Below are 144,179 nucleotides of genomic sequence, written 5' to 3'. Positions count from 1 at the left end.
GCGAATGAATTTCTGCATTGCGCTCGTTTCCTGGGAACACGTAACATAAAAGACTTTGTTCATCATTCAAATAGAGTTGGAGAAACCATAAAAAGTCAACTTAAAAGTGCCGAACTCCCATAAAGGCAATAAAGAGAAGAGGTGATTCCAAAAAGTATTGTATATCAATCAATTTTCAATCAAAGTAGCAATAGTAGGCAGAGATTTAAAGCTGATTATAAAAGTAAATAACAAATGCATTGACAGTTTAATCGTTTCTGAATCAATGACATATTAAATATATACTCATGGCTTTGTAATGTGTATTAAAATCATATATTTTATCTTATGAAATATTTCATTCCTTCTAATGCACCCTTCAGGTGCCAGGGGGGTTGATAATACTGGGCAAAAAAAAACACGCTTTCCTTCCAGGATATCAGTGCATTGTAAAATTGGTTGCAATGGAAACCAGGAGCATCATTGCTTGATGATAATAGTAAAAATATATATTTCTCTTTAATGGTTAAACCCTGTGGCTGCCAAAGAGGTAAACTGTAATTATCTCTGTTCACCCTCCAGACACACAATGGCTGCAATAATTGGACCTCTTCCCCTCCTATCCTTAGTGGGGTGGGGGAAAGAAGAATTTATTTCAATTTTATTTTATTTTTAATAATTGCCAGGGCTTCATTTCCATCCCATAAAATAGAAGATGGGGGGCACGGTAGGCACATGCCTCCCCAAATAGTTATTCATATAGTAACCCTTTGCCTTTGGTCCCACTAGGTACTGGATTGGGTTGGGGAGTATAGGTAGACTATATGTCCCCTGGGGGTATTTTGTAATTCTCTAGGCAAGGGATGAGGGCACAAGGGGGGGGCATGAGTTGGCTATACGTCTCATAGATTTATTTTATTATATTTTAACCCACAATCCTATGGCAAATGGTGGGGTAGAATTAGCCTCTACTACTATAATTAAATCCTACTAAACATGGGGTAGGGGAAAGGGGGGTTCATCAGTTACTTTTTTGTGAAATAAGTATATATAAAATGTTATTTTTAATTTATTTTAATTTGAAGAGAGGGAACTAGGGAGGAAAGCCTCAAATGTCACATCTCCTCCTCTTGAGAAGCAATCGCATGCTATATTTTTATACTCGAGCAGCTTGTATGCCCTCGCAGTTTAATGAATAGATTTCAATTAATAGTCTCGCCTAACGGGGTATCGCGATTCTCAGCTAGGCTTTGGCCAATCAGAAGACTCGTTATGAATCAAATATTACTAGTTGAACAACTTCCATTGACTACCTATTCTTCCCGTTAAACAAACCCGTGAAAAAGGAAAAGCTCTTTTGTTTAATTTCAGTCGTTTTCCGACAGTAAACATAAATTTGCAATAGATTTAAAAAAACAAAAAAAAACCCTGTAAAAACGAGTAGCATAATTTAGATAAGCACTTAGGGCCCAATTATACTTTACAATGAAAAGGGCAAAAAATAACTCAGACGCAGTTAATCTCAAGATAATTTGTATTACCGACTATTTGTATTAACAGCTAGCAAGGGGTGTAGTCAAGTCACAAACCTTTTTATGCCATGCATTAAACATTTTTTTTTCCAGCAGGGGAACTGAAAAGGAACATATGGCTTAATAAGCAAAAAAGCGGAAACATTTAGAGTCTTAAAACTTTTATTTTAAATGCGGGAAAAAAACGCAGAGAGAGAGTTATGTTAAGCTGGGTCGGCTTAGGCCACAATACAACACTGATCAGAATATCTCTTTATTTATGTCTCCGATGTAGCTTTAATTCCTGGTTGCAACTTTCTATATGTAAGTAAATTTGATTAGTTATGTGTTCTGGCCAAGGCCTACTAGGTCTGGGCCTAGGGCGGCAGGTCCAGTGAGGAGGCAGTACCCCTGCCATAAAACCAATGGACAATGGATTGCTCTCTTGGGTGATCGGGCCCCCTAGTGTGCTGCTCAGTGGGCCAGTTACAGTAGAGATCTCTGATCTCCCAATCTGACACACACTGCCGGGATATGATGTCATGACGAAGATGACGAATGTGGAGAGGTTGGCTGAAGATGCTGCCGTGGATGAGGAAGCCGTTTATTTTTTAAGGCGAAACGCGTTGAGACTGTGTACTTTGAACCGAGACCTTGGATTTTGATTTATTCACGGACGTTCTATCATCATCCGGTAATCGGGATTTTTATGTATACTGCCATAATACTGGTATGCCACCATCTTTGTAAGTTTTTTACCCTTCATTATTAAATATTGATACAAAAGATACTGCGCCATTTGGGGTTATTTGCCTATATTCTGGATTGCTAGAAGAATCCAAGTCTTTATGGTCTATTTTGATGAGCCTCCTTTACTGCTACTTTTGTGAGTGCATTTCACACTATTATATATTAATAGTGTGCTTATTTACTACACGATTATTGTTGTTTTTATTTTTCCACATGTCCTTGCGCCCCATTCTTGATGTATATAGTGCTGGAGGTAAGTACAACTACGCACATGATAGCTGGAGTATCACTTTAATTATTTATTGTAAAATGTCCTGGGTTTTATTAGGTCATCCCTGGAAACTCTTTCGGTTAAGGCCGAAATCTCCGGGTTGTGGGAGCTACACATAGACAAGCCCCACTCCATGCTCATGGCCATTTCCCGTCCTCCATACATATACAAAGCGGTCAGGGCTAACTCGCTGACCCCGCCCATTGAGCTCACCCACCAATTGAATGGGCTGACCCCGCCCATTAATCTCATCCACCAATGCCATCAACCCCACCCAATGATTATGTTGACCCCGCCCACCGACATCATCAAGCTACCCAAAGACAGAGGGCTCGGGGAGCTTGGAAGTTCCCAGGTATGGTCATACTTCTGGAGTCATTTTGATTCTATAAAATGGGTCATTGTGTCGCTTTTCACAGATGAATGGTTCTAATTACTGATGGTTCTAATTTTTTATGGCGCATTAAAATCAGTAGCCACTATTAGCAACAACTAGAGAGCCATCCGTTTTAAGTTCAAATGTGCTTAATTGCTTTATTACTTTAATATTTCAGCATTTTTTTTTTAAATTTCATGATTACGTTGACTATAAGACTCTCTCCTTATCAGGGCTAATAATTTGTATTTTGTTAAATAAATTAATCTGGACTCATATTACATTAGATTCATTGCATCCCATTAAAGTATAAAGAAAGAACTGAATGAAACATCACGAAGAAAAGATTAGCCGCACAAAACATGTTCTGCCTACAGCCTGCGAAGCCTTGGAAGAAAAATGATAAAAGAATTTAGGGTTCTCTGTAGAATCAAAAAAAAAAAGGATTATTTATACTACAAAGAGAGCAAAGAGAAGGGTTAAGATAAAGCCCTTTTTTCTTTCAAAAAAGTTAATTTAGAAACGTTTAGTGCGGAATTCACTGTGTTTAGCTAGAAGATACATAATTTTCTAAGGTGACATTTATTGTAAGTAAAGTAAAAACTATTTACATTTTTTTGTAGGAAGAGCCAAAGTGGTATTTAAGAAGCAGCAAGGTCCTGAATATTTGGGAAAGAAAGATTTTTTCAAAACAAAGGAGTCAATTTGGGGGAGAAAAGTGTTTTGAATATAAAGTAACCCCCCGGGCGATCTAGTCTGCCCGTGTCTCCTGCTGTAAAGACTCAAACCTTAATCAGTCGTTGGTCTCGTCTTAGATTCAGGAGCCGTATGTGTATCCCATGCATGTTTAATACCCTCACTGTGTTACCATCTACCACCTCTGCTGGGAGGCTGTATCATGCATGTACAGTCATAGCCGAGTATGAGCATGTGATAATTTTCTTCCTGTCTTTTTCTTGATAATATGTATGAAACGGCAACAGATTGATCTTCATTCCTCGACAATCGAAATTTTATATTCTAGTGGTACAGTGAAAATATTTGATAACGAGAGAGATGTAAAATGCACATTTTCCAAATTCCATTTTGTGTTTCATTCGCGTTTTGCGTTGAGTGGATTCAGACTGATTTTGATTTAGATAAGATCATAGAATAGAATAAAACCGAAACTCTCTTATTTCGTTCGCTGATGGCCGGTATTATTTCTAAATGTAAGCAGAAAGCTCGATCGCCGAGGACAAGGAGCGACTGATTGGAGAAGTACGGTCATAAAGGAACTGATTAAGACCGATCATATGGGTAAGGGTTAAATTATAATTTTAATGCACCAACCCTAATATATGACGGGGCGAGAATTTAAATTCAGCGGATAGCATTGGTTCCAAAAACACAACCAACTAATAAAAATTCTACGCTCAATTCATTATTTCCGAATGAAGCTTCAAATCTATCCTGTAAAGCTTCTAGAGCAGAATATGTATAAATCCCTCGATTTTTCTGTTGATAACTCAAAGAGAAAAAGAAAAGGCTAAATTATATAGAATTTTAAAAAAGTGGCATTAATTCAGTCCCGAAATAACAATCAATAAAAAGAAACGTTCCCAATTTCCCAACAATCTACTCAATTACCGTTTCCCTTATACTTGAGCTCCTAAAAGCGCTATCGGGAAAATAATATTGCTAACATCAGCAAAGTCATTTACAGAAATATCACATTTTTTTGCTAAAATAGACAATATACTAAATAATTAGCGATGAATAATTAGAAGTATAATGTCACAAGCCCTTGTATTGTCTTGCGGGGCTCTGGGGTCTATCATACCCTCGGCGTTCTGCATATTTAGTTTATTAGGGGTTTGCCTCTCTCTAACAGTATGGCTGCAAAGACGGCTACAACGATTCTCGAAGGGAACGCGTTTTATACGCCATATCCATCTTTCTGACAGGCTTTTAAAGGTTGTATTAAAGATGAAAATCAAGGGATATCAAGCCGGGTGTCATCTTATCCCTAGAAGAATAACAGAGAAGAAAAAAAAAAAAGATGTGACTTTATACATCACACGTATAAGAAGAAAATAAATCTCACGGGACAATGTAACCTGTATAGACTGTATAGGACTTCATCAACAGCATCTAGGACATAATCATTGATGTTGGCTTTCTGAATTAAATGGAAAAACCAATTAATATATATTTTTTGACATCACTAATCACTAATGTAATGTTTTAACCCTTTCAAGACCGGGACGTGCCAGGTACGTCATCGATGATGCGCGATCCAGCGTCGCTATGAACGCTGGGATCGCGAGGGGCGGCTGCTACTGACCGCCGGGTGTCCCCAGTGATCCGTAGCAGCCACTCCCCCCTCAATTCCGTGCACGTGATCGCTTTGAACCGAATCACGAGCATGGAATCTAAATATTTTTTAAAAAAACTGCGGTCTTCAAGGGAAGACACAGTTTGCAAAAGTCGGTCCTCAAGGGGTTAAATATTTGCAGATACTTTTTTTTCATTCAAATTCTGCTAGATCGACGATATCGTCATTAAAAAAACTAAATAAAATAGTCCTCGAAGCTGCATAAATAATTAAAAGTTTGGTTTATACTCTGTTTTCATTTTGGATCATTATGCAGATTAACTTCAAGAGCAAAATTCTCCTTTGAAAATCAGAGATTATAATTACCCCGTGGTATACAGCAGGTAATAACAGTTTGCACGTTGCACATTATGGCCACCTAAGTGGTTTGAATATGTTGAACTCAATTAATGGTTCTTTCAGATTTTTTTTCAAGTTGGTGGATGTAATGGAAGCTGGATTTGAATTTTCTGAAAATTATTAATACTGCAATTTTATGTTGGTTTAAAAGGGTTAAATTGTAATATTTCATACATTCACCCTCTTGTTTACCATTCTATGTGTATTAGGATTCACTCACCGCCTATGTTTTACTTTCTTAATCCGTTCACCTTTGTTGTGTATTCGCCATTGTTGTGAGGAGATTAATCTGCATAGTCCCTGCCATTGTGTTCATTTTGTTAATCCTTTCCTGTTTCCTGTGTTTGTCAAAATTTTCCATCCTCTGGTATAGGGCTAAATAAACTATGCCCAGTCCCAATAAAGATTGTTCTCTCACATTCTAACTGGTGTGTCGTGTCATGACTGGTGGTAGTTGGTTCTTTGGGAGACCCTTTTCTCCACAGAGGAGCCACTTTACTCTGAGAACCCATCTTGTTGCCGGCTTTCGCTACAGGGCCAACCCGGTAGACCCTCTGGTTCCTGTTACAGTGAAGATCAAGCTCGTTGTGTATTTTTTTGCAATTTGGGTCTCATTCCACCCAAATGCACAAATAAATACTGACTTCTTTTGCTGAAGTCCTGAAAAACATCCATAATTGTAATTAAGATAGACAGTTCAGATGCTATTGGATCCAAAGCTAGTTTCCAGCATGGAAAAACTGGTCCATTGTGGATACAAGGAAAAGAAAAAATGTCGGTGCGCTAAGCTAGTCTCAGGCTCAAATAATACAAATGTGTAATACGAGGCCTACCAAACAGGTGTAAGCATGCTGCAAGAAACAGTGTATTGGCTGTACAATGTATACAAAAAACAAAAACTGTCTGCGCTTCTCACCCTAATAAAGTTGGCAACAAATATATAAACATAATATAAATGAGAGGTTTTGGTTATATGAATTGGCCAACTTTATTAAGGTAAGAAGCGCAGACAGTTTTTGTTTTTTGTAATCATTGTGGATACAACCCAGTTTCTTTTAGGGCCCTCTCGACTTAATGTCTTTCTTCTTTTAATACATATAACAACATACATGCATTATTCACCAGAATCTCCACATCAGAATCCATACCTGTCAATCTTTCCGATAAATACAGTATATTCCCATTTATGGCACGCTATTGATAAATTTACATGGGGATACTCGCGTGCAGCTCTGTTACAAAATGAAGCATTTTATGCTATGCCAACATGGCATGTTTTCATATAATTGGATAGAAGCTTTTTGACGTTCCATAAACAAAGTAGTTCAATGTATCTGTAACAAATGTTGACACTTAATTGTGTGTCCATCTGCGTCCCATAGAACAATTTCTTCTTCTCTTGAAATAACGCCCTGTCCCCATGTGTGATAATTGGAATTTCTACTATAATTTAGAACAAAATGGGTCAGATGAGTAATCCATACAAATAAATCATAGCTGACCCCATCTAATTCCTAACCACCACATAGCATATGTAGATATATATGTTAGATAATTCAGCCATCTACAAGCTCATCTCTATAGCACAATAATAGAACTAGATAATAGTGCTTCATTCTATTTAATATCAACATTAAAAGGCAAAGATACAACAAAATGACTCAACATGAATTATGCATTGCCAATGTGAAAGTTAATTGAGTATCATGTTAGACATCCAATTCCAATGGATTTCCAGAACTTGTTTACTTCCGTAGTTCAGTGAGTTTGGATTTCTCATTTACCATGATAAATGAGGCAATATTTCCTTTAAGGAGCTTTCACCATATACAAAGACACATAGATTATATTGCCTATGAAGGATTGTTAGCTATGAGAAACAAACGGAAGACAATTCATAATTTATAATGTGTTTAAATAAATCATCTAGAAATGGTACTTGGTCTATATTTGAGTTTCTAAAGTCAACCACACAGTGCAGGGATTTGTTCTTCCCTTTCACTAGTGATGCACTTGGTTTGTGAGCTGCCCCCTGCCTTATAAAAGCCCAAACCATCCTCATTTGCCTGTCCTTTCTTCCCAAGCCCTAGACAATGTGGAGGACCTCTTCATACTCCTTAACAAAGAAAGGTTTCTGAATCCTGGCAGTCAAGAGAGCTTTATAGTACAGTTTCCTTCAGGTGGTAAATTGCTTACTGTTTGTTCGCGGTTTAGGATTCTGCAGGCTACACTCTCATGTGTGATTTGCCAGAGGCCCAGTCCACCACTATGCCAAGCTCCGCCATTTTGAATTTTTAAGAGGGATAAGAAATATTCCAAAAGGTCTGCCATCTAGTGGCTCCTGGGTGCAGTGCAGCCTGTGCACCCCCCTCAATACCCCTTTGAGCTTGCATTCTATCTCTCCCCATTGATCTGCCTCCTCTCAGTCTAGATAAATAGGGTACTGCTTTACATGAACACAGGTGGCTCTTTAATGAGCTCTGACCTCAAAGACAGATTTCGAATGTTCCACCTGCGGAGACTGAAGGACATCCTTGAACCATCTACCAATGTTCAGAAGACTTGTGTTATGCAACCAAAATCATCAAGTCTTGGGCTAGCTTTAGTTTCTAATTAAAATAAAAGGCTTGAGTAGATGTAAGCTCAAAACTCCTCTCCATTTTATTGGCAATACAACTAAAAATCAACTTGCCGGCAACTGACTGGCAAATATATCTAGATCATATTGTTCAGCTTATAATAAGCCTGTATTTGGGAAAACATACTTTACCGTACAATGTATAAATGTGAATATTCATACAGAAGTAATAACATTTATAGATATTTATCTATAAATACATACGGGGTTTATTATGACCTCTAAAATCGCAAGGTTCCCTGTCATCTCCGTAATGTCAGGTATAATGTACGCTGTAGGCAGAAAGCTTTTAGACATCTATTATCTATTCTGTTTCCAAGACGTTTCACGGAGGCACCACCTGATAATCCTAATGCCTCCTAAAATGCTGACACGTCGGTTGTTTTGAATTTCCACTCCGTTCAACACAATAGAAGCTGTTATTGACACAAAGACATACATGCTTTGCATTTCACAGACTGGCAAGTCAGCTTTTTTTTTTTTTTTTCCTTCCCAAAAGACGTTAATGGGATTACATCAGAAAATTAAGACGAGGTAAAACTCTAGACTAAAAAAAAAAAAAGAGGGTTTACTTAGAAGCATTTTCCAAATTCTTATTTAACAGCAAGGTTTTATCCACATCTCATCTGTGACCGCATGGTCTTTCCAGACACATAATTGGCACGTTTTATAGGAGAAAATATTTAAAGTCTGGAAGATCTGTCCTTGCTGTTGAAAAATCGACATTTTAGATGAAATATCAAATATTTGAATTTTTCTACCATGGCATTGGAGAAAATAGATTTTTTTTTACATAATTCTGGCTCCTTACCATTGTGGTATCTACATGGAGGATTAGTTATAGATTTTTAGATTTAGTTATTGCATATTTTTGGCAGTTTCAATTATTAGAACGGTATGTGGGAACTTCCACCATTTTTTTATTACCGGATTAATATTTTTTTGGTAGTTTTGTTTAAATATTTTTGATGGTTTTAGGCAGCTGCATATTAGCCTTTTATGAGTTCTTGCTCTGTTATCTGAGCCCCAATCTGCATGTAGTAAAAACTGGAATGGCTCAGTCTTAATCACCAAGCAGCACGCTCTGACAAATAAAAGTCTATGAAGAGCAGACTTTGTTAGCGCTGCCATAAAGCATCAGCTCAGTGTGGTGTTTGAGAAAAGTCACCCAAAATTTTTTTAGGAAAAAAAAATAGGTTAAATAGTTTTTTCAATGCTGACCTTACTTGACTGTTTAAAGATTTTATGGTCAAGGAAAAAATATTTTTTTCTATGGAGCTTCCCCATAGAAATTTGTACATTTATATGGATTTGTCTTGATTTTAGTAATATCATTAAAATATCTACATTAACCCCTTAATGACAAAGCCCGTACATATACGGGCTCAAAATGCATTGTTTTCAATGGGTTTAGGGACCGCCCATTGTCCTTAAGGGGTTAAAAACAATAGAGGATATGAAAGAATATACATTCTAAGTATTATCTCTTAATAACAAACAATAGCTCTAAAAATGTTTAAGTTCACCATTACTTCTGCCAATGTGCTATTTTATAAAGAGACATTGGGAAGGGGGATATACAGTAGAAAAGTTCCATTTTCTGTAATATACAACCCTATGAAAAAGGTTAAAATCATTAAACTATTACATGGGATATGTTATTTTTTTCCCCCCAATAATTTTATATATTGATGGTTGGATATAAGAATTTTAATATGGTTCAGCCACTTGAAAATTCAAGTTTCCTTACTCAGTCTTCTGAATGTAATGTTTGAAATTGCTTTTTGATGCTATTAGTATTCATAATGAATGATGCTCTGAATCATGGATCTGCATGAGGACTCCGTACGGTCCCTTCACAGTAATATCGCGGAATGGCTGTACCTGCCATGGTGAATACTGATGGGATCTCTTAGCAGCTTTTACTGCTTTGATTTTATATCAGTTTTTTAAGAATTTAAATACCTTTATCCTGGAACCATACGGAGAAACTTTTAAAAAAAATGCAAAATCAACACAAAACTCACCTTAATGAGAAATAATTACTATACTAAGATACATTCAGAAATGTCTTCTTTTATCTGGTCTGATCCTCATACTGATATAGGGCAAACTAATTATCATAGCTCTCCACAGCATTTCAGGTGTCCAAATCAAGTGTTAGGAGGTGTGGCAAGAGGATTGAAGGGGTGGGGTCAATGCCATAAGTAGGCGGGGTTTTGGCGTGATCACCTGTCCACCCTACAGGAAGAGCTACTTCATGGTGTTTGGCTAAAGAGGGCCACAGGTTGGCCATGAGGGAGCTGCAATGGGGTCTGTGCGGTTGGTTTTAAAACCCCTCTTGGCCAATCATGCTGAATCAAAAAGATCCTCCCACCTGGCCCATGATCCCCCACTGCCCACAAAACTGGGACAGTGGGGCAGTTACCCAGGATACCAGGATGATGCCTGAAAATCTGAAACCAGTACTGTTTTGAGGTATGATTGCTGGTACTAAGTCAAGCTCAGTTGGCAAGGTGCTCAACAAAGATGATCTATACTTGGGCCAAAGACAGTGGATATTGAAGGTCATAGTTTTTATGGTTTAAATTCTTCTTTTTCTTCCTCTCCACTTAAGATAATTCTTGGCTTAGTAAGTATATTCTTTTGGGTCTCATGTTTATATTCCATTACCATTAATGTCCAGCTCAATCCTTCAGGAAGGAAGAAGAAGGCCTCGCCCTTGATAATGCATAGTGATATCAAGGAGTGCAAACTTCTTCTTCTATACCCAAATGATTAAGCAATGGCTTCAAGGGTCAACATCAGACTTGCTACTTTTTGGTCCATCCTTTTTAGGTCAAAGACTAAAAAAACATTGACTTGAAACACCATTTACCTGGCATTAATTTCACAGATTTAGAACATTTTGTATGTTTGGGTGGTTTTATTTAAAAAAAAAATATAATTTAATTAGCAGTCTCTTTAGCGTAAGTTCCCCTCAAAACATTAAGATGGTGTTCTTGACACATGCAGAAATTACAGGTAATTATTTTCTATTTATAATTATTAGTTGAAGAAGAAGCTCTTCCTTCATCAAAAACTTAATGGAGCCAGAAATGTCAATGAAAGAAAAAATAGCATTCCAAATCAACAAATATAACCTGCTCAACTCTATGAGCATGAAAAAAATACACTCATATATTATACATTAGTGAGATAATTATGGACCTGTGTTACATTTTAGCAATGTAGCTCAGGTGACATTTTAATCAGATATAGAGCAAAGACATTTACAAACCCAAAACATTAGTAATTCACCCCAATTTCTTACATTTGGGACACCATCCATTCCACCTGGTTACATTTTAGCTTTTAGCTTAATTAAATGGGCAGACTAGATGGGCCGAATGGTTCTTATCGGGGCGTCAAATTCTATGTTCATTCTGGGGCATTTTCACAAAAGTGTCTAGTTTGTAGACCACCGCTTCAGAAAGGCATTTAATCAAATTATCTTGTTTCTATGAGAAAACTGTTCAGTTCATTCACGAATCTCAGTTGGATTCTCATCACTAAACAGGTACGAAGCGTTGGTTCTCTTTGGTGAGCTTAAAGATTTCATATTATGACTTAGCTCTGTATTTTGAGCAGCCAAACCCAAGAAGTGTTTCGGCAGAGAGGTCTTGGTTAACTAAGAACAATGCATAGATAAATTAAGGGGGAGGCAGTCAAGAGATCTCCCGCCATGCTTTCTTTAAAAGTGGAGTGCCTGTATATGACATCATATCCTGACGCCCAGAAATAAGGACAGCCATGTGGATGTCGAGGCAGATGGCGCTGCCCTAGGTTAAGCCAGAGTTAACCAAAGGTAAGTAGATTGCTGTGCATGGGATAGGCATAGGGCTACTAAATCTATGAGGAGACCAACGACTGATTAAGACTTGAGTGTTTATAGAAGAAAAGGTCTATGAAAATGGCCTCCACTGGCCAACTTGAAATCCACAGAGTTTCAAATGAATTTATATGGATATCTGTGTACATTCTGCGTTAAAGAGGCTTGAAGCAAAGAAACTGTAGAATTAGTAATAGTTTTCAATGGAAATTAGTGTTTTCTTAGTACAACACTACGTTTATAGAGACTTGTTACTCAATAAGCAAGAAGGTTTTTACCTCGTAGAAGACCATATATTCTGAGAGAAGCCAAAGCATCGAAGAACTTACATCAATCACATTTATAGAGATAAAATAAAATTCATTTTCTCCTGGATATAAAGATATTTCCAGACAGATATATGAAATTTCTGCTTTGTAATTGTCACTGCTAAGACGAAAATGCTTAAACATGCAGTCTGCATTTCGGTGGATCCATTATTTAGCTGGCTGATTTTCAGCAAAGTTGTTTTCTTTCACAATGAACACCTACAGTTTCTCTTTTTTTTATTGTTCGGGAACATGAAAACGATTCCTTCTACATTACGAAGAATACAATTATAAAGGCTGGTTCTGATTTTTCTTTGAAAATAATTTTTTTTAATAGTTTTTATTTCAAAATTTCTAAAATGAATTAACGGTAGTTTTGTTTAATTTTGAGTTAATGCCACAAAGCGACCTAATGAATTTCTGTTGTATAGAGGGGTCAAAATTAGTTTATTTTATGGTTCCAGATTGACCGTACAAAAATTTAAATAGGTAATATATCTAATATGTCTGGCACGTCTGTATTTATTAAATCAAAATGATACAGTACAAGATACAAACCTACTGTATTTTTTTATAAAAGTAAAAAAAAATCATGAAAAAAATGAAAAATTTGAAAAATTTAATTAAAAAGTTTAATTATGTATTATACAAACACAGCTAAGCATATCATGGGGACTGGGTTGATGTTATAACATTACAAGAGCCTCCTGAACCAATGAACAACAGTCAGCAACATACCCACCAGGGAGAGATATCTTCAAGATCCTCTTCTCCTACCAGTTAGTCTTCACGTATGTTAATGTTATTGATAATGCTTTTTAATCTATAAAATATTACTATGTCATAATCCAAATTAGTCTACCCAACTATAACATGTAGGATCTGGAGAACAAGTCAGACACTTAATCTTTTTCCTCAACTACAAGTCACTCAACTCCAAATTTAGTGGATTATAACTTTGAAAACGATTTGCCAGGAATAGTAAGATTTGCTATAAAACATGTTTGTAGCTACATGGAAAAGTATATAATATCATGAAACAAATGAATAGTACAAAAATAAATAATAATAATAATAATAACAATAATAATAACAATGATAATAATAATTATAATAACAACAACAACAACAATAATAATAATAATAATAATAATTATATTAATGTATAACAAAAATTATTAATATATAATAATAATTATATTAATAATTATTATTATTATTATTATTATACTAATCATTATATAATAATAATAATAATAATAATAATATTAATGTATAATAAAAATGATTAATATATAATAATTATATTAATAATTATTATTATTATTATACTGATCATTATATAATAATAATAATAATTATATTAACGTATAATAAAAATTATTAATATATTATAATTATTTTAATAATAATTATTATTATTATACTAATCATTATATAATAATAATAATAATAATAATAATTTATTATTATTATTATTATTATTATGATAATACATCATAACACATTTTTGCATATAGTGGAAATGTAATTCTTACTTTAAAATGTACCAATTTTCTATTTGTAGCCCAAAAGAAAACATTCCTGTAGGTTTCGCTCAATTCAGTGTCAATTTGATTTGAAATAGAAAGTTTCATCCCAGCTATACTTTTAAAGTCAAAATTAAACCATCCTTTAGGGACTTCAGTCTATTCTCATTTCACTTCTGCACGTCAATCAATTTCTTTCCAACCCTTGAAATCTTCATCGAAGCGCCTCTAAACTGGAAGACGTCGCCTCGTTCCCTGACCAAACTCCTCAATCATGATAATTACAACCATGTTACGGATTTTACTTTTAATAGTTTCTCAACTCTTCTGTTTGCAACATGTGTGATTATCAACTAAAACACCATCTGGAAACCATTGAGATTAGTGACGGGAATGTCAGACAGGTGAAATAGAGTAATTTAGATGACTCCAGCTGTTTGCGCTGATAGACCTGGAGCTTTTTCTATCTTTTTACAAAAATATATCTAAAAAATGATAAACCCGGTAGACGCGTGGAACTTAAAGACAGGTTATAACCACTTAGTATGTCTAAGTTGCCCAGTGTGAAACCTTACTTTTATATATGCGTAAATAAGTATTTTATTTAGTATTTAGTATTTTTATTTAGTGCTTTATAGTTTATAGTAAAATAAAGGGGAAGAGTAAGTGCGGTTGTACAGTAAGTACAGACATTGTGATCAGGGTACAATAGATATGACCTTGTTTGGAAAGACGATACAAGCCCCATGGAGATCATAATCTTGTGTTGTCATTGTCCTTGTTTTTGATCGATAGCCCTATGCCTATCCCAAGGTGTTAGTTCTAGGGGGTAACTTTATACCTATACATTGGTTTAGCCAATGGCCAAGGAAATGTATGGGTGGAAAGTTATATATCAGGGGTCCTCAAACTGCGGCCCTCCAGCTGCTGCAGGACTACATCTCCCATACTCCTCAGCCAGCCCCTTAGCTGAAGGAGCATTATGGGAGATGTAGTCCTGCAGCAGCTGGAGGGCCGCAGTTTGAGGACCCCTGTTATATATCATCGAATATTTCCCACCTTTATGTCTTTATGACTAGTATTAGAGATAACAATTTCAAACATGGCGGCTAGTTGGGCTGTCCTCACCCACAATCTTCTCTGTAATATAACAGAACGCTGGGCGTACAACCGTATGCAAAGAATTTGAGAAGAATGGGTGCCAATCATACTGGAATGACCCTTAAAATGGCACCGTACAAGTAAGTATAACATCATATAAATATATTTGCTAGCGATCTCAATGGCCAAATATGTATATGTATTCAGGCCCAGTGGGCCACTGGCTGCCATCGCCACAGACTCACAGTATGTATCCCACTTAGCTCTCTATTTTAATAAGTGGTCTTTAGTATCAAATTCTATACACTGGATTTCATTTTTTTTCCCATTTTTGCGAAATCTATTGACAGTTTAGTTTCTCCGTTAGAGATTTTGTTGCCGTGAGATGATGGAATGTAACAAGGCACACAATCACCAAGAATAGATCTCGCAGCTATTTATCTGGCGATAAAACTTCACAGTATTGTACATCTATCAAGTACTGTTGTGCACATTAGGTTTTGTTTGATTGAATGACTCTGTGGAAGCAAAACATTGAAAATGGACTTCCAAGAGAACGATTTTTTAAAGCATGTGAAAAGCAGCAGTCGCCAAATATCACCCGTATGTTTGCTAGAAGGAACTTTGGGCTTGTTCTTTTAGTATGCAGGCGAGATATTCTAAGTTTTATTGGGGGGGGGACAGTTAACCCCTTAATGACAAAGCCCGTACATGTACGGGCTCAAAATGCATTGTTTTCAATGGGTTTAAGGACCGCCCATTGTCCTTAAGGGGTTAATAATTTCAAGTTTTATGCAAATGCAACAATTTATGAGACCTCTGATGGTAACACGATGGCTGCCACATTTTAAGAACAGTTCAGTAGGTAATAGGAGACCTTAAAAGTAGTTCCACTCACTTTAACCCAATGTTTATTATTATTATTATTATGAACAGTCCAGTAGGTAAATGGAGACCCTAACCCATATTAACCTAATGTCTATTATTATTATTACTATTATTTGTGTTTTATTATTATAATTATTATTATCATTTTTAATTGTGTTTATTATTATTATTATTATTATTATTATTATTTCTGAGGGGAGGGAGTCTGGGTGCATCGCATTAAATCCCTTACAAAAATAATTCTAGAAACATACAATGTGACAGCAGATCGGCCCCCTTCGGCCCCCGTCTAGTCGCCCGTTTTTTCCTGCTGTAAAAGACTCAAACCTTAATCAGTCGTTGGTCTCGTCTTAGATTCAGGAGCCGTATGTCTATCCCATGCATGTTTAATACCCTCACTGTATTACCCTCTACCACTTCTACTTATCTACCACCGTCTCAGTAAAACACAATTAACTTAGAATTAATCTCATTTCCTTTCTATAATTTTAAAGAAATAGACAACTCCTTGGTTCGTTGTATATCTGTTAAAGAAGCTGACAGCCTATATTTATGTTTCATATGATTACTATATTTCTGTGTGAATTGCTTAATATTCTACTGCCTAATGGACCCAAGACCAAAATAATTAAAATGATGTAATAGAAGTATTCAATCATCAAACCTCTTTAAATATTGCTGCTTAAACAGCAGTTCTATTTCAAATGATAACATACATTAATTATTGCATTCAACAACCGCTGACCCATTTGGACAGGATAACATTATTCTGATTATTAAAAATAAATAAAAAAAGTGATACATAAGTAGAATATACGGCAAACGTATGTTTCCTAACCATGTATGAAAGACCCTATTATGCTTTTAAAACGGTTCTGAGCCTGCCCTGTAAGCTGGGCATTGCCATTCAACGTGCATCAATGTACATCTTCTGATCGAGAAGGTATACTGAGACAATCGTGTGTCCCAGGGAGCCCCCTGAACAATATTCTACAAAAATAAAGAAAAATAATACTTACCTTAAGGAGAAGCTGCAGCTCCACTATTGCAGCAGAACGCTTTCTCTGTAGTCTGAGGATTCATGCCACCCAAGGCCAGACCAGCCATACGGCACATCGGATGAACGTGGTAGGATATGCCCGGCCTAAAAATTCAAGGTCCTCAGTCCAGCATTGATGCCACTGATTGACTGCCTGCAGCAGCCAATCAATGGCAGGAAAGCACTCCCATTAAAATGCACTTTTACCAAACCCGCTTTGGAGTCATGTGTCGGGAGATGCGTTTGGCCGAACACATCTCCTGCATGGAGGAAAGCTGGAGATGAGGAAAGGGACAAAAGCATATGGTGGGATTGTGCAGAGTTCTTGGTCTTGCAAGAGAGAGGCAACAACAAAATTATAGGGGCCTGTCATCCATTAAGTGTATACGATCCCTAGAGTGATCACAATTGCAAATTGAATAGATATATATCGTGGATCATGAAGGAGGTTGAGATTGTCTTCACACGTTCCTCATAGAGCGCTGACCCTACAAGACTTCCCATATGTTTACCCCACCATGCTTTGTTTCTCCTTCTCTTCACTTATTCCATTGGTGTTCTGATCATATGATTTAACGTGGTTGTTGACTGCATATCTATGTTTTTTTAACAGAGCTGTGAACTTTCCTGTATTTGACCAGGTCAACCATCTGTGAAATACTTAAAGAGAAAAGTGAATGTTGCTGTGGTGAAGTTCTGCTGAAATGGAAAATGCCGGTGATTAAATTCTCTCTCTCTTTCATAGTGAGAACTGTTTATTTCTCTCTGTTACAGAAGTGTGTAAGAGTTAGGAACTGGGAATTTCAAGACATACTTGAAAACGAGAGAAATCTCATTGTATCCGTCCTGGTAAAATAATAAATAATAACTAATTATAACTAATAAATAAGAAAGATGGGGTCATGTAAACACCATATACTACACGCAACCAGGTAAGCTAACCACAAGAATGGTTCCTGAGCCCGGGAAAGCAGCCACTTATATAATCTTCCCCCAACTCCACCCCCGAAATTCCCGCCAAAAAAGCCTACCCCTCCTCCGCACAACAGTCAGGGCCCACTATAGCCCATTCTGCCCCCCCCCGTGGGCATTATTATTTTAACAAAACCGTTAAGTAACAACTTAGAAAAAACTTACATCACTATAGCAACCACTGTAATGAGTCAATCAGCAGCATCATTCCTTTTGGTTGGTAAGGTGATAAGACCTTTTTTTCATACTTTGCACCTTTTTATACATAAACTAGTTGGCTCCAGCTGCCCGCCAACGCCATCCATGAATAAATACTTTGGGAATCCCCAAAGGTCAAAATTGTCCACATTCTCAATGTGCGCGATCGCTCATCACCGAGAACGTCTTGGTTAATCGGAGCTGGGATCTACAGCATGCAAATACTATAAACTATTCAGGTAGAGCTGACGGGTTCCTCTTAAGACCAAGCAAATACACTCAAAAATTCAGCCGCCAGTGGAAATCGACTAGCAAAACGCAGAAGAGAAAGTACCCCTTATGCTGATCCCAAAGCGCATATCTTCAAAGGCAATCGTCGGTGAATAACATGACACCAATTCCGTTCCTAACACTACATTAAAAAATAATCTTAAATAGTCTGTACTTATCCTTTTTTATCAAACCTACCCGTTTTTGAAAGCTTATATTTCCGTAAGACACTCCCATATCAGTCTTCCAATGTACATTACACCTTAACCCCTTAATGACAAAGCCCGTATATGTACGGGCTCAAAATGCATTGTTTTCAATGGGTTTAGGGACCGCCCATTGTCCTTAAGGGGTTAAAGGTTACACAGTCCTATGTTGGGTAATATTATTGTTTTTAGAGTTTTATTTCCTCTTAAGTACTTTTTTAAGCCTTTTTTATTGAATGCTAAGCCTTCCAATACACATGCGAATAAGGGCTTTCTCGTGACGGTGACCTAAAGCCCTTTAATGCCAAAGATTAAGCACGGAGGGACTATGTCTACTTGCATTTTTGTTGTGAACAACATCTCATTACTTTTATTTCAGGTGAAAAGGAACGTTGTATGTGATGAATTTTAATTGACCCACCCAACCCTGCTTATTGCGGAGGGAGAATTGAATTGCCGAGATAGTTGCCAAGGGTGATGGACCAGCAAACTGACACGGCACCATGGCGAGCCGGTTATGTGGTCTTCTAAACCCAGGTCCCGATGGAAATCATTTGCTACAGTCATTTTCTGTGTCATTGGCACTTTTTCTTGATTTGATTTTTGGAAAGAATGGCAATCCCATTGGACCTGCTCTATTTTAGTTGACTGCACTGCGTTGGCTTGGTACAGAAACGATCCAGCATTGTTCTGGCCGACAGACAAGAAAAATGCATGACAGATGTAGCTTCGACTCACGGGCCAGGCTTGGCTCATTTGCTCAATTAAATAAAACACCAACACACAAGATGGGTTTGAAAAGGCCACAGCCGTTTTATTTAACAGTCATTGTCCTGTAAAACCTGAAATAATAAACATAGATGCGTTAACAGAGACAATGACGTAACCAAAACCAACCTAGCTTGCCAAGTTATCCAGGTACCATACCACACACCAATTTTGGGAGGGGACATACCAGGATGCCCCAACCCGGACCTGAGGTTCCGAGCACCACTCCTTGCAAGGAACCTCCCACCGGTTATGACCACCAATGATCATACCACCACATTAACCCCTTGGATACCTGGCAAGCTACCGCCCACGACTGTGACTAATGCAGCAACACCATACCAGACACCAATTTGGGAGGGGACATACCAGGATGCCCCAACCCGGCCCCGAGGTTCCAAGCACCACTCCTTGCAAGGAACCTCCCACCGGTTATGACCACCAAGGATCATACCACCACATTAACCCCTTGGATACCTGGCAAGCTACCGCCCACAACTGTGACTAATGCAGCAACATCATACCACACACCAATTTGGGAGAGGACATACCAGGATGCCCCAACCAGGACACGAGGTTCCGAGCACCACTCCTTGCAAGGAACCTCCCACCGGTTATGACCACCAAGGATCATACCACCACATTAACCCCTTAGATACCTGGCAAGCTACCGCCCACAACTGTGACTAATGCAGCAACACGACTCCACAAACTCCACCACATAAGGGGAGGGAGGGTGGGACAAACACCACCAGGTAAGGTTAAACAAAATGGATCCTTACCCCTGTGATCACCAAACTTAAATATCCTCCTACCAAAACTCCTCCCCTAAAATCCACAATTCCTGCCTTAGCCTAGCCCTGCTCAGCACTCTGTCAGGGCCCACTCTAGTCCATTCTGGCCCCCGTGGGCTTCAATCCGATAACATTTGGAACCGTACAGGAAAAAAAATATGTCTCTCGGAAATCCCAATCTGAAGTTTACATGCCATGCATGCACATGGAAGGGATAACAAATACAATAAATAATCATTAAATATGTCAAATGATTCCATGTGAAATTAGTAATTTATTGTAAAAAAAATAAATAATAATAATAATATTAATATATATATAATTACAACCCATCTTTATACTGAATAAAGATAACAGGGTAAGAATTAAGGCTGACTTAACTTAATTTACATAAGTATGTATTTAATAAATTTATAAAGAAAAACAGAAAAACAAGGATAACAGGACCCTCTATTTAGGAAAACTGCCTCTCTCTTTTATCACCCCATGTGGTGGGGGTATATAATTTGTCCTGAGGGTTACCAGCCCACCTTTTTCCCCCTTAGGCCTTATAATTATATTATTTTGCATGTTTTTTTTTCTTGAAACACATGCCAATTCCCAGTGAACAATGGCCGATAATTCATTATACACAATAGATATTTACTTTTTTCTTCCTTGTACCTGCTTGGTCCCACTTATCTCTCTCACTGTTCAATTAATTTCCTACTCATTCATTGCTTCTTTTTTAACCCCTACCTGATTGCTTCCACAAAGTTTCAAATGGCCATTCCGAAGATCTCTGATAGTTGAGTAAAATGTAACCCTCCGTGAAGTAACAGTAATTGTTGATGGACACGTGGATAGCAGGAGAAGATAGATCTAGCAGAAGAATGAGGCAGGGTCAGGCTGCGGATGACTAGGCTGTTCCAGCACTTATAGGCCAGAGGAACCAAGTGGCCCATGTGTAGCTGCACATTATGTTTTGGCTGATGAACAGGACCCAATCTGATACTGGAGCTACTGTATCAGTAAGTATGTGGCCAGGCCCGGGCTGGGCATCTGGCACAGGGGACGAATGACAGCATTAAAGCATGGCGTGTGACCGTGCGTATTCAGCCATCGGCCGCACCCATGTCATCATGGGTCTGCTGGTCTTAAAGCTCCATGATTGCCAGTCCGGCCCTGTATGCAGCCCTAACGGCCCTCCGGGCATTTCCTAGATCACGGGTAGGCAATCTTCGCCTCTCCTGATGTTGTGGACTACACCTCCCATAATGCTCTTACAGTCATAATGCTGGCAAAGCATCAAGGGAAATGTAGTTCACAACATCTTGAGAGCCGAAGGTTGCCTACCCCTGTCCTAGATCATCAGAGATGTGACTGTGAAGCCATTGAACTGAAACCATAACTCTCCTGTAAACACCCAAATTTGTGAATAAATCCTGAATTTTGCGCCCCATGAGATATTTTCACTCCTGACAATGAGAATTATCATATTGCATAACAAATAATAAAATACAAGCCATTGGTATTCAACTACTTAATTCTCCAGTAGAGTTTGATATACAGTCTGGAAAAGATCGCATATTCCTTTGGCAAAATACGCGCTTATAATAATGTCTCTGAATCTGCAGTAGTGAAAACCCATCTGTTATGTCTATAAGTTTTCAGACAAATTTCTGCTGGCTTGACACAGTATTTAGTGATTTAGAGGACTTTACAGTTTTAGCTTTTGGCTAAAATACCACGAATGAGGATAAATTATATATCGCGCTTAAAGTTAACCATAGTAAGTAAATAAGTTATGACTTCCAATAATTTCCAAGTGCTAATTTCTACTCGGATCAGAGAAAAAGATCTGGTTGCTATTCTGCATTAATTAATTTTGATCTGATTTAAAAAATAATAATGCTGATAAAGGGGTTCTGGGGTCTGTTTGTAAAGCACCGAAAGCCATGGATCCACGGCACCCAGGCCTCCCCCCATAACTGTTTCGCCCGGTAAAGTCACATAGAGAGTAGACACTTCAGTAAAGATTGGGCTCCATGCGACGTAAGGAAGAAGAGGAGGTAAGGAGAGCTGTGAGAGTTACAGGTTGGATAGAGCGAGCGTATATGTTCATGTATATGGTGTTGGTGTGAGTATGTGTGTGTGTGTGCGTATGTTGCTAGAGTGTGAAGGGTGAGTCTAGGGATTGTGTTGTAAGAAGGAGGTGAGGTAGTGTGTGTATGGTCCTAGATGAGTGAGTGTTTTTACACACTAACCTTTCTAAAGATCTTTGGTACGTGTGTGTGTGTAGTCTCTCTCTCTCTCTCTCTCTCTCTCTCTCTCTCTCTCTTTCTCCCTCTCTTATTCGCATGTCAAAATCTCACGATGACAGCAGTCAAGGTTTACCGTTAATCAAACCATCAGTTTAGATCAAATCATTCTGGAAAAACATTCTGGCCTAATTTTTCTTTTGAAAAATGAAAATCCAATCCTACTTATTTTAGAAATTCTAATCCTAGTATTTTTTCCCCAGACCCCTATATGATTAGGGATGATGTATTTATTGTTCCCGGAATTTTACGTTTCGTATTTAGAAACGTCACAGCAACATAACATGTGGAAACTACAAAATGCATTGTGGTCCACGTTCAGTTTGAGACGAGTACAGGGAATAGGCACCGACAGCATATTTCAGAGAGATGGTTTGAGGCACTGTACATTTTTTTTTCTCTACCAACTGTTCCTTGCATCTGGTGTAGATCGAATCCAACATCATGGATCAAACTAAGCTGGGTTTGCAAACCCATCCACAAATCTGCTTAACAATTGGGTGGAAAAAGTGACAATAAATGTATTAATATTAATAAGGCATCAAGACCTGATGGCCTTCACCCAAGGGTTCTTCAGGAGCTCAATGAGGGGATGGCTCGATCTCTGTATACTTGTGAGACTTGTGTCACGGGCGACAGACCAGTAAGTTTAATATCGATTGTTGGAAAATAGAATGTTGGAAAATAGAACTATGGGCAGGTTAGTAAGAACCTAGATTAGGACAATCCTTAGCCCTTTGAAAGTGTTAGGAGAGCATTGGGTGGGAAACGGACGTGGCGAAAGTCCTGCCACAGAGAAAGAGGAGAACGACCCAGAGACCCAGGGGAAACAGACCATCATCTGGAGACTCCAGGTCAATCCTGGAGAATTTCCAGTTATTGACGTCAGTAATTCCTCTGAACTAATGAGAAAAAAAATAATGTCTTTTACTAAGACAAGATAACGAGTATTGACACTTATTTCGTGCGTCTTTATAAGAAAGCCTCTAACACATTAATGGTGCTTAGTATGTAATTACATGACAAGCAGCTTTTATAGATGTAAAGTGATGTCACTCACATTCACTGTGATGTCATTCATGGTGAAAATTCATGTTACCCAAACAGCGCAATACCTTTCTCCTTCTCTCCAGCAAAGGTTATATGTTACGTGGCCACAAATGTTTATACTTTGGCCGATTTGGGATTTTTTCAATCAAAATAATTTACTTTCTATCTTAACGGCGCAAATTTTTAAGTTAACATCCTTAAACCGTCCAGAAACACATTCTGTGCTTAAAAAAAAGCGTAGGCAGTGTAATGATTCATAAACAATTTCCACAACGTAATTTCGCTTCCTAGTAGAACCGACGGTCTTTAAATGCTGCATATTGTGTCATTTCCATATAATTAGTCAATTTACAGATACGCTTTGAAGCTGTATTTTACAATATAATTAATTCTAACAATGGCATATTTACATTGCTTCAGGTAGAAAAAGCCATAGGCAGACATCTGCTAACGTTCTGTTGCCAAATTCATTTCCTTCTTTTCAACTATACTTCATTGAGCAGTGATTTCCAGATAGCCAAAAGAAACAGTTTAGACGGTAACTCTTGTTAGCCAAATGTCATGCGTGGGGCGAAAAAAAACGAGGATTGGCTTTAGAACATTGAAATCACTCTCTACGGTACCTTAAAATCAATAAAACTAAATAAGATCCAACATATAAAAAAGCCATTTGTTCGATCGTATTTCGTTTTTTTGGGGTTTTTTTGTAATATTTTGGTCTACATTATGATGTCTAACCCAGGAGAAGATATGTTGCGTTCCAAGACCTCTGTAGGAGAAAAAAAAAAATATTTTATTATAAAATAAAAAATTGTTTTTAATGTTCTACAATTTTTTTGTGGTCCTTTCCAGAAAAAAACTATAGAATATGGCTGACTTGTAGTTTTTTAAAAGGCAACTAAGGATTACTTTACTGTCTTAGAATTGTAATTAAATAAAACTTGATTGGCCGAGGTTACAGATTTTTGCTATACAAGAGAAGTCTTTTGCCGTCCACATCTCTTTCCAGTTGACGAACTTATCTCCAGTCAGCACCAGCGCTGGCTTGGTAAGCGTTCCAGGAGGTCTAATGAGACCCCGGGACTTTTCTGCCGGAGGACCTCTCTCCCACCTCGTCCTTTTAACGAGGATGTTATGCTGGATGCTAAAGGAATTATTTCCTAAAGGTTTTGAGTGTTTTTAAAATTTTTCATTTTTTGGCAAAATCTTAAGGTTCGCGGTCTAAGTTTTTTCATATTTTCAGCCATATTTGGTGTCCCATGTAGCTTCCACAGCAGGCCTCCAATACCATTCCTTTTAACTAGGATGTTATGCTGGATGCTAAAGGAATTATTTCCTAAAGGTTTTGAGTGGCTGCTTCAAACACCCAATCAGGGGCACAAAACATTGGACCACGGAGGAGACGTTCAGCTGCATCTCTGGAACTGCAGCTTCTCCTAAATATAAGTAGTTAATTTTCATTGTTTCAAAGTAGTTTAATATTAAGTTCATTGTCATATAAAATATACATTTTTTTGGTGGCATATTAGCCATAGTGTTTTGTATCCTTTTAAAATCTATTTATATAACAACATAACCAACATCAGACCCATTTAGCCTGTTTTTTTCCACTGTAAAGACTCAAACCTTAATCAGTCGTTGGTCTCGCCTTAGATTTAGGAGCCGTATGTCTATCCCATGCTTGTTTACATTCCCTCGCTGTACTAGTGAAGGAATTAAAGCAAACACATAAATAAAAAAGCGAGATAAAATACACAGGATTATGAGGATCTCCAATGATTACATTTATAGGGACAAGCCAGCTTTCACATGCTAATAAAACCCAAATATATTCTATAAATTGTGCAAAGGTCAGCGCTGCCAGGATTTTATGTGGACGTTACAAGAAAATGCAAATAAAAAGATAAAATGTGAAGAGTTTTTATCAATTAGATTTGAAAGTCATTACAACATAACACAAGCGATTAGTTCTTCAAATGTGATTAATAAATTGTATTATTTTTATGGCACATCTCGGTCTATTAACCCCTTAATGACAAAGCCCGTACATGTACGGGCTCAAACTGCATTGTTTTCAATGGGTTTATTGTTTAATGTCCTTAAGGGGTTAATATTTTTCAGAGTACTTTCAAGGATATATATGCTAGATATCAGCACTTATGATATAGCATGAACACATACATCTATCCATACGTGTGACACCATCTGTGCCATGTTCTGATCTCCAAGAGGCTTCTAGGTTGGAAAAACTAGCTTCTCACTTAGCGAAGGATCATGAGTAGGCGAGTACTCCCGAGCAACAGAGAAAGAAACGATACAGTTACTGTTTCTGAGGTTTCTTGCCACAAATGTTACATATATATTCCAAAAGGGCTGGTGGAAGTCCCCCTTTAAGCATCAAGATAGTGAAGGAACGTCACTACAATGCTCAGAGTAGGAGACTCCCAACCCAACCTTTGGCTAAGTGAGTGTATATCAACAGAGTAACCTTTAATCCCGAGAATAGAAATTGATTTGTAGGAGCGAGACAAAGAAACAAAAAAAACCCAAAATATAAGCCTTCCACTGTATAAAACAGAACTACAACATTCTATGATAACAGTCATCAAAAAATATCCTAAGCAATATCCCCCGAGGAAGGTTTGTCATCACAATAATGGCCATCCAGTTTGTTTTTAAATCATTTATGAATCAAGCCATCAAGCCATACACGGCTAACAAAAGTCTTGAATATGACACGTAAACTTTGGTTGACCCAGAAACTACTTGAACGCAAGAAAAACCTACAGATCAGGATCGTCGTGAAGAACACAAAATGACATTGACGACCGTAAGCAACCAAGTTGACCATAAGATTTGCATAATATTAAGTCTCGAAACCAATTGCAATTAAAGGCAGGTCGTTGTGTGGTTTCTGGAAACACGTAGTGGTTTCTGTACATGATTTGGCTTTGTGCACTCAACGCTAGGGCTCGAGGAGAAGGTAACAGCCGTAAAATGATTGTTGATCATGAGTATCCTCTCCATTACATTCAGTGTTATAACGAAGCATGACATGGATTTATCCTGGTTTTTTTTTTTTTTACGGCACAGATTGAGAAAGAAAGAATGGCTTTTCCCATTAGACACAATTTACATTGTAATGTTTCCGATCACATCGGGTGTTGCAGGATATAATTCTTCAAAATGTGTCACATTTATGACGGAGGGAGGGTTCGACTGCTCAGAGCCTTCCCGGTACACGGCGATATTTATGTCGGAATTTCTGCTTACTGCTCAATAAAACATCTTTACATATTCTGCTTGTTTTCATCCTCTCGTCTGGCTGATAAAAACAAGCTAGAATGTAAAAAAATAATAATAATCTGCATTTTTTTAAAACATGGAACGGAAAGAGAAAGCTTTGAGGTTGGTGGGAAATATGTTCTAAGAACTCAAGATATGGGTAAGGAATGAGCTTGAGTGACATTAAAATACTGTTCAAGGAACACAAAGGTATTCGTAGGGTTTGAGGTGGTAGGGGCTCTTTAATTATAATATAATATGTTTATAATATTATAATACAGGCCTGCATTGGTCAAATTGGACACCAGCCAAACGCCCGGTGGGCCACTGCCCATTGATGCCCCATGCTCACCATGCATGGCCACACATATTCATCTATCGGCCGCACCTATGTCATCAGGCGGTCACTGGCCATGGCCGTCTCTTGAGCACCAGTCCGGCCCTGTTCTTGTATGTTTTTGAATGACGTGACAGCATTTACGAACCGATCTACTCATAACCGGCTATTGTCTGTAAAATTCATCTATAGAATCATGTCGAGTATATCTGTATTTAGAAAACGAATGTCCAAAGAGGAGAAAATCTGTATGGAGCAAGATCTTGCCTACAACCTATTTGGTTCCAAGATACACTCAATGAGGTGATCCTTAGAGTTTCCCAATTGAGTATTTTCTTTATCTGAAAAACTTCATTAAATACATTATGGATCTTTGACTATCGTAACCCTGTCTTAGCTGGCCTTCCTCTTACCCATCTCACCCCTCTACAATCCACCATGAACACTGCTGCCAGATTTATCTTCCTCTCCTATCGCTTATCTCCTATCTCCCCTCTGTCAGTCCTTACTGCTGCCTGTCAAAATCCTGACTTTTACCTTCAAAGCCCTTCACAGAGCTTCCATTACTCCCAAAATCTGCCGCTGGAGCCCATTGTGCCAGATGGCCAGTCCGGACCTGAAGGCTCGTTGCCTCTAAGATAATTTCCTGTGCCCCAAATTATAATGAAAACTGAACAATACCGATTTGCTCATTATTGCTTCTGAGATGACTTGTCCATTTGAAGACCAACCCGGTTGTAGGCAACAAAAATGACTAACTTTTTAATGAACAATGATATGGGATTAAAGTATAGTTTTCTATACGTGCTAACGGCTGTACACCATGATACTGGTAAACCTTTGCGTGACCGAGTTGCGTGCACATGGCACTCGTGATGGATGCCAAGAGCTTTGAAGTCATCAACATCGCAGACTTAAAGTGCTGATTCTGCGTTTTTTTAGTGGAAGGTAGAAGGAGACTTTAAGGAATGATTGATTAGTCTATTACACTCAAGCTTAACCTCCTTTGGTCCCAACGGGATAAAGTGGTCCTCACTGGAAATGCTTTGTCAAGTCGAAAAATGAGTTTCTCTCTAGATTGCGCAACCTTCTTTTTTCTTTGTTTCATTCATCTTTTTTTCTTTGTTTCATTCACATGGATACACAGTGAGACCATGTACACGAGTGCATCCAAATACAGTTCTTCTTCAATGTATGTTGTGATGAAGAAGTATATGTCAATCATTCTTCGAACAGTTATATTACGTCTAATTTGATTGTTTCGTTTGAAACACGTTTCAATTTAGAAGTTTGATCTAGAATGATCTTTTTTACAAATATGTATCGTGTCTTTAGAAGGACACATTTAGCATTTAAATAATTCTTCAAAAACCATGCAGAGCCAGCAAATAAAACTAGACAATTTATATATGTCTCAACGCAATTATTATGCATTATTATGAAATATTATTAGTCAAAGATGTAACGACGGGTAGTGGGGTGATCAGATAGGGAAACAAGCATTATGCTTGGAAGAAGGGCATGGATTATGGTTATTGTTATGACAATAGCTATAAAATAAGGAAGTTTTGCTTTACTGAGAGGGTGGTAGATAAGTGGAGCAACCTCCAAGCAGACGTGGTAGTAAGGGAATGCAAACATGCAGGTAGGTATATGGCTCCTAAAGACGAGACCAAAGACTGATGGGCGAATAGGTCTGATCTCTGTTTCAATAAAAATAATAATAAAATATAACAATAATAATAGACATACCACTATACATTCATTTTCTTTTTTTGAAGGGAAAAAAAGATAGGCTAGACACCAATATGCAAAATAATTGTATGTTTTGATAGTAAATCACACTCTTAGTTGAGGTTGCATTTTTTTTTTTTAAAGGGCCTTATATTTTATTTATCCAGAAATACTAGAATAATGGAGCTGTTTCATAATATAATTCCCGTTTCTGAAAAAAAAATGTCATGGTTTGTTACACATCTCAATAGCTTATTTATTGTGCACGTCCGGCTTCATCTACTTGGGTAAAGTTAATAGAGATGGTGAAGAATTTCACTTTATCTACAGATATGCATAATACCGTATTTGCTCGATTATAAGACGACCCTGATTATAAGACGACCCCCCAAAATCTAAATATTAAATTCTAAATTCTAAAAATTAGGAAAAAAACAAAAAGCCTGCATATAAGACTACCCTATAGGAAAAAAAGGTTTACTAGTAAATATTAATTCATGTAAACATTTTTTTCCTATTTAATAAAAGCTATGATTGAGAAAAATATATATTTTTTTTATTTCCTTTTATTTGCCAACCTGCCCCCAGGGTTGCCACTCTGCCCCCAGAAATGCCTTATACCCCCTATTTGCCACTATGCCCCATGATGTGCCTTTTAACCCTCTATATGCCAGAGTGGCATATAGGGGGTTAAAAGGCATATCAGGGGGCAGAGTGGCATATAGGGGGTTAAAAGGCATTTCTGGAGGTATATTTATAACTGCTAACAGCAATCACACTCCTATCAAGCCAAGGCAGCCAGTACATGCTGGAACCTGTGGATGATAGGAGTGTGAGTACAGCCTCCCTATGCCATGCTACCCCCCCCTTACACATCCATGCTATCACACACACACTCATTCACAAACATTTAAATACTCATTCATTCCATTAAGCACACACACTTCACACATTAATCACACAAACCCTCCCCCACCCCTTACCTGAACTGCAGATCTCTCACTCGCAGACTTCTGCAGGGGCCCGGCTGTGCGAGCAACTTCTCTGGCCCCGCCCCCAGAGGAAGGAGGGGGGAGGCAGAATTACCGTATGTGACTCTCTGCTAGCTTCCTGTTCTCCTGCTTCTAGCAGAAGAGACGCTGCTCGCGACCAAAGTACCGGTAAGCAGCCTGGCAACCTAATCGAGGTCTGATTAGAAGATGACCTCGATTATAAGACGAGGGGTATTTTTCAGGGCGCTCAGCATTACAAGCCGGCACCAAGACCGAACAGGGAGACTCGCCGCAGGACTGCTGAAAGGTAAGTACAAGGAGGGGGGGTAGATAATGGGGGGGGGGACGGAGGGAGAGGAAGGGTAGATAAGGGGGGGGGGCGGCATTTTAAAATTCGCCCCAGGCGGCATTTTGCCTTGGGCCGGCCCTGGTTGTATCTTTATGTGCATCTTTGTTTCGGAATATATTAGTGCTTAATAAATAAACATTATTAAATAATAATAATATATTATTATTATCATTATTATTATTATTATTTTTATTTTTTTTATTTTTTTTTTACAAATAAATAATACTAAATAATATATTTATACAGAACAAGCAGATGCCGTAGCACTATTAAGATTAAGGACCTCTCTTATAAGCTTACAATCTATTTTGAACACGCAAGAGAGGAAAGGGTGAGATATTTTATGAGCATATTGTCCATAATTTGATGCAAAATGGTGAGGTTCTTTTTCAGAATTTAGTTCAAACATCTTATAATAAATCATGATCCTAATGCACTGAATTTGCAATTTTTTTCTTCAAATAGGAAAAGGTCTTGTTATCCGTTCTTTGAACTACACACTTCAATGCGCTCTCTGCCCAATTGTGAATGTTTTCATCAAATCCTTCCAACCTATTTCTTGTACAACGAGATTATAAACGGGAGCCAACATGATTTTACGAGACATAGGTCAAATCAAACAAGCCGACCGGAAAACCCATTTAGGCTGCCATTTTGGAGCAGCTAAACAATTCAAGCTAAGCTCCTAGATGTCCGTGTTCCCTGTTGCTACAATGTTACCCAGTAATGTATATTTACATAAAGAAAATCATTTAGAGTCTCTGTGAATACAAACCCCAAGCTGTTTTATTTTCGTTATCAAGTCAGGTAAAATATATTTTCTTTAGCTACGCAGAGTTTCGAGGTTTCAAATTAACGGGGTCGGTGTTGTTGCTACTTTTGTTGTACTGTGATTTGTTGCTAAGGCAACCATTATCATACTCAAAAATAATGCAGCGAGGCATTTTTCATCATATATTTTACAAACCTTTAACGGCAGGGGGGAACAAGCTACATTGACTTAAATATGGAATATTTCTATAGCGAACGATCCAATACATGCAGATATTGAGTTGGAATGTGCTACCAAGACATAAATAGAAAAGTATCTTAACATATATACTCCATACCATGAAACTGACTCTACATTTCATGTAGCCAGTGTTCCCCTATAATGCCAATGGATCAACAGTAAGAAAGTTGGTACGAAAGACATAAACTAGAAAATAGATATAGGAAAACTGAATGATATACTTTGGCCAAAGCATCTTAGAGTCTACCAACCTACAACAAGAGGTATATCAGTTGATATTAGAGGCTCAGATATCCATGGATAGCTTCCATACCGTGCTCACAGGGGATGTGTATGGCCATTGGGTTGGGAAGGAACGGTTCCAGCCTAAAGAGTCTGCAGGCTTCCAGCTACAGGAGACCAGAGGAGATCAGGAGATCTAGGGAATCGGGCACCACCAAAGGCCGCAACATCCGACAACTAAGGTTAATTATGACCTGTCATAATTATACCTTTACATGGATTTCCTGGTAGAATGGAGTCGCAACCAATATATACAATTAAAGTTTATGCCAAGCGGAAGGGACTCCACCAGGATCTAGGAAGTCACATAAGTTACCTGGAGTGCCAAGTATTTTTTTTATTATTTATTGGGAAAAAGCATTGATACAAAACTCAGAAAAAAATAGGGTAATGATGACTGTGGCTAGGAAAAATGTCTGTCTCAAAATGGGACATTGGGTTGGTATTGTTGTGGCCATTGAATACGCAACATCATCATGGGTCTTCGCTACTGGGATATCGTTGAGACAAGCCATTGGCCATTCTTGATATTACATCATGAACCTCATATAGATTCCTTAATCAGAGCATGAGATGATTGTCCGGTGGTGGAGATAATATCATTATGATATCATATATACCTTGACCTATATAATTACCATTTGACCCATACAGTCTCCCCATACAGTCTCCCCACAATAGGAGCAGTATTCACAGATAAAATTGAGTTTCATTAAAAACATCTCTTGTAACCATAAAAAAGTGTTTTTTTTTTATTTGATTCATTATAATAGATTAGATTTGTTCTTTGGTTTGAAACTCTTTAAGATTCACCAGCAGCGAGAGGCACCTTCAAGCCAAGCATGGCAGCCATTTGTTTAATATCTAAAGGAACAAATCATTTTTGGCTCTCCGCTGGCATCAACATATTCCTGCTCGGTTCCAAACATGATAATTTACCTGAGTATCAGAGCAGTGCGGTAAAGAGAGTGTAACATTAATCAATGTAGAGAGGATCAGAGACGGGGGAAAGTAGGGTTGGCATTATACAATGCAGCGATAGCCAAAATCAGAAGCAAAGCAAATACCGCTTTTTAACTGTAATAAGTTTTGTTATTTGGTAAAAAAAAATCTGTAGAAGACCTTATACCTACATAATTACGCTTTCTTTCAGTGAAAGCATAGGTGTCAATAGGTTTGAGGTAGTACTTGAGAATGTCATATCAATAGGAAAGGAGATATTGATAAGAGGACGTAGGAACTTGAAGGATAGGCCAAAATTGAAAAAAAAAACTGAATTTACATAAAAGAGACCAATTTAATGTAAGATAAGTTAATATGGTATGGAAACAGATGGTTTACAAACGTTCTCCATGTTTGGGTTGTTAAGGTCCAGCCATCATAAAAATATTGAATATTTCCTCTTGTGCACACTTGGAAAGCCTCTTGATGTGACCTGGAGGTTTTTAGCCATGCCTATTCCTTACTCACTTTCTTGCCCACACACAACTTCCTATGCTAGCCTTACACCTATGAGGAGCTAGCCCAACCCAACGCCAGACCAGCCCTGGCTACATCAAGACCTATTGGAATGGTTCTAGCGGACAGAGATATTAAAACAAAGCCTGTTATGCTGCCAATAAATAAACATGGATACATTCCAAGATCATAATGTGGTGCCAGAGATTTCTTTTCACTAATTGAATGTGTGTGTGAATGAAGAAAGAATACTAGACAGAGATTGGTGGATTCTACAAACATTCCATGTTTTGGCTTTGTAAATTCCTTGAAAGTTCTTTCTATTTATAAAAGCTTTTTTGTTTGTTTGTTTGATAGGGATAAAAAAGCAAATCGTTATGGCGGAAAAAAAAAAGAAAGCGTTCCAAGATCTGAGCGAAGAAGGGTCATTAATGGTATCCCTAGAGGTCTGTGCTTTTCGATACTGTACATTAATGATGTTAAATCCACTGTAACTGAAAAAGCTTATTGCATCTGCTGATGACACAAAATTAACCGTAAAATGTCGACACAGCACCAGGAAGAAAATAGCTACAGGGGAGCAGCGAGACTGAAATTATGATTGCGGCCTGAACAGATGTCAGAAGTCAAATAAGCATAAGTAAGAGGATTGAAAGGATGCTTAGAACCTCAAACACATCCTCTTTGTTACATATGCTTGGTGCATATTAAAGGTCATGAAAGGAGTATACATCTTACCGATAAACCCATCAACCTTGGGTATATCAATTAAAGCTTCCAAACTGGCTGTTTCATTAGACTGTTACATGGACACACATTAAGTGTCATGGTGTCTCTAGAGGTCACAAAGGCAAAGATTCAAATTGATGATTGTATTAATTAAACAACATGATCATATTGTTGATATTTCAGACAATAGATCATTAGTACATGCTCTGGAATTGAAAACACATCCATCCACAGGTTAACAGGTTACATACTCTCTGCACATGATAGTTGGCCTAGGAAAAGTGGCCCATTTGGGTCTTTGTCCTCTATGCCCTGTGGCAAGGTCTGTTGGTAATATACAAGCGGCTTCTTAGGACTTCTGTCGAGCCTCCATCTGTAGTTCGATGGGGAAAGACCTATGAAGTTGACCTTAGTTTACAGAAGAGATGTTCTGGTATAGTAAAAATATGCATATGTCTAGTAGAAGCAGCCATTTTGAATTTTCCATGACACTAAACACAAACATAATGTTGAATAAGCTTAAGTTATTGGCTATGGGTTTCTTAATAATAATAATACTGCACTCAATTGCCCTTCTCATTCTAAGAGGGTAAACCCAGGCATTTGTTGCTTCTTGCATATGAATGACTTCTTCACTGAACTTCTCTGCATGCTAGCCTTGGAGTGGACCAAAAAGTCTCAACACAAACCTAAAAAGCAGGATAACTTAATGGGGGAAGATGGCCGCTCCCTTGGTACATATAGACAAGGTGGGTTTTTAACATATGTAAATGTAGGATTCAGGAAAGGTGACAGATCCAATTTAAGTTGCTTATAGGATGACCTTTGAATTTTCATTGAAGAACCTCATTGTAAACCCTTCAGCATGAATTGCATAATGACAATCATTAGTTAACAGGCAAGGGTTCTGTATGGGATTAAGATGGGATTTGTGATAGCGTAAAATATATATAGTCTCGGAAGATAAATATTTACCGCCTTGATGAACGGCAATAGATTTCACTGAGGGATTAATGTTTTCCTCTTTCATCAACAATATAATTATCTCTAAATTATACAGTAGTTATTCTGTGTACTGCATATTTTAGGGTTTCAAACAAACATGAACCAAACAGTAATTTGAGAATGACATTTTTAAAGTGTATACGTGCATGTGTATTTATTTAATGTATTTCTTATTCACTAGTATGTAGTAGCCTGAAAGATATGTAGAGGTTTTGTTAACAGGTTAAGAAGTTTACGTAAACATCTGTATGTAGAATAATTGACTGGTGCCTTAAAAAAAGAGTATTGCGGAAAATGGCGTATGCCCTTGGGTGCTGCTCAAGACTTGACCCAGAGCAGTGGTCCTAGCCGACCCCTCTACAGCCGGCATCCTGATTGGATAAAAAGGCACTGTGCACCTTTAAGACGTGGTGTGCCGGCATATGATGTCATAGTTCGACTCATTGTGTCTTAAAAGCATGCTGCGCCTTTAAATGCAGTCTATGGAGGTGATGTTGAGCTGCACAGCCTCCATAGTGTAAGTTATCTGGTTTGGGGAGATTGAACAACTTCTCTGTAACTAACCCATTGTGGACATTATGTGGTTTTCCCAGTTAATTTATAAAACCTAGCAATGCCCGAGGATATGCTTGGGCATTGCTATGGCAGTTGGAACAAACAGGCTTATAATACAATTTGTGTCGTGCTTTGACCATATTATGATGTATCATTAGCATTAATTGATGTTTGTGCACCACTAAGTATGCAGGTCCATCCTGACATTAACTGAATCCAACCATGACCCCCAATACAGGATTTGAGCCACATACCTTAGAAAGTTTTACACTAGATCCACATTATGTATTTCAATTAACATCAAGAGTGGACTGGCAAAGGGGGCCAAGAGAGGGACCATAATGGGTTATTGTGTGTTTTACTTGCAACTCCACATACAGCCACCAGGGGGGTCTAGAGTAAAAATGACTGACGGAATCCTTTTTGTGTTATCTTGATATATTATTTCTCTGTTAAACTCCAATGAATGGAATAAGATAAGTATACATTGGAGACCTTGCTTCCTTGTGTGCATCAGAGTCCTTTATTCTTGGGCCACCTGTCTTTGACCAAATATTGTTAGAACAGCATATCATTGAGTATTACTTTTAATCTACGTTCATTATCACTTCCCCCAAATTGTGCTTGAATTTAAGCAAATCCCACCTCCATATATACATATAAGGAACCCGAAACTAGATGAGTTGTACCCTATGATCTCTTTAAGTTAGATTCACTATGCTTCTGGCTTGAAGGCCAAGAGTGAGCCCATAGGCATTTCTAAAAACAAATGCTAATGATTTACTTTTCTTCTCCTATTAAACACGTGTAAATAATGTAGAATGACAGGCAACGTTCCTTTAAGGTTTCCCCTGGGATGAAACTTTCAATCTTTATCATTATTTTTTGCACAATAACCAAGTAATTGAGTAAACGATTCACCCTCAGGGGTGATGTGTGGAGGTGATTTTATTTTTTCAAGTGTATATTGATATGAAATAGTTTTGTTATAGACCTGACATATATATATATATATATATATATATGTCATGATAATGTACTTATTACTACTATCAGATAAAAAATAATTTTTTTTCTCTTTTTTTTCTTTTTTGCATACATGTATTTTAAGGCAACTGTATATCAGCCGTTTGTATTAGTTCTTGCTCTGTTATCTGAGCCCCGATCTACTAAGCACCCCTACTCCTTATCATACTGCCTGTGGGAAACAATAGAATGGCTCAGTCTTAATCACACAGCCTGACACTCTGACTAATGAAAGTCTATGGAAGAACGGACTTCATTAGCATTGCCATAAAGCATCAGCTCAGTGTGGTGTCTGAGCCGGGAAAGTCACCCAAAATATCACATGACTGACAACAATGGCCGCCTCCAGGTCTGCAGATAAAGGGAGTTTATTGAAGCAAAATTAGATAAAATCAGTCGATTCTGACTGACATTACTGCATACAGTGCGGGGGGGGTATTACTGTATACAGGGATTTTTACCATTAAAATTTTAATTGACTGATTAATTACTCTTTAGGTGCTTTCGATCAGTAAACCATTCTAGTTGAAATTAGGTTGCGTGGCTTTGGCCAGGCTAGAACAAAAGGGGGCATCTGGGACATAAAGGATATCGTTTTGTTCTTTTACATTAAATTGTGTTTTTTCAGTGTCCATCTGAAGTACGTATAAGATTTTTTTTGTGCCTTTAAAGGAATGCTATCATAAATAAATTCCACCGTTAAAAGACAAAGCAAACCTATGAAATGTAATAAGCTTTCCACATGACTTACGGACACAGCGTTTCGATATGTGCTTTGCTTTTGAAATGTTCCATTTTACAGTTCCCTCTTCGATTAGTTTTTATTTATTTTTTCTCCTTTTGAATGTTACGCCAGAACTTCAGCGGCTGTCAGGTAACAGTATACGCGGGGAAAGCAGCTGATTATTATTCTTAGGTCAGTCTCTGGTGCTCGGGTGCAGCTGAACCACAATTGTTCTGTCGCGGTTCACCCATAACAAATCAAAGTGCACGAGAACCGCAACGGGGACTGACCACGGGAAAAAGCCACTGCTTGACAAACGTTGCAAGTCTTATGCGGGAATTGCACGGCTTTCGCAAAAAAAAAAAAGCCACAGAGCGGAGTCGCTGAATAGAAAAACAGAAAGAGTTGCAACGCTGCAGGGAAACAGAGCTGAATTTTCCGTCGGAAACATGATTTTTATTAAACATTTGACTTGCGTTTATAAACCTTTTCATATTAATTGCCATAACATTGCTCAAGAATTAGAATTTAACCCCTTAATGACAAAGCCCGTACATGTGCGGGCTCAAAATGCATTGTTTTCAATGGGTTTAGGGACCGCCCATTGTCCTTAAGGGGTTAATAGTCTTGCTATTGATGTACTAGGCAGGTTAAGATGTTGTTAGATGTTTAATTGTAGGTGATTCAGTGTTTGATGAGTTTAACCCCTTAATGACAAAGCCCCGTACATGTACGGGCTCAAAATGCATTGTTTTCAATGAGTTTAGGGACCGCCCATTGTTCTTAAGGGGTTAATTTTAACGATAGGGTGGTAGATAAGTGGAACAGCCTCAATGCAGAAGTCTGATGCTCTGACTCCATCAAATCATGCTCTCCCAAGCAGTCCCTCTCCATCCATCTCATTCTACATCAACCTCCTAATAGATTGTAAGCTCACAAGAGCAGAGCCGTCTCCTCCTTCTGGACCAGTGTGTCTTAACGCGTCATAATGTTATTGTCAGTTCCGGATGTTGCCGATGGTAATGTCATTGTTAAAGTACCCAATTTATTGGATAAATACGTAAATATATAAAAATAAATTTGATATTATGAATATTATTTTTATCAGAACAACATCTATTAAACAGCTGTTAAAAATGTATCATTTCATATGGTCTTGGAAAAGTGAAAGCTCTTAAAGGCTAATATATGTCGATTCCCAAGATGGTTTGAGATTTTAGGAGCAAAAAATGGTTCCAGCGCTAACACAAGTGACAAATTTCATTACATACAGACTAAGTATCTTAATAGAACTTGGAGTCTACCATGGTTCCAACATGCAGTAGATGCCATGCATAGAATAGGCCCTCTTTTCCAGTTTGATTAATGCTACCAAGGATAAGAAAGGTTTTCCGCAAAGTGGAGATGGATTTTAATAAAATAAAGCACGATTTATTACCGTCGAATTCAAGTGGATTGGAAAAGCTCATCAATAGCTCGAAACACATTGAAAGGCTAAGGAGGTGTTCAAGTTCAGGGACATGTGTTGCTTTAATGGCACAATTTATTAACTTCTAAATTAATACAAATAGCCAAATGTGGAAAGATCAAAGCCGATTTTTTAGATTATCTTTAAAAGCTTTTTTTTTTTTGAGTCATCACATAAATAAGAGATAATAACCCTAAGGTTACAGTTATTAAGTATTTATATAGAGTGTTTTGTGCCATACTGGTTCCTAACTCGTGTTCTCAAGGACGCCAGGAACGTTTTTAGTTCCTCCATTTTCCCTGACACTTCTACATGTGATAATTAAAAAGAACAATATGTTTATGTATAATGTGTCAATGGAGTTATGTACTCAGGTTGAAAAAAATTATCTTTTCACCATGGCAACCAATAGAATTTTTCCATGAGCAGGAAGTCGTTATGGGGATTTGACCAGTTTCCCGCTATTGATGTGTCATATTCATTTTGTTCTATGACCCCACAGAGCCCCAACCTCCCAGATATAGCTCAATTGTCCATTAAAGTACCAGGAGACACAATAAATCAGGGGTCCCTAGGCATGTGCGTAATCCAGCACCACATATATGCAATAAAAAGTACATTTGACCAAAAAGATGTGATTATTTATTTAATCTTAACCTAATAATGTTTTACTTTTTTCTAATTGTTGATCAGGACTCATGTTCTTGACAGCTGCAGGGCCATATTTACCTTCAGCGGTACCCTAGGCTCAACCCAGGGCACCGCACCAGCCACCCCTTCCGCATTGTCCTCCATACTAATGAGCCTCAGGATGATGTCATGTTTTAAGGACACACAGCAGTGTAAGGAAATTATCTTTTGAGGCTATGTAGAAGGGTTGGTCGGTGAACTCAATGTTCTCCGTTGTAACCTTCCCATTCAGCAGTGGTGCTAAAGGGGGCCTGATCATCCAAAAGTGAAGTTGGCTCCCTGTGAGGCGGGAGATGGGCTGCCGTGCCCCTTGGACTTGTCGCCCCAGTCTTGCCAACTACGGCAACTGAATAGAACTATATAGATATGAAATGTAAATGCCATGATGGCACCTCTTTGTGGACACTACCTACTTTCATAAAGAACTGGATAATCATACCCAATATTTGTATTGTGTTTGGCCAAGACAGTTTGTTTGTCAGGTTGTTCTGTGATTCACTCATTGTTTTCATAGTAACATGATGCTCATCATCTGTTGTTCTTGAAGCTACAGATACATGTCAGCAAACAAACAAATCAATGGGAGGAAAAAAAAAACAGTGGTTATAACTAAATTAAAGATAATTGTCTTCGGTAAGGAAACAATGTGAGTCATTTTTTTTTTCGTTTGAAAACATCTACAAAAATAAATTAACTGTAAGATAACATGTAAACACTCCTGCAATACTCATGTATCTTGTGAACGCATATCTTTACACGTTTCGATTTTTAAGGCATTCGAGCAAAACGTACGTTTTTTTTTTGTTAAATCAACACATATATTTACTGTGAAATCCGGAAAAGCACAGAAATAACAACTAAATAATAAACTCGCTAAATGTACTAGGGAGAGTCATGAAGTGGTGGAGGGGTGTCTCCTGCATTAAAAGCAGATCAGGCACTAAATTCAAAAATTCAAGTGGTCAGTCAAGTTAAGGTTTAACTCAACTGACTAGACCCTACCCAAAGACATGCCCATGCATATTAGCATTCCCTAAAATGTGAGTTGTTTGTGAGGGCATACGAGTGCCTGTGAGTTGAAATTTTGCAAGTTTCAGGTTAGGGTAGGAGAGTTCAATGATAATTCACATGTCCTCCCCTGAAACTTACAAAATGACATGCCCTCCATGTAACATACAAGAGAAAAAGAAAAACTTAAAATGAATCCTAATAAATAAATAAATGAAATGAGAGTTCCTAGTAACCAAAGGGGGATAATGATCACACCTCCTCTTTCCTTACTCCATGGATTACGGAGCAGAGTTCAACCTAAGGTGGATGGCTCATATATACCTCCAAATCGCCCATATAATTTCGACTCATAAAAAACCTCATTGCATTGTTTGTCTGTGGGCCCTTGCGGAAAGACTTAAAGGATTATACTCATGCTAGCAATATAATATATAATATAATAGTATCACAGTATTGTCTGGGGTTTTAGTTCTATAAAGTATACTTGGGATTATTCCAAAGTCATACCTGGAACATAATTTAAAGGAATGTTATATTGTCAGGCCAGAGACATAATAAAATGCCAGACCATCATATAAATTAATGTTTTTCTGCTGGACATAGCAATGCATTTCCAAAGCTATCCAGCACATGTCCAGCTTGACTTGTTCCCCAGTTCCAGGACCCAAAATGAATGGAGGGCAGACATTTTTAACCAGTTGGAGTCCAGGTTCTCACTCCAGATTAGCCAGACTAGGACACTAGGTCACACCAACGTCTCCGACTCACTACTATTGAAGACTCATTCACAAATCTGTAAAGGTCAACTAACCTCATCATGACAAAAAAGAAAGAGGAGCCATGTTGTTTAAAAGTATTAAAAATGGAAAACATTTGAGACACGCTATTTAGTGAAGTGTACTTTTTAAAATAATCTTTGACTTTCCTCCTTTCCGATATGAATGATTTCAAATTGAAGTTGGCTATCTGAATTTATAATATGACATTTTCCCCAAAAAGACCAAATATATTGAATTTAATGTCCAGATAAGCAAAGGATCCACCACCAGAACCCTAGTTCCCAACATCTCTAGGTAGCAAGATGAGAAATTCTATTACAAAAATAAAATAGCATTGCTTGCTGAAAATGAATGGCTCAATTCATAAATGAATGGCTAATAGCTTTTTATAATAAATAATATAATAATAAATAATCTAAATTTTCCAAATATTCTACATTAAAACATCAGCCTTCCATTTTCGCACAGGGAATTTATACCAAGTAATTTTTTTTAACAAAGTTTTTTGCCAGTGTTTTACAACTATAGTAGCATAAACGATTAAGTCCCCTTTAATCAAATAAGCATCAAACGTATTATTGTATCTCCGATAATTAATTCTATATTTTCTCTGTCCCCCGCCCACTAAATATCCAAAAAAAATTGTTGAAAATCCTTTGAAATGATATCGCTGGGATATTTGTAGAAACGTTGTTCATATCAAGATTCGATTGATTTATTTAATTCATTAATTTTATTGCAAGATTACGATATGACTATAACCAATGTGATTGAGTTTTGAAATGTGGATTTTGTGATTTGTAGAACAAAATTCAACTTATGCAGAATAAATTGTAGCATATGCATAAATTGATGGTTTCGATCTCCAGACGGAATTTAAAATATACCTATTTGTGTCTACATCAAATTGATTGATTTTTTTTTTTTTTTTTTTAACATCTACAAGCAGGAATAATCATATTTTTCTTTCTGACATTAACAACCTTTTGCAGAGATTCTTCCGCACATATTATTTCTCCCCCTTTGCTTTTAAGCCAAAATATTGAAGCCTGCATCACACTTGTAGAATATAATTACACAATAAAATACACCTTTTGAATATAAATCATTTCATTTTCATAGAAAAAAAATATAGAAATACAAAATTAGTCATTTTTTATGATTTTTAGAACACTTTATAATTCCATAAAGGGACCTTACCAATGACAACAAGAACGGCAAATGATTTTGGTATCCGCAAATGTCGATAGAATTATCAAATCCAATTATTAGCATTTTTTAACTCAAATTTTGGAATATTATATGTAAAACATTGCATTGTATGTTTAGTAGCTTTGTGAATGAATGAATGAATGAATGCCTACTTGATATACAATAATGGTGAATGTTGCAAGTACCCAGACAAAGACTTCAATTCTCAATTGCAATACTCGACAGCGGGTAATTATTTCAGCAATGTCTCGGTATAGATCTTGAATATTTTATTTTACACAACATAACAACACATAAGTTGTTGTTCTGTACAGCATATGCCTAAAAATAAAGGCAACACCATTGTCACTCAAAAATAAATACAGTCTGGTTATTTAAAAAATACTTTTAGTAATTCTTCCATAATTGGTCTTTTTTTTTTTGTTTGTTTTGTTTTGTTTTGTTCTTAGCTTGAAGGAAATTTCCCATACGAAAGGCTTTTTTTGTGAATGAAGTCTCTTATTTCTGCTGATGCAGAACCAGGAAGCCAGTCCTACAGGGAAGGAAGGCACTGGTGCTGTTTCATATTTTGTTCAACCTTTGTTCTGATTTATTTATTATTTTTTTTTTCTTTTGCTCATTAAAACACCGTTAAAAAGCAAACAAAAAGGTGCGGTAGTCGGCTCGTCCGCAACCCTGTTTGTAAAAGCCGCGGATGGTAACAACAACATTGGAATTCCAACTTTCGATTATCTAAGTGTGCTCTGAGTTATTTTTTTATGTTGATCTTTGTTAAAAGTAAGCAGTTTGTTAAACAGTGCTTTCCAATATCCACTCAGAGCTCGAAAACGTTGCTTTGCCACTGTCCATGTCCGAATTGTCCGACTGAATAAGGATGCCGTTCATTGACATGCTCCTTTTGGACCATAACCCACCAGTGTTCTGGGAGTTAACGTAACAGTGATATTCTAATACTTCTCCATTCAAAGAGTACCTTCGCTTCGCTCTTGATGTTTCTGCCGGTAGCGTTAGAAATTTACTTGGTTTTGACTGCGCTCTTTTATACGTCGGACCTTCCTTGACCAAGCCAGGGGTCTGACTGGATAACCGCAAGGCAGTTGAATTGTTCCTATTCGTATTTTGGGATTCCATATTTAAAACTGTCTCTGTCTGACAATCCATAGGTTTTAGTACCGATTTCCTCTTCTGCTTAAGTGACCCAGAAGTACTTGAAGTCCAACCATGAGGCAATGCAGAGGTAGCAGCTGGGGCATCTTGGCTGGAGCAAGTGTCTGAGAACTGTGCCCCACTCTCACCCATAGATTTGCAACACTGTGGGCTTTCCTCGTGTTCTACAACCTGCTTGGAGGCCGATGGTGGCATTGATGCACTGCAGCCTTGATTTTGAGATCCGTTTGTCTGAGAATACACATTACTTACTTTTGTCGCCTTATGGTTCCCATTGCCATTACACACCTTATACCTGATCATAAGAATAATTATAAAAACCAATACAGATGCAACGATAATGCCACCTATTATAATGATCATGGTACCACCTAAAAACTGGGACTGCATAAAATGACAACGGACATAATCTTGTTCCGTCGTAAATTGGATGCATCCTACAACTCTGGTTGCGGTAAGGGAGGTGATGCCGTCATCGTAAATTGCCAGGACACACAAATCATAGACAGTTCCAGATGCCAGATTATTAACACGGAATGTCTTGCTCGTTGGCGGAATCATTCTGAGAAAAGACAAAAACATTTGTTAACTCAAAAAGTAAAGAGAGAAATTTGGCTATACCTGAAGTATGGCCATTTGCCCCCAAAACACGGACCTAAATGAATCGGTGCCATCACTGATAACTTTAATTAAGTTGTGAAGAACCCCTGATAAGAAATCAGTTATGACAGATTGGTTTTGCAAGGTGCGACTAATGCTTCAGTTACCTTCTAAATCAATCCACTTAACACGTACAACACCTCTGCTGCCGTTTTAAACCTTGGGATAAAAACAGACCCGATATAACGTTTCCTTTTGAAAAACACTTATCACACATAATCCTAACAAGCATTTCTTGCATAAGATGCAGTATCAGGCATTAAGATCCCAGCAGATAATGTTTACAAAAGAAAGCATGCCATTACCTTGAACATGTAAGAAGCATGATGTTGTTGACCTGAATGGTTCATGGGTAATACACAATATATATATATATACTGGCTGTTGAGATTAGAATGTTGGAGATGTCAGAGCTAATGGTTTAGTTCTAGAGCACAGAGGATTAACTACGGTAAACAGGTACCTGAGACCCCATGACTTATACATTCAAAAATGTGAAAAATGTGTATCACAAACATAAAGGAATTGCATAATTCCTAATGATTACTTTTGAAACCAGGGACACCTTCACGGGCCACAATATAGATGTAATTAAAGTAGAGTGCCAGATATTTCAGTTTCTAATGCATCCTAAAAAGAAAACTGCTAGAAGGAAATAGTTTTTTTTTTCTTCCTTAAAGGGTCTTTCGTACCATCATATCCACTTTACTGCATTTAATAAATGAGTAGTCCCTAAAATGTTTGTATGTTGCTATTTATGTTATATTGGGATATTATATGATTTTCCTTGAATTTGCATGCCCTCGTCTGAAACTCATAAAACCTGAAGTTGCTGGCAGCTGCAGTCAACTCACAGATTAGCAAAGCTGCAAGTTGTTTTGCGAATGTCAACATGCGTGGACATGCAACTGAAATAATGTCTGGTCACTCTAGTTAGCCCATAACGCAATTGACCTCTAGACTTCCTAATGAATAGACCCAAAGTTGTGTTCTGTGGACCTGGAATGTCTGCTCCTTCTTATGGAGGCACAAATAAATGGGGTCCATAAAAATGGGTGGGTCAGGCTGCAATAGGAAGAAAATGTTGGCTGAACCCAACACTACACACCAAACTGAGAAAGTAAGCCACTACCTTGAAGACCTGTCAATTCGTTTTCAATTGAAGGGGAAATCCAGAGAGATGCCAGCTATGCTAAATTGTAAGCATAGCCACTTAGTCGCACATCACAATGATAAACTACTCTGTACCCAAAGACACGTATAAGAATAAATTGGTGTCTGGCGTACAAGGATATTTGTATACTGTTATCAGAATGTCAGACCCTGAATTAATAAACACAATTTGCTTAAGGCACATAGAACCCAAGATTACAAATGGCATTCATACAACATGTGCTTAAATATTTATTTTTATTGGTTTACTTAATTAAAGCAAAGGCAGGTTGGCACACTTAAAACCAACATTGCTAAACAATGCCATCACTGTTTTTTTTTTTTAGCAATGTGACGCATGGCTTACCACCACCACCCAAGGCCAAGCAGAGCCCAGACTGCGGAGATCTGTGAATGCTACTTTCCAAAACTATCAACAGAAAATAATTTAATGTAACAATGGTCAGAGTACCTTATCTCTAACACGAAAGAATAAAATAAATTGTTATGATATGGGAAAGACTTTAACTGCTTATAAATATAATCATTTTGGCAGGAATTTGCGTTCCTGCCAAATGTAGTGTTTTCTTCAGATATGTGAACAATATAACTGTATTTGTATGCCTTTCATTTACTCTGATGTATCGGATTTACATTTAAATAACAAATTATAATTTAAATGTATAACATTCTGGCATATATTTTTGTTATTACCGGTCAAGGTAGGCTTGCTTCCGAAGATCTCAACAGAGTCATCAGAAGGCCAGGCCAACAACCTCTCCTTCTAGTTAGTGTTCAGAAAGGGTAAGTCAATCACCTATACTTCTATATAGGACTATATAGAGTTGATCATAAATTATAAAGTGTTATTTATTACAATATTTTTTTATTAACCTGGTTAATTTTTTAACACGTAGTGTTTTTTTAGCTTGCCATCGTTAAGACAAAATGTTAAATATCAATACACATTAATACAGGGGTGTCCAAGTTTTTTCTGCAGTGGGCCACTTCATCAGAATTAAAATAATTTAAAAAAACCCACACTTTTAATAAAAGTAAGTAACACACCACAATTGGACAAAATATATGACTTGGCATTATAGAAGTGTGATTGCTAACAGCAATCACACTCCTATCATACCCAGACAACCAGTAAATGCTGGAACCTAGGCATGATGGGACTGTGATTGCTGTTAGTAATCACACTCCTATCATGCCAAGTCAGCCAACACATGCTGGTACAGGGTGGCTGTAAGTGATGTGCAGACCCCATACTGCTGGCAGCATCAATACACAAGGGGGCCAGCTAGCCAGGTTTCAGCATGTACTGGCTGACTTGGCATGATAGGAGTGTGATTGCTTACAGCAATCACAGTCCCATCATGCCTAGGTTCCAGCACTTACACATCCATGCTATCACACACACACTCATTCATTTATATACTCATTCATTCATTCACTGCAGCTCTCTGATGTTGCTCACAGACTTCAGCAGGGGGCGCGGCCTCCCGCTGCATTCACTTGTACTGCACAGAGGAAGCAGGAATGGAGTAGGGTCATGTGATGTCACGTACATTCACGTGACTCTGCTGGGTTCCGCTTCCTCTGTGCAGTACAAAAGACCCTCCTATAGGTAAGCATCTTGTGATCCCTGGCTGCCGATCTCACGCGGGCCGTACCTCGAGGTCTCGCGGGCTGCATTTGGACTGTGGGCCCCATGTTGGACCCCCTTGCATTAATACATACTTTTTGGGCCCCCGGGTGCCGTTACACTGTCTCTGTCAGCTTAGAACCGGTAATGTTGGCTCCAAATGACAGAGGGTAGGCTATGCTGTCTTCAGACTCTCCGCAGAAGGGGTAAACATTGGAATGGAGGACATCCCAAAGTGTCCTCATGCTCATGAAGGACCATTGTTTTGAAGACAGCATAGAACATCCTTTGTCATCAACTATTTGGTTTAAAATAAATGATAATTTCTTTATGATTAATCAATGATGTGGTCAGTTCAACATGTGTTCCAAAAAAGGTCACTGGTAAAATGTCAATCTTACCTATAAACGAGGGAATCATCATATGTGCCGTTGTACTGTATCTGAAACATACGTATTCCAGGTATATTTCTTTGAAAGTTAAATTTAATAAGTGCAGTCGACGAAGTAGCCTCAGCCACTACAACTTTCTTATCTTGGCTAATTTTTGTATCCCCATTGCTAGTGCTTGCATTGGAACCAGATTTAGTAGACGTGGAGATGTCTGAAGACCCCGGGTCCGGCTCCTGGATGTGATTTGTGCTGTTAACCAGGTGAGGAAGTTTGATAATGTGAAGGTCTGTGGTTTTTGTGGTCTCTCCTGCAGGATTAGAAGCAATACATGCGAAAGAACCTGTATCCTTTACAGTTGTTATATGAATGTCAAGGGTTCCGTTGTCATAAACGAGAATTCTGGTTCCATTTGAAATTAATTTCCCTTCCGGTGATATCCAATGAATGGCAGGCTCTGGGTCTCCAAGTGCTTTGCATCTTAAAACGGCCCTTTGACCTTCAAGTACCCTTAGCTCTTGTGTGTATCTAGTAATCAGTGGCGGCTCACACAGAAACTCTTCTTCTGTGATGGACCAGAAATAGCGGCCAGATAGAAGTGGAGGTGATGCACATGTCTCTAAATCATCTTCTCTCAAGAGACGCCTCAGCCACAATAATTCACAATTGCAATGCAATGGGTTTCCGCCAAAACTTAATGCAAATGTGGTGGGACTTATTATTCCTGAGGTTGCTAACACTTGCGCTCTCTGAAAGAGAGGGTCGGGTGGTAACTTTTGCAATTTATTGGATGTCACATCTAATCTATTCAACTTGTGCAGGTGTGAGAAGGTTCCTTTTGGAATGTGCTCGATCATGTTGTGATCCAAACTCAGAGTGTGCAAACTGACCATCTTTTCAATTGCGTCCCAAGGTATCGTTTCCAGATTGTTGTAGGACAGATCGAGTTCCTCTAGAGCCAACACGTCGTCAAAGGCTGTCGAGGAAATTAACGTTAGTTGGTTGTTGTTGAGTATTAAGTGGTGGAGGTTTGAGAGGCCGCTAAACATTTCATTGGTGACTCTAGTCAATCGGTTGCTGTTTAAATGCAAAGCCCGCAGGTTCCGCAAGTCGGCAAACGCGTGAGGTGTAATGTAACTTATGGTATTCCTTGACAGTGTTAGGTCCACCAAGCTTGTCATGTTCGCAAAATCCTTCCTCTTAATGGTTGTAACAAAGTTATCAGCCAAGCGTAGCTCCACCGTCTTTCTATTGATGTTTGGTGGAATAAACAACAACCCTTTCTTGTCACAAAGGGTTGCGAGATTTGGAGATAAGTTTTGACAGGTACAACGCTTTGGACAGATCTCAGCTCTCACTGCCATGCCAATGAAAAGCACATAACAGAACAGTTTTTCCATTGTAGATTAGGTTGAAAAGCCTAAAAGAAGAAAAAAAAACATGAATTTAGGATTTATTTTTTTCATTTGGATTTTTTTTGCTACAATTGTTTTGCTTGATCATTGAAACGTAAATATTATCCGACTCATTTATTTGGTATCATTAATTAAGACATTTAGACTTAGTTGAACACAAATATATGGCCTTTATAAATAAATAATATATATATATATAATAAAAAATATGTATATATATATATATATATTATATATTATTTTATATATTATTAAATATATATATTTTTATTATTATTTTATAAAAAATGTATTATTTTGTGGTGGTTTTTCCTTTTATATATATATATATATATATATATATATATATATATATATATATATATATATATATATAGTGTTTTATGTTTCAATGGTTATATCTATTATTCATAAATGTGTTATGCATTTTTCTTTTCACAATATGGGCAGAACAAAACACATTTAAAGGGTATCTCGTAAAAGTGTCTTCTATAAGAAAAACGTTTCTCAGAGAACTGCGTGATAGCTCTGCCGTACATAGCGAGAAAATGCTCATTGGAAATTTAGATAGAAATTATCAACAGTGAAGTTTGAATGAGTTGCCTGCAGGAACTGTGCTCAAGCCAATTAAATCATTATTCCTAATGGGGTTCAATTATATTGTGAGTTGTCCACTACAGAAATTTAAATCAGCATAATGCCATTCTCTATATGAACTAAAACTATTTCCATCGTGAGATAATTCCAGGGAAATATATATTTGTCTATCAAAGTAGAAAAGAACGCAAATGCATTTAGAAACAGATACATTATTGCCATAGTGCCACGTTTGTATTTTATCTAAACATATTGTAGTGTGAGGCCTTATAAATGCATTATTACAAATATAAATTACAATATACATATATATAATATATATATATATATATATATATATAAAATATATATATATATATATATATATATATGTGTATGGAATTTAATTTATATATAATTAATGGAAACAGGAATCAAAGTGAAAAGAAAATCATATATAGATTATTATTATTATTATTATTATTATTATTATTATTATTATTATCCAAATACAGGTGGAGGATACTAGATACATTCTGGAGGGAGTGAATTATAGGACTGCTTAGTCATCCCCAGACTGATCTTGCCATTTATTATATTCTTATAATAATAATAATAATAATAATAATAATAATAATAATATATTTTTATATATTTATATATATGACTAAGCAGCCCTGGTCCAAATATAAAATTCACTCCCTCCAGAATGTTGTATCTCGTATCCTCCCCCTGGATATTTGAATAATTATATTTTTTTCATTTGTAGCAGCATATTGTATACACTAAATAATTGGTTACAGTTGCAATGTCTCCATTTTAGCTATTTTAAATGTATCTATTTGAAATATTATTTAGGAGGCCAAGTTCATTAGGACGACAGCATACACCCTTCGTTTTCAGATAGGAAGCCCCGGTTGATCTATTGTTTTGTAAAATACTACAGATTTTCAAACCAATAATCCAGAACATATTAAGTGGCAATATGTAGGTTAATGAGTACATTTATACTGGTTAATTATTCAGTATGCAATAAGCAAAAATAAACACATTTAACATTTTTTTTTTCCTTTCATTTATTTTATCATTTAATATTAATCTAAAAATGAAGATGAGCTAATATCAGAAAATTATTTTCATAAGTAGCAGAGGAATATGTAATTGTCTCATGAATTGGTGGTTTGCACAACAGTACCAGCGTGTAAAACTGGTCTATAGAGAGCATAAAAGTTACACAGTAGAATTTGTTTGTCAATATAATTTTAATGATGACATAATGATTGATAGTGATATTTTTTTAGGGTAAAGACACCATTTTGATCAAGGCATCATTGAGCTAGTTGGTAACTCAGTGGGCTGTAATGCAAATAAGTAGTGCCATCTATAGGCAAAAAGAAGAATTACACCCTGTTTAATATGTATGATTTGCTGAAAATGATTAATTCTATTTATAGAATAAGAATAATTATTAACCAAATGGGTTCAGTATATTACATACCCTTAAGAAAACTACAGAATTATATTGAGCTTAACACTATGCATATGAAATTATAATTTTTAATACTTAAAGCCGTGAGCCTATACAGCAGTAAAAATTCAATTTCTGTACTTTGATTTATTATTCTCATCATTTACAATTTGATTGTACTTCAATATTTTAAATATTAACAAAATTAAAGAAAGGGAGAGACACGACAAATATTAGTGGTGCAAGGGTTATATTTAAAAAAAAATAATAATTTTTTCACCGAAACCTAAACCTTAAACCTATAGTGTTAGAGACCATTTTGAACCTTCCAGTTAATCTTTAAAGCTATTAGTAAAACTATATTAGGTCACACAAATATACCTATGACAATGGGTTGAAATGTAATTTTGTTTAATAAAAAAAAAAACAAAAAAAAAAACAAGCAAAAAAAATCCTTGTTTCTGTGGTTGGGCTTCTGCCAACAAGTATCATGACATATGTCCTGTGATGTCATAGCATGCACACATTTGAGGAGACCTGGGGTGGTTTAAACTGCTGGTTACTGCCATCTTTCCTTTTCGTGAGAACTTTCTTGGAAACGGTTAAAAAAAAAAAAAAGAATATGGGCGGAAATATTTTTTATGAAGAAAAGGCAATATGAAGCAAGACACAGCAGCAAGGTGGCAGTTTTTCATGTAAATTAAAATACATTTTACAAAAAAAGGAAACTCATCATTACTGTGTATGAATTAGGAACAAGGATAATCTGGGGTATGACAATTAACATTTTTTTTAGCTTATTTACGAAGTTCCCAGGTGAAAATGCAGCCTTTTTCATTGCAGAGTAAATAATTCCATTTGCTTGTGCAAAAAAAATGTATTTCTTTCTGCGGGAAACTTTTATTCTGATTTAATACTCTATTTAAGTGATATTATACAGCAATTCCATTCCCCCAGATAGTAACCTACCAACCTTTGCTTCCTAAAAAACTAATAACTTTCAGAGCATTCTGTTCTAGATTTCCCAGCTTGAGCTCTACGAGTAGAATAGCAAATAAGTGCGGAAAGTAACTTCGTATCCTGTGTGTACAGAACTTTATTTCTATATTCTTATCAGGCAAATATACTCTTCTATTTAAGAATACAAAACATAGCTATGAAGAGCTTTATGAGAATCAACGGAAAATTTTAGACATTTAGTGGATTTAAAGGAAATTTTAAAGGAAATCGAGATATATTTTATGTGGATAATCACCTCTTTATTTTTCTATAAAGATGTATAAATATGGAAAAACCTGAACGAACAATAAAACCTAATAAAATACAAAGCATACTAAAGGGATTTTACATCTCCTCCTGGACTGGCCTGCAGGCCCCTGGACATTGGCGCCCACCTTAATTACTTATCTGGCACCCTCGATAAATCCAGGTACCCAAGAGCATTTTGAATGGCCAGCCAAGAAGGCCAGTGGCTTCGGCCTAGGCCTGTGTCGGCAGGTCCAGGGGTCAGCAGCCCCTCAGTCTCCCTGTAGTGCCACTGCTCGGCGGGCCGGTAAAAAGGGAGATCCCTGATCCCTCCAATCGGCACAGTCCCCAATACCTCCGCCCGGTGGCGCACATCATTTTAAGGAGTGCCGGGACATGACATCATATCCTGGAGCTTAAAGAAGGACACGTCGCGGAGGGGCAGCTGGTGGCACTGTCCAGGCTTAGTTCTAGGGCAGCAACAAAGGAGAAAACACTGTACTTAGGATAATATTGATTTTCTATCCTAACATTATACTATATGATCACTGAACGTTGTAATGCATGAATAATTTAACTTCCTGGTTAAAAACAAATATCTATCTGATGAGTTCTTTCCTTCGATCAATACAATATACATCTAGGATCAAGGGGATGGATATCATTTTATAAGCACAGGCATTTTTCTGGAAATCAATACTCTGATTTGTAGAAATGCGCATTTTTTTTTAAATAAACATAAAAAATAAGAATAACATTTTCTTGAAATAATCAAGGAACCATTTAGAATCTTTAAGTAAAAAATCTAACATAACTTTTTTTTTTATTATTTTATTAACTTGATGTTACCCAAGTTACCCAACAATTTACGTTCTTGGTCTCTTTTCCCAATAAATTCCGATCTAGTTTTATGATCATAGCCAAATTAACATTCCAGTTATCCCAGGCTCAGCTATTACTTGAATATTGTTTTATTTGAATATTTACATTATAATTTATATATTTACTAAATAAAATAAAGTTTTTGAAGGTGGGATATAATGTATAATTTGCAGAACCATGTTTGAAATGGTTGAAGTACCTCCAGAAGTGGTTGGAGGCACAGGAGAAAATGAATAGGATAAATATTAATATTCTCCCCATTTTCTATGACCCTCTAGGTGAACGACACGATTGAAGGGCCTTCAACTGATCTGCCAACGTTCTTCTGGAACATGGCCGAACTGAAGATGATTTTTATCCAGCCACTGGAGCTTAAGATCAGGAGGGCATGGGGCTTCCATGGCCAATGGCCCAGTTGGATTTAGGAACTAGCCTGGAAGGATCATGTTTAACCCCTTAAGGACAATGGGCGGTCCCTAAACCCATTGAAAACAATGCATTTTGAGCCCGTACATGTACCGGCTTTGTCATTAAGGGGATAATCCTATATATATTAGGAATTATGACTCAAATAAAAACATGAATAGACTCAATTTTATGAAAATTGTTTTGTTACAACACACGTAAAAACTACTTAGGAGTAAATTTATCACTTTTGTAAATTTTCATATTTTTTTCAAGAATCAGTTTTCTAAATTTGCATAGTTATAACATAAACTCCAGGGCAAGATTGCAGTTACATTGCCTGTTATATATATATATATATATATATATAATCCTTTCTCCCCCGAAAGCGAGCGGTAATGGCAAATAAATTATTATTAATGGTATTTTTGACTTGATGTTGGAAGGCTATATTTTTAACCATATCAAAGGCTTGATAAAAAATATATATATATATATATATATATATATTATGGGTCATAAAAATAAATTCCTATCATACATGGAGATAATAAAAACAAAATTATAAAGTGAAAGTAATCCAAAGGAAAGGAGGAAGGGAAAACCAAACATTAAAGGCATCTGAGAAATCCGTCGGAGATCATAACACTAAGGTCCTACTTTTATTATTTATTTATTTTATTATTTGAGACAAACAATGTTATTACAGTTTTAAATGGGGGTATAAGCGTGATTTAAATTAAAATGTATTTATTCATTTAGGAAATATTGGACCAGGAAGAATATATTGAGATTTTAGCTCAAGTATGTTGAACTAATGAATTGGATAGCAAGAGTCTTCTAGAAGAAGTGGTAGATGTTAACACCAAGGGAGTCGCATAAGTCTATATTGACTATAAGACAAGGCCAAGGCCCCAATATAATTTACAGCTGTCAATAGCTGTGTGTTTTGGATTTCTCCCCCTTCCTCTGTTATTTCTCTGCTATTTCTTCTACTCATTAAAGGCCTTTAATTGATTATCAGTAAAGCTGTTAAGGCCAACCATGCTGAATTGGCTGAAAAAAAGAGAAACGAGTCAATTCTCTAAGTCATCTCAACTGACAGTCCAGCTGTTAAGATGGTTTAACATCCAACTCATGTTGGGTTGGAGTAAAAAAAAAAAAAAGCAACTCGATTATTCATGGAAAGTTAAGTTGAGTTGGCAGATGAGGTCAAAGAGGACTAACTCAACTTGACTCCTCAGGAGGAGTTGAATATACGAAGCCCTTTATTACCGGGGCTATCTGAGCCCTTCTTGCAGAAGAAGCCCACTAGGGATGGCCCTTAATTATGTAGTGAAATTGACAAGTTGAAACTGCAACCCTCCTGCAAACCTCCCTATAAACCAACACTAATCTTACATCCTTTGTGTGGTTTTCTACCCCTTGAAGAAGAGTCCCTCACTACTTCACCCTCAAGATAGGAGAAGAGAAGCTCCATATTTTTCTAGCTTGCTATGGAAGCGTTTGTTAATCTTCCAAATCTCTACAATGTAGTCAAAGTAGGTGCCGCAGTTGTGTTCTAGATATTGTGATCATTTCTTATTAAAAATAATACACAATATAATACACAATAATAAAAGGATAGCGACATCTATCTTTTTTTTTTTATGGGGGATCGGTGAGACAAACACTGGTTACCTTACGGTCTTCATTTTGTAAAAACAAACATTTTTTTCGCTAAAAAGCATCGTTTAATTACTGTGCTAGAAGCTACCACCTGCTTCCCAGAAGCACCTAACGCAGGCGCAGACATTATGGATGCGCTCATAGGCATCGACGGGCCGAGTCCTGCCAGCAGTTATCAAGCCTAAAGGGGCCGAGAGAGATGCGTTTATGAAGAATATTTCCCCAAGATAGATTCGGGGGGGGGGGAGGAAGACTATTATACACACAAAAAAAAAAGGACTGTTCCTTTGATGTTTACAACATTTCCCCCGCGATGAATTAATCGCATTTGACATAACAGGGGTTAATTACATTTAAAACAATCATCGAGAGCCTGAAGTGAGATTCTGTCTGTCCTCACAAATGAAAGCACTTGAATATGTTATGTATGTACTGCAGATGTATACCTAAAGGCAATACTTTTATTTATTTTTTTTTAACTTGTGATGGTAACCAAATCGCCTGATGCTTCAGCTGCGTCGTAAAATGCCTGACAATCGGCCGAGGCGATGAATCAGTTAACGACCGAATGTTTGAAATTCCTTATTTACTATTTATTATATCTATAAAATATATTTATTTGGCCCCGTTTTTTTTTTAGAACGAATCTCACGGATTCTGTTCTATGATAACTGCAGCTGAAAGAACGCACATTTTTGATATACTTTAATTTAAATGCAGCGTTTACATTTTTCTGATCAAAATGAGAAGCGAACAAGAATTTACTTTAATAGATTGATTTTTTATAAACACAGACAGAACATATTGGCAACCTGACCCCGGGGAATTTTATATTAAATCTACATGTAATATTAACTATTAGAGCTTCTTATTTTTTCCCTTTCTTCACCGATTTCATTCCACTTGTTTGCCAGGGCCAGACTGGCGATGATTAGGTGGCCATGGCACTTTAAGGCCAGCAGCCCCTTGGTGACATAGGTGTGTCTGACATCTGGATATCCATGGCTAGCTTTTTATGCTTACGGTGCAGCACTCGATCTGCTGGTGGAGCCCCATTTGCCCAGTGTGCCAGGTGGCCAATCTACTCTTTCCTACAATTACATCTTCTACCCCTATTCTTTGCCTCTCCATCCAATCCTCGGCCCTCATTGTTAACCCTTCCATTCCGTTCTTGGCCCTATTATTTACCCTGACATCCCATCCTCAGCTACATTCTTTAACCCTCCATACTATCCTCAGCCTCTGTTATTTTGCCCCTTCGTCCCATCCTAGGACTCTTTTCTATGCCCTCCATCCCAGGTCCCATCCTTTACCCCTCCACCCCATCCTCTGCCTCCTTTCTATGCTCCTACATCCCACCCCTGGTCCCATTGTTTGCCAGTCCCTCCCAGCCTCCAGACATCAAAGGTGCTTTCCTGAATGTAATGTTCCCCCTTCTTCACATTAAACGGGTTAAATCCTGATACATTATAACGAGAAGGTTTTATATATCAATATTTAGCGTAATTGCTGTAACCAATCTCTGTCAAGGCACCAAACATATTATAATAAGGCTTTGAAATTGCATTTAAGCTTCAAATCGAATTCACGTGTGTTCGGATTACGGAAACAGCATTGCTTTTACAAAGCCCGTGCAGGTTGCATTGAGACGCTCGGGCGGGAGATAAAACATAAATAATTGATCAACCAAAAAAGAAAAAAAAGCTTATCTCTGACTTAGATGATCACTGATATCCTCGACCCGTTGTATATCTCTGTTATTTCCTAAACACACAACACTATTAATTATTCATGGTGGTATCAGATGACGTTATCAGATGTGCAGTGCAGGTTGCTTTTGCCATGCTAAGGAGAATTGTAACATTAGGTATAAGACTCTTGGTTTTAGTAGGCTAAGGTCATTAGTAATTAGTAACAGTCATTTAGGTTGAAAAAAAAGACTTAAGTCCATTAAGTTCAACCCAGTCTACCGATCCTTCCCGCTTACTGTAAATAGATTTAGCTACAACATCAACAAAAAGGCAACACATTTATAAGATATATTCCCGCTCATATTGCTACCTTGTTTAAGGCTCCAGAGAAAAGCAACATGGATTTAACCCCTTAAGGACAATGGGTTGTCCAAAAACCCATTGAAAACAATGTCATTAAGGGGTTAATGCTAATTATCCAATCGGGTGTTAATCAGTTCTAAGCTCTGGACAGCTACCATCCTACACTAGTGTTTAAATATATGTACTACACTCCTCAATCATGCTGGGGTCATGAACAACCCCACCAGGCAAGCAATTTCATATCATAAATACATTCAGAACCTCCGGCGCCCCTGTCCTTTCGGCTGCGGTAGTATGGAGACTGTGCCGGCCAGCCAACAGGTTGGTTAAAAGGATGATCTCTGATCTCTCAAACTGGCCCTGCCGGACAGCAGTGCACCAGGCGCAAGCTGCCCTTCTGTTTTTTTGGAAGGCCATCATGTATAAAAGACAAAATTTGGCAACCAACCCATGCCACGTGCCCAAGAGGGCTCTACAATCCTACCTGTCCGGCATGTATAACCATCACGTTGAAAATGTCAGAGTTCTGTGTTTTGTTACAATTCTTTGTAATGTTCCATTTATTTTATTTCACAGTAAACACTAAAACACGTACAAAAAAAATGTATACGCTAGAATATCGGTCTACGTAGTATTTCCATTATTCCAACCCAAATCCTGTAATTATTATATAAAATAAAAATAATAAACAAAACTCCTGATAAAATTATTCAAATAAAATAGTACTCAAAGACATGTCCAGCAATTCAGATCCACGCTTGCCTCTGAATGAACGACACGATCTCATTACAGATATCACGTGCCCCCTCTCACATAAGGGGAATGGTATGACCCAGGAGACTCGAACCAGGAGGTCAAAGAAAGCAACATTCAAGATGGCCGCCTTGAACTAATGCCAGGAATGCGTTAAAAGCCCAAAACAGTCTGAGAAATGGACAAAAAGCTTTTCATCTTATCTCGGAGCTTAAATTGACAATCTGCTTTATTGATGCACCCTGCAAAAAGCTGGTTTAGAGTTTGCTGCAGTAATAAAGTTGATTTTCAGTCTGTGTTATGGCTACGTAGCTTCCCCCTGTGAGATGCACCGAGCACTTAACGCACCGTATTTAATATCAGTTACAATATATATAGTGTATTAGAGCTTCGCAAACAGGAGAGGGAACAAATAGATTGTAAATAGCAGAAGGGATGACAAAGTAATAAAAATAATCGAAAGTTAAAGTAATAAAATAAACAAATGTTTGCATTTAAAAAAAAAAAAAAACATCATCTCCGAGCCCTTCTTCACACAAATTAGCAACGAGATAGTAAAACACTCTGAAACCTACCTATAAATGACTAAAGCAGATCATTTGTTTTCCTATAACTATTGCCCAAAATATATCTTTCCTAAACAGAGATTTAACATAGTATTACAAGCACTAAAACGTACAGTTTCGGGGACATGAAGGAAAAATGGATATGACAAAAATTGATATGATGAAGCTGATTTTCGAGTGTATTAATCAGGACTGGGCTTACAACAAACAGAATATTAACCCCTTAAGGACAATGGGCAGTCCCTAAACCCATTGAAAACAATGCATTTTGAGGCCGTAAATGTACGGGCTTTGTCATTAAGGGGTTAATTATTATCATATTCATGAACATGAAGAATGCTGAATTCCATAAAGAACCATTATGGACACCCAAAATTATCCATACACGCAAATTAGGAGCTTTTCAAATGTTTAACCTTTTCAGTGCCAAGTGGACCTCAGGAGCCAACCATGGATCTCAAATACCCTCTACATGATCACCTGTATGTAGGGAAGGCTGCCGGTCAACTCATTGAGCGACCAGCAGCCATTTTTCTGGGTGTAGATGTAGTCTTGTGTTTTTAAAAGTACTTGCAAGGCAAGTCTGATCCCTGCTACCAAGGTAGGCATTGGTGACAATACGCTAACTAGACTTTCAGATTGATATGAAGTTTCATTTTAGCTAATTTTGGTAAATTTGTTCATTTGTACGAATCCCTGACAACGGAGAGGAAGCCTCAACGAAACAAATGAAAATGAAAGAGAAAACCATGGATGCCGTTGTCTGAGAAAGCAGAGACAGAGTGAGGGGGAGTGTATGAGTGAGAATGAGTAAGAGAAAGTGCTAAAAAAAAAAAAAAAAATTCTGAGAAAATCCCTCTAAATCAGGAGAGGAAACAAAATTCTTTGTCCAAAAATGGATAGTAAAAAAAACGAAACTAAAGGTTTTCTGGATCGTTTTTGGTCTACGTGCATAACTCTAATAATAACACGAATTCCATGCCCCAGGAGTCCTTTTTTTTATTCTTTGAAAAAGCATTTATTTTCTTCTTTTTATTGTTGGGAGCACAGTTATTGCTACCACAGATTTTGGGTCAAAATCCCAATGCCGGTTTCGCCCAAAAAGCCTCCCAATATAATGTTTCCTAATACAAATACCAGTTTTTTCTTGAAATAATAATTGGATACTTCTAGATAGCTCTTCTGGGCCATTTTTGCCGGCTGTTCGTTTTTATCCCGTAATGGATTTTCAAATGGGAATGACATAAAGCTTCAGGTTTAGGAACACAGAGCACAGCCATCATCCTGCTTCTTTTGAGATTATGTTTTCTATTTTTACACCGGTACTCGATTATGCTTGTAATGGCTTGGCCGAGTGAACAGGAACATAATTGGGGAATTATAAGCTATTTTTTAATTTTTTTTTTTTTTCATACATGTCCTGGATATATTCTAATATATTCAATATTTGCCAGAGAATTTATAACAAATGTACCATGAATCAGCATGGTAGAAAATGTAAAAAAAAAATGTTAAATAGGAAGCTGAAGAGGTGTATTCATTAAAGAAAGATATATTTTGGGGCTGAATCTAGTGAAATTTCCTTTTGCTTTGTTTTGCTGTTCCTATATAATTAAATCTTGGAGACCACTGAGAGTTCACAGCATTGATTGTCTAGCTTTGGCCTTCATCCAGGAGAAGCTCACTGAGGTTGGTCCTCCTAAAAGAATAGTGATGCAACTCTCCTGCAAATTCACCTTCCAACTTCCACTTTAGTGAATAAAACCCAAAGATCTTCCTAACAAAAGTATTTGGAACTGCAGGGAAGGAAGAGCTGCTGCATCTCTTTGGGCATGGACAGCTCCATGTTGAAAGTTGATGTGGTCCTTAGCAAGTTTGTGGGCCTAACACAACTTCATCAATGAACCGTATCTCTTAACTCCACATAATGTCCTCCACCACTAACTCGGTTTATTTCTGTCACAAAATTACTTCTTTCCCATTCTAGACTTAATCTAGACTCACTTATATGGGTATGGCCATTTGCCATTTCTGACGTTGACCTTACCGGACCAAAAGGAGCAAGTTCTTGTGTTTGTGGACAACACTAAACACTCAGCTAGCCTGCTGTTATTGGCTTTGTCTGTAACCAAGTGTTAGGTGGTACACTTTTTTCTGTGACACTTCTATGTAAGTCCTAGTTACCCTCCCAATCTCTCTTAGCCTGGAGTCTTCCCCTTTACATTTTTAGAAGGGTGTGCATCCAGTAAGTGTTCTTGTGGTTGTAGGCCTCTAATGAAGTTCATGAGCCCTTGACTGTTACCCCTTATTCGGAGCTTTAAATACTGCTCTGGACTTTGGTCCTGGTTTCTGTTGCTCTGCTGGTTACTATACTTGGGTCACCGTACAACAGATTTCTGGTAACACAAATTCCGAACGCTGTAAACCTAAATAACAGAAAACATTACCTGGAAACTACAGCTGTCAACAGTTTGACTGTAAACACCACTTCTACTGACACATTACAAACCATGTTTTTCCAGGTCTATTAGCATATATTGTTTTGCAGGGATCACTGAGCATATACCGCATGCAAAATAGATTTCAGAAAGCCCTGGATAAAAGCAAGGGTGTGTAGACAGACACTTAGCAATGACACACGACAATCCATCTTCATAAGGACAGTCATGCATAAAATGGCAATCACCATGTTATTTTAGAGAAAGTGCAAAGAGCTTTGTATAAATAAACTCTTCTCAGAGATTGGAACTTGGAGTTTACGGTGCGTTAGAAAAAAAAAATGGGAAAAATATATACAGCTATCATCAAGGAACTTTCCTCTGCAAGCAAGTAAGTAAGGGACTATTTAATGTCCCGTACAGCCTCACCAATGAAGAATGCATATTAACCCCTTAATGACAAAGCCCGTACATGTACGGGCTCAAAATGCATTGTTTTCAATGCATTGGTTTTGGGGACCGCCCATTGTCCTTAAGGGGTTAAAGTATTTTGTAAGCACTTTTATACACCCCCCCCCCAAAATCACCTGCTCATGTTAGTAAAAATAATGAGATCACTTTCTGCATGTGTGAGCAGAGGATTTCATTAAACCCTCTGGAAATGTCACATGAGCCAGCGCCGGAGGTGGCTGGTGGTCCGCTCATAAGCGGTAATGCATATGCAATGCAAGCAGTTAATCCTAAAGGCATTTATGTTCTACTGAAAGTCAGTGGGCCAGATCCTGGTCATGATTCTACAAAGGTTCGAGTTGAATTAAATTAGCAGTCAAGATGAGAAGTCAACGCTAAGTCAAATGATTTGTCTATTCGCTAAAGTCGGCTTGGCAGCCAACTCAAAACATTTCAAGGCAACTGGGTTTGACTGCCATATTGGGCTGCTGTGGAAAGCACAGCCGCTTTGTGAAGTTCCGTTGGCAGTCATCTTGGTAAATGGGTCTTCCAACTCAACAAACACAAATGTTAACATTCAGTCAAGTAGCTCCAGCTACGTCACCCAAGTTGAAGGAACTTCTATATTCACCACCATCTGCTTTGATGACCATCTGAATTTCAAGTTAATTTTAATTAAGTTGACTTCCAACTTACAATGAGTATTATGGAAAATACACTTTTCCATTTAGGCAACGTTTAGTTGAAAGCCCAAAGCACTTGGATACATTCCTTGTTGCGCTCACCAACCTACAAGCACTAAGGAACCTTGTATATTTGAGCAGAGGTTCAAAACCACCTTGCATTTTTAGGTATTTAACTTTATAAAGTAGAGCAGCGTTTCCATCTTTTTGAAAAAAAATCTATTAATTTTAAAGGCAGTTCATGGCTAAAAAAATAAGATGGGGGTGGCTTAAGCTTCGTGGGCTGTTATCAGGTCAACATATTTTGAAGCAACCAGCCCTTCTCCTGCTTCCCCTCCTTTAAATATACACAATCTACCTATTTCAACACCAAAAAAGGAGAAATACAAGTTTTTAATCATCCTGACATTTGAGAGCTTAGAACATTCAGTATATGTTAAATATATGTGCAGGGGCGTAACTAGAAACTTCAGGGCCCCGGTGCGAGAATCTGTTAAGGGCCCCACCCCCAACCCATCTATCCCTTTCTCACGATCTACCCTCTCCCTCCCTACCCCCCCTTCTCACGATCTACCCTCTCCCTCCCTACCCCCCCTTCTCACGATCTACCCTCTCCCTCCCTACCCCTTCTTCTCACGATCTACCCACTCCCTCCCTACCCCCCTCTTTGTAGGTCACTTACCGTCAACTCCTGTGTTGGGAGCGTGAGGCGTTTGTCTCGGGTGCCGGCGCTTCACTGCTGAGCGCCAGCATATGACGTCATATGCCGGCGCTCAGCCTGAAGCGCCGGCACCCGAGACAACCGCCTCACGCTCCCAACACTGCACTCTGGGCAGCGCTGAGGCAGGCGGCGGCGGCTGCGGCAGCGGCGGCGGCAACGGCGGCAGCAGCGGCGGGGAGCGGAGGCATCCTGGATTTCTGTCAGTCAGGGGGTCCCAAGAGTTGCCGAGCGGTCGTTTTCAGCAACCGCTCGGCACCCCTTGGGCCCCCCTGACTGGCAGAACTCCAGGGCCCGGTCGCAGTCGCGACCCCTGCGACCCCGGTAGTTCTGCCACTGTATATGTGCCTTTGCAAGTGTTACTTTGTTGCCGTCATTAATTATTGTTGATCATCATGTCGCATCTATATACCGATTATAAAATGATCGACTCTACATCTACACAGGGTTCTGCTTACTTTCCACAATGCTATGACATATTTAATACTTCAAACAGACAAAGTTGTATAGTAACAATGCTTTTTTTTCGTGCTATAAACAGCTCTCGGAAGGGAAGGAATGTCTCTGTAAGTCCATTATGTTAATGTAACGCTCTTTCCCCCCAACCCTTCTATGAAAGAAACGAAGCAAAAGAAGAGAGAGACTTTCTGCTCCGACTGTTAAAATGTTTCCTGTAAAGTGAAGGCTCGTCGGAAAAATATAGGGCTTCGTAACAAGGCAAACTGGCAATAATAACAAACATTGGCTTAAAGTTGGAAAAGATTATATGGTGTTATCTTACAGACCAGAAACCACATTTAATGCATTTTCAAGTGGTAGCTATCAAATGCATTAAAGTTGTACGTCAACTATGAGGATTTATGATTTATATTCGTCTGCGAAGAATAAGTCAAGTACACACAAAGTAATCAGACAGTCTCAAAAAAAGGAGGTCAAGTGCATGATGGAAATAACATGTTCTAAACACATACAATGAGCAATTTCTGTGCAATTCAGTCGATATCTTAAAGCTGTCAAATCATGCAAAACATGTATAGACCTCTTTCATGCTCTACTGGTTGAGGTGTTGGTCCTTTTAGGAAACGGACCCAATTCAGCATGATAGGTTATGTAAAGGCTATCGCCATGTTTAAAGCCTTTGCCGAACATTCAATAAACCATGCTTATAACCAATGCTATGACCCCCCAGTCCCTAAAAAAAGATTAAGCTGATGTACTGTGAACCAAAACTTAGAAGAGATGTGTCTTTCAGTCCACCAACCTCATGGCCACTGTTGTTTCACAAAATTAGGGAAACGTTTATGTTTTCCCCTACGTGAAAACCTTTGGTTTCCAAAGACAGTCGATAGGAAAAACACTAGTATCTAGAATGAGTTTATTTTAACATCAAACCCCCAAGTGTCCCTTTTTTTTAGAAGGAACAGTGTCTCTTTTGGATCCAGACCTCATCTCTTGTGACACACGTACCGGAATTACGTTGCATACGTTGCTATAGTAGGTCATTGTCAGTCTATACATTTGTTGGGTCAACAAGAGGACAATGAAGATGGACTCATTGATGATGGCTAGACCATCATGAAAAATGGCGCCTCCATATGCTCACCTTCTATGTGGATGAGATGGTGAGAAGAGCCTTGACGTCTTGTTATTTGATTTCAAGATGTCTATAATTCACATACAATGCAGAACGTATAACATTCGTGATTTTAATGAGAAAAAAATGTGTTTTTTTTATGAAATCGTTAAATAAAACATTATTTCTTTAAATATTTATAGTGAATTTTATTAACGCGGGTAGTTCCGCTAGAAGTGAGGAATACTGAAATGAAAACATTACCCCTAATGGTTTTAACTGCCGTATTTTTCACATCTTGCTGTTTTACCTGTGTTCTACGCCAGCACTAATCAAAACACTGATTATTTATTTCCGGTCAACGCTATGATTTTTTTAAAATAACGGTACCTTTAGGATTCAGTGAGTCATTTAAAGAGGATATTTCATTATGTGAATCTAATAATCATTTTTTTTCTGGCTTTACCTCTTTGGGCAGATCATCCCTTCAATATGCTATCTGCCATTGTAGTCCCTAAATGTGCTAATTAAAAGAAAAGTAAATTTAGCAAAAGTGCCAACATTGTACCATGCAAACATAAAAAAAAAATATGCCAATTGTTAATCGAAGAATATATATATTTTTAATTTTATTTATTTTTATTATTTTTTTATTATTATTATTATTATTTTTTTTTTTATTTTTTATTTTTTTGGCAGGTGCCATTTGGTGACCTTGTGGGGGATCTATGCTAACCACTGTCCCTGGTTTATTAGATTATCCTATATCTCATCATGTATACCATAGACAAAAGAAGTTGTGATGTGAGGTGGATCAACAATTTAGTGATTAACTAATCATATGTGTTCCCTTTATAAAGTTAAGGAAACAATGCTATGTAGCGCCTGGCTGACTCCATTAAGTTCCATCATATATGTGTACAGAATACCGTGAGAGCAGCCAGTGTTGTGTATTCAAGCCTAATTGTTGGCCCATTCTTATACCTGGCAGAATCAAGTCTAGCCCCTACTGTCTGTATATTAACTATTTGAATGGCATGGAAAGTTAAACTGGATGATGAACCACATGCGTCTAGCCACCTGTTGGATGCACTGGTCTGCACACTGGTGACATACCTATACATAGGATCGACCCCAAGAGCAGCAAGAATGGTAACCAGTAGATGTAAAGGGCACTGGCCCACCAGTCATTGGCCTGTTAGGACCAACGGTCTTACTGGCCTAACCAGGATTAAAGAACTTGAAAATACCAACAGTTCTTACATAAATGCCAAAAAGCCCTTATTCTAAGTAAACAAAAAAAGAGCTGAAAAAATATCCACAAATAGATTACAGCTGAACGTTTTATGGAAAGTAAAAGCAAAGGACAAAATGAATGTGTAATGGTCTTGATTATCTTATGATGTATTTCTTTCTTTTGTCATCAAGGGATAAGGTTACATTGTTATGGTGCTTAATTGAGGATTCTCGGCTGAAACAGTCAACATGAATTTTTCACATTATTTAAGATGGGTACTAAGTGTCAGGCATTTATTATATTATACGGGTCAGTGTTTCCATAGTAATGTATTTATCCTTCTACCGTTCTTTTTTTTTTTCAACAGAGAAGCCACAGTTTGCTTTCAGACTACGTGGGTGGAAACCGGACGGGGTTTTTAATCTGCCTGAAAGTTGTTTTCACTGCCCCATCAACTTTAATAAACAAGGTAACTGTCCTTAACCCCTTAAGGACAATGGACCGTCCCTAAACCCATTGAAAACAATGCATTTTGAGCCCGTACATGTACAGGCTTTGTCATTAAGGGGTTAAAGGGGCAGTCTAGTGTCCCTGAGAACCCTACTATAGAAGAATGCATAGTTGTATACTCTGCAAGTGGCCCTAATCTTTAATATGAGTTCTTCCAAAACAAAAAAAAACCTAAAAAAAATAAAATAAACCACTTATCTAACACAGAAGTGGCAGCCGTGCTACAAGATCCGCATTATTACGCTATGATCCCAACATTTCTTGTCAGCGATTGGCTGCTTGAAGCTGTTGTTTCGCGAGTGTTATCATGCGAGGGCATGCGAATGACCACTCAACCTCTTGGTGAATAGACCCATGTGTCTCTCACTCCCAGGTACCTTAAGTATGACTGTTTCTGGAGTAGTGCTCCATTTTAGGTGTCTCATACCTTGGGTAGATCCGTAACGAGTCTGATTAATGGGGTATATTCACTAAGAAGGAATTAGTGTCAGCATGGGCCAACCGAAGTGTGCTTGATGTGTCTGTATAACATACACTTAAACCAGTAATACTTCTTGAACGTCCCTACACTATTTGAACTATACATTAGGCAGAACCATCTCACCTACCCCTCAGGAATAGCTCTTTATAATGTACCCTGGAGGTGCTGACAAGCTCTCCTTCAAACTTCGGCTGTAATGAATTGGGCTCAATATCAAATTTGACATTATTGTGAGAAATCTGTAATAATGCCTACGTTTTACACTAAAACCTTCTGTACAATGTTTTCAATTGTCTCATTGAGCGAATGACAATAATTTAGCCTCCAGGGCCGGTGCTTAGAATATACGTCTATTCATTTTAATGAGAAAATAATGGACTTCGGACTGACCACCTCGCGGTGCCAAAGGGGCTGCCGCACGATAATTGCATATTAGTTTGTTCAGAGTCAAAAGAAAATATTATTCGTTTTGTTACATGTTTGGTTGGCGCTGTATATACAATATAAAAAAAAATCCCCATTGTTATAATGAAGTGTATTTTTTGGAATGTGGTGTTTTAAAGAAAGAATGAGGAAGAGATCAGAATTGAAATTTATTCCATTTAGTTGTTAGCATGAAAATGTTTGTTTTAGTTTATGTAATCAGGACAATGTTTTTTCTCATTTTTATTTGCTTATTTATTTTAAAATCCCTTACTAACATATCACATGACCATAGAGGTTTCTGGAAAAGAAACATAGAATTTGTCGGCAGATCATCCTATTTGTTCTGGCCACTTTTCCCAAAGCCAAGGCTCCGGCTCACGCTCCTCTACGTTTTAAGAGCCATGGATGATCAAGACATTGACCTCAAGCCTACGTTGGCCGGACCAGCCATATTTTGAGTTCAATTGGAAAAAAATTGGAACCGATTACGTTAGAGATGAAGGACGAAGACATTTTATTGTTGAAAGGAGACATCTCAAGGTCAAAACGCTCCAAATAAGATTCGCCACTTTGTAGCCTGAAGTACAGAGGAGCAATTAAACTCAAGACAATCGACTGGGGATTGTTTGACGCGGCGATAAGGTTCCACTCGTTTGCCTGGATGGAGAGCCATAGAGCAAACAGTATTGTAGCTTTCCAATCAGGGTTAATTTCAATTCACCCAGCGGAGAGCCCGTGTCACCCCCTGTACTGATTGTCTATTCTGAAGAAGCTCTTAGCCGTTGCTTTTAAAAAAAAAAATGGAAGATTTTTAAATAAGATATTATCCACCCCGGGGACGTCTGAAAAGGCTGTAAGAATTAGAAAAAGGTCATTCTTTGAACATTTCTCTATCACGTGACAGCACTGCAGATGATATTAATCATAGCATGGAAATGACAAGAGATCTCGCAATCAAGTCTAATAACTAGCGGAATTGCTTTTCGAGGGAAAATATCGAGGCTGCAGGAAAAAAAGAAAAATTATATTTTTTAACAGGCACCTGTTATGGTTAGATTTCTGTTCCTAAAAAAAACCTAAATATATTAAATATTGATACTTTGTCAAAAGTAATTTGTCAAAAATACATTTCCAGATATACGCGAGGTTGATACAACAACAAGGCGGAAGATAATATGCTGCTAATTAGGTAATTATTCTTTTTCGAAGCTTCAGAAGTAAAAAAAATATAAAAAAATATATATATATAAAAAATCGGTGTTAATATTACATATTTAAATATTAATATTAACATTATATTACTTTTTATACAAACCTTAAAGGTTCTGCAATATTTTGTTAATTTTTCTTTTTTTCCTGCAGCCTCGATATTTTCCCTCGAAAAGCAATTCCGCTAGAAGGTTCTAGAAGCCAGATCCTGATAATAATAATAATAATAGCAACACGTGCGGAGTATGTTATTTATTTGTTTTTTTTTACGGCGTCCTCCTTATGACAAATAAGATTATCAGAACAGCCAAAGCTTAAGTAAAGACAGGGTAATCATCTTAAAAGGTGCCGATGGCAGCGGATTCACGCGTGTTAAGTATTAAAACTGTGTCATTACAAGTAACGTACATACAATTTGAATATTTTAAATAACGAAGATGTGGGCAGGTTGGAAGAACACGCAACAATCTGTAGGGGAGAACAATTATTAGATCTTTTATTCTTTCATCGATCTGTATTTCATACAATTAAGTTAATATTAAAATTAAGAGACTTGGCTAGGGTCTCTAGGCATGGGTAATGTGAATGTTGCTCCATTATAGTAATTGATGCCACATAGTATTATTAGAATAATAAGTGTTGCACCCATATATAAAGGTGTCCTAGCCATTCAGTAGCACTTGGGCCAAGCCGAGCTTGGGCCAAGCCTGGACAACCTCATTGAGCAGCTTGCAAGCCAACCCACACTTAAGTAAACAGTCCAAATACTCAAACTGTGGTCAGCGGGTATTGAGCTTCACCATACTTAACACCTTCAAGTCCGGGACGTACCTGGTACTTCCTGGTCAAAGGTCACCGGCAGACCGGGACGTACCAGGTGATCGATGATGGGTGTCCCCAGCGATCCGAAGCAGCCGCTCCCCCTCAATTCTGTAGCTCATACGTGTATTAATCTTTATTCTTTTACTTTCGACTAAACCTAAAAGCAAGGGGAGACATCTACTAAGCTTGATATGTCACTCCTAAAATGTCTGTCCCTATGATTCAGGTTTTACAACCCTGAATAGTGTAGCTAGGGCAGATTTTCCCATATCATGTACCAGGAACATTCCTAGAACCTCATTCTAGGATCAAAATGAGAGGGGAGTACCCATAGCTTAATGTTCTTTCTACCCAGCTTTCTCCACATTCTACTCTTTGTGGTCTTTAGAGACCTCTGGGGTCTTTTTTGAAGTCAGACACCGTCAGTCCTGATGTCATTGTGACATTAATACAAAAACGATGGGACATATTATTACGTCCTCACAGTCCCCTGCCATGTGATCATGAGGATGTAATAATACACCCTATGGTTGTTAAGGGGTTAAAGATGCCGTAGAGCACAACTTAATAAATATAAATAGATACGTTTATAGTTCTTGAAAAGGTACTTTTCTGCCGCATACTAAATGTACGCTCAATTCACCGTGCAGTTGACACAATAATGATTTTTACGTTTATTTGCGGGATAGAACGGCTCCCTGATGTTATTGAAAGGGAAAAAAGAACTGCTATTGGCAGAATTTCAAGGCTTGGAGTGGTTGGAAGTGCAACGTCTTTAAAAGCACAGCTATGTTTTGCACACAAAAAAGAGAAAATACAGAACAAATATGATTTGAATGCAGTTGCCCTATTTAGAAAGAAACCTTTTAAAACTTGGAAGGTCCCAGATAGCAGAAGCTTTTAATATTTCATTTTCAGGAAACCGAAGGTTGAAACATCGACATGGACGCATCTTAAAAGCACGACTAAGCAGTCTGTGTTCTGCCGTGAATTGTCAACAAAGAATTACCGACAAAATAAGAAGTAATGTTCCTCAATTCCTCTAGCCTTTGTAGGAGAAATTGTTCTTAACAAAGAAGAATGGTTTTGGGCGCGGTGGAAATCGTTACTCCAAGACTACGGCTTGGAATATCTTCACTTATCATCGATTCCTTCACAGAAGAAACGCCATTCTGAAAAGGTTACCCCAACAGCTTTCAACCTACGTCAAAAAACTGTACATCACAATGAAAAAAAAAGTGTTCGAGCAATTAAATTAATTCTTAATGGAAATCAATCATCTAAATCCAAGATGGCGGGATTACATTCTAAACAAAAGGCATGCCATTTGGGAACTATGGGAAGACTGTTCCAGCAAGTATCTTCAAACTGCTATTGTTTGTGATCCTGGTAACAGAACAGGGCTATCAGTATTACCTAGAGAATATGATGGTCTTGTGACCTTCATTTACAGCTGGCCCTTATTTCTCAAGTACACCTATCCTCTGAAAGCCTTCTTAACCCAGTGATCTTTTTTTGTCTAGGATTTGTATCAACTGTGAAATGTACATGTACGGGCTCAAAATGCATTGTTTTCAATAGGTTCCATTGTCCTTAAGGGGTTAATGTGTCATCTCGAGTCTTCACATGTGTTATGGATATTCACATTATGCTTCTGTGCTCCAGAAGTTAGAAGCAAATCACGCCAACTCCCAATGCCCCTACCTACAGGCAAGGTAGGTGCCGGCCTAGAATGCAGATCTACACGGCAGCGGCCCACACAGGGGGCCTGAACACCTAAGGCTTATTCTAACTCTGAACACTCACGTAAAACACACCTGTTTAGGGAAGCAAACAATCTATCCTCCTAATACCAACAGCCTAAAGAAACCATCAATCCCCCCCCCTCCAGATCTTCAGACCATTGATTTCTCCATGTGACCTTTGCTACAATGTAATCGCATCCTCACTCAAGCAGTCTTATGCCCATTTCCTTCTGTACCTGTATGCCTTCCATGTGTCCATGTTAATCTGTACATAGTTACATGGACACCCCAGTGATCTGTGCAGCCTCGCCATCAGAGAATGCATATTAAAGTACTTTTTAAGTGCTTTAATAGTGTTAGTCAACGTGTAAATAAATAAATAAATAAAATATGTTATCTTCGGAGAAGCTGCAGCTCCAGAGCTGCTTGATGCGGCCAACTAGCGTAATTTACTGCGGTCCGACAGTTTGGTTATTGTTAGTTCAGTAATTGCTGCTACTGTAATAGCGTTAAAGAATCCGATGGCGCCCTACAAATAAAATGCTCTCCTACTAGAAAAGAGAGCCAACGATTATTTAAAGACATATATATTACACATCTAACAAAATACATTTTTCCTCCCCAAAAAATCTATTAAAGTTGAAAAGTCATTGTGCTCTACAGTTAGAAACCTAATGACCTACGTGTTTGTGTAAATAAACGATATCGTTTCTCAACCATCCTTTATAGGATTTACATTCAGGAACACACAAGCCGTAAGCTGCGATACAAGTCCTTATTAACAGTATCTAATGAGCGAAAACGGTTTGACGTTCCATAATAGGGTATATTTTTCAGACCAAATCAAAATGTAAAGGCAGCTGTTCAAGTGTCAAAATAACGAATCACCAGTTTGTTAATTGTAAACGATACAATTAATATCCGGATGCAATTAAGACGAACGGAAATACTCTGGTTCGCTGCTAAAAAAGTCTTCTTTACTTTTATCTCATTCCCGCTTCATGTCGTTAAAGACTGAAAGAGCCAAAGTACGAAAAGCTAACAGCGGAGCGGAAAATAAAGAGTGTTCTGGAAGGCAAAGGTCGCTGTAAAGTCACGAAAAAGGGATTATGAGCCATCCAGTAACTAGTACGTTGTGTGAAGTAGGAGTAAAAACTATCTTATCCTTAATATCAGACGTAAGAGAGGCTTGTTTATAATCCTTCGAAAGAAAAGAAGCCTTAGGAAACGCAATAGCTTCGTAGTAAGAACCAAACTGTTCTGCTGCTTCTGTATTTGGATGTAGAACAAGCCATGAACCTCTTTCCCATTCCTCCCCGTTCCATCTACATTATCTGCTATATTTTCAAATTAGGCCATGGGATATGGACACCATATTTTAATGGCAAAACAGAGAATTCCCTGATTCTCCAGAAAGTAAAATGATGGTATGTCTGGATAGGTTGCCTTCAATGAAGAACTTGTCCAGGTGTCCATGTTCTTCTCGGTTAATCGATAGAATTACATATAGGCTCTACGACTAAAGAGATTTCTTTGTGTTGAAAGATCTCATAGTTATCACACCTCGTATGGTGGTGGAGCTTCACCAGTCACATCTACAATTGCCCCATTGCTTTCCAGCAGTGCCGCTGAAACAAATCCTTAATGACTACCACCGGTGAAGGTTTTGATCCCCTTGTCATCAGTCCCGGAGTATCTCCTACACGCTACCCTGATAGGACGGGTTTGAGAAACAGACTCATAGTTATGTGTCTTCTAGATATAGCTCATGAGACGTCATGAAAGCTGTAAGAGCTTTTACCAAGATTTTTGAAAAATACATAGAGTTAAATATCTATTCGAATGTCTTTTTGGGTTATCTGTCTACCATCTTCCATTTATTCGCTTTCCATGAAAGCCACATGACATTTATCTGGTTTACCATGGCTAAAAGTAAACATTTCACAGAATCGTGATATTTGTTTACTACAAAGCAACATATTTTGTTTACTTTCTTGGCATCCAACAGTGGGGGAAAAAAAAAGAGTAAGACATAGAATACAGAAAGTGATTTTGTATGGTTACCTTGCTTAGGAAACCATCTCTTGGGTGTTCACAGGGTCATCTGAATACATTAGTTTGTCCAAAGCTCTGATAGGTAACAGCATAGCATGAAGTTGCAAACAATCTAGGGAAAAAAATAACCATAAATTATATTTTTTTAAACATGTTCGCGTAAATTTTGTAATTTTTGAAAATATATTAAATGTATAAAAATATTGGTGTTAAAAATGATATCTTACCAAACTTTTATTAATATACTATTGATATATATATTTTATCAAAATAAAACAGGACACTGTGAACCCCATAGGAATTGTCTACTACAATTACAAAAATAAAGAAAAGTAAAAAATACTTTATATACAAGAAAAAAAAATATTCATCGTTAAATTGGTTTACCACAAGTCAAAAGGCTGGGCAAGAAACGGTGTTGATAAAATAAATGTAATCTTTTAGAAATGTTTATAATTTTTTCAGAATTTTCTCTTGTTTTATATTAATGAAATCTATGAAGATTTGCCTTATTTAGTGCATTTAAAAAAAAAAAATGACATTAAACTTTTTTAACTCTTAAGAAAAGATTCAGTACAGTACTGGCACCGGCAATGTTCATAATTCCCTGCCGGACCCTCAGTCTCGGAAGCGTATGGACACTGCCAGCACCCATACTGTCAGAGAAAAGGACCAGGTAGTCGAAAGTGCTTGGCAGTAAGGTAAATAATATTGTTTTTTTATTCAATCACTAAAAGCAACGATTTCCTTATAAGTAAGATTTCCGAAATAGTTTTCGTTAGTGTTAAGAAAATGTTTGATGTCACTTTAACCCCTTCAAGACCGGCACGTACCTGGTATTTCCTGGTCAAAGGTCACCGCCAGACCGTGACGTACCAGGTATGTCATCGGTGATGCGTGATCCAGCGTCGCTATGAACGCTGTGATAGCGAGGGGCGGCTGCTACTGACCGCTGGGTGTCCCCAGCGATCCGCAGCAGCCACTCCCCCTCAATTCCGTGCACGTGATCGCTTTGGAGCGAATCACGAGCACGGAATTAAAATATATAAAAAAAAAAACTGCGGTCTTCAAGTACGCAAACGCCGGTCCTGAAGGGGTTAAACATTAAACAAGTATTGAAAGGGTTAAATTTTCTCTTCTTTATTTTGGCTAAATTCATGTATTTCTCAACATATCTATTTCCAATCTTAGTTATAATCCAGAGTTGGCAATAATGCACAATTATTGGATCAGGCAAATGCCCGATGGGTCCCTGGCTCCTGGAGCAGAAAGGGTGCTGGGGAATATGGCCATTAAAATGAGCATAAAAACATATTGTGCGGCCGCTGATATCCAGCCGCCGGCAGCACCTACATCATCTGGCAGCCGCTGGCCTTAAAGTGCCAGGGCTGCCTTGTAATCGCCAGTCCGGCCCTGATTGTTTCACTAAAACAAGTTTCCAGTTCATTACTGATATCACTGACCTGCCAAAAAGTAATGAGTTCACGCAGAAACCCACGCTATCGGATCTACCGTAAATTCCCCAAGAATTAAACCTTTTAATTCACGGCATTCATAGGGAATGAAAACTCTATAGCCAAGTCAATCAGTTGTTAACATAATTATATCATGTGGCAAATTAAATCTCCAGGTACTGATTCAGGAATTCTTGGCATCCTTACTCCAGAGCTGTGTTAATGAGATCTTAGAATATAGCAACCATAAATTACCAAATGATCAACATTTTGGCGTAAATCCATGAGATGGATTATATAAATAATTATAAAAATTAATTTCACGCTGTGTCATGAATTGGAATTGGAAGTGCGGACTTTAGGTCAACATGACGTAACGAAGGAGTTAACGATCGAAAGACTCGTCGCGTCTAGTACCCTGTTATAAAATGTCTGTTCTCGACCATCTTAAATACATTTAAATCAGTTGTGGAATTTTATTTGTTGGCTGCACGAAAAAAAAATTTGGAACAGTTAAATGGCATTTTTTGGGGATTTAATGTTAAATATCTTTTTCATTTTTTTTTTTTGTTTTAAGAACTGATATACTTTTTGAATCGAAAGGAGCCGAGGAGAAAAAACAAAACAAAAACATTTTAGAACATGGAAATTTTAATTGAAACGTTTAATATTATTTATTTTTTATAATTTTTCCTGATTTGATTATTGAAATGATTTACTCACTTAAATTTTTTTTTTTTTTCTTGATTTAAATTTTTTTTTCTTTTTTTTTTTTAAATCTGTAGAAAATTAACATATTGGTATTTGAAAGTACGACAAATGTATCTATGTAGGAAAACCAGAGTTTGCAGGAATGTCTACACAGTAAATAGCTTATTAGAGGAGACATGAAAGAGTGTTTTTCCCTATGATGTTGTGCGACGATGGCAACCATTTGGTGTCATCAGCATCCATTAAGCTAAGGCTTTCTATTTTATAGCTTTTATTCGCCGTATGGATCAAAGCAGGCATTATTCTAATGGAGGCTTTAATGAGCGTCTGCCCTCTTAGCCTAGTGAATTCTCAGTTGTGGACATATATTACTCCGCCCAGCAATTCTGGACTTAAGGAAGGATGGATAAGGTTATCTTACATTATTATTACCGCAACATTACTTAATATACTTATTTCTTCAGAGATTGTGGTCTACAAACAGATAAGCTACCTACTTAACTTGAGATCACAGGAAGCAGGGTATAATCCTTCCAGACATGATATATACCGTTTTCGATCAATCGCTACTAAAGCTAGGTTAATTTTTATTTTTTTCCCAAGACATGACATGGGATTCGATTAGCAGCGACCTTGGCAATCTCATCATTTTGTGTATATCGCGTCTCGTGATCCACTTTGCACTTGACTTTTCTCCTTACATTCAAGTATATTGATTAATAAAACAACCAGATACATGTTAACCATTAACCAAATGCCTTGTTCAGACCATTTAGGCTCTAATTATTTAAATAATGAATATTACAAAATATTCTCTGATTAAAATAATTTGTTAAAGCAGACGAATTGGAATGAGCATCCGTTGACATGTAAAATAATAATAATAATAAAAATAATAAAAATAATTTGAATATATTTGGATATTTATGGGTTATAAGTTAGATTCAATATTCAAGATTTTGGAGAAATTCTATTAAATTGGAGATTTGTTGAATTTAAATCTGAATTTCCAAAAAAAGTAAGATCAATAATAATGATAAAAAAAACACTTTCATTAAATGAAAAGATTATAGAACATTTCCGTCACAGATAACCAAAAATCAAATCTACAATGTTAATTTTATCAATTTTAACAATAGGGAAGACGTAACTTAATGTGGAGGAGTCATCATGCGGATCCCGAGAACAGGAATTTAAGATGACGGTTCCCATGTGATACCAAAGTGACAGCACTGCATTATTATAATTATGTAATTTGGCGCCATATCTGGTACATTTCTTACAAATAATTCCATCCTATTGACCTGTTATCCTGCCACATTTCAGAGAGCGCCTCCAAGCTTTTAAAAATATATTTTCCATCTCAACCTCGGCTGAAAACTTAATTTATTTTAAAAACTTTTTCCATTCTCCACCTCCCTTGACCCTCTATTCCAAGCCCATCCATCACGCTTTACTTAAACTGGAAAATACTGGTGTGTGTCCCCTCGTCCAATCCAACGCAGTATCAGTTACAAGTCTACATAGCCACAGAAATCTCTTTATTTCAATTAGTCGTAGACTAAATGCAATTATTCTGCACTCGCTAATATAAATGGTACCTTTTAGCTTAACCAAAACATTAATTGAACTAAACCTTTGCAGATATGTTATTTCATCCTTTCCTCTGAAGGCGAAAGCACATGAAAGCACAGAAACATATATGATTTTGTTTTTGTTTTTTTTAGTTTCTATGGCAACAGCCTATCAGTGCCTGGCTTTGAGCCACATGACAATTAAGTGTTCCCAGTAAAACTATGCAAGAAGGTACATTTTGACATAATTAGTTATATCTTTTCAAACTCAATTATGCAACTAATTATGTTCAAAACCAAATTTATTTTAATGTATATATCTGTGTTTAGGGGAGGGATCAGGGTTAAGGACGCCTGATTTAAAGTGTGATGTTAATCCCTGATACTTTTTCTTTAATATCCATTAATTTATTAAGGGTGTATCTGCAAATATTTCAAAAACAACACTGAGATTTAATAAAAAAAGAACTTTATTTTTTTTTTATTTAAAATACGGTACAATACGAGTTCACACCCCCTCTATGCTAAATTGACTGACCCTCTAAGACCGGAATATTTGAAATTTTATTAAAATTTCTGCCATCAACCAAAAATGATGTAATAGTTATGCTGGAAAAAGAAAAATCAGCCACTTAGTTCCAACAACTTCCATGCAATCTCACAAGATAATAACATGAATAATAACAAAATTAAGGATATATTTATACAATGTATCCTAAAACCCCCAAATTCATTTAATGTTACTGATTTTGCCAGCCTGCTGTAATCATTTAAAATTACGATTAATATAATCCGTAACACAAATCTAAGTTATCATGAACCAAACAGTGTATGGTTAACACTTTCATCTTTGATCCTTTGAATAAATTATGTTAATAATAATAAAAAATATATAAAAAAAAAAATGTTAGGTTTAGGATTGGCTCTGTCGATTTCCTAAAACTCTTTACGGTGCGTAATCACCCTACGGTAGGTCCGCCATATCTCTTCGCCGGTATGAAATTGGCTGTGGCAGAATGCAGTATCTTGCTTAATCATCTGTGTTAGCACAATACATGCTGAAGGACTCTAGCTGATGATCTCTCATGAATGTTAAAAGACATTTATGAGATCAGTAGCGCAGCATGGCTAATTCAGAACTACGATTAAAATGATCGGTAAAAGTAATGTCTGTTAAAATGTGCCCGCAGTTTTTGGTTTCCAAATGAGTGAGATACTTCAGAAATCCTAAAAAAATATATATACATTTTTGGAGTGCAGATGCAGACACGTTTGGCCTGGAGATTCTGCAATGCTTTTGAGTAGGGCTGGACTGTCAATGATGGGGCAGCTCTGGCGCTTTAAGGGCAGTTGCTGCCCAATGACGTATGTACAGCCGGCTTCTGGATATGCATGGCTGCCTGACAAATTCTTATGTTTTCTTAGTGTGGGTCCTGGTGGCAAGAATGAGCAGATCCGGTGGAGGGCAAAGGGTCTATTTCCCCCTCCCTCCAAGAACGCCAACAGCATGATTCACAAGTAGGGATAAAGGTAAGAGGTAAGTCCTGAATCCTTAAGGCCTTTTGCTCCTAGTTTCAAGAAGGAGGAGGGTTGGGCAGGGTTGGGTAACGTCATGTTGTGTGACCTTACGAGCTCCCTGGATGGCAACCTGAAGACAGGGTAAGCTGTATATGTCTGTCCAGATTTGCATGTGTGTTTGGGTATGTTATCATGTGTGTCTGTCTGGGTTTGTGTGTCTGTGTATGTGTGTGTGTCTGGTTTAGCATGCTTTTCTTGGTATGTATCTGGGTGTGTGTGTGTATTTTTGGGTATGTTAGCATGTGTGTCTGTCTGGGTTTGTGTGTGTGTGTGTCTGCGTATGTGCGTGTCTGGCTTAGCATGTTTTTCTCGGCATGTATCTGAGTGCGTATGTTTGGGTATGTATGTGTGTGTATCTGTGTATGTGCCTGGGTAACTGAATAAAAATAGAGTGGCATATTATGTGTGTGTGTGTGTGTGTCTAGGTATGTTAGCATGTGTGTCTGTCTGGGTTTGTGTGTATGTGTCTGCATATGTACATGTCTGGCTTAGTATGTTTTTCTCAGCATGTATCTAAGTGTGTGTGTGCGTGTCTGAGTATGTATATATGTGTGTGTGTGTCTGTGTATGTGTTTGGGTAACTGCATTCAAATAGAATAACATATTAGAGTCCCATCGCTATATGACAATTGCTCCTCATAAATAACTTGGTCAGGTATCATGCATCTCACTTCAAAGCACTTCAAAGAGCAAACGTTGCCTTAAGGTTTAGCTCTCTATATATGAATGTATCCGGCTCAAGCAAATCTAAGCTTATTACAATAATTATACATTTCAAACAAGGCAAGACAATCTTAAAAACGTACATTGAAATAAAACATTTAGAAGAAAACATAATTCAAATAATAAACATATATTTTTATTAAAGTACTCTCGATAATGTCAATAAGTCAAACAAAAGATTCTTTTTTTATATACGTAATAGTCAAAATCGCAAAAAAAGCATAACCTAGTTATATTTCGATGTTAATGGTCCGTACAATAGATTTGCGAAATTAAATTATATTTTAATGAAGTATTTAGGAAGCAAGAACCACTTTCAGATGTGTTTTGAAATAATTGAATGGTGCAATTAGATAATGTGTTATGCTGCTAATATTTAGCTAGATCTACACAATGAACTAAATCCTATATATATATATATATATATTTTTTTTTATTATTTTTTTTATTTTTATTTTTTTAATTTTTTTTAATTATTTTTTTCCAGTCTCTAAATATTATCTGTTTATGTAGAGACATCCAAGAAACGCATAAATATGTAAAATAATAAGTTTTGCAATATAAAAAAAAAAAGCTTCTTCTTTTTCCTAAAGCAATGCGTTCGGAATGCAAAATCGATTGAACGCAATAGAAAATACTGTAAATGATTTATGCCCATTTGTTCTAATATATCTTTGTAAGCTAAGCCATTTATCTTTAGTACATAAATATTTAATAAGAAATAGTTGCAAAAAAAAAATTTCCATGGATAAGCAATATTCATGTTGAGTAATGATGTAATATATATATAAGCTGGAATAAGATAATGCATTTATTTAAATATGATGGCCAACTATTTAGTAGTTACTTCATTTTTTATAGGTGGGTATTAAATTTTGCCCTACACACTGTCGGTGGTGGTAGTGGTTAAAAAAAAAAAAAAAAAAAAATTATATATAAACATTGCTTGCCTATATAGATTTTGTTTCCTAAAGCAAGTTAGACAGCACCTCTGAGTTATACTGGTTTATTATGGTAAAGGTATTATAATTCAGGGGCAGGACCATCTGGCAAACTGGGCAAATCTGGAAACTTCCCAGGTCAGCCTTGGCAGAGCCCTCCCGCTTCAGGGGGCGTGGCTTAACATGTGGGCACGGCTACCCAGGTAAATGGGTTGGATTGGGCAAAGGGTGGAGCTAGCCACTGATAAGGGTGGAGCTATGTCCAGATATTAGACAGTTATATAGGAGTGGGTGTGGAATTGGGCTGGTAATGGGCGTGGCTAAACACCCAAAGAAAGAGGGACCCGCGGAAGTGGCTTCTGAGATATGGAAGCCTTCGTTGGGCCGGTGCCAGATAGCTCTGAACTCTTACCTTTTGTGGCACAACACAACAACACAGCCACTGCTATAAATAATTTGGGGGCCACTGGCCTTAAAGTGCCAGAGCCCCTTTTTTTTCCTCAGTCTGGCCCTATTCAGGGGGAATTTGATTATTGTCTGTAACTTCCTATGTTGTATTTTTCTTTTAAAATATTTTAAGCTATTTGGCTGAATCAATCACAGCTAATTGGACAGGAATTTTCCAATAGATCACATTGAAGAATTCAGATAAAACAGTATCTCGGCTCAATGCATTTCCAGAAATATGTTTTTTTTTTCAAATCTTTTTATCTTATTTTTTCCCATCGTAATCAATGGGAGCCATCCAACGTTTCCATCTTATCAGATAAAAAAGATATTCGTTATGCACCTGATTATCTACATGATTTCCAAGGAACACGCATTTGTTCATTAATCATGCAAAACAATAGTGTGATTAATTGGATCAGTTGGAAATCATGTGTTTTTTTAATTTTAATTCATGTGTAAAATAATTTTGCTACACGACTGTAATTTGATATACGACAGCAGAAAACATTTACATCATTACTACAAAGCAACCTAACAATATGGTACAATATTTTTAGGGAAAGAAGGAAGGTCGGGCCACGGTGATCGAAATTGCGCAACATCTGTATTTAGTTCAACTATTAAAAGAATTGGTTATTATGTATTATTTATATAGCGCCATCATATTCGGCAGCTTTGTACCATAGGGTACTATCTATTATCTACTATCTGTGAGAAACAGACCCATTTATAACAAAGTGGCCTGTTTTAGCTACAACGTGATTTACGAGTAATATGTTTATATTAACAAGTGATACGTTTTAACTGAAAATGGAAACAAATAATAGATTTAGTAATGTATGATCTGCCCCTAGTGTAGGTTTTAGTAGGACGTATAAATGCGATATTATTCACCAAGGCTAATGTTAAAATGAAAAGAGCTATGTAAATGGGCCACGTCCCTGGAGAGGACCATAAAGCATTGTCTTCATGAATATATAAACATGATTTCTCTTATCTTGCTCTAAATTGGCTGTAGACGTTAAGTTTCCTTTTTTTTTTTTGCTGTCTTAATGGAATATAAGAAACCCAAAAATATTATTCCAAAGCTGAGACCTTGAAGAAATAACCAAAGACATAGAAATATAGAATTTGAGGGCAGATACGAGGCACTCAACTCATATAATAAAATTTTTTCCTGATGTAATACTCCGATTTTAATCTTGATGCCTATTTTTTAAGCATTTGTATGAGAATAAATGATAAATATATCCTGATGAGAACCTCTCCATGTTTTTGTCCCTCCATGTTGGGTATAATTAGTGTAATTGGGACCAGCATCAGAGCTAATTAAGATTCAGTCGCTGTTCACATTTACTCGAATAGTAGGGATGGTTTCATGGAGAGAAGCACAATATATTGTTGGGCGTTCAGATAATTTTATTTCATAATGGAATTCACCTAGAAGTAGAGAAGAGGCTTTATGGGTTAGCGCAAAGGGCAAACTAGACTAGACCTCTACGAAGCTAGTAATAGCAAGTGTATCCACTAGGGGGCGCCAGAGACATGGTTCACTAGACAAGCTCATTTATATTTGTTTGGACCATTTTTTATAGCTTTGCCTATATATTTAATACAAAATACCTCTTCTTTCCCATAATTCCTCACTAAAGACTGGATTGGAGTCCACCTTCTTGCACTCTACCTGCTACATTTTCACAGCATGCATGCCAATCTGGCGTCGTTGACGTTGAGACGTTTCAAAATGGCGTCATTCCTGGGAAAAGCTATTACTATATATTTGTAGAAGCGAGACCTGAATTCATAACATTAGATTCTGCAGAAAAATGTCATATTACACATACGGTCCAATAGAAAATAACAGGTAATTGATTGTTTTAACCCCTTAAGGACAATGGGCGGTCTCTAAACCCATTGACCCGTACATGCACGCGCTTTGTCATTAAGGGGTTAATTAATACTTAAGTAAAACAACATGACTAATATGTTGCATACAGGTAAATAAACTAGGATTAGAGAATGTGATATGTTTCTACTTTCTTCTCTACTTGTATTGATGGGTGGATAAAACTGGATATATAAATATACGCTCATAATAACTGCATATAGATTTTTTTTTACAATAAAAAATACTTTACTGTCGATGTGTTTTAATTTATTAGGAGAAGATTATGTGTTATGAATAATAGCCATGCTTTAAAAGATTTCGCCAGCAATAATAATACCGTACATGTACTGTCTCCAGGATACGTATTAAAACAATAACAATTTCAAATGGTGAAGCAGGGAATATTTATTTAATGAATTACTCCCATTAAAATACTACAATAAATGAATAGTAAGAGTAATCAGATTACTATTGAGATTGAGGGTTATTTTTTTTTATTCCTAAATGGTCCATTTGACTTGCACGTGTCTATGTAGCCAATAATTAGCATTTTTTTGATCACCTGATACATTAAAATTACAATGAATATCCCCCTTTACCACTTTACTGATGATATGATAGCAATGGATTTATTAGACCCAGGAGTAGTTTATTCCAAGCATTGTTTAGCACACTTTCATGTCTACACCTGTCTAATATATAACAATATTAAGACCAAGTGCTGAAGGCATACGTTTCACTAACGCTCTCATTGAATACACTTAACCGCTAATATTCTCTCTGTAGAGCCTGCAACGAAGAAACACGTAGAAATACGTTACTGATCAAACCTGGTGAGAAGAGCCTTTGCGAAAGCTTGGAACTCTCCAGTGTCCATGGGACGTTGGATCTAGAAGCCAGTGTGATGGAGAGGTGGACAAGTGGGTTGTAGAACGGTGCAAGTCCCACACAAAGTTGACCTTAAGATATGGAGGTCTTCAAGGGTGACTTTGTCTACATGTAAGACCCAAACAACCCAAGCATTTCAGTCATGGTCCTTCTAGTCATAGAGCAGGGTGAAGTAGAAGAATGCTCCTGCATGAGCTACTGCAATGACCTCACCTGGTTCTGCATCAATTCCCATAGAAGCCAAGACAAGAGCCAACAATATTTTACTGAAACAGGTCATGATGTCCTTGATGCAAGCAACCACAGAAACGCTACTCCGGAGACTTATAACTTTAGACAGTATGGGAAGTACTATTTTTTGAGGGTATGGGCCAACCTTTTTCACCCCACTTTATCTATCCTGCACTGGCTTGCCCACTTCTAATGTTGGTCTATCTCTACGCATGACCGTGCTTAGTGATGGGGGCATAAATGATTTTCATACTGAATATATGAGATACATCCTTCGGGTGTTCGAATTATTGTGGCTCCTCGAAAATTGTAATGTGAGAGTTTCAAGTGATATCACTCGGTAAGATTACTCGGATTTTAAAGGGAAATCGTTTAGGAATGATTGTGCATAATAATGGGTAAATTAGACGTAATAACTATACTTTGTTATAAGTTCCTTGAAACTTTTCCTATTAGGAAGAATTTAAGAAAGAATTCTGTGTAACTTAAAACATATTAGAGATAATTTGCACCTCTTATGCACACAGTTTGACAGAAATATTTGAAAGTTCAAAAAAGTACTTTATAAACCTACATCTTTCTTACAGATATAATTGACGCTGTCTTCAATGCTTCTGAAAATGCATCCAGTCCCTACGTATTAAAAATAAATGTCCTTTGAGAACGTACATCTATCTCTCAATAGCCATCCTGAAAATGGTCAGCATAAAACATGAATTACCTATAATGGTATGAATTTGAAATAAACATTTTCATAGAAATAGTCAAAATTGGATTCTGGTTCTAAGAAATCTCAGTAATGCACTAAATGTTTATTGTCATGCTAGTATACGGTCTGTTCATTGAAATCTTTAGAATGATTTATATATCGTTTTTGAAACATGAGTGGTGGCATGGACCTTCTATTGGCACACTGTCCTCTCCAATGAGTGTCTCTAGCAGCTCAAGGCATTGGGTTATGATGTCATCTTTGGATAGGTATGACATAAGAGAGGGGGGATCTGTCAATGATATGTCAAAAAGTGTATCTGGGGCAACCTAGGTTGAGCGTCATCATTAGATGGGTGGTGGGCCAACTGCAGACGCTTCCCAAGAAGGGAACAGATCACGTTCTTGCCCCTCAGTGGGGAATGTAGCACCGGGAAGCAATGCTATGCATTGAACACCACTAGACTACCAATGAGAAGCCCCTCGACTCACCAACCAATCCCAATTTCAGGAATGAACCCAAAGCAAACCATTCATAGGTCTTATACGGATGTACAGCACTGAAAAATGGATGGATTGTTAATACAAACTCTTGAAAGTCATTGTATCTGCTGTCATTTTTTCCCTTTTCAGCTTTTGTGAACGATAGTAAACCTGCCAAGAGATTTTTATAAGTATTTTTTTTCTCCGAGATGCCTGTACAATATGATTTGTAGATAGAAAACAGCTGGGGAGCTAATGGCAAGGATCAGCGAGCACGAAAAACTCCAAAACAGCCTAAAAATGAAATGACATTATGTACAGTATAGGCGGTAACGCATCCTGGATGTCTCCTTACTGCACGTGAAATCAAGTGATTGATCTTGGATTGATCTATGGAAGTTTGCTTACAGAGTGCTTATCACCACTAAAGTAAAATCATTAAAGCAAAAGCAAAACAGTCGATAACAGAAATCTGTAGGGAGGTTGAATTTATTATTTATTCTAAAATAAGGTTGGATCTTAAAGGAGCAGTGATGGCTAATTACTCAAGTTTGACTACTTTAATATAAAAGTCCAATGCATTCCAATACCTCTGCACAACATACATGATCATGCCTAGTATTTTTACATGCTTGCAGTAGAATGCACACAGGCATGAATGCACACATGATACCCAATGCTCCTGTTTGACTACAGGAGACAGCCAACGAGTGAGTACGCTGGCCTAGGGCGACGAAGAGCCCTCCCCGGAGCGGGACCTCTTTGAGCAGGTCCGGCTAATGTCAGTGGGTGGTCTGCTGACGTTGGTGGGTGATCCACAGACGTAGCATGCGGGATTAGTGGTAGGAGGCGTTATTCAAAGCTGCTCCTGTGTCCCGGAGATTCTCCTCGGTGACCTGAAGAAGCGGTGCTTCACTTGATGTCTCCTGGCGAAACCAGGACAGTTCCCAGTTATGGTCATCAGAAGCACTGGCGCCACTGCTCCATGAGCCATGGGGGAGATCATGGATCTCCCATAGTAAACCTACTCATCCCTGGACGTCTTGAAAATGCAGCTTGCTAACATATGATGTCATATCCTGGCACTCAGTAGAGAGGACGGCAGCAGAGGTAAGTAGGGAGGGCTGCTAAGGTCTTGCCCTGGACCAGGCCTAAGGCTGCCCACATCAAAATACACCACTAATGAAAGCCATCTCATAAAGTACGTTTTTGTCACAGGAAGAGATGAAAATATTGCTTCTATTATTCCTCAAAAATAACATTTGGGAATATTTTTCCCTCTCTGTCGTTTGGTTTGCACAAAATGCTTTTTTAATATTTAAATCCAATATTTGGTAAATGCAATGTGCGTGTAATGAAATTACCTATTTTCATGTATGCCACCATTACAACAATTCATCGAAATATTTTTTATTCCATTTAGAAGCTGCTGGCGTATAACCTTATCAAATATTCTTTATAGATAGCAGCATGCTTTGATTTTTTTTTTTTAAAGTTTCTATTCAGTTTCAAAATAACAAAAAAAAAATGTTGATTTGATTTTAAAACCTTTGCTATGTTCAAAAGGAACAGATTATAGAAATAGGTTATTCTGTCCTTCTAGAACGTGTTGATGAGAAATGAATATTAATCAGTCTTTTAGTTTCACCACATCTATAAATATTGTATATGGCTGGATGTATATCAGCGAACCAATAAAAATCCACTCCCAACATTTTACTTTATGAGGCCACCATTGCTGTCGGTCATGTGATATTTTGGGTGACTTCCCCGACTCAATCGGCACACTAAGCTGATGCTTTATGGCAATGCTAATGAAGTCATTTGCTCCATAGATTTTTATCAGTCAGCGTGTCTGACTGGGTGATTAAGACTGAGCCATTCTATGGTTAATGGCTAATTAATGCATTAATTAATTAATTAATGGCTTGTTCAATGGCTAATATACAGCTGTCTGAAAACATTATATTATGGGGCAAAAAAATAAATTAAAAAAAAATAAAATAAAATAATGAAAAAAAAAATAAAATATATATATAGGAATCTTGCCATGTCTTCCAATATGCGTAAGTTATTATCTTTTCCTGCATGTAGGACCAAGCTGGCCTGCATTATGTAAACTTAAATTGGTATCTTCCTGATTTAACAATGCATTATTCAACAGCAACTCTGCCCTTCTTGCGAGCGTAGGCTCACGATGTTGGCCCTTCATTATGCTTACATATATCCATTAAGAGGAATGATTCTTCCAGGCCAGCTCTAAGAACAATGAACAAATCCCTAAAATATATTTCCTGTATTCTGTTCTTTGAGTATATAATTAAGTCTTGTTATTGAGGAATACTTGGTTCCGCGTTGACCCCAAGGACCAAATAAGCAACCACAATACATTTTTAGAAAATCTCAAGAGAAGCTAAAGGTTAATCTACGATCTACATTTATAGGTAAGAAATTGTTTCTTTCTTCCCTAACAACTCTATTCCATTACCCTGAGCAGAACCTGGAAACCTGACGGAGACCATTGTTCTAGAACCACTGTACAGAACAAAATAGGTTCTAGATGTGTCTATGGGTGAATTCATTTTGATGAAAGTGCAGTTATTATAAACTTTTTTTTTTCTGAGAAAAGATACATATTTGAAGATTTTAAAGAAATTTTGTACAAGTCGATAATCAAAATACACAGAAGTTTATGTCATAAATAATTGGAACTTTATAATTAGGCACACATTTTATTTCTTTAATACATTTTTTTTTTTTTTTTTTTTTACGTTCACATCATTTTTTGAACTTTGTAACAGCCGGCTCGTATAGTAACTGTGTTTCACTTTGCAGAACTAGAGATAGCAACAGCTGTGAGACGAAAAGTCAATGAGCATTACAGTCATTAAAGGAAGGATGAACCATATAGAAACTCAATTAACAAGTAGATAAGAAGATCAAGGATGCGGGTCATTGTATAGAAAATCACGACGGAGGAATAGAAAGACGACCAACGACTGTCACCAAGACCAGATTAGAAAGCAATTAAATGCAGCATGCAGCTGCTCTACTAATTGCCAAATCATTGCTAAGAAACATACACATATTTCCTAATTTTGTGTGCACATATTTGCAAGATCCACATTGTCTACTTGGTGTATTCACTAACCTTGGAGTTTTTAGGAGAGCATTTAATCTCCTTGACTTCAGGGATGGCGATGATGAAATGGCCCTGGCACATCAAGGCCAATGGCCGCCTAATTACGCTGCCATTGTGGCTCATGGCTGGTTATGTGTTATGTTTTATGCAGCTGCACACTAGAGCATGTCAAGTGAGTATGTGGTTCTGATGGGCAGCGGTCCATTGGGCATTTGCCCGGCGAGCTAGATGGGCTGCTCGACCTCATTCTACATTATGAAGGGTCAACCATGGTGAGATTCTCCTGCAAGAAGGTGTGAGATGACCATGCATAATGCACTAGTTAATAAAATTAATTTTGATATGGCAAGATCGGACTCATCTTTAAGAGATTAATCTGGATTCTAGATGGCTAGTGAGACAAACACATGCTTCAATTCATAAAGATCTTTTGGTTGACATTTAACAAAGTCACAAACGTCTTTGAGTCACATATGGTTTAATTAGATGTAACCGTGATATTCTCGAAATAAATGGTGCAGAGACAATTTGTTTTATATTTCAATGACTATAGATTTGGTTCCACGAATCGGGTAGGTACAATTCCAAAATAATGCCCTAGCGGGGACAAGGGTAAGTTACAACTACAAATAAACCAATCCCATTCCCGGGATCAAAAAATACCCTTATTATAACCCCACCCTAAAACATGACTTTTATTAATATGTTTATTAAAAGGTATAACCAAAAAAAGATTTTTAAAAAGATTTTTAAAAACACCAGTGTCACCAGTCCTACCATGAAAGGTAAACGTCACTGTAACATGAGGTCATATGCCCACAGCTGTGTAACACTAATATTAGGTCATACATACTGTTGATGGCTGCAGTCCTAACAACAGAAATAATTCAATTATGACCAGTGACAGAGGCTAATTAAAAACTCAGACAAGTAGCCCCCCTGACATGTTTCGCTCCTCAGAGTTTCATCAGAGGTCTGGGCTAATGGCTTCCAAAATGGAGACTGTTTGGCCTTATATCTCCTTTGTTAGTGACATCACGGATTCGGGGAGGAAACAATCATATCCAATGGTTACCGATGTATTAGATGTGTTGCCAGATCCAGCCAATTGCTTTAAAGGTGACTAAGCATGACCTCACCCACATAGTCCAATAGAATTCCATATACATGATGGGCAGTGGTTCTCTCCAATTCCCAAAGGTGAGCAGTCAAAGAAATTGACTGACAGTTATTCTCACCAATCATTGATGTTCCTTTCCACTCAGAACCACTCCTATTACTAGATCTCCTACCCACTGTAATTCTTATTATTCACATTACACCCGGTTCACATTACACCCGGTGCAAATTGCTGGGCAGCACAGTGGCTCAGTGGCCTATACCATTGCCCTGCAGCACTGGGGTCCAGGGTTCAAATCCCACCAAGGACACCAAAAGCCATCAAGGCACCATATCCAAAGATGTGCTTCATAAGATTTTAATCCTTGGTATACCAAGGGACAGAACAACATGTTATCTCTATACAGTCTACACATATTCCCGGGAACAGAAAAATAGGCTAACATAGTGTTTTCCATTTCTTGAAGTATCTTCTAAAACGTGCCATTTCTTTAGTAGCCTTTTTCTTTCAAAACGATGTATTAAATCCCAGTACGCTATTCATCTGCGCTCATCACACTTGCTCTAATGGTTCTCTTTATTAATACTGAAAGAAGCATTGTGACTATAATGTACCTGTATACTCCCCACCCCCACCCATAGGAAAGCTGTTTTTATTTAAAGCCATTAAAATACTGAACTATGACCTTCTCAATTAAGGCAAACGTATCAGTCTATCTGCCTATCTGTCACCAAGACAACATTTCAAACATAATATTAAGTAATCTTGGTTTTCGATACCTTTAGGGAGTTGTTTCTAATTGGAGCAAGAATTGAATAATATGGAAGAATTGATGAAAAGCATTCTTTGTTTCTTGGTTTTTTTTGTGGATAAAAACATAATCTGACAGGTTTACTGTTCTCAAGTTTAGGTCTGTATACCCCTTATACCTTCCTACTTCTGCCCGCGAAGAATTGGGATGTTGTGGTAGCGCTACTTTGCAGGCGCACAATTCTACGCACGCGCAATATACATTTTTTATTTCAAGTTGATGTCGTTTTTTTAAAGTAGTATCCAGCAAACTGATTTAATCCAGAGCGTAAAATAAACCATGGAACAATTCTTATGGATAGCAATTATGTGACCACAGATCAACAAAAAATGTAAAATGTAAAAAAACATTTTTATTGTATTACTTGCTTTAGATTAAAAATATTTTTTTTTCTGAAATGTGGGAAATCATACTGCCTGTGGGAAACAATAGAATGAATCAGTCTTAATCACCCAGCTGGGCACTCTGACTAAGAAAGTCTATAGAGGAAGTGACTTAATTAGCATTGCTATAAAGCATCAGCTCAGTGTGATGTTTGAGCCGGGAAAGTCACCCAAAATATCACAGGAATGACAACAATGGCAGCCTACAGGTCTGCAGAAAAAGGGGGTTTATTGGGAACAAAATTAAATAGAACCAGATTTTTGTCAATACTGACCTACATTACTGTATACAGCACTGGGGTTACCAAGGTATACAAACCTGGGGGGTTGTTACTGTTTACAGTGCTAGTGGTTATTACTGTATACAGCACTGGGAGTTATTACTGTAAACCACACTGGGGGTTTATCTTCAAGGGGAAAATATTTTTTTCCATGGGACTTCCCCTTTAAAGATATATGTGTGCAATGGAACATGTTTCTCTCTCCAGTGTTCTAGTATATATATATATACTAGAACACTGGATAGACGTGTAGGTGACAATTTTACTTAATATATATATATATATATATATATATATATATATATATATATATATATATATATATATTAAGTAAAATTGTCACCTACACGTCTATGAGGTTGCAAAAGAAGTGGAAGCTCATTTTATACCAACAATTAGAGAGCAGAGCACACACAATCTACTCTGCAATATAGTGATGTTACTAGCCTACAGCATAACATTGTTAATGCTGAACTCTGTAGAAGATCATACTATTCCGTGTACAAACATCAACTTTATTTCCCATATTTAACAATGCATTTGAGAAATAAAGTGTACAATGTATCTTTCCCTTGCTTAGTGTCTGCAAAATCCTCAGTTCCTAGCCGAGGCAACATACAGTTTAATACACCAATGCTACCGAAAACCTTTCGGGAAATAAAGCTGTCAGTCAACATTGTGCCCTTGGAAGTAGTTGAGTGACAGACAGCTTTAAGACTCAAGAGGCTTTGCAGAATCTGTGACCTTCACCGCAATGACCTCTATAATATGCAGTGCGATCTTCTGCCTGGTATCAGGTGGCAAATACTAATTAACACCTTTTTTTAAGGTTGATTCTAACGACTTTTCGAATGCATGAAGTATATATTTTTTCCTAACCGTTTTATCACATAATCTTGTGCTTAAAGAAATACTTCATTTCAGGAAAATAAAAAAAAATCAAAAAAAAATCAATTTCTGGCAGATTTTCTCCAAAAAAAATAATAGCATTCAAATGCCCTTTTGTCGATACACAAAGGGTTAGGCAGAGGTAGGGCAATTAAGTTATTTCTTCTGTAAAACATCAAAAATACAGCCTTTTCTTCTATTCTGTAGGCCGTGTCAGACCCTTGATCTATAAAGCAATGTGTCACCCTCTCGCTTTCTATTACTCATGCCTCTTCTGCCGCATTGAAAATCACCTGCCTGTCTTTCCTTTGTTACTGATGTAATTGTCCAGTTATCTTGATACCAAAGCAAGCATGAGCTTGTAAAAAGTGTATAAGTGGCAGCGTGGGTGCGCTTTTTTTTATTTGATTTTTTTTTATCTCTACAGGCTCCCTGAAATAGTAGTTTAGCAATTTTAGGGTGGTAGACGAGTGGAACAGCCTCCCAGCGGAAGTAGTAGATGCTAATACAGTAAGGGAATGTAAACATGCACGAGGCGTAAGGCTCCTCAATAGAAGACGAGACCAACGACTGATTAGGGTTTGAGTCTCTATGGCAGGATAAACTGGCAGATTACATGGGGCCGAATGGGGACTGATCTGCAAGAGAATTCTACGTTTCTATGTTTTTATTTTTGCAGAAAGTCAAATAATTCTATTTACTGATATATAATCTATTTTCCGATGGGTCGAATAGGGTTCCTCTTAACGGAGAAGTCTACATGCAGAGATATTCCTAGAACGTCACGTTGTCTTTTGGAAGTGGAACATTTTGTAACGCAATATGCATTGAGTCACCGGACATCAAACAGCAAATCCATCAAAGGCATCAATTTTATACGTTCCCTGAAAGTCTATAAAAGTCTATAAAATAGCCCTGAGGAGGAAGCACTGTATCTTTTAGGAATCATAAACGCGAGGATGAAATGCAACATCAACCAGACGCCTCTTAAAAATAAACGCTGCAGACTATGTGTAGTTCACTTAGTAAGAAGTACTGTGCTGTAATTTACTAAAATACTACATTTACTAAAATAGTCTCTTTTTCCCTTTTATTTATAAATCAACCAAGTCTTTTACCCTTCTGTCTAACGGCATATAGGAAAATCTAATATCTACAGTCGGGGACAGAATAAAAGCACAAATATATTATATATATATATATATATATATATATATAAATAAATTTATATATATATATATATATATATAGATAGATAGATAGATAGATAGATAGATAGATAGATATAGATATATATATAAATATATATATATATATATGTATTTATATATATATATATATAGGCTATAATCTAAAATTATCAACAAAAAATAAAAAAATATAATCTAAAATATTTTGCTTCAGTAAATGGCTTTTAATATTTATCATGCAAGTAGAATTAGAAATACGTTTTTTCTTCCTCAATTCCTTTTTTTAATTTATTTTTAATTTGTACATAGTTGTATGGCCCAGGAAAGCTTTTTTTTTTTAACCCAGTACAAATTTTCCATGAAGATATATATTCACTTCATCTGAGAGCGGCCATTTTGAATCAACTGCATACCTTGAGTCACAGGTTGATGAGGATATAACATGGTCTTGCTAATGATACGCAGGCACGGTAATGTATATGGCCAAAGTGCCTCCCATTTGATTCAAGCCATGTGCCAAACGCAAGGGCCAAAAAGTGGAAGAGCCACGGAGCTCCTGGAGCCTCCACAGAGCTGCAAAAGGTTGATATTGGACCATTGTTTATTATTATTCATTCTTACTTATTTGTTGACCTGAAGGTCAACTAGACTGTGGCAATTTGTATGCTTGAAAAAAAGCATTTAATTGTCTTGGTTTCTGCGATTTATTTTTACTTTTTTTTTTACCGGTTGGTTCAATTGTTGGTTCAATTGGGAATTGGATTAGATAATTTATACTGCAATTTAATTCGAGTCAATTCAGTCAGTCCAATATTTGAAATTCACAGGGCTCCAACATGCTACTAAGCAAAGACAACCTAACTGGATATACCCTAAACTATTATTTTATCATTACCTCTATTTATTTGGTCCCAAGCGCGTTTTACAGTCCATACAATGAAAGAGTCTGACAAAACTAGAATCGACAGACTAAGACAAACCTTTAAGGTAGGTGAGAAGCTTACAATCAACTATGTTAACCCCTTATGGACAATGGGCGGTCCCTAAACCCATTGAAAACAATGCATTTTGTCATTAAGGGGTTAAGTTACGAATAAGTGTTCATATTTGGCTCTACCAAAAACTTTGTATCCATTCGCAAAATGCATGCTGCGTTATGTTTGGAGCCTATTGTATGAGTCAAACTAAAGCTCTCCTTCGTTACTTTTTTTTTTATGTTCGGATGATTAATTGTTGCTACGCCGAGGCAGAAAAAAGAAGAAGAAAGCATAAAAAAAAATGGGTCATAGACAAACATGATTATTTTTGAAGCGCTACGTAGGAGTTTATGGCATCTGTGACTTTAATTTCTACTCCTTTCCTGGAGTGAGCAAGATTTACGAAACGAAGCGCTGATTAAAATTGTCGGATGCCAGATTTCTGGTTACGACAACTAATATCTACCTGTACATATCTACTATATGACTAGGAACATATACGGATAAATCTGTTCAAACTCTTATATGATGGATTCTGCTCACGATACGGCGGACTGAATGACATTGTCATTATTTTATAATTCTTCCCCATCTCTTAAAATATAAAAATAGTCGATAACATGAATGGTTCATGTATGTTAGTGTTTGGAGTCAAGCTCACAGAGGCAGAATATGTAAAAAAACCCAAAACAAAACAAAAAAACATATCTAACAGACGATAAGGAGGCGTTTAAAACATTTGTGGTAAAAGATACATTGTTTTGCTTGCTTCCCAGCAGGCAACTAAACTCTGCCTTCCTTTTGACTGCTTGTTTTTAAATATATACATCTTTTGTAACATTTTTTATCTGGTATAAAACTTCTTTGTCGGAAAACAGGAAAACATTTAGATGAATCCAGCCAGACTATTGGCGCTCTGGACTGGCCCGATCTGTAGCAGCCATACTTACACCAGGAGGCAGCCGCTGGCCTTAAAGTGCCAGGGCCGCGCCGTCACGGCAAGTCGGGCCCTGAATGCTATCTATGCCATGCGGCAGCATGTCTCTGGCCAGTGACCTCACACAATAGGTTGTCATCAGCCGCACGAGCAACAATGATGGTATGTTGAAGGGCACCTTCCGTCCAGGGCCGGCCCGACAATGGAGCCGCGTGGGGCAACTGCTTCAGGCGGCCCTCAAGCCCTCTCGGTGCCGGCTTGTAATGTTGAGCGCCAGAAGATGACGTCATTTCCGGCGCTCAGCATTACAAGCCGGCACCTAGACAGAGCAGGGAGACTCACCGCGGGACTGCTGAAAGTTAAGTACAGGGGGGAGAGGAAGGGTAGATAATGGGGGGGACGGCAGGGAGAGGAAGGGTAGATAATGGGGGGCGCGGCAAGGAGAAAAAGGGTAGATAATGGGGGGGTGGCAGGGAGAGGAAGGGTAGATAATGGGGGGGGTGGCGGCATTTTAAACTTCGCCCCAGGCACCATCCCACCAGACATTTATCCAGTGTGGCCATATTACGCCCTCATCTATAGGCTTTACGAGAGAGGCTGTAAGATCACATTTAAGAAAGCAGAACAAATCCGCCCGTATAATGAAATAAACCAGCTAATCAATTAGCTTAATGTGATTTAGGTCTTTCCTCAGCAAACTCCTCCAGCGTTCGCTTTCATTCATGGGCTGCGATTTTCGTGGTCCTCAGACCGGCGCACCTCGGCAGTCGCATTCATTTTACATGCAGGTTTCTTATAAATATTTGATCATCAAGGATATAATTAGTAACTTGCCTCCACGATCTCTCTCTCTCTCTCTGTTAAAGGAGATATTGCGATTCCGACACCGGCATGGAACAACATTGTGTGATTTTATGTATAACTTGTCATACCGCAGTTATAGCCGGAGCTTTTTATAGTCAGCCAAGGTAATTGTTTCTCAAGGTAACACAAATCAATAGCACTGACTCATTGAGACCATGTAACACATTATATCTAGATCAGAATGAATCTAATAGAGGTTATTTTCATCCTACGTCACCATAAATAAATGTATCAAGCTACAGTATTTCATTACATTATTTATTGCTTTATTTTTCAACTCTTTTGCCCTCCCCCCCAAAGGACGCCGACCGTCACACCGACTTCCTGTGGGCAGGCGGGCACTGGGCTTTTGACTTCCTGCTTTTTTTTTTTTTAAAGGAGCCCAGAAGGAAAAGAATTTCAAGATGAACATAAAACCACTCGACATATTTCTTAGGGTTTATGAGGTTTGGTTACGTTAGAAAATAACAATAATAGATCATGTTTAACCGATTATGAGTGTTCTTTATAAAACGAAACATGAGTTAAATTCAGTTAACCCTGTTATATAAATATGAAGGACGAGTTAAAATGATGTACTCTGTGATTACCCGCATTACCAGAAATATATGAATAAAAACATATATTTGCACAAGTAGAAAGAAACAATATCCATAAAATAGAAAATAAAAGATATTTTTTATTAAATAATTGTAATTATCACAAAAAAATTACCAACGGGATTTAAGTTCATGTGTATTTCTACTTTCCATGTTGAACCATAATTCAGGTTTAGTTCAATGTAAAGCAATCATTTGAATATCTCGCTTCATGTGTACTCAGCTTGGCTCGAGAAGGCGCCTTATGAGTTATGAGTCCCAGAGATCACTACTAAGTGTTGTACCGATTATCTTAATGGGCCAGACACATTACAGACATGATTATTGTCATGTATGCGTTGATAGGACAGATGTGTTCGGAATGCTCTGAGTCAGGCTATTGCTTGGTTTTCTAATTAATTTGTATCGGGGGCTTTGCAGGTGCAAAATAATGTTACAACGAGTGCAAACAAAAACGCTTAATAACATGAAGCCAGGTGCAAAAAAAGATCCAGCGCTTATATGTCTAAGCCATTAATTGAATAAATAAAAAAAAAAAAGCATATTCTGGAAATGTTATGATTCCTAAAATTAAAATACCAAATAAAAAATAAAAAAAAATAATAATAAAAAAATAATAATAATAATAAAAATAATAATAAATATAAATATATATATATATATATATATATATATATATTTATTTATTATTATTATTATATATAGGTAAAATGTACCTGGCAAAATTATTGCAGAAACCATGATCCTTCTTATTCTACTAGATGGCCAACTACTGCACATGGCGGTAGCTAATTTATTTATCGCGGTGAAACCAAAATAAATTCTGGTCCGTCCAGCTGTGATTTTTACATAAGAAAGTTTCTTGGTGACTTCTGTCTCGGCTGTCATGCAGGGTTGTGCACAGAGACCAAGATTGATTCAGACACATTGTTCATTTTATTTTTTGCCTCATTTGCTTTCATAGAACGAATTTTATTTCCAGAGGGGTTTTTTCGTCTGAAAATTAAATTCAGTTATATATATATATATATATATATATATATATATATATATATATATATAGCTATTTTCTCATTCTCTCCCTCCATAGAGAAAGGAGAAGAGGTTTGGGTCATGGCAGATGGAAAAATGGGCAGACAAGATGAGCTAAATGGGTATTTGCAGTCAAATTCTATATTTCTAGACTTGATTCTCAATACATGAAATCCTGTAAATTATTTCCTAAAATATGGCAAAATAACTATCCAAATGTATGTTATAGTTCAGCGAGCTTCCCCTATGGTCCCGAGTTCTATGAGACACATTGCAATGAGGAACGCGTTGGCTTCTAGTGGCGGTTGAACCCAAACGTACCCCTGACGTTTACCAAGAAGCTGGTTGAATTTTAAAATGGTTCATCCGTGTATCGCTACCTATAAAGCCGCACAGATACACAATATATCATTGGCTTCTCGCGCCAGAACGCAAGCATCTGAATTCAGACCGGGACTGCAGATAACTAGGTCAGCTGTTAAGGGAGCGGTTTAATAGAAAACCTAAAAAAAAAAGGTTTCAAGGCATTTAAATAGCTAATTCTACCAGTTAACCCTTTAGATATGCCAGTAGCCACGTGTGCTCATTTGTAGGAATCTTTGGTAAATTGTCGCGCACGCTTATCACATCCTAGGAAAGCATTACAGGTGGTAAGAAGTATAGAATCTTACTTGTCATATGATACACTTTGTTGGACTATTAAAGAGAATAATGTATTTAAAGTACTTTGTGAGTTAATATGTCTTCTAAAATGTATTTTACAAAAAAAAAAAGTCAACTTAGAGAGAAGCTGCAGATCCCCATGGTATGACAACGCTCGCCGTGATTGACTGCTTTAAGCTTAAAGAGTTGATTGGCTGTAAGTATATCATGTGATGTTTGGCCAAAGAAACCCCCTGCGCGGCTAATAGCTGGGGGTAGGGAAAGGGGCAAATGCACATGAGGGCATTATGTGTTTGTGAGTGGATACCCCCTAAACTGAGGGACCTCTCAGCTGTCATCCGCATTAAAGTGCATGTGATGGCTGGATTGAGTTGCATTCATTTCCATATCAGAATACATGAATAATGTATAATATAATTAAAGCAGGGCTGACCAGTTTATTTCATATGCAGCGTTGAATAACGTTCCATGCGTTTCTCACCCAATACGAAATCCCTGCCGCAGCGTGCCAGGCTACTCATCAGAACACCGAGCAATATCAGTGAACCCGACATCCCGTTGGCATTGTCATAGTCTGCATGTTTTTTTTTTTTTTATCTCGGTGCCAAGAAAAAAAAAAATAAAAAATCCCGAATGCAAAAGAAAAAAGGATACGCTCTGGCCTTAAATCTCAAGATGACATGGAGCTCGGCTGGCAAGTGATTTCCTGATCAAAACGGCATGAAGCAAGCAGATGTTAGCTAGCAATTCCGACGTGGGCAGGCTGCAAAGCAAGAACAGAGCCTTTTGTTGCTGTGCAAACATATATTGTGATCCAAATCCTGCACCAATGAGATTATTTCGTATTATACGCGCTTAATAAAAGTAGTAAATGCCATATTTACCGTATTCATAGAAATCCTAAAGGAATAAAAACCTCTAAGATTGTTTTGGGGTTTTTTTGTAGGCCTTTGTAGGATATTATTGTAATCATCATATTGATCTGAGATGACCCCACGCCACTTCCATGGACTTCACTAACTAGAAGAGCACCAATAAGCATGAAACCCTCGTTAAATAATTACTGCTTTCGTGATTTCTGATTATGTTTAACGCAGAAATGAAAATTACCTAGAAACGTAACTGGTTAATGGGAAAAGCTCATATTAGTGCATTTCGATAGTCATCTGTGGCCTTTCGTTATTGTAAGTAAAGATTAGGAGCACTCCTATTGTTGATAAGCCATCAGAAAATGAAATTTATGAGGATGGAAGCAAACATACAATTTATCATGTGCTGGTGGAAAAAAAAACATATTTGCATAATGTAGGCGCATGGCCAGTACCATCACGCGTGGTCATCTCAGTGCAGCCATTTGACATGTTAGATAATGGTTTTAATGTCATGGATTATGGATTGTGCTAAATTCTCCAATTTATATAAATTCAAGTTGATCATCAAAGCTTTTAGCACAGGTGATTGTTCAAGTCACTGGTTGGGTCTATCATGCCAGTCTAGGCCAAGGTCAGGTTCTTGATTGAGTTGGGCAGCCATCTTAAGTTTAATAGAGTTTTGGACCAGCTTGCCTCCTCATGAGCAGTCAAGTGGATCATGTTGAGTTGATACCCTTGTTTCAACTTAGCTGAGCTTGAATTTCTATGCAACTTGATATAAGATAGCACTCAAGTTGACTAAGGTTGACTTCAACTGTAGACGTAGTTGAGTCGACAGTCAAGTTCATTTTACAGAACATACCTTATAAAACCACATTGATTTAGATTAAGAAATTTGATTTTCCAGTTTAACAGCCTATATTTTCCTTTCATTTCGTTGTCAAGCTCACATTTAATTCTCAGAATTGGTTGTGTTTTAAATATTACAACAATATTTCCCTGGAACATTGACCAAAAGAAAATCAGATCGGCCTGGTGATTAGTAAATGGAATGCTCCTAGTCATAGAATTTGCGGGACCGAAGTGAATTGTATTACTCATTGAGTATTGATCATTGAGTACATCAATTGAGTGACACATTACAACAGTTATAACAATAACAAAACTGGGTAGCAAGGAAAAAGTCTGCCTAAATGCCACCTTTCTAAATCCACTAATAGAGATAGAACTCACATTATCCTCTCTCCTCCCAGGTAATTAAGTTGCCCTTCTCTGAACTTTCTCCAAAATGTCAATGTCCTTCTGGAGATGGGGACTCCAGACCTGTACCCAATACTTTAGGTGAGGTCTGACCAGATATTGTGTCCTGGCCTTTTTCTGCTATTAATGTCTCTAGCTATACAGCCCAGCTTGCTTGCTTGCTTGTTCCAACGCTTTGTTACATTGTCCTGGGAAGAAGATTACTACTAGGGACCTCTTTTTACTAAACAACATTCATTGAGAGGTCTTCTGACCCAAAATACATTGAATGTTGTTATAGGCTATATAACTTTTTTTTAAATGTATTTATTAGCATTAATATTAATATAGAATATATATAACTCTGCATGGACACATTTAAGATGGTCCATTGTATTTATTCAGAAAGTTATCCTGCAAGCAACTGAACTTTTCTAATAAATCTCACCTAAGCCACAAACACTCGATTCAGCAATTATGTGTTATTGACATACATGGAAAATTGGTGGCAGTTGCTTGGAGTTATTGTTATATTCTCTTTCTAATCCCTCATATGCTTAACCCCTTAATGACAAAGCCCGTACATGTACGGGCTCAAAATGCATTATTTTCAATGGGTTTAGGGACCGCCCATTGTCCTTAAGGGGTTAAATTTGAGAGTAAAGATAATATGGGGAATTAGTGAAATAAAAGTTGTTCTTAACGTTGGTTCCAAATCCCATGTTATAATTCATAGCCCCTTCCCGAGGCTATGGGTTTTTAAATCCTAGTATCTTTTGTATGTCTACCTATGTATTATAGTCTTAATGTATTCCACCCACTGATATCTGTTGAGCTCTGTTTTACGAACAAAGGCACAGCGTAACTATTCCGGCATAAGACGCGGATCCTTAAAACCTCATTACTAAGTAATACAGCACAGCATACCGCATTTTTAGAAGAGTTCATTACTTTAAAACTATGGGACTTACGGAATTCTAATTGATCCTTTTATTTGCTGGCAGCCTTGGGTACTCGTTGGAATGTAATATGGTAGATTTAAAAATGAATCTTAATTATTAATTCTGTGGAATTCAAAAGCCTAGATATTTCAGTTATTTTAGAAAATGGTTGTAAACATTTTACACAATTAGACGTATCTTTGGAAAGTCCATAATATTCACTAATGGGAGCTGCAGTATTTCAATCATGCCTGGGAACTACCCAGAGTAGGCTTTCAGAGGCTATCTCTCTTCTGGGGGGATCTCTCTTCTGGGGGGGGTGTCCTATTGAAGGAACAGGACTAGTTGTGTGTGGGCGTGGTTATTTGGCTGGGTAGGGGTGGAGCTAGTCCCAAGTAGTCTTAAGTAGGTGAGAAACGGGTTGGTAATGGGTGTGACCAGGGCCGGCCTTACCATGGAGCAGAGTGGGGCAATTGCTCCAGGTGGCACTTTTGAAGCCCTTTTTTTTTAAAGAGGAAGAGAGAGAGGGCACCGAGTGGTTTTCGCTTACCAACTTGAGAGTAGCCGCTCGGCGCCCCTCTCTCCCCTGCGAGCCCTCTAGCTCGGTCTGGGTGCCGGCTTTTAATGCTGAGCGCCGGAAGATGATGTCATTTCCGGCGCTCAGCATTACAAGCCGGCACCGAGACCGAGTAGGGAGATTCGCCACAGGACTGCTGAACGGTAAGTACAAAGGGGAGGGATAGGATAGATAATAGGGAGGGAGAGAGAGGAAGGGTAGATAATGGGGGGGGCGGCATTTTAAACTTTGCCCCAGGCGGCATAATGCCTTGGGCCGGCCCTGGGTGTAACTAAATGTCGATCCCCTGCCCGGTAAAAGAGGAAAGCAACTCGGAGACCCAGGGAAGCAGGACAACCCCTGGAGGCACCGGGTCAACCCCAGAGAGTTCACAGGTATAATTATAATACATACAAGAAGACCGTGTATTTTTAAGCAGTCTGCAAACCAGAAGCTTTTCTTTATCTTTTGTAATTTATGGAAAATACCAAGGGTCACTCTTTAGGAAGGATAGTCCATCTCCCCCCCGTTCTTCTTCTGATCTCCTGGTTGTCTTGGAGCTCAGAATATTCTATAACATACAGGCTTAGTGAATGCTCGTTCTCCCATGTGATATGATATCAATTCCAATGCTAAATCTTTACTTTCTTACACCATAGCAGAGGTCTGATGGATCATCCGAAACTCTAATTGTATCAACGAGAAGACGCCGTTAAAAATGTTTTTAGTTATTTCACTCTCGCACAAAGTGCTGTCTCAAGCATGAAATAGATCCTGCTTCATATCATTAACGTTAGTGCTGAAATTACAATGTCAATTTGCATATCTCCAGTCGGAAAAAGAAATAACCGAAATCACAGATTAGTGTTTTACCTTGAATGTCTTATTCTACTATGCCTCATTGTATTATGAATTTATAAATATTTTTTTCTAGTGATATTGGCAAACGGATAGGAGTAAAGTGTATTAAAATATGCAAATTTGTTATGATAATCACAAAAAACATCCACAATGAGTTAAGATGTTGTATGTTTTTTTTCTCGAAATAGCAATGAGAAATCAATTGTACATGAGTCAAGTCAATTACTAACCGTAGACGCTGCGTTAGTATAGAAACATGTGATGTAATTCCTCACTCAATGTTCTAACTCATGTCATTACAAAAGATTACTGGATTCTGTTATGGTGGCAACACAAATAATCAGCAGCATATACTGGCCTAGGCCAACTACTACCATGAAAGAAAGGTTTGAGATCGGCTCACAGAACATAGACAGCTGCTTGATACAGGGCACCTCTGCTCAGGATATTCTCAAGTTTTAGCGTTCATGCGCTATGATTCCATCAACATATCAATCACAAGGGAGCGGTCCAGAACCAAAAAGTGGACATTGTAAAAAAGAGCCCCAAACATACGATTTTTGCCTTCATGGGTCTCATCAGCAGTACCTAGTCATCATTGTTCCAGTTCGATGTGTAGACTCTTTACAATTGGGGTGTCTCCAAAGAGATCCCTGAAGGGTGACACACCATGCACAAAATCAGTCGAGTATGGGCAACCGCATAATAGCCTGCAAGTCATTCTTCTGGGAGATCTTGTGGTCCACCCCAAGTGTAAAGGCGAGTCTAGACATGGACCTCCTTGCTCACATGTACCAAGAGGTTTACCAACTGTGCCCTACTGATGGCAGGATAATACTGATGTATCAATGGAGATATATGGCATATGTGAGCTAATGTTTGAGATGCTCTTGAGTGCACCCCACTGGTGAGTCCCAAGAAGCCTAAAATATATGTCTGGGGTTCTTGGTTCCCTTGGAATTTCCATTACATTTTGGTTCTGGGCTGCTCTTGTGGCAGGATCAGACTGATATGTCAATAGCGATATATTACACTTGTAATGGCACAAGCGTACTAAAGCCTGAGATGCTCCTAAGTGTGGATGCACCCTCCAGTAGGCTATTAAGTGGCCATCTCTCTTCAGTTGAGTTGTTCTCAGACTTTCTTGCATTCTTCTCCAATTAGGCCTCCAAGGCCTTGGTAGATCCAAGGCATCAGCAGCCCCTCTACCACATAACTGGTGGCAGATCTTTCTGTTGGACAATCAGGATCTCCAGTAAGCCATGGGTCGTTAAGGAGATCATATACTGTCCTACATACCCTATCAGAGACTGCGCCTAGTCGGCAAAACTTCTATAACAAAGTTACACAGTACCACATGTCCTTAAAATGTGGCATACGGGGATATGGCATCATATCATGATATTCAGCATAATGGACAGCTGCCGTGGAGGTAAGTAGTGAAAGGCAGCTGGGGCACTGTCCTGGGTCAGCACCCTGCCAAAATATCAATATTTCACTAATATAAAATAAAACCATGTTTCACAAGCAGGCTGAATACGACAAGAGTGAAATATTGAAGATTGAAGATTCCATCCCAAGAAATTGGGTGAATATTGGGTAAAAGTTTCTACTAAACATGGCAGAGCATCAGCACTTTGTTTGCTGATAATGGGGAAAATGACCAACTTGCCTTGTTTGCAGTAACTAAGTCTCTGAATCTTTACTGTTTGTTAGATGACATCATTTTTTTAGACATTTGTATATTTTTATTACCCCCTAAAGTGATGGTATTGATTACTTTTGTCTAATCAATATCAGAGTACCTTGTTGATTCGCTGCGGTTCCTTCTGGGCAGATTCTGCTTCTACAAACTGTTTAATAAACATTTGCTAGTCAGGGAATTAGAAACTATGCATCTGTATCCGGAGTGAGATTAAATAGGTTTATTCTATGCAGCTACAATGGGTAGAAAATGTGCCAAATCTACTGATGCTGTTCCAGAAAATATTATTTATGCAAATAAACCTAATTTTATTGTTTCCACTAAATAATTAATTACATAAAAACAACACAAATTTTTTTTGTTTCTATGCCAATAACCAATCATTGTCAACTTTTGGGTCACATGACAATAAAGTATTTCCCGCAGAAAATAAGCCCAAAACAATGATAAAATAATTATTTCTGGTACAAGTTATTGCTAATCAAATTTCACCAAAATTTATATATTTTCAAGAATCGATATTTAGATTGTAATTAGCCGGGCTTGACATGCAATTAGAATGATTGAATTACACACGCTTCCTTGTGACACGGATAGCATAATATGTATCAAGATTAGGAGTGCGTCATTCTAAAGGCACGTATTGTCTGCTCGCAGAATAGTGTTTATTATCTATTACATCATCATCTGAACATTACTTAATATTTATAGGAACATTACACGTTATATTTTGGTCAATAATATGGATTACCCAAACGATGTCAGAACCCACTAATTTTATAAATAGGATCTATATAAGCATTTTGTAGAAAAAAAATATGTTGACAGATATATAATTTCAATAAATACCAATAAAATGTTTTGTTTTGATTTTAGTCATATGATTTGCTCAACAATGAGATGTGTTGGCTGTTGATACATTGGGGATTTAAAGAATCTTAAATGATTACAATAGACAAAGTGGGAAGTTTGGAACTTCTCCCTTTGTCTATTGGATCAGATTACCACTATGAAATAATAAATTCCCTCGGCGGCCACTTAATAGCCTGACCTACAGTGCACCCCAGCTCAGGCATATCTCAGGTTTTAGCTCACGGGAACCATTACAGAAGCACAGCCTCCATCAACGACCCCAGGCATGTTTCAACCTTCATAGGCCTTGGCATTGGGGTGCGGTAGGCACCCTTTTAGGTAAAGCATGGAGGTCCACATTAGGACTCATGGGGTGAACCCCAAACGGGTGACTTCACATACAAAAAAAGTCTGAGAACAACTCAACCAAGAACACACAGCCATTGAATAGCCTGCCCTATGGTGCATCACGAGCTCACAAGCGTCTCAAGTTGGAACTCACTTTACAGACATGTATGTGGTTGCACTCTTTCGGGATCTTTGGGGGTTAACCCCAAGTGTATAGGTTAGTTCAGACATGGACCTCAATCGTGCCTTATCTCCTGACAAGGTCCATGAAACCCGAAAAATATGTTTAGGTTTGTTGTCTCTCTTGTGTAGAGGTAACTTGCCTCGCATTTCAGTTCTAGACTATCTCTGTGGGCAGGATCAGATGCTCCTGAGTTGGGACGCACCGTAGAGAAGGCTACTAAGTGGCTTCCTTTCCTTGGTTGAGGTGTTCTTGATACCCACAATCTTCTACATAATGTCCATACATAAAAAGGTATATTCTGTTGTAAAGATGATGTAATCCCTTATCATATCTTCCTAACAAATGGTTAGGAATGGTTAATAAATATCTTCATAGAACCGTTCCTCCTATGCTTGATGGTACGCGCTTCCACTTTTGTTGTCTCAGCCTAATGCTTTCTTTGTGCTGAGAGAAGACGATGGATAACGTAAGAATTCTTGCCAAATGCTTTCCCTTTATTTCATAAGCAGCAGTAAAATTCTCAAAGCAGGGGAATCTCGGGTGATGGATGGCGCTTTGCATGACAATCATTAAAAATCTATAAGTAGAGTTTGTCTTTTAGAGGAAGAAGGCTGGGCAGAGAGGATGCAGGAACCATTTTATGCCAGTGTCCTTGTTCATTAATTGATTTTATATGCCGTAAAAAAAGAAGGGTTTGATTTCAAGCCGCATCGAAATGTGTTTACGAGAGCTAAGTGTAGCATTAAATGGCTCGGTGAAGCTTGTAACTTTGTTCCTAATACTCGTTACATGGGTGGTGGTGTAATATATTATAGAACGATAAAGACAACAAGAGAGACGGTGTACGAATGTGATGTCAAGTAATCGTGGACAAAGTCATGTTGCGGTGGTGCGTTTCATTTGGAATGGTATACTGCATGTAAGGTTGCGTAATAAAATCCAACGTTCACACGGAGTATACCCTACTGAAGATGCACAGAAGTGAGGGTCTGGCTTGGGTCTAAGGCATTAGAATAAAAGCCTATCCAAAACAGCAGAAGACATTAATAAAAAGGAAAAAACATTAATTGCCCCCCATTCCATTTATTAATGGACTCAGTAGGCGATGGCGCAGTTATTTGCGGCACATAGCTTTATAGGGTACTAAAGACTGTTCCTCAAACCAATGGGTTTCCCTATCTAAGACAGGGTTGTAGGATGATCTCTTATGCCTTGATGTATCCTCAGTCTCTTCTGAGTTGTCGCCTTGCGTCTTCTCCCTGGAACCTGGTGTCTTTAACATGCGTCGCTGGTGCCCAATTTGACTTTGCAAAGTGTGTACGGAATTTTGTAGACACCAATTGGACATCTTTCTCATGAACAGAGCATTTTAGATGATCTTTTGAATGCTCTAATTCTGATATTAACTCTCCAGTAATCAACTTTTGGCTAGTTCTAATTCTATGAACTCCACCTGACGTTTAACCTGTATTTTGACTAACTTTGCCCCCATGTTTCTTTTCTCTGAGGGAAGTCTTGGAGGTCAAAGCACCCGTAGGCTCAAATGAAGGGGAATGTAACTGTTACAGGTCCAGTCATTATGTAAAACTGTAGCCAGGAGGCAGGTAGTCGGCAGTGACTTAGTATCAGTAATGCTTTATTGTGTGGAGGGAGATGAGGATCCAGGTGCATAAAAGGTGAGTGTGAGTAACGGTGTGTGTGTATTCATTGTTTTTGCCAGGCACTGAATATAAACTATTCCTTATCTCAGGTACTTAATCCAAGCATTCTATACAATTCCTAAACCTGTTTTATTCACAGTATGAAAGCAATTATTTTTTCCTAATTTGCATAATAATTCTCTAGTTTGCGTTACACGTTCATAGAAAGCTTTGACAGCTTTTGGTAAGATTAGAATCAATAGAAATTAAGACATTTTGAGCTGCATATATTACATTTTTTTGTGTGTTTGTTGTATTGCCTTGTATATTTTTCATGTGCAGTCGTTAGAAGCTATTCCGAGGCATTCTACAGAATGCCTACGAATTAAAATTGCAATCAGTTTTTAACTAAAATGGACGCCAATATTACAGCGGCTACCGGGTATGAAATCCCAAGACTCTTTGGGTTTCCCTTAGCCCTAATAAATTGTAACACGAGCTGTTCCTATAACCACAGGGATACTTATTGTCTCTCTGAATCTTTGAATCTTCCAAGGAAGGCGGCCATATGTAATGGGGCGCCTCTTTGGCTTCTCACCCGGGTACATGTGTCTGGGCCATAGGGACCGGTGGCTTTCTGTTTTCGGGAATGGCTGCCTCATGGCAATCTTTAGGCCCCGGCGGCCATTTTTTGTAGCCGTCCTGCCTCCCGGTGCTGGTCCTCAGTAGCTTTTTTTTTTTTTTTTGTTATGTTCTTATGCTATAAATACCCAGCATTGTGTTTTATTCACCATAAATTACCCCAAAAAAGGGTTTATTATAGAAGATAAAACCTCGGAGAATGCAATGCGCCAGTCACATAAGTGTGATCAGTGCTTATTTCACATCATTGGCGGTTCTAACGAATGACTAATAGCGCTCAGTGAGTAGGCCTGCGTAATGAGACATATTGGTAAGCCAGCAGAAGGTAAAACACACGAGCAGATTCCACTCCACATTAAAAGCTAGTTTATAATAACACCAACAGGATTTTTAATGGGTTTGCGGAAAGGAATTACAGCGTTAGCGTAGTAACCATGCATAAAATTTCAGTGACATCAGTCTCAATTACATCTACTGCTATTCTGAGAAGATGTCATCATAGCCGCATATTCTTTCCAGTCTGTTATACTAAAAGCGTAGGCAGACTAATGCCTCGTGGCCATGTGTTTGTCAGATCGCACGACGCAAGAATAAAGAACTGGGGTTTGGAGTCTACATGGTTAACTCTAAGTTATTAGCAGAAGCAAGTGTATGTAGAAAAAGGAGTGTTAAAGAAGATTAAAAAATAAATGGACTATAGGGGGCTCTATAGGGGATGGGGGGGGAATTGCAAGTTATGGAGATTTGGTCACTCTGGTTACCCTGAAAATTAATTAGGGGTTAATTTTGACCCAGAATTTCCTTAGTCCTCTGGCACTAACTTAATCTAGGTTGTAAACTACACATTTTGGTTCTGTTTCCATCTTTTTTAATGAAATATGGAAGTATAAAAAAAAAAACGTAATAAAGATAGTCCACAGAGTATTCGGGTGAGTATTCTAAATCCATACTTTGCAACGATATGATGGTCATCAGGCTAATTTACATAATTTAACTCCATGTGAGCATTAAAACGTTGCGTGCAGCCGCCCGTATCCAGCCGCCAGTCATACTTACGTCATAGGGCGGCCACTGGCCTTAAAGTGCTAGGACTGCCCCATCATCAGCAGTCCGGCCCTGGCTACAAATATATTGACAAACCCAACAGATTGTAATATAAGAACAATGGACTGTTCTATAAGCTTCTACAGGCTTTGAGGTGACGACCTCCAGAGATGGTGATGGACGCCTGGACTTTCAGTAGAAGTGGTCATGTTCCTACACTATTGTTTTTGATATTGGCAATGCTATCTTCAGCAAATATAGGGTAATTTATATTATATATATATATTATCAGTCTAGCAGATAAAATTATTTTAAAAAAATGTCAGGTGTGAAGGTCTTAGGAATCAGTTTGAACATTGAGGCTACCACCGGCATCTGAAGCTCCTGTCTCCATAAAATAATAACAAGCATATGGTACAATTCATTATAAGCTGAAAACCTAATTGCACGTAACAAGTACACTCTGCACATAGATAATTACACAAGTTTATGGCTTCTATATAAATGCATGTATTTGGAAGTGGGTGCTTCTGCCTCCATCGACAATCAGACCAATATGCCCATATATGGAAGGGCTATATTTCATTTAGGGGGGGGAGAACCCGAAAAGCCAATAACATCCATGCTGAGAAGAGATATTAAACCATGTTGATGTCTACGTAAAGTACCACTGACTAACGGCTTCCATGGAAAACATATACATGAATGACAAATTCCATAATAACGTTTATACCCAGAATCTAATAGTTTAGAATAAAAATTGGGGGAAAAAACCTGGTGAAATAATAGTATTGGGTGAAAGCCCTATTGGATGCAGTCCTACATCATGCCCATACCTGGGGACTTTCTAAATGAGCTGACCCTGAGACTTCTGGAAATATTAACCATTTAATGGCCCATGAATGAAGATTCTAGATGTACTGATACACGTAAATGAGTCACCTGCATTCAAGCAGGAATATCAACTATAACACACTGGCACTGAAAGCACCAACTGAGAGTCAGAATAACGTCCTGAGACCCTGAGATTGGGGCAACCCTGAGATTCTGGGTCAAACCCCGAGAGCTCCCAAGTATGATTATGCTTCCAACTGAACCTCCAGATACTAGTATATTTGTATTTACATGATTTATATATCAGTCTGATCTTGCCCCAAGGGCAGTCTAGAACTGTAACCAGAGGCAACTTTCCACTGCACAAGGGAACCAACACTGGTTCCCAACATGGGACCGAGATATTGACCGAGAGGCTCGATAATCGTCTCTGATTTCCATAGTTCCCATGCGCACGTCTCACATTCTAACTTCCTTTTCATATGTATAAATTTAATTTAAGATATTTTCATATTTCTGTAACCCAAATGGGTCTTTGCGGACTGAGATTGCCTTCCATTATGGGAATAACGTTTCTACCCCTTTGGACTCGACTTGGCTCAGGGCTGTGTGAGCCTCCCTGGCCAAATCTACATATTCCTCCATGAACATATCCATTCCGGGGGGGGCCGCCGGGATGACGGAACGGGACGTGTTATCAGTTACAGATATTAGAGCACACGCTGCATAAATTCCAGCGCGGCACTTAAGGTTTCGCGTTACCGAAGGCTTCTGTTGTGTTTCGTTTGGAAGGCTCGGCTGTTTTCGATACAGTCCTGGGCAGGTGCTTTTAATAAAATTGCTGCATCTGCTGAATAAAACCTGAAAGTGCTGAACTGGAAACGATGCTGTGATAGCTCAAAACACCTTTTTAAGTCAATAATACTATGGCCAAATAGATGTCTCCCCAGGCGTCTCGGAATGGCTTTTTTAAAGGGCAACATCTGTTTTCTCAAATTATGATTCAGTGCAGTGGATCTTCAATTATCTACTCCTCCAATCCAATACCGATTAATTTTTTTTCAACAGCCTTACTAAAAAAAAATACGATTTGCGTTCCAACATAGCTTAGTTCATTTTTTCCGACAAGGGGAAACCTATTGTTGAGTAAGCTTGATCTTTCGTGATTGACGTCCTTGGCCGGTTGCGTATAAATAAACCAATTCATGTTTTTTTTTCTGCTTATATGCAAATCCCGTTGATAGATTAATGATAAGACATTAAAGTAATGGCAGAAGGTCAAGGCAAAATATGGAGGGTGCTAGACGACATCTCATGTCCTTGTGAGTACTTCCTACTTTACTCTAATTCAATTGATTTTGATGCACAACTGAATTAAACCATTTTGTAGTCATGCACGTTGCATTTTGCATGGGGTTTTGGAAATAGACTCATATCTACCTACATGACCACCAATCTTGCTTGGCTTGAGATGTTGGAGGCAACAACGCTATTCAGGGAGAACAAAGATCTCCAATGGAACCAGTCAACTGAGCAGAGGGACACTGGGGGCACTCGATTCATGTATTGGCGGTCAAAACAGAAGTGATTCCAATGGGGCAACAGAATGGCACGTCTTCCGTTCTTTCACCAAACAAAATGAGGATGTGCTCTCAGTAGGAAGGAAAAATACTTTATTTTAAGTTCATCAGTCGCTTTTCTTAGTAGCAATCCAGTGGCCTACATCCATAAGAGATTGGCCATTGCAGAAGAAAATGAAACATATTTTCTATAAGTAAATGGGTGGGTGGATGTAGCCGAGATGCTTAATGATTTCATGGTGTTCTTGTCCTTCTACTTAATTGAACGGCCTTGGGAGATTTCTTTGAACGGACTGCATAATACCCAACCATACTTAAAGGGAATATTTTTCTCCTTGAGCATAACCCTTAGTGCTGTATAAAGTAATGCCGGTCAGCCATTGACAAAAACCTGGTTTTATCAAACACCACACTGAGCTGATGCTTTATGGCAATGCTAACGAAGTCCATTCCTCCATAGACTTACATTAGTCAGAGAGTCCGACTGGGTGATTAAGACCAAAGCATTCTACTGTATCCCACAGGCAGTTTAAAAGAAGTCAGGGTGTTTAGTAGATCGGGGCTCAGATAACAGAACGAGAAATCCTACAAATGGCTGATATGCTGCTGCCTGAAAACATTATATTATGGGGCAAAAACTACAACTGCGCAATATTTAAAAAAATATATTTTTAATCTAATACTAGTAATAAAAATTATGGGATTTCCCATTTAATGTCAGTATTTTCTGCATTTAATTTTGCTGACAGTAACAGTGGCGTCTCTTCTAAACCATGAAAAGTCTTTAATGAATAAATATTACAATAGAAAAACTGCTTAATCAGCAGGATTACTCAAGCATAGTAGCCAGTTAGTAGCTGTAGCTGGCATTTCCATTTGGTAGTCAAGACGCAATGAGGTACGATGTGTTCTTACAGCAGAGTTAATTAATGTTATCTTTAGAATAAAAGGGTTAAAACTTTAAATGGCTGGTATTTGATATAAAAATAATTTATTCAGTTGTTGAAAATGGGATGTTTAGCTGTTCATACCTATTTGTGAAAACAGTTAAGATAACCTATGGCAAAATGCTCATATTTTATAATAATTCATATAAAAATAGGCACATGAACACCTAAAATATGGTTTCCGACCAAAAGTGGGCTACATCCACTAGAACTCAATAGTTTTGCTAACTAATGGAGGTTTGCTATTATTACGCGAGTTATTTTTCTACAAGACACGGTTGGTATTCTATTCACTTTTAGCATTGGTAAAATAAATAAATAAATAAATACTAAAGATAATAATTTTTGCTTTTCTTTTTTCTCATCAATAATATTGTGGTGTACGTGCATTAATACATGCTTATATTCTTCCATTATTTCCGTATCTTGTCAAGTTAAGGAATAAAATGCCCTGCTAACAGACTGATTTGTTAACGATAATACATACATTTGGAAATGTGTGAATCGTGCCTTAAAACGTGCCGTCTCTGCTGTCTGGGGAAGCCCATAGCAGTGTCTGGATTGAATAGAGGTTAGTGTTTCTCAGCCCCACTTAGAACCATTCAAATCTATCATGTTTCATGTTCTGTTTAGTCTACTGAAAAGCGACATTGTTGTTTCAACCCTCATAATCCATGAACCGCGGTGGAACACGGTGACAATGGAGCAGGATCTAGCCTGACAAATGCAGCTAAGGATTATGGGAAAATGGCAGACTTAACCCTTTAGTTGACTAGCACCCAATGCACATTAAACATTTCCAGGAGGCAATCGTTCGGAATAAATATTTCATGATTTGTTTTTGTACAGTTGTAGAAAATGTAAATCACTGATTTAAAAATGTGGACTCCACAAATAAATACGTAATTCTGTAAGCTACCCAGTTCATTGTTGGCAACGGTTTACAAGCGTTACATTTGCATTGTGTACATCTGTTGTATCTCAACAGTGATCATTAGAGACTTCTAATCATAACCTCACAAGGAAAAAAGGATTAAAGGGTTAGTTATCAGACCATACAGACCACAAAACAATACGGAAGGAAGGAAGGAATGGAGGGAGGGAGGATGGAAAGAATGAATATAGAAAAGGAAAAAGGAAGGGCGGAAGGAAGGAAGGAAGGGAGGAAGGAAGGAAGGAAGGAAGGAAGGGAGGAAGGAAGGCAGGAAGGAAGGAAGGGAGGAAGGGAGGAAGAAAGGGAAGAAGGAAGGAAGGAAGGAAGGAAGGAAGGAAGGAAGGAAGGGAGGAAGGAAGGGAGGAAGGGAGGATGCAAAGGAGAAAGGAAGGCAGGAAGGAAGGAAGGTGGGAGGAAGGAAGGAAGGAAGGGAGGAAAGGAGGAAGGAAGGAAGGGAGGAAGGGAGGAAGGGAGGATGTAAAGGAGAAAGGAAGGCAGGAAGGAAGGAAGGAAGAGAGGAAGGAAGGGAGAAAGGGAAGAAAGAAGGAAGAGAGTAAAGGAGAAAGGGAGAGTAAAGGAGGAAGGAAGAGAGTAAGGGAGGAATGAAGATGGGAGGAAGGAAGGGAGATCACTAGAGTCTTCTAATCACCACTGCACAAGGACAGAAAGTTATCAAACCCCAAGGGCCATAAAACAATGCAACAGGATGGAAGAAAATAGAAAGGAAATATAAGGAAGGGAGAGAAAAGGGGAAAGAAGGAAGGGGAGGAAGAGAAATGGAGGAAAGAAGGCAGCAATAAAGGAAGAGAAAGGAAGGCCTCTGGTGCAAAAGTGGTGTTATTACCCAAATTTTCTATATAACAGACTACAGGCTTGTTTTTTTAGGCACTGCTGAATGCAGGTCTAGTAAGACTAAATATCTAGTTTGGTGCCCAATTCTGATCATGCTCTGCTTTTGACCCACCTATCAACCACCCAGAAAGACTTTTCAGATGCTGGACATTGCGTATCTTATATAGGGTCATCTGGAAAGTAGCTCCGGACACTTATTTCTAATCAGGAAGTGTCTCTCGTCTACACGATTCTAGTCTGAAAGGCTATGCATCTATATTTAAAAGCTGGAGAGCAAAACATTATGCTAAGAGTCGGAAACGCATGCGAAATTGTGTCAGCTTACTATTTATACCTTCCCCGGAACTTGACAAATAGGCCCCGGAGAATTTGAAGCGCATTATTTTAAACAGAGAAGAAAAGAATCTCAGTAATTATTAATATAGCATGCTTGCAATTTAATGCTACGATATGACATTGCCTGCGGCACGGCGTTGTCTATAATACTTCATCTTACAAAGAATCACATTTCCACCGAGGCAGACAAGACTTACGACCAATTGCCACCAAAATATGAATAAAAAGGATATAAAAAAAAAAAAGCGAGGCTAAATCAAGAAAAAAAAAAACATTGACGATTTTCCCATCAGTATCCGTGTCGAATGAAAGTCAAGCAAATATCTACAATGTCTTACGATGTTCTTTGTGTCTCTTCAACGTGAATAGCATTCATGCGCGTTTCCTATAACATCGCTTTATTGTATAGAACGTGCAGATCTATACAGAGAGAGAAATATTGTAGTTGTGGGTATAATGATGCCCCGTGTGTACGTAGGGTGCGCAAAGATGCCAAGACCGTGGCAGAGATGCCAAAACCATTGCAATAGGTGCATTATAGTATATTCTCTGTGAATAATCAATCAAACACACATGGATTGCAGTTAGCACTTGTCTGCTGGTTGAATTATCACGCCGGTGATGTTGACTGCTTGTTACTGGTTTTATATGTCTGGTTGCCCAATTTGTCATTTCAAAGTCTTGCCCCCCCCCTCTCCCCCCCCCATCGCATTGCTTTTCTCTCTGCCCTTCTCTTTTCCTTTTATCTTGCATCCCCCTTCTGTCTCCCTCCTTCTCTCTATCCCTCTCCCCGCTCTCGCTCGGTGTCTCCAACCTCCCCCGAGCACAGTTCTGCAGCTGTATGTGAAATCTGCAATCTGTATAAGTGAAACGTGAAGAAATCCTTTTATAGGAAGGAGGGACGGCGGATAAATATGCCATGTCCATGAAAATCCCTGTTTTAATAGATCTAGTGGGTACCTAAAATGGCGTGGGCTCATCTTAACAAATCACATAGATCAGAGTGGAAGGCAAATTGGGAAGGTAGGTATATGACTGGGAATGACTGGGAACCATCACAGGTACCCTCTCATAAAGACATGGACATCTAATTGTCATCAGATTGCATATGGAGCCCATGATGGGTTGGAGAGCTCTTATTTTCTGCATAATCGGTTAGATAAGGAAGTCATTTCTCCAGAATACATATTTATTGGTCCATCCAAGACTTTGCTCCTGTCCCATGTCAACTAACTGGACTAGATGGAATGACTATGATATTATATGTTTCGACGGGCTGGTTCCAATGAAAATCTTACTAAGAAAGGGTGAATTTGTTATTCTGAATGATGTATTTGGGATATAAAAAAAAAAAAAAGATGAATAATTAATACAGAGCTATAACGATAAGTAACAAGCGGGAATCACATAATAATAATGTTAGTTTTGCCCCATGAGAACGTGAAATAGTTGCACGCAAATGGAAACATGTTTTATGATCGGTCCATGTACTGCTTGTTCTAGAATCAATTTAGAAATTTTGCTTGCTGACCCAGAAATTGCAATAAAAACGACAGAGTACAGAGAAAAATGAAGTTAAAGACTCCTTGAAAATACTCGTTCCCGATCCTTAAAAGAGCAGCACTTCTCTAAGTGCTCTGCACTCCGACTCCCATCATGATATCAAAGCAGCTAGACGACCAATGGCTACCTATGTCTACTGGTGATTACCTACACAAGATGAAAAAAAAACAAACAAGTGTACAAAATCTTTAGGATCACATGTTAAAAAAGTTGAGTTAACCCTTTAGCTGTCAGATACCAGATGTCTTTGGGTTGCGTATCCTTTCTGGCACATAACGTGTTAACAGTGTCTAGAGCATTTTAAATAATTAATAAGAACACATAATGTTTTCCATCCATGTTTGTCAATTTGCTGCCTAGAGCCTCGCTAAAGGCAGCTGGTCAGACAGGGGTTAAGCCGAGGAGCCAGAGGAGATCCTTGTAAGTGGCCCACTGGCACCCCCAACCTGTGAGAGGTAGAGTAACCATCTCCCTGCTTCATTCCTACATCCAACAGGCAGCAAATGCCATCATATGGAAATATGTGAAAATGCACCAAGCCACTAAAGAAAATACTAAAAAAAAACAAAAAACATTTTTTTTTTCAACAGCTGCTTGAAAATGAAATAAAATCCCTCTCCCCTCCACCCCTGTTTCCCCTCCCTTAGAAAAAAAATACATTCTTAAAGAGCACAAGGGCCAAGATGGAGAGGTGCCCATGTTAAATATCTGCTGCTCCCAGCTAGAAAAACACAGACGAATAAAGCATAATGCATCTGAATTATTAACCTGTTCTTCTCCATCAGGATGAAACATTGATGAGGACAGTTTGTACAGTAAGTGCATTATCACATACACTTAAAATCTGTGATGCCCCCCCAAAAAAATAAGAGATTGGGCATCATTAAATAATATTTTACATGCTTGCAAAAATAATGGTCTGAAAGGGTTAATCAAATGACTTTAATACTAAGCTTTTTTTTTTTTTTTTTTAATTAAAAGAAAGCACTGATCTGCACAGTATCTGTATTCTATCAGACCCCAGACCATCTGCTTAGGTTACATAACTAGGACTGATCACACATATTTATTTTTTTTTCTTCCTGATGAAACTAAAAAAAAAGTGGATCGTTTCATTGTGAAAGTAACATTCATGAATAATTATATTAACCCATTCACGAATATGCATTACTTCTATAGGCAGTATATGTGAGCTGCACAATTTCCCAGCTGCAACAGTGTATCTTTTTTGATGAATGGTCTTATAAATCTGTCTAAAACTGTCTATTTGTTTCCAGAAAAACATTTTTTTTTTAGGATAAATGTACATATTTGGTACCCCCAGCTATGCATTGGAAATGCATGTAACCAAAGCCTCCTTGTACTGATAGATTAAGTGCTTATGTATGGATTTATTTTCCATTTAATAGAAATTATTCTGCCAGCACACCATACAATGGACACCCCTGGGGTATTCTAGCTCACTCTAGCCAAGGCAAAAAAAAAAAAAAGAAAAGAAAAAAAAAAAGAAAGAATCACATTAATAAATAAAGCAATCTGCAATGCAGTTGAGATATGAGATGTGATCACAACAAGAAACAAAATATGGAATTCTTGAGGTTTTTGATGTTTACCTGGTGCTTCTAGAGTGAACAGGATTGCAGATGTACTTTTTACCTGCAGATAGTATTATCACAAACAGCTTCACAGTCTTGCAAATGCAATTTGGTTTCTGGTAACTTCTTTGCCCTCTACCATTTCCCAATACTGGCATTCTAGAATGCTAGACTGGAATTTCTCTCCTTTTGTTTTTTTCTTCATTGGAGGTACAGAATAGATTGTCATGTAATCCAAAGAGAAGTCTCCATCAAAACAGACTCTTGGTAGAAGCCAGGGGTGAAATAGGAAAGCTGGAGCCAGATTTCAGGAAAAGCATCCCCAGTGCAGGAGAAGAAGGTGGAGGGAAGACCATCAGCATGCCATATCCCCTTTGATCACCCCACCTTTAGCTTGCAACCTGGCCAAATCCAGTAAGTTGGGCTGTGTGAGACATCATGGTGCATTTATCAGCAGAGACAGTTTAGCAGAGATTGCAGGAGCACCCTTTAGAAATGAAATCCAGAGGCATTTGACTCTTGTTTTGGGGGGGTAAAGAGCCACAAGACTGGCATTTGACCTTGCAGTGTACCTGATCCAGGTTAATCCTTAAACCCTTACTTCCAGATAGGCTTCATTGATAAGTAATATAAATGCCTTGCCCAGAACAGCATCCAGCAGACGATCACCCACATCCAATGCAGACTGATGCACTTAAAATCCTGAGCTTATCTGATGCTTAGAATTAACCAGAATGTAGCTGGTGAAATACTATCAGAGCAAAAGGCTGAGACGTTCGGACCGCCCGGACCTGCTGACCAAGGTCCTGAAGGTCAGCGCCTGGTCTAAGTCTCCCGATCTCTCATTCTGCCAGCCAGCCAGATGCTTACTTGACTTTTCCCTGGTGGATAGGGAATGATTAAGGAGGGGGGTTTGCAAACACTGAATCCCAGTCACTGCTTCTGCTCCCCCTGATCTGCCACCAGAAGACACACAGACCCACTCAGATCCAGAAAGAAATTAAGAAAACCCCTCTGATGGGCGTCCTTGCAGCTCATACAGCAACCTCCTCCCCTGTCTCCAGAAAGCAACACACACATGCTGTACACAGAGGAGAGAAGGAGTCAGATCCTGCGCAAGGGTTCCTCAAGCCTTTGGGGGAAGACACAGGTCTGTGGATCCCTCTCATCCAGCCATGAAAAAGCCATCCCTGTGCATTGAGACAGCCTGGCCAGCACTTCTTCAGGCTGCATTGGGCGAGCCTCCTTCTGCAAAGCTCAGCCAACCTCTCTGCAGTGAGAGCTATCAAGTGCCTGAGATGGGGAAGTCAGATCAAATCTCAGCAGGCAGGCTTGCACTGCTGCACCCAGCTCTTCCCCTGGTTCAGCCTCCTTACTGAGTTAATCCTAAGAATGATTGAATGCAACTTATGTTGTCTCCAGTCCCTGGGAGAAAATAAAAAAAGGGGGGAGTGGGGGGGTGGGATGTAGATTTTTTAAAATGTTTTTACCTCTTTTAGCTCCATAAGAGGATTACTTCCAGATAAATCAATCTCACAAGTAAAGGAAGTATATCAACAACTAAAATCTTTGTATATTATGCAAATACAAGAGAGAAGGTCAATATATTTCCAGAAGACTCAGGCTTCGGATCTAATGGAAGGATGGGGACCAGCCCAAGAGGTTGGGGCATTTCACAATGAGCCACTTTTCAGAAAGGAATCTATATCTAAAAATCAAGATGGATGGAATGGGTGTATTCATTTATTCTAGAGGAAAGGCTTAGTCTTATGCCCCTGTGGTGACCAGCAGCTAATGAAAATGGTGCCTAAATAGCAGCGATTGTTTTGAAAAGCAGGGGTTATTTATGGTTTGGTGAGAGGACCCATTTAATATATTTGGTATTGGTAACTAGAGGACAGTCAGTTGAATGTTGTCAGGTCAATACAGCTCCTGCAGAACCTCTTGGATATTTAAAAAATCCAGATCTTCCGATGAAGATGCCCATTATTCTAGCTTCAGAGACAGATACGGATGAAAATGGGCAAAAGGATCAGAATATTACAAAAGCAATTTCAAATTATATTTTTCAGCTCCTGCAGAACTTCTTGGTGACGTCAATGTTTTGGAATCTCAAAGGAAAATGAATGGTCCTTCGACACAAAGATTTAGGAGAATAATAAGTTTATAGAAATGAGATCAGAAAACCCAAGATCTTTAAAAAAACCAAAATTATTGGTTAAAATCTTAAGTCTTCTATGGTGATTTAGAAGAAGAAGCCACACAAGATAGTGGCCAGTGACCATGCCACTAGAAGATGTATATTTTAGACCCCAAAAATGAATAAGGAACATGGTTCAGATGAAGACTTTGAGAGTGTCAGCTCCTGCAGAACCTCTTGGGTAACTGCAAACCTAAAATAACAGATATTTGAACAGCTCAGTCCAGTCTGCAGAACCTCTTTAATATTGGTTGCTGGGAAGGAGATGGTGAACCAATGAGACAATAAATACATACAGTTGCCTATAACCCTGTATAGTTATAGTACATAATAATAATAATAATAATAATAATAATAATTTGTATTATTTATTATCAATTAACAGGAAAAAGGGAAAGGTAGACTCTGGATTAGAAGAGATGTAGTCACTGATGGTAATAAAATGTCAATGGTGGGAGGAAGAAAGGTATAGAGTCATTTGACTCTGAGGGTGGAGGCTGGACCATACCAGGGTTGATAAATATAACATAGTGTGGCTGACAGGGAATGCTTCTATGCATGCAAGCTTCCCCTCCCTTTCTTCCAAGAGCTTCAATGCACCTTAAACCCAACACAGAATCTCCTATTGAGACCAGAAACATATGGACTGACAACAGCTCTGCTCAGAGGACTTGCACAGAGGTCTCCTTTTCAACTTCTGAATGTTATAGCCCAGTGACACAGTGCTGGAGCTTTCTTTCCCCTGCAATGGATTTTCAGTGACCAAGGAGGTCCAAAGCTGGATGGAATGGCATGTATTCCTTTGCCTTCTCTTCCCAATAAGACCAATGCTCTGGTAGCCAAAATATACTCTTTTTGCTCAAATTGATACCTTTTGGACCAACATAGAAACAAATGCAAAGCTCTCTGGATCTCAATGGTCTCTTCTTCAGATGGAAATGACTTTTTGCTTTCAAACTAAGGAGAGAATCAGCAGCTGGAGAAGAATCCAGCAAGCCATGGTAAGATCCAACACGCTTTTGCTGCTAATTATGTTTTTATTCTAAATTTATCATTTTTTAAATATATTTTTTATACTTTGGTTTTATATATTACTTTATTATATGCTATTTGTTATGTTCTTACTCTCTTTATAAAGCCAATTTTATTGGCCTCCGTCTATCAATTCTGCTGGATTAGATGGTCCACAAATTTAAGAGATTTCTGCCTGATCTAACTTCTCTCCAAGGAGCCAATAAACCCATTTGTGAAGAGCTTTCAGAAGTAATGGCCCCCCTTGTTATCTCCTACTTTACAGGACACCTACAGCTTCTTGTTAGACACTAGACGCAAGACCTCAGGCAATAGGCAGTAACCAGTTTGTTTATTGTTTTTGTTAACTACCGTAAACTAAAATGATTGTTACAATTATGAAAAAGAATACAAGTGTTAACATCATTAATGTACTCAAGGTGTTGATCTAGAGCCCACTCGCTTTGCCCCGAGCACTCATATACTTTCAAAACTAGTTCTTCACTCTTCAGGCTCCACAAGGTGATATAATAAATTAAAGTTATGCGCAGTGGGTTCCTTTAGTAGATTTACAGCTTAAAATGGATTACAGAGATCACTTGACTAAGTAGCAGGTGTTCCACACTCAACGCTTTACCTGGGATAACCAAATAATCTCTGCCTCGTGTCATTTCTAATCGAGAACAGAACCTTCAATATATCAGTTTTTAATTATTATTATTATTATTATTATTATTATTATTATTATTATTATTATTATATTATATAATATATAATTATATTATTATTATTATTATTATTATTATTATTATTATTATTATATTATATAATATATAATTATATTATTATTATTATTATATTATTATATAATATATAATTATATTATTATTATTATTTATTGTGTATATAGCGCCATCCTATTCCGGAGCGTTGTATGTATGCATATGACCATCTATTTATAGTAGGTGTTCAATATATAAATAAAAGTGTTCTGTCATATATATTTTTACTATGTAATCTGTTTTGTTAGCGGAATTATTATAGAAGCATATAGTCTGCTGGCAGGTCGGCCCCATTCGGCCCCATCTGGTCAGCCTGTATTTCCTGCTGTAAAGACCTTAATCAGTCGTTGGTCTCATCTTAGATTCAGGAGTCATACGCCTATCCCATGCATGTTTAAATTCCCTGTTTTAGCCTTTACCACTTCTGCTGGGGGAGCGTTCCACTTATCCACTTTTATTGATCACAACACTGCTGGCACTGAAAGGGTTTGCGACCCCCTAGTGCATAAGGTCCTTTTATAAGTATAAGTCTGGGGCTTTAAAGATTTCAGTAATCCACTACTGCCATCTGTTTGAAGCTACTGGATCAATCAATGCATGAAGAGGAAGACTGATCACAAAAAGCCAATTTCAATTTTGGGGCTATTTATCAAACATTTGCTAAAACCATTAGTATCAGTTAAGTGTTAAGTTATAGGATGCAGAAAAATAACTTAAAAAAATAAAATAAAATGTGAGTCATGTCTTGGTTTCGATTATAAGTCATTTCCAGCAATGCCCCCCCTCTAAGGTTAGAAATCAAGTGCTGAAAAAGTTAAAAGTTAGGTGTAAAAATGAACTGAATAATAATGCATTTTAGTATAATCTATAATTCAGAAGGAGTTGCCTTTTAACTCTTTCCTTTCATTATCATCTTAGAAAAAAAAAAAATATATATATATATAATGTATATATATTAATGTATGCTTTATAATACAAGCCACAAACTAGGGAAGGCCATATTGCTCCACAGCCAGCCGGATCACTTTTATTATTTTATTTTATTATTTTTTTTATTTATTTTATTATTTTTTGTAATTTTGGGTTGAGGACTTCAAAGTTTTTTTTATTATTATTATATTTTTAGTAGGAGAAGCGTAAAACGTTTTAGGACTTTTTAAAAATTATTTCTACATTTTTTTTACTTTTTTTTTTGTACTGTTGTCATCATAGAGCGCTACAGCATGTATAGAGATCCCTTGGGGTCTTTGTAGATGCCAGGAATTTCTCTTGGAACTAAAAAGTGCTCCTGGTTAATATTAATATTATTCTGAATATTATTATTTTTATAATAAGCAGTTTTTAGGGGGAGGAACTTTCTTTCCTCTCACTTTGATCTCCCTGCCCGGTAACCTCAGCGGCAGGGCAGAGTCCCAGAGACTCCTTGTACTCTTATAAGTACTTTAATATGTGTTCTTTAAATCTGAAAGAAAACAAATGACTTAACTTAAAGTAGAAGCTGCAGCTACAGAGCAGCAGCAGCAGCAGCATGTCCCACCCTTATTCGTTGTTTGAAGAAGCCAATGACAGGGATGGACTCCTATTGCTTCAATCCAGTAATGATGATCAATAGGAGAACGTTCCATGCATATACATCAATCTATAATCATTTATAATTAATATAATTATAATATAATATAATATATATTTTAATTTTCTTCTGTTTTAAACTTAACTTTCCTGAAGAAGTCAACAATAATTAATATATATATATATATATATATAAACTAGTAAAAAAATAAATAATAATATTTACATCTATCTATAATAATGTATAATTAATATATATATATATATATATATATATATATATAAAATATATATTAATTTTCTTCTGTTATAAAGTTAACTTTCCTGAAGAAGGCAACAATAATTAATATATATATATAAACTAGTAAAAAAATATATATATATTTACATCTATCTATAATAATGTATAATTTATATAATAATTATATAATATATATAATAATTATATAATATATATATATATATATATAATTATATAATATATATATAATGAATATAATATATATATATATATATATATATATATTAATTTTCTTCTGTTTTAAAGTTCTCTTCTTAAAGCCAACATGTGGGTCTCGTCATTGGAAAATAGAATAGCTTTATTGGCTCATAAAAGACAGAATATGTTTTTCGCCGTGACTTAGCCTAACACAGATGCTGCATTCATGTCCACCAGCATCATCATCATAATAATACAGACTGCCTTGTTTCTTGCTGCAAAGATCAGGTTTAGCTAGTAGTGATTTATTTGTCTCTCAAGATAAAAGCACCACATGTCACGTCAAGCTGGAAATAACAAGAGACATCTTGCGATATCACTTTGTGACCGGGTAACCGATACCAACATCTCAAAAGGAACGTATCGGGTTTAGAATAGAATTTAAGGGAGATTGTGAATATTTTTTGTTAAAATGTATATATTTATTTATGATATTAGGAAATTAATACATTCTAGATAGTTTCATGAAAACAAGAAAAGAGACATCAGTGGTTACATAGCTCTTGGCATATCAAATGATGGAAGAGGAGAAAAAGAGAATAAGAAAAGTCTGTATATAAAAAAAAACATAAAAAAAACTTATAATAATTATAAAGTTTTTACCCATTTAATGAGAAAAGTGACTACTGTAGCTACAGTGGACAAAAAACATATCTTCAGAATAATCCAGAATACAATCCATTCCTGCTCATAATTCCTATAGCAGAACCGTGTTTTTGGTTCATCAGCAATTTATGTTAATGGGGAGGAAAATCATACATGGCTTTGTTTAGTGTAGAAAATTTAGGATTTGGGGAAAGTGATAAATTTCCTCTTAATAGTTTGGAACCGATGAATTGTTCTTAAGGTGAAGACATCATTACAAAACTTTGATGGCTGTAATTTAACCAGAAGCTTCATCTATAAAGAATGCTAGCGTTGGAGCTCTTTGCTCTTGGAGCTCTATTAGAGGTGAGAAAGCCATCCATTGGCAAAGATCAAGCTTGGCCAATCAAGACCTAGAGCTGTAAATAAAGCTCTACTTGTTCTCAGCATAAGGAAAGTTCTTGTGAGCATCTCAGTAGACCAAAATCCTAAGTATGAACCATTTTCTCTTTTTGAGCTTGGCCTTACTAGGCCTTAAGTCCTATTCATACTCTTACTGATGTTGGCTCGCCAAACTACATATGCTTTCTTTCTTTGGCCAGCGACAAAGAACAACACATTGGGACTTGATGTCGAATAAAGGCCTTCCGCTTAGTGTAGCCACTCAACAGAGTCAATATAGTCCTTTGTGTAAAGACCACAGATATCCATACCTGGGAACGCTCCGAGTGAGCAGTTCTTCTCCGGTTCTCCAAGTCAAGACCTGAATCCTCTGGGTCGCGGGTTCTTGACACGCCCCGCTCCCCGCCCATTTTTCCTTTAAATGGGGGTGGTTCCTGCTGCCGTCAGCGGGTAACGCCCCCGAGGTCAGCGGGAACTCCCAAAAACATCAGCGGGACGGCCCACCGATGTCAGCGGGAGCGCTAACTGACGTCAGTGTGCAGTCTTGGCCGCGTCCCGCAAGGGAAGGCTCCGGGTAGCCGGAGCCCAGAAGTTCCCAGGTATGCAGATATCCCACCCCTTCCAAAATGGGTTCAGACAGTGATGCAACAAATTGTACTTTTTTATGTTGGGGGGTAGAGAATGGCACCCAGTATAAATCTATATATTTCCAGTAACTTCTTCCCCCCAGAAAAACATACCTTGTAGCGCATATTCTTTCAAGTATTAATATTCGTTGCGCGAAAAGAAATCACTTAGATAGCAGAAGGTCAGATGAATTTCCAAAGGAAAATCAAATGCACCATCTTTAGGCTCCAGCAGTAAAACCGCGCGAATGCTTATCTGCATTCTGCACGTGTGACGTGTAAACATAAAGGGATTTACCAAACAACCTCCACGGAAAAAAAAAAAACCCTCAGTTGTTATCAAAGGGTTCTCCGTCTTTCATAGACAAAAGCCTAGTGTTTACGGCTCGCTACATACTGTAGTTTTAAATATACCTGACATTTAGCCGAGCAATAAATCCATTAAAAAAATAAATGCTGGTGTTCTATGTCTTCAACGTATCTATTGTAAGTGCGGTTGACTTTGAGCTTTATTGTAATGCAGAGTAAGCAGGGTCGCTGATATAATGTAGCTTTTTTGTGTTCTGTTTTATTTATGTCTTTTTGTAAGAATGTCTAATTTTAATAACGACCTTTGTAAGTGTTTGGGAATCGTATATCTGTGCGGCGTCTTATTCTTCCCTATTTGCATTCAGGAGGGTCGCCGTATCAAGCCGTTATAAAGCATAGTTAGGCCTTGTGATCTAACAGCTCCTTGTTTGTCAAATTTAATAGCCGTCTGATATACGGTGTACATGCTCCTTGAATGAACCAACACAAATTTGGCTGTCACCGAACTACAGGGATTTAAATAAAAATATCATTCATACACATACAGCATAGCATCACACAAAGCAGAGGTGACAAACTTCGCGTTTTGCTGGTTTGCCTGTGGCCCTCAAGGCTGGGGGCTTTGACCTCCCCCCCCGGTATATAGTTTTCCAATATTTATTTTATTTGCAAATAAAGTAGACTTAGGGGGTGACAAGGACATGGAGACCGGTGTCCGTTTGTACAATTTGGGATGTCAGTTACCTTGCTGGTGCTCTCCAGAGATGGACTGATAGGTCCACTATTGGAGGAGTAGGTCTGGTTGGAGAGATCATTGATCTTCTTCTAAACAGCCCAAAATGAAGGCAGTGCAAAGGCTGTCTTCTACAGCCTTACTTCAGCTGGCAACGCGAGTAAGGGAACACAATGAGAGAAAATGAAGAGTGAGAGAAGAGGAAGAAAGAGAAAAAAGAGGGAGTGAGAAAGAAAGAAAAAGAAGAGAGAGAGAAAGAGAAAAAAGGAGTGAGAATCACAAGATAGATACTGATCAACCCAGAAAGAGAAAAAGGAAGATAGAATGAGAAAAGAAAAAGAGAAAAGGAAAGTGTATAGGGTGTGTGTGTGTGTGTGTGCGTGAGGGCAAGTGTGAATACGTGTGTGTGTATGGACAGGCGTATGTAAAAGCAAGTATATATCAGTCATCACACTGATTATGGATTATGCAGGGCCATCTCTGCCCATCTTAAAGGAAAGATGCTCTAGGCTTGGCCATTCATAACGCAGAGTGAAGTGGTTGAAAACCTCCAGCCCGCTGCAATTTACCTGCCAAATCCCGCTAAAGTAAATAACCCTCAAAGGTGTTCACCAACCATTAAGTTTATCTTTTATTATTATTATAAAGCGCTAAGCTTTTTTTGTATTATAATAAATAAAAATAGAGCTTTGGAGATCGTTAGGGCTGCTGCAATTTTTGGCACAAACGAAACCTTCCACCTGTTTCCTAAATTCTTTATATCTCCTATATTAAAATCCGTAAAGAAAAATAAAATTGTCAGCCAATCAGGTGCATGCTTCATAATACTATATATAACACATGCACCTGGACAATCCCTGTTATTGTAATATTTATCTACGCACGGAATTGGGATAAACATAGAAAAAGCTAAATTGATTGCGGGCTCCTAGTAGTCATTCTAGTTAAAGATAAGTCGTAGCAGGTGGACTTGTTTTGGTGTTAAGGGTTTTTTTACGTTTTTATCTGTCTGCTTGGTCACTTTATTGACGGGGGCAAGGTTAAGGCTACGTAAACGTAGGGGCAGACGTGGGTGGGAAGTGTCTACAAGGCACAGACTGGCAACCTGGCACCCCAGGAAAATGCCTGATGACCCAGTGGCCGCTAGAGCCTTAAAGTTACCGATACTACCGCTGTAGTAACAGGTCGGGAACGGCAGTGAGCTGCCACTGGGCGGATGCACGCTAAGTTGGCTAGTGCTTGCCTTTAAGTGCCAAGGGCCGCTTAGTGATCCCACATTGACATCACCTCCTGCCGACGTCAGCGGGCAGCTCTGGACGTGTCCCACAAGGGTAGGCTCCTGGTAGCCAAGGCCCACAAGTTCCCAGGTATGTTTAGATAAAGTGTAAGGAAATTTTACTTTGAGAGTGGTAGATAAGTGGAACAGTGTCCCAGCAAAAGTGGTAGAGGGTAATGCAGTGAGGGTATTAAACATGCATGGGATAGGCATATGGCTCCTGAATCTAAGACGAGACCGGCGACCGATCAAGGTTTGAGTCTTTACAGCAGGAATAAAGACTCAAACCTTTAATAGTCCCCACAACCACAAGGCTGCGCTAAAATAGAGAATTAAAATGAGTTGGATTTAATTTCATTCTGTACACATTAAAGGCATCGATAGATTTGGAAAATGCTTCCTATATTCCATTAAAGACATTTTTATAATTTAATATAATATAATCATCAAAAATGTTACTAATGCAAAAATAATCTACTAGAAAATGATATAAAAAGGATAAAAAGAAATGTATTAATTAGAGCGAATAACAGTTTCCGAGCCGCGCTCTTTCCGTCTGCAGCAGACAAATCAATCGGACTCTGGATCTTTGCCTGCGTGAAATCCCAGGTGCTGCTCAGCCCTTCGCAAGCAGATTTCCGAAGTGCTGGACTGGCTGTCTTGTGCTTAATAAGTAACTATTCGTCCGTTTGCAGACTGCGGAGAATATGATCCATGCCCGACCGCAAACCGTTCTGTATCTCGCACTCGCCAGCGCTGGCCTCTCACCAAATCGCTGCTGGGACGGGGGTTAGGTTTCAGCATTCCGCCTTATGCATCATTTTTAACACAAAATCGCCATTACCGAGCAATTGGGGGGGGGGAACAAAATTAGAATGGTTCCGGGTCAGCCTCGGGGAGGAGAAATCATGCAGAGAACGGGAGGTTATGTTCTATAAATACATTTTTGGTTTATAATCTTTCATAAAATTTAGTGTACAGTACTGTAAATTCAGGATTTGGGGGAAAAAAGGAGGAATTTAACCCCTTCACGACAAAGGCCGTACATTTACGCGCTCACAATGCCTTGCCATTAATGGGTTTAAGGACAACAGTTGTCCTCAAGGGGTTAATTATTTGCCCTGCCTGAGTTGCCCAGTTTAAAACCCACCTAAAATGACATGAAACATAGAATTTGCAAGCAGACCGGTTCGGCCCCCGCCTAGTCTGTAAAGACTCAGACCTTAATTAGTTGTTGGTCTCGTCTTAGATTCAGGAGCCGTATGTCTACCCCATGCATGTTTAATACCCTAACTGTATTAACCTCTACCACCTCTGCTGGGAGGCTGTTCCACTTATCTACTACCCACTCAGACATGTTGTTTTCCCTATGCTTACAGAGCCTAAAAGCCAACGTCAAATTAATTTTAACCTCTACTGTTTTTCTGCTTTTTAAATTCTATGGGGGGGGGGTGTATTCATTAAGTATGATCTTGAATTCATTAAGTTTTTCTTCTGGTAACAGTACTTTGTGACTGTGGAAATAAATGAGGTTTGTGATGTGTGAACTGTAAAACAGAAAAGAACAATTATATTAATAGCTTTGGAGGGCCGTGTTATAATGTAGCATTTGCGCGCGCTTAAAGAGATCCGTGTCTTAAGGCGACGAGTAAAATAAAAAACATCTTTGACACAGATAAATGAAGATGCCCAAAACAAAATGTAAAAAGGCGCGTGCATCGCTCTGACTAATTACAATTAAAATGATCTCTTCCGAATATGATTTCCAAAAAATGTCAACATTACAAATAACATTTTGGTTAATTTTTAGATGGTCCGCGATTACGTAGAATGATTGGCCAGAAATATTAAAATGAAGAAGATGAATGAATGTGCGCAAAAATGAATGTGCGCAAAAATGAATGTGCGCAATACGAACATCTTCATTCATTCGTTTCTTGCCGCGGCCGCCATTCTAACCGCACTAAGAGGAGGAGAATCTCCCCCATTTTAATTCAACTTCTACGTGTTTATTTCTTGTTTCCATGGCAACCGGACAGACGAATGAGATTTCCGAAAACTAAAATGTTGGATGAATTTCGTCCGAACAGAAGACGAAGACGGGTGAATTTCGTCGAATAACGAAGATTTTTTTTTTTTTACACCAGAAAATGAACACGCCCAAGTCTAATAAATGAAGTCCATTATGTTAAGTATATATACTACGGCTGTTCTTGACTGTTAATGTTACTTATGGGTTAAAATTTTGGCCTATTTAACGTTTTCATTGTAAACACACATAACTGAGAATTTTGTGATTTAGTTGGCTGCTTAACTCTTTCCACCCAAAAACATTGGTGGTAGATGGGAAGTCCGCTGGGTGATACACTGGGTAATGTAATGGCCAGAAGGATTTGTTGGGTGGTCTTCTGTATGTAAAGGAAGACAGAAGAGAGATCCGTAATGCCTTAACACACAGCTTTCTGGTACCCTCTTTTTTATTTCAATCCCTCTCTTATTTTCTCTTTCTTCTCACTTTTCTGCTGTTTTTTTCTTTTTTCTCTCTCTCTCTCTTTTATTTTTTCTTTCTTTTCCTCATTTTCCTCCCTCTCTTTCTTTTTTGTTTTTCCTCTCTTCCTCCTCACTCGTCTCTCCACTCCTCTTTCTTTCTTTCTTTCTTTCTTTCTTTCTTTCTTTCTTTCTTTCTTTCTTTCTTTCTTTCTTTCTTTCTTTCTTTCTTTCTTTCTTTTTCTTTCTTTCTTTCTTTCTTTCTTTCCTTCCTTCCATCCTTCCTTCCTTCCTTACAGATAGGGCAACAGCGTTTTCCTAAGATCTGTATAACAAATACATTAAATGACTTTCTGTCTTTCTTTTTTTTTTTCTTGGCTCCTCTTATCGTGTCACCTTCAATGTCTGTATGAAGGGTCCACACGTTATGTTATTCTACTCCACCATTGTCTTTTTCTAACCATGTTATGAGCGTTTTTATTGCCCACTCCTTAGTTTGCCGTTCCATTTGAAAAAGACCCCTCTGAGGTCCTGAAAGTTTAAGTAAACTAGACTAAATTAGAAAAACCTGTAAAAAAAAGTGCAGAACGCATTCAGTCTGACTGTAAATCCTGTAGAGTATCTGTAAAACTAGACACCCCTAGTGGCTATATGTGGAACTGCAGATGAAATACTGTGTAGCAGTCAAAACAAGTCAAGGCATAATGTTCAGTAGCCAGGTCACACAATGGCTAGCCACTGAGCAGAAAGTAACACTATTTTTCTAAAGAAACAAAATAAGATATGATCTAATGTTGTTTATAATGAAAAAAATAAAGAAATACGGAGCGCGGGAGATATATGAGAAAAACATGGCTTCAAGCGCTTTATTTGATTCATTCTACACCCCACCTGGTTTTATTCCTGTTGAAACATCAGATTCTGACATTAACTAGGAGGAAGAATAATGAATGCGAGAGATCCTTCCCGGAGAGTTTAACAATCTATGACATTCATTTCATTTGTTCTGTTTTCTTTTATTTTCCATCCACACTTTTTATGATTTTTTTTAACTTTTATTCTTGTTTTAAAGGAGATTGCATATTGAACCTCATTGTGATAACTTCTACCACTTCTCCTGGAAAGACATTCGGCTTATCTTCTACCGCTTCTAACACTTTTTTTTTCATGTTAGATTTAAACCGAGCCTCCAATTTTCCATCTCTTGTGTTTTCTCCATCAAAAATTACACCACCTTCTTTATTAAAGCCGTTTATATATATATATATATTTTTTTTTTCGCATCCTTCATCAAAGCTATAGACGCTAAAAGCCCGTCGACAGAAACATAATGATACATATATTTAGAATTTTGAATTCTATTTTTTTACTGATACCTAATCATATGGCTTTTCCCACATTATATTGTTAATTCACTTTCATTCACACACATTATTATCTTTATCTTCCAGCCGTTCTGCGTCCCAATTGTAAGTGTGAAAATAAACTCTCACTTTCTACATCTGAAACTTTGCATTTTGCACTGGTGCTATTTAAATAAAAGTTACATCATACCTGAGTATTAGTATAAAATATATACATATATAATCTATATGTTTCTATATTAACTATATCTGAATACAAACTGAACTGGTATACAAAAAAAAGGGGAAATAATGGTAAAAAATATAAAATTAATAGAAATATGCCAAAAAATGATTATGCCTCCTAACCAAAGCGCAATCCCAAAGCTCCTCAGCTTCCAGACGTTCTATAAAGAAGGTATCAAAATGCCAAGAATTGGATATTTACGATGCTATTATGCCTCTCCAAAGTGTCCAGCAAGATTAAATTTAATAAAATATAGTATAAATTATTGCTTTATTACAGAACGCACCATGGACTTCAAATTTTTAGACCTTATCCTCTCAAATTGTAGGGGTAATTACTAGATTATGGGAGGCACTATATTAGTATAACGATAAAATCAATTACAATAACGATAATAATTAAGGACCGGTCGATTCTAAAGAGCTTTATTAGATTGATACAATGAATCAAATGAAGGTAAACATGATACAATGAATCAAATGAAGGTAAACATGACAAAACATAACAATGTATCATTTCCTGTTTTCACAGCTGGCACGTTGGACCAAATATGTCAAATTTTGCAGGGATAAACTATACTTAACCCCTTAATGACAAAGCCCGTACATGCACGGGCTCAAAATGCATTGTCTTCAATGGGTTTAGGGACCGCCCATTGTCCTTAAGGGAATAATAATAGATTTTGCTTCACTTTTCATTGAGTTCAATGGCCAACATTCATTGAGCAAGATGTAGAAGTCGTGATACTTTCAGGACCTTCAGAAAGCCCTGATATTTTTTTGCCGGATTTAATCATTAGATCAGAAGAAAGGATCCATGAGGTCTTGAATACTTTATGATTTATATGTCTTCTTCTATTGTTGGCCACAAAAAAGTATCACAGATTTCTCCTGGTTTGCATTGTGGTCCACACCATCCTGTGACAAAAGTCGTTACTCAGTTGGGAAGTCCTACAATCAGTTTTAGGCTAAGACTCAAGATGTGGATGGGGTTGTAGACCCAATTCTTCTTCAACTGGCCGCTCAGTCCCGTTGGACATTATTTGGGGCATCGTTGTCCTCTCTTTTATATTCTCAGAGCCATAATCCTGGAGGACAATTTTGAGAACCTGTCCAAGAACCTACTTGAGTTCCAAACCTTTGGAAAAGCAACAACCTCCTGTTCATGTTCTCAGTCAATGAAAAATAACACATTTTTCCAATCTATTCTCTTTAGAGAATCGCTTTTTCATTTATTAATAATAAGGAAAGACAATGAAATAAGATGCGGCTTCCCCACCGAACATAAAAAAAAACCACTTGAGAATCTTAGGTTACGGCTATCTATAGAATCTTCCTAATCCTTTTCATTTTTATTTTTATGAGCGCGGAAGTACACATATAAATATATATTGGTTTAATTAATTCGGGAACCGATTCCATTGCTACTCGCGACATGGTAAAAATGAATAAATAGACAGATGTTCTCGTAAAATGTTTGCTTGTATCGTAAATTATGACGTCCAAATAATGACTTGCAATCAAGAATGTTTGTTAAACATGCCTACCGACATTCACGATTTTCAAGCACGGTCCTGCTGTCCGGGGTAGTTGACGCATTTACCCGCTTTTGCGGGGAGTGGGGATCTTGGGCCGGTTTAGGAGATCCTCTGATCTCCCATGACTCTGATTCTACAGACCCCCCCATATACAATTGTCCCTCCCCTCCACTATTTGTGTGTACAGAAAGGGCTCCCAATGATTTCAATCGGAGTGATTTCCTGCCACTGATTGGCTTCTTTAAGCAGCCAATCAGGTGATCACGGAGAAGACATCCTGCTGCATCTAAAACATTGTAAAAGAATACATTTGGCGAGCCTGCATAGGACATTACACTGTCCTTTTAATGACTTCTTTATATATAATATCTTCTTTTAACCCCTTAAGGACAATGGGCGGTCCCTAAACCCATTTAAAACAATGCATTTTGTCATTGAGGGGTTAAATGCAGTATTTGAACAAACTGTTTTCTGTCCGTATAAATGCATTTCTTTCAGTGATAGAATCAAGTGCCTGATTTATTTATTTGAGGGACATGGAATTGTCCTCTGACAAAAAGAGATTATACATATGAGATTGCAGAGAATCCATATAAACACAGCGGAAAGCGAGGCATAGCGCTGCGGTATGGAAGGTTATTAAAAAGAGGGGAATCTGTAAAGGTCAATGCAAAGAAATGAATATAATGCACACGCCTACGGAATAGTCCTTATCCTTTTTTTTTTTAACTTCAGAAATCCTAAGCAGGTAAGCGGCATCGCCATTCATACGCGAACGTGACTGGCGGAAATGTCATGAGATGCAGAAGACCTTCCATCAGACTTAATTCAATAAAAAAAATAAAAAAATCTTAATAAACAAAGCAAACAGAACAAAACAGCGAAACATACATCATCTTAGTGTATGTCATGAAGTTAACCATTTAGTGGTAAGATGAGTGGGCAAAGAAAGGTATGAATGTTCACATTTATTAGTAGTAATCATAATATTCCTGAATATAATGAACATATTATAATATAATATAATATTTGGGGGTATTCGGGGGTATTGTATGCAGACAGAAATGTTGCTTAATGTATAGTTACATATATACATATATCTGTGCAGACACCTCCAGCCACTGTCTATATTGCGGTAAGTTCTCAAGATATGTCTACCACATTCCAATGTAGAACCAGCCATAGCCTCTGGTTAAGGAGCCGTCTGTTCCTTACTACACTCCTTTCCAAATCTGTCCTGGTGGGAAAGTGCTACTCTTGGTTGCCAGTTGGAAGGGACCCATGAGGTCTATACCTCTTTTGACCCCTCATGGAGACAAAGTAAGTGAAAGGTCACCAAGGTGCCCTTTGTTCTTGTGATTGAACGTCAGCAAGCCAGCAAAAATGAAGATATTGATTCCATCAACAGTAAAGATCTACCTGCTTCCTTTTCCTTCCTGTATAGGTTTACTTGTCAAATGAAGAAATGATAACATTTATGATGTCTACTTTTAGGTTTATGAAAACACCATCATGGTCCTTTGTTGTGCTACCAACCTTTGAAGTAGCCAAAGATGAACACCTTTATGGTGGGTTGGGGTACCTAGAGGGTAGCTAGTGGATGTTGCTTTACCAAGCTACTATTTTATGACTACTTCTGCCCTACTAATTGCTTTTTATGTAACATATAGTGAGAATGTAGTCAAATAACACAATTTAATGTAAATTCCCATTTTCTGCTGTTTCTATCAGCATTATTCTGGGGTTTAGGGCTTTAGAACCCTGCGATACCCTCATACCCACCAAACATTCTGAGCTCCTAGAAATGGAGGACTTCAGAAGAGGAAAAGGGGGACACATAGATTTCGGGTCCCAGAGAAGAGTCCTAAAGAGACAAATGACTCCAAAAACATAAATGATATCTTCCCCCGGGTCGGGGAACAATGACTTTCATTATTCTGGATTGTCGACAATTAAACGCGGCTTTGGAAATACCAGAATAAATGCATCGGGATCAGATTCTTTAATCAGTCGCAAATTTTAATTAATCTACCCAAAAACAGAGGGCTTAATTCAGCTTAGCCAAAGTAATTCATCATAAATAAAATGCAAAATGACAGTACCACTGTTTTTCACGTTAATGTGATAGAAAATAATACAATGCAAAATTACATAAATCAAATTTCACATTAGTTGCTAGCAAATGTCAGAATATGTTTCTTAGATTTGATTTGAATTGTGCATTGCTACTGGCAGAAACCTTTAATAAAACTCTTCTTCCAGACATTTGTAATTTATTTTACACTTTTAGTCGCAGCGGTTGTCCTGATTAGCCCCCAAGAGCTGCCACGTGGAACTTAACAGTACATTTGCCTTCGAGATACACAGAAGAAGCAACATTCTATAACATAATACTGTAATTTGCTTCTGTATTTTTGGAACTGGAAATGTAGAGAGGAACTTTAATGTTAAGATGAATCATTCAGTGCACTTTTTTAAAGGTATTTTGTGACTTGCCCATTAAGTGCGTACACAATGTTATTTTCTGAAGAGCAATGGTCTGAAATGCTCTTTCAGAATCATTCTTGCACTTCTGTGTGGTTGACGCGGATGAATGTAAGTATCGGTGGATTGCTAGTTTGTATCAAACACTGATTTAAAAATGAAGTTTGCCGCAAAGATCTTATATTTCATAATATATGTCCATTGGTGCGGCTTAAGAATATTGGGGTAAATAAATGCTATTCTACCCTTAAATATGTATGTAATAGACTTGGGCGTCAGCAGGAAATTCATGTTCGCTGTCGGGGGAAAAAAGTTCTTCCTATTCGACGAAATTCCTCCATCTTCGGTTCGGACGAAATTTGTCCAACATTTTCGTTTTCAGAAATCCCTTTATGGTTGGCTGGTTGCCATGGAAACAAGAAATAAACACCTGTAAGAAGTTGGATTAAAATGGTGAAACTCTCCTCCTCTTAGTGTCATTAAAATGGCGGCGAATGAATGAAGATTTTCTTAATGCGCACATTCGTTTTTCATTGATTTTCGGGCAATGTTGCCTTCGTTCGTGATTCGAACAAATGGACAAAACGGTCAAATTCGGCGTGAAAAAGCAATCATATGAAAACCAATAACTCTAATATTCTAACTGCTCCAGTGTCCCAGAGAGCCCAAGTAATCTCAATGCATTTATTTAACCTACAAAATAGAAGGGAAAAAAAAACCCATACACACACATTATGGAGAAGCTGCAGCTCCTGAGCAGCAGCTTCCCATCCTCTCCATGGTCAACCATGGTCAACCATGCTTACAGCAGCCAATCAGTGGTAGGATAAAATGCAGTAACACATAATATATATACATTTTAGATATTATCCTGCATATAGTAGCTAGTGTCCTCAACTTGGGATCCATAATTATGTTATTACCGCAATATGACTTTTTTCGTTTTTTCTGATGATCAATGAAGCCTAAAAAATGTGTTAACATTTTAATGTACCGATTTATACTTCGACATAAAAAAAGGTACTGGACCATTCCCTTATTCTTTTATTCCTAATTAGTTTTATATTCCAGACGCGATTGTGAAGTTTTGCCTCTGGCTTTTGCTCTAACCATCCTAATTAGATTAACTTCCTACACTTTACTTATAATTCTTTGGTCTACAAATCTCAAGTGGAATAAAAACTATTCCTGCAATATTGGTAAATTACAAAAAAAAAAATGAGCAAATGTAAAGTTGTTTAAACATTTTGTATTAGGAGTCTGGCTTATGGACAATGTTAATGTCTTCTTTTCTCATTCCTCGAGTTTCTGTTGCATTAACTTTGCTGCAGATCTTAATCTATAAAGCATAAAAAAAATAAAAACTGTAAAAACGGTGTGCATTTAATATGGTTATAATAGAAGACGTTATTACCACTCTTGTGAGGATTTGGGCACTTTGGGCATCACATATAATATATATATATATATATATATATTTATATATATATATATATATATATATATTTTGTATTATTATTATTTTTTTATATATATATATTTATTTATTATATATATATATATATATATATTTTGTATTATTATTATTTTTTTATATATATATTTATTTATTTATTTATTATATATATATATATATATATATATATTTTATATATATATTTATATATATATATATATATATATATATATATGATTCTACTATTACTTTTAAAATAAAATTCACCTTTTCAGAGAAATTTGATCCACCCCCATTTATATTTAGTTTACATTTTAATAAATTGGAAATAAAGCTTTGATTTAATCTTCTTAAAAGCAGATTGAATCTTGCGGCACATTTTATTGCTAATTTTGTAATAATTTCACCCGTTATGGATGTTTTCAACATCTTTTTTTTTTTTTCAAGAGAAGCTTGACTAAGCTTTGCATTTGGCCAGCGTCCAAAAAAGGATTTAATGTCTCAGCCTATTTTATGGGCCAAAAGTAGCAACCCGTAGCATTAGCCTGTGTTTAATCGCACTAGACTTAGTTCTGTGAGAATAAAGTGTTTATGTTGGGTTACATCATAGAATAAAACACGTGAGGAGATAAGACTCCACACTTAATATAATTAAATGGCCGTAAATATCTGCAAGGAATTTTAACCCCTTAATGACAAAGCCCGTACATGTACGGGCGCAAAATGCATTGTTTTCAATGGGTTTAGGGACCGCCCATTGTCCTTAAGGGGTTAATAGCGAAAGCAGTATTTTCGATCCATGACCCCTTAACCTACTGAGCGTAAGATACATTGTTATTATTACACAATGAACTGTAAATAATCATGGTAAAAACCATTACCTTATAAGGCATTAGTAGAACTTTGGTGATAATTCCAGGGAAACATGAGCCCCCTGTGTCTAATTTTGGGGAGCAAGTTGAGCGAGCAGGCTCCTGATGTGCCCCTGTTGGGATCTGATAAGAGATCTCTCCAGTACCGGTCCATTTATACAACCGAGGTCTATGTTGTGTCAACACAGCATCCATGGTATCCCCCCCCTGAAGCGCATCCTTCGGAGGTGGAGCTCTGTATTATGACATCATGTTCTAAAAGTTAGAACATATCCAATTAAGTATATCATCATCATCATCATCATCACCATCATCATCATAACCTGCAATGATCCAAACCGATTATGTTCTGGGAGCGAGGATCTAGAAAGCCAGAGTTAATCTCTGTTAATTTTTGTTCCCACGCCACCTGCCAGTGACACGTTACAAATGAAATAATATTTTATTTAAAAAAAAAATCTTGACAGGTTCTACATTTGAAGCAGTCGCCGTGGAAACGGATGTTATATCCCTGGTGACCACTACACATGCAGAACTGCAGCTGTTCCGTAATCAATGTGGCTTATTAGGCAATATCTATAAAGAGAAATTCCAGAGCAAAGTACGAACAATAGTTGTATCACCATAGCAACAAAAGGAAGACTCTCTACCGATTGGACTATTCCATTGGTTTCCATGGTGATACAACAACTTTTCACACACTGTATCAGAATCATTTTTTTTTTACATATATAACCTCCATTGTTTCTCATTCAAATTGCCCCTGAAGTTAATAGAATTAACCCCAGTGGCTCAAGCAGCGCAACTCTTTAGCGTCCCGGTGACATGGCAGACGTGATTGCCATTTAATTACGTAATTAGCATCAGTTGTAATTACGAGCAATAGGACTTATTGTTATGCCCTGGATGGAAACGAGCAATTTGTCCGGTTATTATTCGCGGCTCGGCAGTGTGTGGGGTCATGTAAAAAAAATAAACCCCCTTCTCCCTGCGACCTCTTTATGATTATTCAGTTTTCTAAAGAATCATCGTGATCGCATCTCATATTTAATTCTTGCGCCTTCTCTTTCCTAATTCACGGATTTTACAAACTGAAACTCAATCCCTAGTTATTGAATAGTTAATAAATACCTGGAACCGGCTACATAAACAACTATAGAATATGTTGATCTGGTCGAGCTGTCGGACGGCAGAAATATGACTTATAGGATCAGGATATGATTACACGTGCGAATGATTTAGGCAGAAAGGTGAGTGATTAAACCAGTTATGGTGTTTACAGAATACAGGGATTCGGATTTCTTTACCGGGAAGCCACAGACAAAAACGAGTCAGAAAAAGCTGTGTATGCTAAAGAGGGCAATAAAAAGTTTGCCATAAAAATATATGTACCTGTGTATATACTTAGAGGGGTAATAGAGAGAGAGAGAGAGAGAGAGAGAGGGGGAGAGTGAAAGAGATAGAGATGGAGAGAGAGAGGGAGAGGGAGGGGGAGAGTGAAATAGAAAGAGATGGAGATAGGGGGGAGAGGGAGGTGGAGAGTTAAATAGAAAGAGATGGAGAGAGAGAGGGAGAGGCAGGTGGAGAGAGAGAAGAAGAGAGCGACAGAGACAGTACGTGAGAGGAGAGGGAGCAAGTGAGGAGGAGGAAGAGAGAGTTCCTTCATTTTTTTTTGAGGAAATATGTTGAAACGCACATTTTATTCGACCACATTTAACTCTTTGTGTAATAGGAGTAGAGATGGACAGAAATATCTGAAAAATCAGATTTTTTCAAGTTTCCACGCCTGTTTCTTGGCACACAATATTCCAGGTAATCTTGAATGCTGCTTGTGACATCGGGGGGGGGGGGCACCTTCGCTCCTGTCTTTGCTCTTGCTGGGGACAACACAAGAAGGAGCAAAAGTTTTCGTGGGGACTTCAGCAGGAGTATTTTTTCAACTAAGGCTTAGCTCTAAACTGGGGTAATGTATTTCTACCTGGGAGCTTTAAAGATTTGGCAGGGTAGAATTACCAGTCCTAAACTCTTTGATGCCCAAGTGAGGTTGGCAGTTGGCATCTTGTCTATTTGCCTCGTTCCTCTCTCTATCCAGTCTCATTTTATACCCCCCCCGCCCTGCTCTAATACAGAGTAGTAGGGAAGCACCTCCAGGTCAGTATTTATGGTACAGTCCCAGATACCAGGTTTATATACATTATAAATTGTTATATTCATGTGAATTTACGTATTTTATTATTATGATAATATTTACCAAAACATTATCCACTTGAAAGGTAATCCACCTTGTTACTAACAAAAAAAGGTATTTCTTTTGCACAATACGAGTTCTTTTCGGTACGGTTGACAGTACCGTATTGTCCTCCGACGCTGGATTTTAAAATTTGACATTGGTTTAAGGATCATAATTTTTAGTCAAGCAGCGTACGCATTCCGTGTGTTAATTATACATCAGAATGTTGGTGTCCAGGAGTTCTAGTGATGTTTCTGCATTATTTATAAAACCTCACTTCCTAAAGTTCCACACCAATTTGTTTGAGTGACAGCCCAATTACCTCCGTGCTACAAAATATCATGTCATCCACAAGTGATTTAATCCATTCTAACCACATGGATTGAGCTTTTGATTTGGATCTGGCCTAGTTCTTGTCCACAAGGCTGGGAGTTTGATATCCTTGACCAGGCCTGGACCGGCCATCTGGCACACTGGCCACCGAACGCTATGCGAGCGTAAAAAAAAAGCTTGCGTCCACGCATATCCAGCCATCGTTCACACTTACCCAACCAGGCGACTACTAGACTGAAAGTTCCCGGGCCACTTCGTCATCGTCAGTCTGGCCCTGCCCCTGGCGTAGAAAGAGATACAACCAGAAACTGAGATACAAATGTTAAATGGTACATAGTTATATAAAACCGACGTTTAGGTGATAAGGACTATAGTCATGTGACTAAATAATAGCCTATCACATTTCACCTGCTGTAGAAGACATTCCAAAAGACGCCGATTGTATCAATGTAACAGATGTTTAGTCAACGAGCAGTAAACCCTATTAGAAGTTCCATCATGACACGTTACGTATCCAGAGTACATATTTCTTCTTCATGGAGAAGTTTCTAGTTTTCATTGTCTGGTGGTGGCCATGGGGCTTTAATCGTGTTCAATACCTTTGCGATTAGGAAGAATCCCCCCGGCCTTTTGGCTAAGATCAAGTGTAGGAAGAATCCCCCCGGCCTTTTGGCTAAGATCAAGTGTAGGAAGAATCCCCCAGGCGTCAGTAGAAAAATGCTTGTTGATTGCATTTGGAACAATCTGATATCCTCATTCTTAAACATTTTTAGCAAGTATGTGTTAAAGCACAAGGTTCTAGTTCCTTCGATCTGAGATGCATCTAAATGTATTTCCCTGTTGAATAGTTTCTTCTCTCTTTTTTTGCTCACTTACGAGCTTGACCCCTTTTTTCCCCCCCGGTGGACACGCATGGCGTAAAAAAAACCTAGCAGACTGTTCTTTGACTGGCATTTTGGCTACATGTCAAAATGAAGATTGATGGATAACATCTGAATGTCACGCATCATTTGTATTTTTTTGGCCAGTTGACTTCGAGAAGGATAATACACACTGAAATGTTTTCCTCCGAAGACGATGATGTAAAGAAATCATCCTTGTCCCTCAAATTGTGCTAATCACGATAACATAATTTCATTAGCAAGAATTACTCCGAATGAATTATGCTTAAACCTAACGTGATTTAACCGTTATTGTTACAAGTCAGTGGTTCGCTGCCTATCAATTTATCAACCACATGGTTACATTGTTACACAATCCATTCATTCTTAAGAAAAATCAAACGCAGCCCCTTTTAACCCCTTAATGACAAAGCCTGTACATGTACGGTTTAGGGACCGCCCATTGTCCGTAAGGGGTTAAAATATATTTGGGTGCCGATTCAGAATAATGGAAAGATTTCCTATTACTCCTATACAATCTTTTACCTAATTGTGTATTACACCCTAACTCCCTCTAGAAACCTTGATCAGTCGTTGGTCTTGTCTTTGATTCAGGAGCCGTATGTCTATCCCATGCGTGTTTAAGTCCCCTCGCTGTATTACCCTCTACCACTTCTACTGGGAGGCTGTTCCACTTATCTGCCACCCTCTCGGTAAAGTAAAACCTCCTTGCTTACCAACTGAGCCTCTGACCCTGTAGTTTTAGATTATGATGGACATAAAAAGTAAGCGAGCCCAATGTGACAATGTATCACCTTCAAAATTAACCCCTTAAGGACAATGGGTGGTCCCTAAACCCATTGAAAACAATACATTTTGAGCCCGTACATGTACGGGCTTTGTCATTAAGGGGTTAAGTAAAATGTTAATGTGGCAGAAGAGGTGCCCAACATGACAGATACACTTTTAAGTATTCCTGTCACAGGAACAGCTTTCTCGCAGTAACAATGAGATTGGAGAGGAAAGCGGTTGTTTTTTTGTTGTTTTTTTTTTTTTTTAGCAACACGCGAAAAATAGCACATTAACCCGACGCTGCCGTTATTATTTTCTGTTAGGAAAAGAAAAACATTTACCGTGGGCTGACATCAGCTTTTCCGTTGTCTTCTGAGCGTTCCGTATAAGAGAGCTGGATAAGATAAAAATGCAATTTTATACCACTCGCTGAATACAGATCAGACCTGGATTACTCCAACTGGGTAACAATAGCCCGGCGGTATTACCGACACCGCGTGATCTCATAAACCGAAACCGTGGCTGTAACGTGGCAAATCGCGGCATTTATTTTTTTGATATGTGATAGGAAATGGTTAACGTTTTGTATTTTGATCTTAGACACTGAAAAAGGAGAGAAGAACAAAACAAATAATGTTAATGGAAACAATGTGAACATGTGCCCCCCCCCCATAATGGATCAGTATTCCTATTAGTTGGGTTGTCTGTCCGTCTAATACCCCCTCCAATAAATAAGTACAGGAGTCTCGTCAACTTATATGAAATTAGATCCCTTGATGCGTTGTTGCATATTTTAACTATAAAATTCACCAAAGACATTTAAATCTTAAATGGACCTGGCTTTGTGCACCAAAATATGGACAAAAGTATTGGGACACTCCTCTTTCCTCTTCCGGTGAATGGAAATCTTAATCCTTCAGTATTCCAAGACATTTTGGACAATGCTATGCTTCCAACTTTGTGGGGACAGTTTGGGGAAACCCTTTTCTACTCCAGCATGGCTGTGCCGCAGTGCAAAAAGCAAGGCCCTTAAAGACATGGTTTGAAGAGTTTGGTGTGCAAGAACTTGACCGGCCGCACAGAGCCCTGACCTCAACCCCATCCAACACCTTCGGGATGAACTGGAACGGAGACTGTGAGCCGGACGTCTCTTCCAACATCAGCGCCTGACCTCACAAATGCTTTACTGGATGAATGGGCAAAAATTCCCACAGAAACTCCCCAAAATCTTGTGGAAAGCCCTCCAAGAAGAGTGGAGAGTGCTTTAGCTGCAAAGGGGGGGGGGTGTAACTACATATTAATGTGTCTGTGTTTAAAATGCGATGTCATCAAAGTCCCTATTGATGTAACCATCAGATATCCCAATGCTTTTGTCCATGTAGTGTAGTTTTGACCCCGTTTTCAGATGGGCTGTTCTATTTTAGCCTTGGGCCTGCACGTCCTCCTTGACGTGATGTTTCTTGGAGAGCTTTGCGTGGTCAAGAACAAGACTTGGCTTGTTCTTGACCACGATACCATCTCCTGATTCGGCTCGTCCAGTCCAGTTGCTATTCGTTGCTAACCCGGCTTCCCTTGTCAACTTTGAGTTGGATCTTGTTATTGGTTATTTCCTGTCGGACGCCACATTTCCTCGCTCGACTTGCCCGTGACCCAGTTCCTGCCCACGTCGGGCATTGTTCTTCCTATTGGCCCATACGTTTGCCAACTTTAGACTACCGCTTCTCCTCTGTCCTGTCTCAGCTCCTGGTTTCTGGCATTCTACGCTGAGCCTGACACCCAACGTTTCTGATCTTCTGGCAGATTCCATGCTTCCTTGAAGTCTTCTGCAACCCCTATGTTAGGCAGTAACTCCACGCTGGAAGGGGCACCAGAAACCTAATCAGCCTAGAAATGACCCCGTCCCTAGAAATGACCCTACATCCTGCTATGCCTTCTGCTTTTCAACATCCCACCATACGTTTATCATTGTACACAACCTTATCATATATTTTTATTTTATTTTTGTATTGATTACAATAAAACTGCTTAGTTATGGTGTCAGCAAAAGGCTTTTATCGCTAACAGTTGTATTGCTTTGTAAAGGAAAAATGCCACTATTAAATCGCGAGATAAATTGCTCATTAAGGCTTTAAGGTAATGTCAATAAAATTACTATATATGTTTTTTCTTTTTTTTATGTACGTGTTCATGGAAGGAGAATCGGTTTCTTTTATTATTATTTTTATTATCATTGTTGCTATAATTTACGAGCTTTGAAGTTATATGGGGCACTTTTATCAAGCTCAATTTAACAACTTATCCCTAGAATGATTTTGGCAAGCGAGAAAAACCATATTTTCTCTCCAAACGGTTTGGCACAGAAGGCAATTACGTCAAATAGTAAATGGATTATTCTTCTACTGGGATACCCTGCGCATCCCAGAAAATGCATTTCTTTCTCTAAATGTCGCAACAAAACAATTCATTTGCGTTTCACATTTTGGGAAAAGAGCGATATGTCCGGGATTTTTTTTTTTTTTTACCCTTTCATCTATTCTCAGAATTCCAAGTGAAAATATGTTTTTAATATAAGTAGTCATTTTAATGTTGATACAGCTGATATGTATACATTCATAGGCATAGAAGGTTTTTTCTACTCTTTTTTTTATTTTATTTTTTGCAGTTTTTTTTACCATGTTTCATACCTACATATCTTATACATTTTTTAGAGCATTTTTAAGTAATCATAGTATTATACCTTATATTTTAACACAATAATTATTATTAGCACAAATATTAAAAAAAACATTTTACAAAAACACTTATTTTGCAATTTTACTTAGTCTTTCCTCTATCAATAACCCAATTTTTGTTCAGCGACTTCCAACAATAATAGTAACGATCCACATATACAGTCTTTTTTT

The 144,179-nt window shown here is 37.8% G+C and overlaps 1 protein-coding gene across 2 annotated transcripts; it reads right to left on the bottom strand.

The window, feature by feature from the left end:
* Positions 1-42,025: 42,025 nt before the first annotated feature.
* On the bottom strand, positions 42,026-117,897 carry LRFN5 (leucine rich repeat and fibronectin type III domain containing 5). Of its 2 annotated transcripts, XM_053475728.1 has the most exons (4): positions 116,641-117,897; positions 72,591-72,693; positions 47,215-48,622; positions 42,026-43,912 (listed from the first exon to the last, which is right to left on the bottom strand). In XM_053475728.1, exons 3-4 carry the CDS (start codon positions 48,600-48,602, stop codon positions 42,973-42,975), a joined length of 2,328 nt encoding a protein of 775 aa, XP_053331703.1. In that variant the 5' UTR covers positions 48,603-48,622; positions 72,591-72,693; positions 116,641-117,897; the 3' UTR covers positions 42,026-42,972. The 2 variants fall into 2 exon arrangements, with proteins under 2 accessions (XP_053331703.1, XP_053331704.1); XM_053475729.1 differs by lacking the exon at positions 72,591-72,693.
* Between the last annotated feature and the right edge of the window lie 26,282 nt (positions 117,898-144,179).

The sequence above is a fragment of the Spea bombifrons genome, chromosome 9 (genome assembly GCF_027358695.1).
Source record: "Spea bombifrons isolate aSpeBom1 chromosome 9, aSpeBom1.2.pri, whole genome shotgun sequence".
Classification (NCBI taxonomy): Eukaryota; Metazoa; Chordata; class Amphibia; order Anura; family Pelobatidae; genus Spea; species Spea bombifrons.
The sequence above is the reverse complement of the archived record's forward strand: the minus strand, read 5'-3'. Positions and strand labels throughout refer to the sequence as shown.

What these genes read in the sequence shown, in the direction of transcription:
- LRFN5 (XM_053475728.1), bottom strand. Translation starts at nt 48,602, where the DNA reads ATGGAAAAACTGTTCTGTTATGTGCTTTTCATTGGCATGGCAGTGAGA. An exon ending in GATGATTCCCTCGTTTATAG is followed by an intron (nt 43,913 to 47,214) that starts GTAAGATTGACA and finishes GTCTTTTCTCAG; the next exon opens with AATGATTCCGCCAACGAGCA.